General features: G+C 47.3%; 2 long non-coding RNA genes across 4 annotated transcripts; both read left to right on the forward strand.

Annotated features, from left to right (window-relative positions):
• Positions 1-7552: 7552 nt before the first annotated feature.
• LOC148757581 (uncharacterized) lies at positions 7553-57276 on the forward strand. Its single transcript, XR_016022228.1, has 3 exons — positions 7553-7741; positions 9074-9222; positions 57182-57276. It is a non-coding gene; the product is annotated as an uncharacterized LOC148757581 (long non-coding RNA).
• Positions 57277-80121: 22845 nt separating this feature from the next.
• LOC109455507 (uncharacterized) lies at positions 80122-109927 on the forward strand. Of its 3 annotated transcripts, XR_016022022.1 has the most exons (7): positions 80122-80439; positions 82177-82311; positions 84131-84193; positions 85327-85442; positions 90658-90825; positions 100605-100774; positions 107593-109927. It is a non-coding gene; the product is annotated as an uncharacterized LOC109455507 (long non-coding RNA). The 3 variants fall into 3 exon arrangements; XR_002138662.3 differs by lacking the exon at positions 107593-109927 and having other exon boundaries at positions 80128-80439; positions 100605-102257; XR_016022023.1 differs by lacking the exons at positions 80122-80439; positions 82177-82311; positions 84131-84193; positions 107593-109927 and adding an exon at positions 85049-85187 and having other exon boundaries at positions 100605-102257.
• Positions 109928-144179: the final 34252 nt, after the last annotated feature.

The raw sequence follows: 144179 nt of genomic DNA on the forward strand, positions 1-144179 counted from the left end.
CCTCCACCATTCCCAGCCTGGACCACGTCAAGGTCTTCAGTCCTGTCCCCCATCAATCAGCCAGAGAAGTCGGGTGAGGGGTTTCTAGCACCAGAACACACCACTCCCCCGTCGGAATCTTTCCACAGCTTCTTCCTGCCCTTACAAGAAAATCCAAACCCTGCCCATCTGCCCAAGTTCTCCTCTATATCCAGCACACCCCCACCTTGCCTGCCAGCCTCTCCAGCACGCTCTAGCCCACCTAGGACCCTCCAAACACCCGTCCCATTTGTCCGGGGCTCTGCCCCTGCCTCTTCTTATGATGGACTCATTTCTTCCTTCACGCTTTGGCTTCAAGGACCCCTTTCCTGACCACCCTGTCCAGGCAATTCCTCCCCTTTTCTCTTCTTTACTTCCTGCTCAGTTACTAACTGGCACCCATCACAGGATGCATCCTTTTTTTTTTTTTAAATCGTATACCTGGCTCCCCACCAGAGCGTGAGCCCTGCCAAGGCAAGCACTTCTGTGTCTCGCCCACTGGTGCATCTTTAGCACCTAGCACGCCACTCAGTAAATATCGGTTGAATGAATGAATGAAAGCACATTCATGGGGCTCCCCTTCTGTTTTGGGCTGACCATTGGATTGAAGTTGTACTGCCCTGTATGCTCATGGACATCCAAGAGGACAAGCTCTCCCCTCAACCACACATCTTGACTCTTACCTTTCACCTGGAGTGAGTTTCCCTGGATCTGTTATAGGAGCCTGCCAGGCAGATCCCGTGAGCGTCAGGCTGTATGACTCACAGTTGACAAATGTCCTGAGACCCCCTCCCACTACACAAAGCTGCCAGTGGTCCTGGGGCTGTTCATATGCCCACCGGGGGGTTTTAGCTCATGCCGTGCCTCCTTCCTAGAAAACCCCTTGAATTTCTCAAACGCCTTTCTCCCAGTGACCCCCATCACCAAGGCTTAGCTGAAACCCACCACTCCAGAACACCTCACAGACTTTCAAATCCTGCCACCCTCCCTGCTCACCACCACCCCTTCCTCAGTACCTCTTGCCAGTGGGAAGTCCCCATCCTCTTCCTGTCACTGAGGTGCCAGTGGAAAAGTGTGTTTCTTCAAAGAGAACATCAGCCTTCAGGCAAGACTTCATTTTTCCTAGCAATTCTGCTCCTAGGGGTCTGCCCAAGAGAAATAAAAACACACAGGTCCGCACAGAACTGCCCCACCCCCAACAGATGTTCTTAGCAGCATTATTCATAAATAGCCAAAAAGTGGAAGCAAGTCCGATCTCCATTAACTGATGAATGGTTACACAAAATGTCATCCATCCAGACCATGGAATATTATTCGGCTCTGAAAAGGAATGAAGTCCTGGTACATGTCACAACACGGATGGACCTCCAAAACATTGTGCCGAATGGAAGAAGCTGGGCACAAAAGATCACATAGCATATGATTCCATTTATATGACCTGTGCGGAATTAGCAAATCCATAGGGATGGGAAGTAGCTCAGTGGTTGTCAGAGGCTGCGGGAGGGAGAATGGGGAGTGACTGTTAATGGGTGTGGGGTTGCTTTTTGGGGTGATGAAAATGTTCTGGAACTAGATAGTGATGATGGTTGCACAATTTTGTGAATGTACTAAAAACCTCGGAATTACACACTTTAAAAATTTGATGGTATGTGAATTTTTTTCTCAACAACAATAACAACAACAACAACAATAACAGCAAATCCATTTTTTCTTATTTCAGTCTGATTCTTGACCCTCTTCTCCACCCCATTCCCCACATCCCCTGGTCTTTGCCACGCACAGTTTGGACTGTAAGGCTTTTGGTTTTGCTAGGGAAATGTGGCCACGGTGTTTTCCTAAGACCTGCCCTGGAGAGTAAGACATAACACTGTGAGTCTGAGGTCCCCCTGGGAAAACTGCAAACGAATGAAAGTGTCAAAGCTTTTATGCTGCGAAGGTGGGCGCTGCTGCAGGGCTGCTCCTAGACGCAGGCATCCTGCCCATCATGTCCTCACCTGGAGAAGGGCAAGACACCCCGGGATGCCCCCATTTCTCAGTGGTCCCTACAGGAGGGCTGAGGAAAGGGGCCTGCAGGCTGTCTCCATGATGGGGAGCACAGCACAGATCTGGGGATCTGAGTCCAGAGTTCCCTGTGCCTTTAACCTCTGTAGAAGAAGGTCCGTGCTACCCTGGGCTTCTTGCAGAAGCAGCTGCAAATGTAGATGCTTGCAGCAAGTTGCCAATCCAATTCCGATCTCTGCTCTATTTTTTAGGAACTTGGAGAAATCCCTGGGCCTCGGCTTCCCCTTCTTTCAAATGGGGATGATGAGGATGCTGATGCTGACAGATACCCAAGAGGCTCTGGGGGCTCTCTGGCCACAGCAGCTGTGACAGTGTCCCACTGTAGAGGCTCACAGTGAATGAGAAAGCAGCACCCAGTGCAGCAGCCATCTTCTCTCTGGGACAAAGGTCAGTAGAACGCCTCTCGGTTCCCATGATTTCATTGCCTTCTGGTCTATCAGCGACCAGTGCTGGAGGGGCCTAGACCTGGGGGCTGCAGACCTGGGCCACTCATGGGTTGTTGTGAAAGAGTGTGGTGGGGACACTCAGGCTTAGAGTGGGACACCCCTCAAATGGATATTAGTTTCTTTTTATTTTATATGAACCCATTTGAGTGGGCAGTAACCCCACATTGTTCAAAAATCAAACTGGGATGAATTCCTCAGGAGCTTCGCGCCTGTCTCCATCCATCCACTGAACCCTCACCTCTACTGAGAACGGGGTTTGTCCATTTCTCCTGCGTCCACCAGTGGTCATGCTGGCACCCAGAAAACACAGCACTTCATGAAGCAGACACTTCTAAAAGCTTTGTCACGGTCTCTTTTACGTCTCCTAAAGTCCACCCATTTCAGGTGTACAATTCAAGGCTTTTTAGTGACTTTACATGGTCTGAAAGCAGTTTTAGAATGTTTTCATCCCCTGGTAAGATTCCTCATGCCCATGTGCAGTGAACCTCCCAGCCCCTGCAAGCACTCAGTAACTTTGTCTCCACGGGTTTGCCTTTTCTGGACATTTCACATAAATGGAATCATAGAAAATGTTGTCTTTTGCGTCTGGCTTCTTATTATAATGTTTTCAAGGTTCATCCATGTTGTAGCGTGTGTCAGCATTTCACTCCCTGTTATGGCTGAGTAATACTCCATTGTGTGGATGGACCCGTTTTGTTTGTCCACTCACCTGTGGTTGATGGACACTTGGATTGTTTCCTGCTAATAGATTCTTATGCATAGTCTCTTCTCTTTCTTATACAAAGGATAACCTTACTTTTATATAGAAACACACACGTGTACATGTATTTGTACGTGTGTGTGGATATATATATGTGCGTGTACACATATGTATTTCTATAGTCTTGCGCTTTGCTTGCTTCACTTAACAATGCACACAAGATTCTTCTTGAAATCATTGTTCATTGTTGATGTCATGTCATGTTCCCAGCTGTGGGCACAGCCTCTCGGTGAGCTGTCCTCTGTCCTGATTCCTGGGGAGGGCACCCAGCATCCGTCCCACTCACTGGCAGTAAGTACCACACCAGGTAGTCTTGTCTTGTGGATATTATACCTCTAGCAGATGGTGAGCTCGGGAGGGCAGGACCCAGGACCCCGTCTGGCACTCGGAAGTTGCTCAGGAGGCTTGTCTATCACGGATTCAAGAAAAAATGTCCCCTAGCCCCCAAGCATGTCCCTGAGAGCTTTCCTTGGTCCTGGCTCTCTGCTTCTTTGGCAAGAGAAGGAGGCAGGGGGGCTGTGTTCTCATGTGCAGTCTTCAACGCTTCTCCCAGCCCCTCCGCCTGGTTGTGCTACAGACGTGAGTGAGTCCTGGGAAGGGCCTTGCAGTGGCAGACCTGTGTGAAGCCCTCTGTGACACTGCGGCTTCCACCTGTTGAGGTCAGGGTTAGTCCTGGGAGGCGCTAGAAACTCAGTGGGGAATGGAGCAGAAACAGCCCCTTGTGAAAAGGACAATGGCAGCTCCCTTTGCAAACACTGCCTGTGCGAGCCGCTATTCTAAACACTGTGAGCGAACGACCCATTTCCCTGACTGGGGACCTGTGAGGGAGGCATGGTGTGAACCCATTTTACAGGAAGGGAACTAGATACTGAGCAGAGCCCAGAGCCCACCCTCCTATCCACCTGTTTCACCTCTTCCAGAGAGGAGGCTCCTGTCCCCGGGGTCACTGCTGCTTCGAAGTAGTAACAAAGGCAAGGATGGCCACAAACACACCACTGCCACGCATGTGCCAGTCTCAGAGTGTTGAGGGCCTGCTGTAGACCCACTTCACAGATGGGACAAGTGAGGCTGGGCTGGGAGGAGTGGGCACGGCAGGATTTGAACCCTGCAGAAGCCAGACATCAGCAATGCAGGGCAGAGCACAGACAGGGCAGAGGGAGGGTGGTGGGGGAGGCAGCTCGGCCCCCTAGAAAGCTCTCGGTTCCTGCAGGGGGCTCTGGTCAGTGAGGGGGCAACTTCCTGCCCCTGCCCTCCCGGCCTTCATCCTGGCTCAAGGCCCAACCCTCCAGTCTGTTTTCCAGACAGGAAATATGAATCAAAATAACATGACATACTCAACCATAATTAGCGCTGTGTCATGAGGCTGAGTGAGCCTTAATGAGGAGCAGGCCTCTGCAGCCAAACCTGCCAGCCGTGCCCTCCTTCCCTCCCCAGCGCCATCCATCAGCACCCCCCCACCACACACACATCCCAGGTCAATAGAGAGGGCCAGAGTGAGGACCCGCAGGGGGAGACAGAAGAGCGAAAGGGAAGAGGGAGAAGAGGGGGGCAGGGGAGGCCCTTCGTGTGTTACTTGGTGTTGCTGTTTTGACACACTTGAGTTCTTGAATATCTGGCTTGCTCTGGACTCTGAGTCCATTTGGGGGTTTTCTATGAAAGTCTCTGGCTGTACACAGAGGGGCTGACCTCTGTGGCCCTTCTAGCTCAAGGGCTCGCTGAGATCCCGCCATTCTTCCTCTCTTCTCTGTCACTGTTTTGTGTGTTTCTCGGTCTCTCACCCCTTGGCTTTGTCTCTCTTGGTCTCCTCAAGTCTCTCTCTGTCCCTTTCTCTCTCTATCGCTGCACCTTTTCTCTCTTTGTCTTTATCATGTGTCTCCCTTTCTCGGCTCCCGTTTCTCTCTTTGTTTTTCTTCCCTTCTCCCTCCCCTTCGGTTTTCCCCAAAAGAAAGGACTCCTGAGAGAGAGTGGCTAAGTTGTAAGGACATCCCCTTCAGACCCGCCCCTTCCTGTGACCTCCCAGCTTGGCCCCTCTCCTCTCTCTAGCCCCTCAGCCTGCCCCTCCTTTCCAGAGACCCCCCAGAAGCTCCCCTCCTGGAAAAGCCCTCTTTGCGACCACCCCTCGCTGGCTGACCTCTGCTTCCCTGGTGGTCTTCCTTTTGGTCAGCTGGGTGAAAGGTCATGGCTGTTGGAGGAGGTCCTGGGTCTTTGACAGCATCTAACTGGGTGTTCCCCATATGAGGCCCTGGGACCTCTGGGGACCCTGGGCTGCCCAGCCTGGGGGATGGAATCTGTAAGCAGTTCCCTCCTTCATTCATTTTCCATATTTGCTTTTACACATATAGTCATGTTCCTTGTGGGAAAACCCGACACATCAAGCATAAATTTGAAACTCCATGGTCCTACCTCTCAGAGACCACTGTTCGTATCAGATACACCAATAGCAGTTGCTCTAAGTGATTTCATCCTCGCTTTTCTCATGTGGCAATAGTTTTGCAACTAAGGGCTGTTTGCTCTTCATGATGAGACCTGGGCCAGGTCACTCAGCACTGCGAAGCCTCAGTGTCTTCATCTGTTAAATGGGAACAAGGACAGCATTGAAGCACCGCAGGATCGACAGGAGGACTCTGGGCACACACACCCATCCGGCTCTGGTCTAGGCCCTGAAAAAGGACTCAATGAGTAGTCACAGGGGTGCGTGTGTCAGACCTGGTGCTGGCTGTGTTCATGTGTGAGCTCACGGAATTGTCACAGCAGTCCCCAGTGCGGAGGATGTGTTATCCTCCTTTACAAATACAAGATCAGGCTCAAAGAGGTTGAGTAGCTTGGCCAAACTCTACTATCATAGGTTCGTTTATTCATTCATGCTTTCACCCAATATTTCAGGAGTGATGCTAAGTATCGGGCACTGTTCTAGACACCAAGGCTACCATGGGGAGCAGAGCAGGTGTGCTCACTATCCTCAAATACTGTCAGTCCAGCGGGGGACAGACATTCCACACCTTCACACAGGGGACATAAATCACGTGACACAGTGCTGTGAGATCACCTGACAGGGTTGGGCATGGAAGGCCAGGACTTCCCTAAGCATATGGCCTTGGCGGTGAGATTTGCTGGATGAAGAGGGGTTAAGAAGTAAGAGAGGGAAGCATCCCAGGCAGAAGAAACAGCATGTGCAAAGGCCCTGGGGTGAGACAGAGCTTACCAAACTCACTTGTGGGAATGAGACAATCTCACCAGGATTAGAGTAAACAGTGAAACATGGAAGGTCAAGACTGGGGTGGTTGGCTCAAGGGGTTGCAGGACACCAAGAAGAGGTGGTCTTTCCTGCCCAGAGTGGCCTAGCCTGTGGCTCATGGCAGCACTGGGACAGTCTCTTGGTATCACCTCTTCATCCAGGGCCTGCCTCAGCTACCAGCATCCTGGTTGATGTCTGACGATTACTCTCACTGTGAGAGGCCTTAGGCACTTGCCGTTCCCATCCAGCAGCCCAGGAAGTGCCCTTGGCCTGGGCATCCAGGTAAGTGTTCAGCTCAGAGAGGGGCACTGTCCATCATGGACAAAGGGCTCTGGAGCTGCTGGAAGAGTCTGTTCCCTCCAGTACAGGGAGCATGGCGTGCACCCTAGCTGCCTGGGGTGGGGTTCACCTAGTCTCTGTCCTCACAGTCTAGGTTCTTCTGTCTGTGTGAGGTCATGGGAGGGGACACCCAGCTCGCTGTAGGGTGCCTGGGTCAAAGATGCTTGCACACTCTGTAAATTAGAGCTTCATGCTTACTGATTTTTAAACAGCAATATTGAGGTGTAATTTACACATCACGAAAGCCACCCATTTTAGGTGGACAATGGAATTCAACTCAACAATTAAAAAGAACAAATTACCTACATACAATGAGATAGCAAAAGCTCAAAAACCTTGTGCTAAGTTAAAGAAGCCTGATTGAAAAAAAAAAAAAACATATATGCAGTGATTTCATTTATATAAAATTTCTAGAAAAAGTTATATCCTTATTTTGAAATATCTGATACGGAAAAATTAAGTTGGATTTGAAATCCATTCTTTTTTATCCCAAGACTTTTAAAAAAAAAACAATATTTGTCCATAATAGAAAATTATGTGCAACAAGTCTTTAAAACACTTTCAATTATGATCCATTTTTAAATAGCTGTAAAAATCAGTTAAAAGTTTTTTTAATCACCTTGTATAAACAAAATGTTTTTTTGACAGATTATTAAGATCTTGAAGAAATCATCATTAAAATGACCAATGCTGGATACTGCCTTGTCCTCTGTCCCCTCAGCCCCCGACTGCACCTGCAGCTCTGGCAGACAAGTTCCAGACAGCTGGTAGCCCCCTACCTCAAGTACTTGAGTTTCTCTTATTTTCTGCTGGAGAACTTTCTTTGGAATGTGGGAGATTGCTTCACTTTCACCCCAGTGAAACCTGGAAGTGAGGAGATGGGTATGTCCTTCTCCCATGCGGAGGGGTGGTGCTGGTGGGTAGTGGGTGGTGGAGTGATGAGGGTTGGTAGATAAATGCCCTGGGACTCCCTGCCCTCCAGGGTGGAAATTCTGCATATCGGACCATGTCACCTGCAATTAGAGATAGTTTTGCTTTTTCCTTTCCAATTTAGATTCTTTTTATTTCTTTTTCTTGCCTAATTGCTCTGGCCAGCACTTCCAGTACAATGTTGAATAGCAGTGGTGCAAGCAGGCATCTTTGTCTTGTTCTTAATCTTAGGAAGAGCGCTTTTAGCCTTTTACCATTGAGAGTGTTGTTAGCTGAGGGTCTTTCATAAATATTGCTTGTCATGTTGAACAAGTTCCCTCTGTTCTTAGTTTTCTGAGGTTTTTTTTTTCCAAATCATGAAAGGGTGTTGGATTTTGTCAGTTGCCTTTTCTGTGTCAATTAAGATGATTGTGTAGTTCTCCCCTACCCTGTTCTATTAATGTGATGTGTTACATTGATTGAATTTCAGATGTTGGACTATCCTTGCATTCCTGGGATAAACCCCACTTGATAATGGGGTATAATCTTTTTAATATGCTGTTGGATGTTGTTTGATAGCATTCTCTTGAGGACTTTTGCATCACTATTCATAAGACATACTGGTCGACAATTTTCCGGTGGTGGCAGCAGGGCAATTTTGGATCATATTCCACGTGGTTTTTCAGAGATCCCCTGTGGGACTGAGTCCCATGTGCCCACAGTGATCCCCCCAACTTTAATACACTCCTTACTGGCTTGTCTTGTTTCTCTGTCTCACTCTTAATTCCTCACTTGTGTTTCCTGGGGTCACCCTCCTCACAAACTACTTCCTTTCAAGTCTTCACATCAGATCTGCTTTGAGAGGAACAAAAACTAGGAGAACCCAGGCTGGTGTGTAACCATTTCAAGCATAAAGCCGAATTAAAAAAAAAAAAATTGCATTCATGAAAGCAAGCTCAAGAGCCTACTTAAAAAAAAAAATGAAATTGCCTTTATTTGGAAACTTTATACTCTTTCAATATATAAACACTTTCCTCAAGTTTGAATTTTATTTTTTTCTTAGCATAAGTAGAAAATATGATTTTTTTTTCCCCCCACCAGATTTTAAATAGATGCCTCCACTCCCCTCTAGATGGTCACTGGTGGGCTGCACAATGTTACCGTATTCTGTGTGTGCCATGATGACAAAGAGGCAGATGGGAAGCCCTGCTTTGGGCAGAGGAGAGAGCCAGGGGTTGGTGGAAGCTGCCTGGTATCTGTGTGGAGGGGATGACAAGGGACCCTACCGTTGTTTTCTGTTTAAAGCAGGGAAACAAGAGGAGCCTAGGGCTGGATCCCCAGCCCTGTCCTAGATGCACCCACAAAGTAATGAACAACAGCCCTCTCTCTGCTCATTCACCTGATAACCCAGGAAGTCCCATTGTTCCTCTCAATGAGACCACCACTTGTCACAGGTAAGAGAGCTGCTGGTTGGGTCCAATTCACGGAAGAGATCCTTTCTTTTCCTTCCAGGTTAACTGTAGAGAAAGCAAGTGAGTGAGAATGCCACTATTATCCCAGTTATCCAGAACTGCCTCTAATGAACATAAAAATGGGCATGGAAGCACACACGGGAACCTGGCCTCAGCTTTGATACACAGTCCCTGTACTTTGTAGTGGTTAAGAGCCTGGGTCTGGGAGCCAGGCAGGCCTGGGTTTGAATCCTGCCACTTAACCTGCTCTGTTTCCTTGGGCAAGTCCTGAGACTTGGTTTTACCTTCTTTAGAATGGGTATACTTAGTTGCTGGGGGAATTATGGGAGAGAAGGCATGCTGACCCACTGCCTGGCACCCAGGAAGCACACGGTTCATGAACCTATTATATTATCAATCCAGCAAATATTTGTTGGATACCTATTCTGTATGTGGGACTACTATAGGTGCTGGGGACATATCCGTAAACAGAGTGGGCATTCCAGTGTAAGAGGCTGAGGGTGAACCAACATGTCACATAACATCAGGTAGCATCTGTGCTGTGGGGACATTCAAGCAGGGCCAGGGAGACAGAGTGGTCGAGTGAGTACAGCTGTGTTGGAAGTGGACCAGCGAAGGCCTCTGTGATATAATGACCCAGCAGTGAGAGACTGAGTCAGGCTGATATCTTAGAGAAGAGTGTCCCAGGTGGAAGACACAGTGATGCAAAGGCCCAGAGGCCAGCGGGGGCAGGGCAGGATTAGCCCCCAGGCTGTGTATGATGCACTGTGGGCAGCAGGAGGTTCAGGGGGCCTTGCCAGCCTTGCTTTGATTCTTGGACTTGTCCTGAGTGAGATGGACCATTGGAGGGGGCTGGGCAGGGAGTGATGGGGGCTCCTTTATAATGTGTAAGGGTCCTTCTGAATGAGTTATCACATTTATTTTCAGGCTCTCAAGGCTCACGGCCTGGAATGTTAGCAAATGTTGCTACGAGGATTATTACTTGCGACACTCCCACAGGCCAGGGCCCAGACCCTTTGCTGAGAAACCATGCAGTGGACCAACTGTGGCAAAGGAGAGTTTGTGCCTGGCAGGGGGAGGTTCACGGCCCTCTCCTCTTGGGATGGAGGGTGTCCCAGGGGGAAGTTCTAGTTGGTCTGTGGGGGTAAAGGGCCAATCTGTCTAATTCAGCCCTCCCTTGGGCAGTCTAATTGCCCATTTAACCTTTGTGGGGGCTTAATTAAGGATGTTTAGTCTGGGTGTACTGCACTTGACTCGTTAGGTTAAGCTCATGGCCTTCCTTCTAGTCCATCAATGGCCCAGACACACAGGCTTTCCGAGCCGTCCCCCGAGAGGAAGGGGAAATGGAAGGTTTCACTTAAGCTCCCCCCAGTCTGTGGTGGGTGTGGGCTGACCAGAGGGCACTTGTGGGTGGGGTGGGGAGGACGGCTGCCCCAAGATATGGGCACAGTGCCCGGGAGGGGGGAGAGCTGAACACAGGCTTGGATGGTTTACTCAGATAAGGTCTGGCCATAGTATATACATGCTTGTGTGTACCCACACCTTCCTCCTTGTTCATGTAGGAGGGGATCAGACCTAGGGGTTACACATCACTCTTTGAGCAAATTGAGGTATAGAAAATGGCACACTCAATGGGATCCCAGACACCATGTCATCCAGGGGTTAGCAAACGTTTTCTGTAAAGGGCCCAGGTAGTTGATATTTTAGGCTTTGCTGGCCTTGGTTGCAACCACTGGACTCTGCCTGTGAAAGCAGCTACAGGGAATATGCAATATGCAAATGAATGGGTGTGGCTGTGTTCCAATAATACTTTATTTACTAAAAAAGATGGCGGGCCAGATTTGGCCTGAGAGCCTTAGTTTGTTGATCCCAGATCTAGTAGAACTTTATAGATGAGGAATTCAGACAACTCTCCTTTCATCACTCGTAATAGTTCACAAGCTACACTCTTTGTGACGCTCCCATCTCCAGCAAATTTCAGGTGTTTTTCAAGGTCAAGTGTCATATTTACTATATACAGCACTTATGGATTTTTTTTTTTGCCATTTAACACGTGTGAATCTGAGGTACCATTTTTATTAGATTCCTATTGTTTGTTTTTAAAAATGTCGCTGATGACGTTTTTGAATGTTGGGCTCTTAATCCATTTCGTCTCATGAGCCCTGTGGTCTATAGTGTCCAGTTTTGCATAGTGCAGTGATTTTAAGGAGTGTGCATGTCATGTTATACAAGAACTGACTGTATCTATAGCCCAGGCCTACTGAATTGTAGTCCAGTATTTTCCACCTGCATTAGTTTGCTGCTATAACAAATAAACCCTGAAATCTCAATAGCTTCATACACTAAAGGTTCATTTCTCTCTTGCCCCAAGTGTAGTTCAGGTTGGTGACTCTCTACGGTAGGGTGGCTGCCTTTGTGCTGTGACTCAGGGATCCAGGACACTTTACGTGGCTCTGCTCTCTCATCATGTGGCCTCCTTGGTCACTGACAAAGTGGAAGGCAGAGCTGGGGGATCCTGGAGGATGTTTCTTAGATAAGATCTGGGGAGTGGCTTAGAACACTTCTGCTCACATCCCATTGGTCAGAAAGCAGTCACACAGCCCCCACCTACCTGTAAGGGAGGCTGGGAAATATAGTCTTCTTGTGTGACTAGAAAGGGGAATGAGATTTGATGAGCACATTGCAATGTCTTGGTCATATCACTTCACACTTCATCTCAATCAGTCACGGTCACTTTATGCTAGGCCCTGTTCTAGGCTCTGGGGATACAGCAAAAACAAAATACAACAAAACGACAGAAACAAACCCTGCTTTCGTGGAGGTTACCTTCTAGGAAATAGATATAAAAAAATAAACAAGTTCATGTGATGTTTGTCTGCTGGTGATGTGCTATGGAGCAAAAAGAACACATGGAAGTGGGAGAGAGGGCACTGGGAGGTGGTGGTGGCGTTACAACTTTAAAAAGATGGGTAGTTTGGAACCCTGTCTGAGAAGCTGGCGTTTGAGAAAAATCTTGAAAGTTCAGCAGGCATCCACATGGAAGCCCGGAGTAAGAGAATCTCAGCGAGGGTGCACAGCCACTGTAGAGGCGCTGAGGTAGGGACATACCTGGAATGTTCAATGAACCACAAGGTGGCCAGTGTGGCTGAGGGTGTCTGGAGGGGAGGGAGAGAGGGGAAGTAGTAGGTGATGAGATCAGAGCTAGCAAAGGGTAGATTTCTGAGAAGTTATAGACTCTTCTCAGGACTTCAGGTTGAGACCACTGAACGTCACATGATTGCTGTACTGGAACCCAGGGCATCCTATGCTACCTCTTGGCTCCACCACTGACCCCTGGCACCAGGTCCTTGATAGATGAGGAAAGTAGGGCTCAGAGAGGTTAATGATTCCCATTTCCCAGAATCATAAAACTGAAATGAGAACGTGGTTGTTGTGTGTGTTAGGAACCTCAGTTTCATTTTGTGGTAATGTGCAATGAATATTCAGATTGTCCGGGGGTGGGGGGTGGACTATAAGTAACACAGGGTCTGTGAGTTACCCCTCCAATCCTTGCTCCAGCTAGAAATTCCGTGGTTCAAACCCTTTGTCTGAAGATAGCGTCTCACTCATTCATTTAGTTGTCCCGATGGGGCTGCATGCAGACCAGGTGAAAACACTCTGTGATATTTTTTCCTCTGTGGAAATGGGGCAGGCAGGGAAGCAGCAAATAATTAAATTGATGTGGACATTTATTGCTGTGAAGGCAATAAAAGCATCACATGGCTTCCTCATAAAAAGTCATAAGGCCCATTTACAGTCCCACATTATTTTTCTGGTAATCCAAACCAGAAACTTTCTGAAGCTCTTATGTGCTCAGCTGAGAGCTTCATGAATGGCTGGGTTGGGGGTGACTATGTGTGTGCGTGTGTGTGCGTGTGTGTGTGTGTGTATGTGTGCATCCAACCCTCCTCTTGACGGGGGTGGAGAGAACCTTGTTTGTTTCAGTTTGTGTGGTTTATTGATTCAGGGCAAATGTCTTTTGGCCACTACCCAAAACGTCGAAAGCTGCAATCTTGGCATTTCATGGGCAAAAGGCAGGGATTCTTTGCTCGGGAGATAGAACCTAGCAACTTGGAGCCAACGACGTTACTTCTGTTGTCCAGAATGATATCTCACATTTCAAGGCCACTCATCCACTTTCTCAAGATATGTTTGCAGAGAGTATGAATTAGGGCCATTTCTTTGGAGAACAAGTCAATCACATGTATCAAAATTTAAAATGCATGCGCATCTCTATTCAGCAGTTTCACCTACAGGCACATGAACTCACACATGCGCTCAAAGGCCCGTGAATATTGAAGTGAATATATGTCATCTGAAATATTCAGATAAATCTATGAAGTCAATATGGAATAGTGAAATGCTAAAAATGCTGAAAACCACTGTAATTTCTATAGGTAGATGGTTATAAATAAAAAATGGTACATGCCTATAAAGCAAGACTAGATAGTCAAGAAACAATCGAGGGTGGGCTGCCTGTAAGTGCAGCATGAGCCTTGATGTGCAAGGTTAAAAAGTAAGATACAGAAGACTACGTTTATATAAGCCCATTTACCCAGATTAAAAATCTCTATGCTGCTATATGCATAGAAAAGTTCTGCAATGATACACAAGTCACTATTCAAAGTGGTTCTGGTGATAAGAGAAATGGAAGGGAAAAATATTGTACATGCCTTACTTTTACAATTGAAAACATAGTGAAAAATTTATTTATTACCTGGGAAGGTGACTTTCAGAAATATTGGAGTTGAACTCAGACCTTCTAAAGCTGACTCTAGCTGCCCCATTGATTAGCTGTGTGATCTTGGGCAATTGACTTTTTGCACTCGCAATCTCACTGATTATAAGATGTTATTATCTCCTTGGCAGGGTAAGTGTAAGGATTAAGTAAGGTGATATTTTCTGAAACTGTTAGGTGAGATATGACACACCACCCCATGTTAGACAACCCTTTTATTATTTCACCTTTATAATATATCAATTTGTTTTTTGTTGTTATTGTGAGGAACAGAAATGGACTTAGCGAACTTAAAAAAAAAAAAGAAAGACAATTTAATTGGGGGAATATGGTGGGAATAGGAAGAAAAGCGTAACAATTAAGTCCTGGAAAAGATGAAACTAGAGTAGCTCTTGTGACTTGCGAACCACTAATGAGATGAATCATCTGCAACTGTTTCTCTCCTTCATTTACGCTGTTCAGTCTCCAAAGCCTCAGGACAAAGACTCTGATTGGCTGATGTTGGCTCCTGTACCCACCCCCAGGCTTATGGAGGGTGAAGCATCTTGATTGACAGTAGGATTAACTAAGGAGGGAGGAGGGACATAGAAGAGTGGTAACCAAAAGAAGGAGAGATGGATTCTGTGTGGGCAAAAAGCCAAAATGAAACAAATAAAATAGTGGTTGTTCTTTTACATTATTGAATTAGTCTTGGTAGGCTATTGCTGTAATAAATCAACATTTCAATGGCTTAATAAATAGAAGTTTATTTCTCACTCATGATACCCTCCAATATTATTGCTTCTTGGTTGGGGGGGCCCGCCTGGGTTTCTGCTCCACTAGGTCACTCAGGGACTCAGGCTCCTTCCTATAGGCTCTGTATCTTTCACTACATCCTCTGTATCTGGCCATTAGACAAGGGGAGAGCTGACAGAGGGTACACTTATGGGCCAGAATCTGGTCATGTGGCCATACCTAACCTCAACTGAGAAATTGTCTAATTATGTGTTCAGGAGGAAAAGGGGAAAATTTGGTGACCACCTTGCTGGGGTCTGCCACAGATAATACCACATACAGCAGGTAATGTTATTGTCATTCCAGGCCTAAGGGCCTGTGAGTCTAACACTCTACCTAAGGCAAATTATTTCCTCTCTATGGACCTCATTTTCTTCATCTGAAAAATGGGAATATTGGAGAAGATACAAGGTTTTAAACTTTTCCTTGTCCCAGATAACATTTTCCAACTGAAATCCATTTCAGAACAATATAAAAACAAAACAGACAGATGTAGATGAGGGGGACAGGTAGGTGGCCAAGGGCCCTGTGTGCCCATCCTCCCTCTTTTGCTTTTGCAGCCTATCGCTGGACCCTGTGGGGGCTCTGGGGATCTCATGTGCTGGCTGTTGTTGGCCTACACAGACTCCAGTGATGACGTGATCCAGCCAATCTCTAGACGCTTTAGGGAACTGTCAAAACTTTGCTGTGTTCTCACTTTGGAAAAATCTGAAGACATTTGAAATCAGGGCCACTTGGCCTCCCTCCCTGGCTGGCCCTGGGACGTGCCTGCTCCCTGTTCACAACCACCTGCTTGGCGCTCCAAACCTTACTCTACCACAATTTATTTTCCTACGAGGGGAAATGTTTAGCATAATAAATTGTGTGGTTCCAGTGTTCCCTGAACCATTTCCATGAAAAGAGGATCCTGAACTGGTCGTCAGACCAGGACTCACTGTCGGCAGGAGCATGAGGTTCCCATGGCAGAAAGGGGAGCAGGTCTTCCCTTGGACTTTCCAAAGTCAGAGGAACCAAACGGGCACATCTGCTTTGATTGAAAAGGAAAAGGATCAAGGATGAAGTGGTGATATCGCTTTACAAGCTGGGGAGACAGTTCCAAACCACGTTATAGATTTTTTACAACAATAATTTTGAAAGGGAATTCATATAATCCTGGCAATTTAGACATTAACGTTTCAAAGCTCTAATGGGCTCAAAATAAATATATACATATTTTCCTCCAATTTCTAAAATAATTATCCTAAACCCAAAACGACTTTAGTCTCGTTTCTTGAATTGGTTTGCTTCCTTCCCTAAGTGGAATAGTTTGAAAGAAGCAGAGCAGAGAAGGACAGAAAACTCTCTGCAGCCCCCGACTTGCTCCAGGAGACTTTGACCTTTCAATTGAATTAGATTCAAAACAAAGATTTTGTTGCGTTTAAAATGGCTTAAGTCCATGTTCTATCGATCTAGAGATGGCCTAAATGGTAAGAGAGTTCCAAGGGACCCAGGAAATGGCTCTTTTGGGTTTTAAATGGTCTTAAAATGGGCTAAGAACTTTCCAAATCCTGGTATTTTCAAGTTCCCTTAGAAATAAGTGACTCCACAAACAGGCAATATCTGCCCCAACTGGGCTTATGTTCAACCAGGTGAGACCGGACATTGCATTCTGTCAGTCGACCTATCTTTATGTCTCCAGGGAGGGACGGAGATGCCAGTTACATGAGCTAAGGATGCAGTCTTCTCCCAGGTCCTCTGGGTCCCTTTCTTCTAGTGATGTATCTTCAGAGACACATCCACATTTTCTGGGTTTGTAGATAAAGAAGCCCCAGCTCATGGACAACTTCGACAGAGCTATGAGAGGAGCCAGCTGGAGCACGATAAAAAAGTGTTAAGATGGGTCGTAACTGGGCAGTAAGGTAGACCTGAATTTAAGTCCCAGCGGTGTCTCTTATTTTCTCTGTGAACGTGGACACAGCAATATTGTTTTTCTTATTTATTACTGTAACTATCTTGTGATATAATGCAGGTAAAATGTCTAGCACGGTGTTTGGGTCAGTGTTAGCTTCTATTATGCATAAATCCGATGGAAAAGTTCTTACATCACCCAGTGAAAGAAGAGATTTAATTCAGTGGATTAGGTGCTTTCAAAACTGTTGAAGAGTGAAAGGAACAAGGAGCAGGGCAAGTTGTCACTGATGCTCAGGTTTGCCACTAAAGTTTGGCACACCAGGAAGTCACAAGAACTGCAGGAAATTACAGCTGTCTATGGTACTGAGGTGGGTGTTTGGCAGGAACCCAGGGCAGCTGCTGCAAAACCTTACATCTGCCAAATCCCACGTGTCTGCCCACTCATGTGAGGGGAGCAGTGTCTTTGGGGTGTCTCTCACTTTTCCACTCTTGTGTGGATGGCTCTCATTGGTGGAGTCCAGTCTAGAACAATCATGATGGGATGGGATTCTGGGAAGTATAGTTTTGAGGCTTTTAGCCACTGCCATATAAGGGATAGGTGCTGAGTGGACATCATTTCTGCTACTGAACCATAAGTTTGACCATTGGCATTTAAAAATAAATGATAGAACCACACAAACAGGACCAAGGTGAAGACTCAAAATGACTGGAACTATGTACATCAGAGACTTGGGACACCAAATGTAAAAGTGTAGTTGGCACTCAGAAATTGTCATTGCAGCCAAAGATATAGGAAATCTGGCTTTGAGACCAATTATGGAACTTGGGAAGTGGGGGGGGACTGGGATTGTCCAGAAGAAAGAGAACCTTTGTGGTTTGGTGCCTGAGTTACCAGGCTGACTCCCCTGCCCTGGGAAGCAACCCTCGCCCCCAGGCCCTCTTTCTCCTGTGAGTTCTTATTACACACTTTGTGTAAACCACACGTGTGAGTCCCTTTCCTCATGGTTTGCTCTATGAAGTAGAGTAAACCTTCTTCCTAGAGAGAATTTTTAGCTTCTTGAAGGCAGGGAGTGTGTCCTCAAATCTTCAGAACCACAAAGAAATGTTCCTTCAAAATAACATTAAAATTATGCTCATTAGAAAAAAAACCCTGGAAAACCCAGAGAAGCACAAAGAAGAAAATACAAGTCTTCCATAATTTTGCTTCCCAGAGTTATATACTACTAATACGTGAGTGGCTACACTTTCAATTTCCCTCCCAATATTCATACATATATAAAGGTGGGATTATGTTAACACCTTAATAAAAAGTTATTGAGTACCTAACACGTGCCAGGCACCAACTGTGTTCATCGTTTATAATAATCATAAACATACTGATTGACTGTTGGGGGGAAAAGGTGTTCTGTCCCCATTTTTCAAGGCAGAAGTAGCCCCCCGGGTTTCTGGCCTCTTTGTCTTCACCGTCTTTTCCCTGTGGTCAGTGTAGACACATCCCCTCCCACTTCAATGGACCTGATGGAGCAGGAGTCATCCCTTCCTGACTCTCCATGCCATAGTCATGTAGGGCCAGCCCCCTCCCCACCCCTCCTTCCCCAGGTGCCTGTGGTGTGCTGCTCTGCCAGCGAAAATCTATGTAATTAGCCCATCCATAAAATACCTGAGCTGGAACCATGTTCTCCAGTCAGCTTTATCAATAATAAAAATGATACATCTATCCCCATTGGCCTGGTCTCTGTGCCAATCGCTCTGTGATCCACGCTTGGGGTGGGAGAAAGGGAGGTTGTGTATCGATGCCTAGGCACATGCTAAGTGCTCACATGCCTTGTCTAATTAATCCTTAGATGGCAGAGCATAATTATGGTCATTTTTTTTAGGGTGAAAAAAACTAAGGCACAGAGAGGTTTAGTCGCCTGCCCTGGGTCACACAGCTGGTAAATGGTGAACTTGGGTCTCGCCCCAGCCTGTCCCTCCCTCCCTTCTTCCTTCCCTCCCTCCCTCCTTCCCTCCCTCCCTTTCTTTTCCTTTCTCTTTCTTTTAAAACAGCTTTCTTGATATATAATTCACATACCATAGAGTTCACTCATTGAAAATGTACAATTCAATGGTTTTTAGAATATTTACCAATATGTGAAACTGTCGCTACAGTCAATTTTAGAGCATTTTCATCACCTTAAAAAGAAGCCCCATAGGGCCGGCCCGGTGGCTCAGGTGGTTGGAGCTCCATGCTCCTAACTCCGAAGGCTGCCGGTTCGATTCCCACATGGGCCAGTGGGCTCTCAACCACAAGGTTGCCGGTTCGACTCCCACAAGGGATGGTGGGCTGTGCCCCCTGCAACTAGCAACTAGCAACGGCAACTGGTCGGAGCTGAGCTGCGCCCTCCACAACTAAGATTGAAAGGACAACCACTTGACTTGGAAAAAAAGTCCTGGAAGTACACACTGTTCCCCAATAAAGTCCTGTTCCCCTTCCCCAATAAAATCTTTAAAAAACAAAAAAAGAAGCCCCGTACCCTTTAGCTGTCACCCCTTATTTCCCTTTTCTACCTCTTTCCCCCTCCAGCCTTAATCAAAACTATTCTGGACATTTCATATAAATGGAATCACGGTATGTGGCCCTGTGTATCTGGCTTGTCACTCAGCATGATGTTTGCAAGGTTCAGCCACATGTCACATGAGCCACACTCCATTTCTGTTTATGGATGAGTAATATTCCGTTGTGTGGATGTCCACCTTTTGTTTGTTCACTTGTCAGTTGGACATCTGGGCTGTTGCCACTTGGCTAGACAGAAGAGCTCTGTCTTCCCAGCCTCTTCCACACCTCCTTCCCAGTGGATCAGTGACTTTAACTGGGAGCATCCTGGATGGCAAAGAGCCTGAGCTGCTCTGCCTTCTCAGACAGGCCCCAATGACAATCAGTTACCCAACCTGCAATTTAGGCTCAGCCCAGAGAGGGGAGCGGCTCAGGCCCCCTGGGGCCAGACCACCAGGGCAGCCTCAGCTCAATTAAAGTTGTTATTCCCTCAAAGAGGGGGAGTGACAGAGTGGGTTTAGAAGCAATAAAAACAGATGTCACAGCCCTTTCCTCCTCCAGGAAATCTGTCTCTGGGGTTCAGCATTATTGCCCTGCCGGACAAATCCCAAGTGATAGGGCGTTGCTCTGTTTTCCCTTCAATTCTGAGGACCTGAGCAGCGAAAGGTCTGGAATGGATTGAGAAGTGGGGACAAACGCTTCCTCCGACCCCGAGGAGATATTAGTGCCTGTCTGTCGGGGAGAAACAATGCCATAGAGAGGGGCCATCGTGGGGCGGCCTTACCCAGTACCCTTGGGCCTTGAGGTTCATTTGGAATTGGCAGCCTATGTCCCCAAGGGGCTCTGGCCCCCACACGGGATCTGTGTGTTCCTGGAGTCTGTGGTGAGAGGGAATTAGAGTGACCCATGTCGCCACTGTGACCCATGTCGCCAGCAGGGCTTGCTTTGCTCAGCAGCAGGCGGCCAGGCAGGCTGTTTCTGGAATAATCACCCTGCTCATTACAGGCTTCGGGTGGGCTCCCAGGGGTCAGGCTGGGTTTGTTTGCCCATCATGGGAGTCAAGGAGAATGTGGCCCTTTTAGCTGCTTCAGCAAAAGAGAAGTTCTGAGATGGCAGCAGGGACAGTAGCAAACGTAGAAATGGCAAACCCAAGGTTGAGGAAGGAAAGCTGATTAAGAAAGTAGATTGGAGGTGGGCACCCAGGGCTCCTGTCCCCTTCTCTATGTGATGGCAACTTACAAATACGGAGGGACCAGTGTAGCTGATGTATAACAGCACTGCTGGGCACCAGATAGGATCCCACAAAGTGGGCCGTTTTATCCTCTTTTTACACAAGGAGAGCTGAGACGCAGAGAGGTTCAGTAACCCGCCTGAGATCAAACAGCTGGCTGGAAGAAGCGGTGGGCTGTGAGCCCAGGTTGCTGACCCCACAACCCAGCTTCTGATTACTGTGCTCTTTTAGGGACTCATTTGTGAGCTGATTCCTGGTCCTGGTCAGGTTCTCATGCACTTGACAGTCCAGAGGAGGCATTGGCTGGGAATGGCCTGCATGTTTTTCTGTTCCCGAAATTATTATTTTTGTTTAAATTACGATAAAATACACACAACATAAAATTTACCATTATAACCATTTTGGGTAATAGCTCGGTGGCATGAAATACATTTACATTGTTGTGCAACGGTCGCCCCATCCATCTTCATAGCTCTTTTCATCACGTAAAACTGAGGCTCTTGCCCCGATTAGACAATAGCTCCCCAATCCCCCTCCCCCCAGCCTTGGCACCACCATTCTACTTTCTGTCTCTGTGACTCAGACCACGCTAAGGACCTCACAGAGCCACCAAGTTTGTGGGCATGTGTTATAGCAGCAATAGGAAACTAATACACTCTTAAATTTGCACAGTATATTTCCGGGCTTCCTGACTCTTCCTGAATCTCTGTTAGGGGAGTCCGAGGTAAGGACTCTGACCGAGGCCAGCATGTATGCATTCGTGGGTGACTCTCCAGTGTGCAGTGTCATTGCACATTTTCTCTTTACCTTCACGGCAGCCTTGGGGAGTGGTAGGCTGACAGCTGTGTGTGTGATGGAGGCAAAAACAACATCACTTGTGGGCCTGTTCAGCATTGCTGCTTCTTCAGCCAATGTCGGTAATTCACACTTTCCAAGTAAATTGTTCATTTCATCTATACTTTTGAACTTGTGTTAAAAAGCTACATGTAGGAGTCTCAGGACTTTTAAAATCTCCTCTCTGTAGATATGGTTTACCTTTTTTTGTTCTTAGTGCTTTTTATTTGTACTTTACCTTCTCTTTTCATCGACGGTACTAGCCAAGAGTTTTTGTCTATTTTATCGGTCTTTTTGAAGAGCCTGCTTTTGGTTTTATTTTTATTTTTCCCTGAGTGTTCCTATTTGCTAAACTTTCCTTTTTTTATTTATTAAATTTATTGGGGGTGACAATAGTTAGTAAAATTATATAGGTTTCAAGTATACAATTCTATAATACTTCTTCTATATATTGCATTGTGTGTTCACCACCCAGAGTCAGTTCTCCTTCCATCACCATATATTTGACCCCTTTTTCCCTCATCTACCACCCCTCTCCCCCCTTACCTTCTGGTAACCACTAAACTGTTGTCTGAATCTATGAGTTTTTGTTTCTTTGTTTGTCTTATACCTTTGTTGCTTTCAGTTTTATAACCCACATATGAGTAAAGTCATAAGGTTCTTGACTTTTTCTATCTGACTTATTTTGCTTAGCATAATAATCTCAAGATCCGTGCATGTTGTTGCAAATGGCAGTATTTCATCTTTTCTTATGGCCAAGTAATAGTCCATTGTGTATATATATACCACATCTTCTTTATTTGGTTGTCCAGGTCTTGGCCACCATAAATAATGCTGCAGTGAACACTGGAGCACATGTATCTTTATGGATAAATGTTTTCAGATTTTTTGTATAGATACCCTGGAGAGGGATTGCTGGGTCATATGGTAATTCTATTCTTAATTTTTTCAGGAACTTCCATATTGTTTTCCATAGTGGCTGTACCAGTTTACATTCCCAACAGCAGTGTATGAAGGTTCTTTTTCCTCCATAGCCCCTTCAACACTTGTTACTATTTGTCTTGTTGATGATAGCCATTCTAACAGGTGTGAGGTGATACCTCATTATAGTTTTGATTTGCATTTCCCTATAGTTAGTGAAGTTAAGCATTTTTGCATATATCTGTTGGCCATTTGTATGTCTTTTTGGCAGAAGTGTCTGTTCAGGTCCTCTGCTTGTTTTTTAATTGGATTGCCATACATTCTTGAATGTTCTTTTTCCCCTAATGTAAGAATCCAGAGAAACATTTTCTTCCCAGACTCATTACTTATGCCCTAGAAATAAAATAGGATTTCAATATGTATTTGAGTTTTATTTCGGGTGATCTGTGACTCTATGGTGAAAAAATTTCTCTTCCTTCAGCCACTTTCTCTCATAAACCTTGGTGATAGTCTCCCGAATTGGACTTTATAGATATTTGTCTTTATTGTTATTTTTTTTGCCTATATTTCAAACATGATACATGAATTTTAAGCTTTGGTACTTAAGTTCATCTATCAATTATGTATCCTGTGCAGCGAAGTTGGCAAGTAATTTCTGAGGAAGTTGAGAACATGGTGACAACACTTTAAGTACCAGGTGGGATTTGGTACTTAGGACCCTGGAACATGAATCAAGTCTTGCTATCCTTTCTGAGATTGAAATTGAGAACGCAGGGCTCATAAATCCAACCATTTTCTAAGATGCTTGGTTAATCTTCCGAACTGAAAAAGTTCCATATTGGGTAATTCCATTGGCATCTCTCCCAGGATGGCTAGAGAGATGTGGTTACAATGCTATGAGTGTGAGAAGGAGCCAGTGGAGTGACTGCTGAGGAGAAGCGGTCTCTGTGTCCAGGTGGCGGAAGAGGGTCAACATGGTGTCCTGAAGTTTCCATCGGTTGCCCTGCCCCAGTTTTGGTGTCTCCTCCAAGTTACATTTTTGGTGTCTTCCCCATCTACATACCCAAGGCAAAGTGGATGGTTTAAGGTAAATGCCCAAGTCACTCAAGAACGATTCCCGGAGAGGCCAGCCTCTCTGCCTCTCCCATGGAGAATAATTATAGACTCCAGCAATGTGCTTGAAATGCCTGAACAACTGCTCATGAAGACCCCCACTGACTGAAAGGGCAAACTGAGACAGGCATTCAGAGACTACCTCCCAACCTGTGGTTGCCCCAGAAGTTTGGGAACCTGGGATCTGGGAATGACAGTTTGGCAAGGCTGGAGGGCAGGCCCTGCATGTGTGAGAGCCCTTGGTGCCATTGCCAGGCCCTTTCTTCCCCCCTCCCGTCTTCCGCCTCTCCCCCCCACCCCCCGCCCTCCACTCTGGTTCAAGCCAGGCCCTTTCTCTTCTCCCTGTGGGCCCTGCCATCAGATATCCCTGTGGTGGTTTCCATGCCGGGTCCCTTCTGGGTATGATCTACAAGGTATGACAACTAAGTTCAAGAACTTGCCACCATGCACTTACATTGGCAGCACTGTACAAACAGCTCGGTAAGGTTTCATAACCTTGGTATATCAGTGTCTCACAGCTGTGTTCGTATCGACGTGTGGCGGTATCTGGCTGAGTGGCCTTCATTATTGTTGTTGCTTGTTTTTGTGTGCCGTCGTGAGAATGTCTGAGCTTGAATGAGAGCAATGAACAAACATTAAGTTTCTTGTTAAACTTGGCAAGAGTGGAAGTGAAATCAGGGACATGTCAGTCCAAGTTTATGGGGATAATGCCACAAAGAAAATGGCAAAGTACAAATAGATTAAATGTTTTTCAGAGGGGAGAGAACGTGTCATTGATGAAGAGAGGTCAGGGCAGCCAATATCGAGTAGAACTGACCAAAACATTGCAAACATTCATCGAATTGTGTCTCATAATTGTTGGCTGACTGTGAGAAGCATAACAGACCAAGTAAACATTGACAGAGAACCATTAAGGAAAGTCCTAACTGAAAATCTTGGCATGAGAAAGGTGTGTGCAAAAATGGTCCTGAAGGAGCTCACCGATGAACAAAAGCAAAGGAGAGTCGAAGTTTGCCAAGACCTTTTGGAGAGGCAAGATGGTGTTTTGGGCTGTGTTATCACTGGTGATGAAATATGGGTGTACCCATACGACCCTGAAACAAAGACTCAAAGTGCACCATGGAAATCAGCCAATTCTCCACGCCCAAAAAAGTTCCGTCAGTCCAAATCAAGAGTCAAAATGATGTTGCTAACCTTTTTTTGATTTCAGAAGGATTATTCATTATGAATTTGTACCAACTGGATAAACAGTTAACCAAGTTTACTATTTGGAAGTGCTGAAAAGGCTGCATGAAAAAGTTAGACAACCTGAACTTTTCACAAACAAGTCATGGCTCTTACATCACAACAATGCACCAGCTCACACGGCACTGTCTGTGAGGGAGTTTTTAGCCAGTAAACAAATAACTATATTAGAACACGCTCCCTACTCACCTGATTTGGCCCCCAATGGCTCCTTTATTTACCGGATGATAAAGGAAATATTGAAAGGAAGACATTTTGATGACATTCAGGACATCAAGGGTAATACGACAAAAGCTCTGATGGCCATTCCTGAAAAGAGCTCCAAAATTGCTTTGAAGGGTGGACTAGGCACTGGCGTTGGTGCATAGCTTCCCAAGGGGAGTACTTTGAAGGTGACCATAGTCAGCAATGAGGTATGTAGCATTTTTTCTAGGATGAGTTTGTGAACTTCATTGTCAGACCTCGTAATTGTGTCCCCAGTGAGGGGAGCAGGACCTCCCGGTGGGGTCTGGATGACACCCTCCTCCTCTGTCCTATAGGCTGGTGTGGTGAGAGCAGCCCCCTCTTGCTAGAGCTGCCAGAGCAGGGCTGCAATGTGGACACTTCTGATCCATAAATAACCTGGGCTTTTCCTTAGGAAGGGAGGGTCTATTCCCTTCTTAGGCTTTCTGGTGCACCCAAGGCCTTGGAGACGTCTTCCTGTCATCTCTCTCTGCCCTCAGCCCCCCAGGCTCTCTGGTGGAAATCAAGAGGCTGAGGTCTCAGGTCTTTTGAGACACAGTTTCTGCCCGGAGGAAATGAGGGCTGTTCTGGGAGAGGCAGTGAGAGTGGCCCTGGCTGCCACTGTGGTTTTTGGAAGGCTCAGTTCCAGTTTGCCTAGACAGCTTCCTTTGAGAGACAGAGTCTGAGCGAGAACACCTTCTCCTATGATATAATAATATGATGTAATGTAATATGATAACACAAGCAGTCACGCCTTGCTCTGGCCTGAGAGGGCACACTGCTGCACTCCAACCTACAATAGCCAAACCACCTGGGCCAGACTCTAGTCTTTTCTATGGGCCAAAACTTTGAGTCTCTATGACAGAGTGGATCCCTGGGGAGGTTTTAGTCACACCCTAGAAAATGACGTATGGGCTCCTGTCTCCAGAACAGCTATCAGAAGCCAGGGGAGAAGGAGAGTGTGGCAGGCTTCCCAAAGATGTCCAAACCCCGAACCTGAACCTGTGACCTCACGTGGCAAAAGGAACTTTGCAGATGTGATTAAATTAAGGATCTTGCGATGGGGGGATTCTCCTGGATTATCTGAGTGGACCCTAAATGTACACACAAATGTCTCATAGAGGGAGGGAGAGGGAAATTTTATACAGAAGAGAAGAGGGCCCTGTGCGAGGCAGACTAGAGTGATGTGGCCACAAGCCAAGGACACTGGTACCTCTAGACGCTGGAAGAGGCAGGAAATAGTTTTCCCTGGAGGCTCTAGAAGGAAACAGCCCTGCTGACCCCTTCATTTTAGTCCAGGGAGACTCGTTTTGAACCTCTGGCCTCCGGAAGTGTACGAGAATAAATGTGTGTTGTGATTTGGTACAGCAGACATAGGAGCTGGACAGTGAGGGAGTCGGGTGGCCTACAGACCTGAGGAACCACGCAGTACTGCCAGGGAAACACACTGCTCAGAGCTTTCCCATCCGTTCTTTCATCTGTGGCTCAAATTACCCTGTGAGGTGAGCAGGGCTACACCTCCATTTGTGGGTGGTGAAACAGGCTCAGGGGGCTCCAGCGCCCTGTCTAAGATTGCACTGCTGGTTGGTGACAGGCATCTTCAGATGTCCAACCCCACATCTTTCCTAGTCCACAATAAACCCACCCCCAATAAAAATGTGCCACAGTCTAGGCGGGGAGTGGGGGGCTCTTTGCCTAGAACATTTCACGCTTTCCTTCTGGGACCCTCAGGAGGAGAATCCAACCTCCAGAGTTCACAGCCTTGGGAATGAAGGGAGGGGAAGAGCCCTGGTCGCCACCCACCCCTGAGAGAAGACACATTCTGCTCCCCAGAGCTGCTGGGCCCCAGAAGGTGAGCTGAGGATATGCCCAGGCATGGTACAGGGGACCTGGCCTCGTCACACCGACACCAGCTTGAAGCCTCATTAGGCTGTGGGTCCTGGGGTGGAGCTGAGGGTAGGGCCAGAGGAGCTCAGAGCACACAGGTGGCTCACTCACAGGTGCTGACTCTGAGAGTGGGCGCCCTGGGCTCCTCTCCCCCTCACCTTAGATGGCTCGGTCAGCTGCTCCCTCCAGGGTCCATATCAGCATCCCAGCCCCACAGGCCAGCACTTTGGACTCTGTCTTTGGACTTGATCACCGCTTCCCGAAGCTACTTCTGCAAAGAACCTCTCACCGCCTTTTCCCTTTAATTCCTCCATGACCCTGGCCCTGCTGAGATGCACAGTGTGTTTGTAGGGTTCAGGCAAGAGGGGCAGAGGCTGGTCCTGAGAGGGGACAGTGGGAGACGGGGAAGGAGAGAGAACTGCTGAGGGAGAACTGCAGGCAGCCGGGGCCTATGAGCCTAGAGCATGGGAACAGAAGTGGGGCAGCTGGGAGGAGCTGGTTGGAAAGGTGCGGTGTCAGGCAGAGTGGGCCCTCTGCCATGTGAAGCGGGGTGCCGCATGCGATGCTTACGAGGGTGCCTAGGCTCGTGATACAGCCAAATGCAGGGACCATGGCTCTCACGTGTTACTGATGGCAGTAATACTTGGTACAACCTCTGTGGGTCATATTTATCGAACTTACAGATGCAAAAACACCCTGTTCCCAGCAATTCCACCAAAATTAGGACTTTTATCCCAGGAGTAGACTTGTACATGTCCAAAATGACACATGCACAGAGTTATCAATGCAGTATCATCTGTAACCTTAAAAGATTGGAAACAACCTAAATGTCGACTAAACGAATTAGTGGAATTGTGATATATCCACACAATGGTGGAGTGTGCAGCTGAGAAAAAGGAAGAGGATGGTCTTTGTGCACCCATGTGGAATAACTTGAGGAAGAAGATGAAGGTGGACGTGGCGATGGTGACAATGATGGCAGCAGCAACACAAGAAACACTCAGTGCCTACTATGTGCTGGGAGTGGCATTATGAATTTACTTTTGGCAACTCTCATCTATGTTGTAAAACGGGCACATCAAGATATAGAATTAGTGAATAATCTGCTACCATTTAGTAGAAAAGAACTTTCCAGAAAATGTCTCCAGAAGGAGACACAGAGATGGGGGGGCGGGTGTAAATGGAGTGATTGGGGGATGATAGGGAGGGAATTTTTTACTGAATACTTGGTGTTCCTTTGGCATTTTGTGTCACATAAAACTTTTACTTATTAAAAAAAATCTAATCAAAATGAAAGATATCCAGTAAGGACCATGGAACGATCTATTACTTTGGAGGGGAACCATAAAAAAAGCAATTATCCTCAATAAGCTGTAATCCCTATCAGCCACTTTTCCCTTTGAAGTCAGACTGTTTTCCCTTAAGTGGAATTAGATGATGTTTAAAAAAGAAAGAATGCAAGGAGGGAAGGGAGGGAAAGAGAGAGGGAAGGAGAAAGAGAAGGAGAGAGGGAGGGAGAGAGAGAGAGAGAGAGAACTCTCCTTCTTAGCCTCTCTCTTACAGCACAGAAGTCTCTGGTACTCTTATTTTCCTGAGGACTTTTTAATGGGCTGCAACATGACACCCAACAGCTAAAGACTTTGCCTCCGAGTTTTGGGCACTGATACTATTGGAATACTACAGAGGGAATTCTTACTGGCACATTATTCACTAACTGTTAGCTATCATAGTAGGTAAGACATGGGGGCTGTGGGGTCAGATGAACCAAGGCTGGGATGATGCTGGTTCTAATAGCCTCACTAGCTGTGTGACCTTAGGCAAGTGCATCAACATTTCTGATCTTCAGTTTCTTCATCGTTAATATGGGGAGAATAATAGTACCAGCCTTCTCGGATGGCAGTGGGCACGTGGTTGCTAGTGGTGATGATGGTGACATCATATGAGACCCATTGCAATGGTCATTCCCAGGTCGCTGCAGCTATGGTTAATCTCTGGTACCCGAACAACAGCCTGGCCTCGTTGTTCTCATCTGACACACAGCACCTTCCTGGTGGCCTCCTATTGTGCTCACACCAATCTTGTCCAGAACCAGCCCTTCTTCCCTGCCATCAGCTCACTCAGCCACCCTACTTGGATCTCTCCCATTTCTTCACAGCTATGCTTGTGTACACGTTCTAAATATTTGCCTAGTGGAGCCCAGACCTCCTGCCCTTCATCCCTGCTCACTCTTGGGATGATGGCACAAGGGAGCTAATTAGCACCACATTTTCCACTGCAGCCTCCTCTTTGGAACATGTGCAGTTTTATTTGATATTCTTGTTGCCACCCAAGCATGGAATCCTTTCAGGGCTGTTCATTTCATTGATGGACACCAAGAAAGAATCAATCCTTAGCTTGCGTTACATCCATCATCCTGCTGTTTCCATCCATGGGAAGAGAATTCCAGGAGATCCTGCTGTTAACTGCTTTGCGTAGAAAGGGAAAAAAGATCTTTGGAACTTGAAAGGGCAAAGTAACAATGGGTGACTTTTTTTTTTTTAATGTTTAGAATATTATGCTCACCTACATACTATTTCTGTGGGTCCAGGAGCCTAATGCATGTTTGTGGGACTGAATTTAAATTTCCTCCAGATTCCACACCTGCACTGAAGAAGAAAACACAGCCCTCCTCTCCCTGGCCCCACTTCCCACTGTAGAAGCCAGGTGTATTGGTTATCTATTGCTGTGTAACAGATCATTCCTAAATTTAGCCATTTAATACAACAATGAACATTTACCGTCTCACACAGCTTCTGAGGATCAGAAATTAAGGAGCAGCTTAGCTGGGTGTCTCTGGCTTAGGGTTTCTGATGAGGTTGTAATCAGGATGGGGATCAGGACGGCCGTTTCATCTGAAGGCTCGACTGGGGCCAGACGATCCATTTCCAAGACAGCTCCTCACATGACTCTCTCTCCTCTGGGCTGGGCATTTTAGATACTATGTTGCAGCAAGTCTGGATTCTGAATTGTATTTTGGAGAGCTGTTTCTGATTTTTAAGTAACATTCCCAGACTTGAACTGTGAAGTTCGTCTACCTTGCAGTGTGCAGCCACTAATGTCTTGGCTCAAACTTATTTGATTCTTGTTTTTATGTTTTCACCTGGCCTCCTAGTGGTCAGTCCCCTAGTGATTGCATAGCAGTATTCAGCCAGTGAATTAGGCCAAGGTTGTGCATGAAACCTTGAACCCAAAGGCTTCCAGCGTGTGTGGGTGGATCTCTGTGGTTGGGGAGTTCATTCACACCTCCGTCAATTCTCAGGTCTCCTTGCTTTCACTATCTAGAGCAGGGGTGTCCAAACTGCGGCCCACAGGCCAACTGCAGCCCGCAATCCGTTTTTAATTGGCCCGCAGCAAATTCCAAAAATATATTTAGTTTACTTTAATCAACCAGGTGAGGCAATACGTACTTCACCTCGAGTGAGTGGCCCGGCTGTTTGTGTATTTTACCGCATATGGCCCTTGGTGAAAAACGTTGAAAAACGTTTGGACACCCCCGATCTAGAGGGCTTCTTGGTTTCTTTTCCCAGATGGGCAGGGATGAGGTGGAGATCTTATCCCGACTTCTGTGCTACACTCATTTCCAGGATTCTTGTTAAACTGCTGGCTGCTTCACTGCTCATCCCTTGGAGGTCACTGTCTCCAGCTGCCGAAGCTGGAGGTCCCCTGAAAGTTTCCAGGTCACTGCTGTTAGCAGTGTGCCCCGTGGCCACCCGACTGTTGGTTTCCAAAGAGCCCCGTGCTGGTAAAGCCACATCTCTCGCTCATCAAGAGGAAGGGGAGGTGGGATGGCGGCAGCTCCAGGCAAGCGGGCTGTCGATTCCCAGTGTTCATACCCCAAGACAATGCTTTTTGTCAAGAACAGACTCCTCTCGGTTGGTTGTCTGCCTTTAGTGAATCCCCAGAGCCCCGAAATGGTTGCTTTGTAACCATTTTGTCCAGTTTTCCACTTGCTTTTTCCAGAGAATCTGTCAGCCTCTTCATTCTGCAATAGTCCCTTGGTCCTCTCATGGAGTGACACTGGGCTGTGGGGCTTTGAAGGTGGTTGACCTTTCCCAACCTTTCATGGCTTTAGGGTTCCTTCCTGAGTAGGAGTTAGCACTGAGGATTCAACTGCCAGTGGGCAGCTGAGTTCAATATGCTGGCTGTTTGTAGTGCGTCCCGCTCCTTCCTGAAGACCAATTGACAGGACAGGGCTGAGCCCCGGTGGGGGTGGAAAATCAAGGCCCAGGAAGGGATTGTGGATTCCCTGGTGGTCAGCATCTGGGGTCTAAAGCTGAACATGCTTCAGAGATGTGTGGGAGCATCCTGGGACTGCTGTAACAAATGACCATAAACTGCAGGCTTAAAATAGACGTGGCTTGGGGGTCCGATTTTCACACTGGGACAGTTACCATCCCTGTAGCTGAGAATACTAGTAGCTTCTTACTCTTGCCTCTCTTTGCTTGCCCTGATTTTAGACTTGTAGGATCAAACTCCGAACCCTAGTGAAATGTCTTCTCGTAATTTCCAGAATTATTGCTGTGGCCCCTCTGGCTGGATAGTTGCTAGGCGTGAACCGAGAGAGAGGCTCGCTCCCCTTTGGTAGTACACGCACTGGTGCTTTTTCTGGGAGGGCCTGGGTGTCTCTGCCCCAGCGTCCTGCATATACTAGGTACTCAATAAAATTTTCTTGAATGGTTGAAAGTTTGGAAGGTCAGAAAATACACCCTCTAAGGACAAGTGTGGTGACTATTAGAGGGTTCAGGATAAGAATGCAAGAAGATGCATGCAAGTACATTTTAAATCCCACTTTTAGTTTAAAAAGGTCAATGGCCAGAGTACAAGATCAGGGTGAACGGGCTTGATGGTGGGAAAAAAAAAAAACCCCGCAAACTCCAAATCAATGAATAGCAAGACGCTGGAAGGTTACAGTAGCTCTTGATCACACGGATAAGAGTAGAGAGCAATCTGTCTAAAGGGGTATTTCCTGTCGTATGTAGACTCGCGGTTCCCAAGATGCCTATTAATATACGAGTTCTGGGGTCCAATCAGCAGAGAAAAGGTGACATCCCCTGTGCCCCTGTTGGTGGCTCAAATTCTCAATGCTCCCTCAGATAGCAAATTCACTGAGAAGGCCGAGGAGACATATTTGCATTTGTTTAACCCAGTGTTTGCCAAACTTTTCTGGTCATGGAGCATTTCAGTCGTGTCATGCCTGCAAACAGCCTGTAGGCTGCATTTTCCTGAAGCCACTTTGAAGAACAATCACTCAAGAGGTGGACACTTTCGGGAGAGGTTCAGAGATCAGGCTGGAATGGTGGTTTGGAGCCAGGGTGTCCAGAGCCCAAATGGCAGAGTGTTTTAGGATCTCCAGACGTAGTGCAGGGGCATCCTGCAGGGCTTTGGAGAAGCGAGCCACGCCATCCAAGTGGTAGCTTAGAAGTTAGGGCCTATAGCATTTGGGTGTGACTTTGGTTCACATGAGGGTCCAGGGCACTTGGAAGGGGGTCTATACCTCGTCCATGCCTCATTGCCAGCCAGTGATGCCAGGAAGCCCTTGTCACACTTGGCTGCCACCAGGTCCCGTGTGTTTGCAATTGCCGGGGTCACACCCAGGGAGCAGCTGGCAAGAGGAGGCTGGCTCAGGGAGATCTGGAAGGTGGGGTAGGTTGAGGTCCAGAGGAAGGGGGCTGTCCACAGGCCAGAGGGAGTCTCGCTGCGCATGCCCTCTGCCCTCACCTACAGGGTTCCGGTAAACACCCTTGGGCTTGGCCCTTGGTGACTCAGGATGAGTACATGTGTGGACGCCTCCGCCCAGCCTGACATGCTGGGCCTGCAATGGGGCAAGGAACGCCTGTGTTTTGGGAAGCAGCAGGGGTCTGTGACTTCCCCAGGGTCCTGGCAAGGGGCATGTCAGAGCCTGTGTGATGGAGGGCGGCCTCTGGGCCCTGATCCCTGCTCCGTCAAAGCCCAAGTAAACATGGTTCTGGCGATCACAGAGTGTATGAGCTGGAAAGAAACCTAGAGATTCTTCTAGTGCAAAATTTCTCACGACAGTAGGGAAACTGAGGCTCAAAATGGGGATCGCCTGCTGCTGAGTTAGTCTTGGGACCCTGGGTCCGGACATTAATTCCAGGATTCCTTTGCCCACTCCAGGGGCATTCCGAAAGCCCAATTGGCTGCAAGTGGAATGCTGGGCGGGGTGGGGGGGTGGGGGGGGGCAAGGCCTTCTTTCCAATTTGGTGTTGTCTTGTGTTGGTGATGGAAGGAAGACCAAGAGGCTTATTACTTAACATGTCCTCAAGTTGTAAAACAAAAGGAAAAGAGTGAGAACCACAATGATTCTTGAATTTTTAAAACACAAAACTTAATTTTTCTAGAAACCTGATTGCCTTGTATCATTTTTTTTATTATTGCCTATCTAATTATTTTTTTTTAAAGGTAGCTTTTAAAAATGTTTACTACAGGAAATTTCAAATGTATACAAACGTAGAACAAGGTTCCACATGCCCATCACCCAACACTAACATTTAATAGCTCACCAATATTATTTCCGTTATACTTCCACTCCCTCCCCTCACACCAGGATTATTTTGAAGCAAATCCCTGATACTGTGCCTTTTTCATCTGTAACTATTTCAGTATGTATCTCTAAAAGATAAGGATTTCTCTCTTTTTTTACCAAAATTTTTATATTGAGACAATTGTAGATCTACACGCACTGTAAGAAATAAAACAAAGAGCTGCCTTGCACACTCAGAATCTCTTCTGTTAAACATAAGCATAATATTATTATCACACCTAAGATATTTGACAATAATTACTTAATATCATCCAATATCCAAATAACATTTACATTTCCCAAATGGCTCATAATGTTTCTTTTTATGATTTGCTTGATGGATTAACTTTTAATCAATTAATTAACTAGCTAATTAATTAAACATTTTTAGCAGCTTTGCTGAGATATAATTCACATACCATGCAATCACCCATTTAAAATGTTCAAGTCAATGGATTTTTAGTAGCTTTTAATTTAAAAATATAATAAGCATCCATTGTGGAAAATTCATACACTACTACGGTAGTTTGTAGAATAATACTAACCTGAAAAGTCTCTGTTTGTAATCATCTCTATCCTGTGAATGCCTCCTTTTTATTATATAAGTTTAATAATGGTAAAAAAATTATATATGTACATATGACAGATGAACAAAAAAAGGGGGAAAATATACCCTAAATCCTGTACCGAAACATAATCACCAAATCTATTTCAAAAGTTTCTCCCTCTCTGAGAGTTTCTTTTGTTTCTGAAACACAAATTTTAGAATACCTTGCACTTCATGTGTTAGCCTGAAAATTGTTGAAGGCTTATTGCTGAGTGCTTTCTCTCTGCGAGCTCTGCGTGAGGTCCAGAAGCCGCCAGGAGTCTTATGATTACCCTCCAGGTTCCTAACCAAGGTTTCCGGGGGTTGGGGAGGTGGGGAGAGAATTCAGGGGATTGGTGAACCTGAACGGACAAATATTGCATCTATATTTTCCCTAAAGTCTAACCAAAATTTAGCAATTTTCTTACATTATGGACAAAGCAACAAGCCAGTAGCATTAACAGAATCTTTGACTTTGTCACGAACAAAATCCCAGATATTTTCTCATCAGAGCACAGTCACACCCGCTATTTTGAAATATAATTTGAGCTCAGGGCTACTTCGCGTTCAAGAATCTCTTAGACTCACTGTGAGACCTGAATTTCTAAAAGAGCACACAGATGACTAAATCACCATTAAAATTAGCTTGCTAACTGTATTGCAATATAATTTTTCCCTTTGTAATCCTGCAAATTTTATGTATTTAAAAACATTTTATTAATAAAAAGGGGCTCCTTGGTTTTCTTAGGACTTCCAAAGGGGTCCAAATTCCCCTAAAGCTTAAGAGCCTCTGGAGTGGACAGAAATGTTTCTTTTTTTTCTAAGTCACTGATGATTTATTTTTAATTTTTAATTAAAAAAAATATCCAGCGCTCAATTGCCTTCGGCTTCCCAGCCGAGCCCGTTCTCATTTTTCAGGACCAAACGCAAACCCGGCGCCAGAGTCTGGGGGAGAGAGGCAGCAGGAAGCAAAGATACTGGGATGTCTCTGTCGCAGAGGGAGCTGGGCAGGACTATTTTCAATGGCTGCCTGCCCTTTCCTTGGATGAGTACACAGCAGATTTTCACAGCTGAGCCTGCCCTCCTAGAGAGATCATTTCAGGAGACAATCCATCTCCACGTCCATATGTCCTGCTGCCCTGGGTTACAGGCTGCATAAAGAGGATGGACAGCCACCCAGACAGAAGAAGGAAAACCCAAGCTCCCCCAAGTTCATGAGGCAATGTGCCCACTTCTTTGCTGCTGTTTGGGGTGAGCAGGAAGCCTTGTGGGCTCTGGGAGTTTATAGGGCGATGGGTCACAATGGCATGAGGGAACAGAGAGGGTGCAATTACATACAACTCCTGTGTGCTGGGAGGGACAGAGCACCTTCCCATGGGATCTTCACACCTCACCCACCTGCATGACTGGCCAAGGGCATGTGCTGGTTGGTACCTGTGGAAATTCTAACCCAGGTCTTCTGCCACCAGCTCCAAGCCCATGGCTTTTCTGTTACAGCATAGCTGCTGATGTGCAGTAAACCAGCGGTCTGCTTACGGATGCCCAGCGCAGGACTCAAGGGGAGCAATGGGAAGCATGACATATCATTCCAGAAGATGACAGCTGTTGGCCCTCTAAGCAGGAATCAGACCCATCCTATCAGCCACAGTCAGGCCCATGTATGGAGGGTTTTCCATGCGCCAGGCACAACTGTTATGTAACCACTGAAGCCTCTCTGTGGAGGCAGAAGCACAAAGGGCACCAGCATGGACTCCAGGGCCTGCCTCCTGGTCCACAGACAGACTCTGCTGTGTATGAGTTGTGGAATCTGGGCAATGACCTGGGTTCACCTCTGTGCCTCAGTTTCCTCATCCATAGAATGGGAGCACTGGTAGTCCTACCGCACAAAGTTGCTTCAATAATCAAATGAAATTCTTTTCTGGGGGCAGGGTTATGCATTTTTAAAAAGATTTTTATTAAAATATAGCTAACACTCAATATTATATTAGTTTCAGGTGTACACCATAGTTAGTCAATATTTATAGACCTAGAGAAGTGATCACCACATATAAGTCCAGCAACCATCTGACACCGTACCTGCTATCGCAATATTATTGACTATATTCCCTATGTTGTACATTATATTCCCATGACTTATTTGTTTCATACCTGGAAATTTGAAACTCTTATTCCTCTTCACCTTTCCCCCTTTTTATTTTTTTAATTACACTTGACATTCAATATTATTTTATATTAATTTTAGGTGTACAGCATAGTGGTTAGACATTTATATAATATAAGAAGTGATTCCCATGACTAATCTACTACCCACCTGGCACTATACATAGTTATTATCATATTAGCCACTATATTCCCTATGTTTTAATTTACATCCCTATGACTTTTTGTAACTACCAATTTGTACTTCTTAATGCCTTCACCTTTTTCACCCTACCTCCCAACCCCCCTCCCATCTGGCAACCATCAAAATGTTCTCTGTATCTCTGAGTTTGTTTCTGTTTTGTTTGTTTATTTTGTTCTTTAGATTCCACATGTAAGTGAAATCACATTGCATCTGTCTTTCTCTGTCTGGTTTACTCAACTCAGCACAATACCCTCCAGGTCCATCCATGTTGCTGCAGATGGCAAGAACCCATTCCCTTCCATGGCCCAGCAATATTCCATTGTATATATGCACCACCTACTCTTTATCCATTCTTCCATCGACAGACACCTAGGCTGCCTCCACATCTGGGACATTATAAACTATGTTGCAGTGAACGTATGGATGCACATGACCCCACAAAGTAGCGTTTTGGGGTTTTTTTTATTATTACCCTCAGATGGGATTACTGGGTCCTTCTTTGTCTCTTCTTATAGCCTTTGTTTTAAAGTCTATTTTGTCTGGTATAAGTATTGCTACCCTAGTTCATTTGTTTGTCTGTTTGCCATTTTCACGAAATATCTTTTTACCATCCCTTTACTTTTAGTCTGTGTGTGTCTTTCGATCTGAAGTAAGTCTTTTATAGGCAGCACATGTAAGGGTTTTGTTTTCTTATCCATTCAGCCACCCCATCTTTTGATTGGAGAATTTACTCCATTTGCATTTGAAATAATTGTTGATAGGTATGTAGTTATTGCCGTTTTATTCATATTTTTTATCTTTTTATTTTTCATCTTAAAGAAGTCCCTGTAAGATTCCTTGTAGTTCTTGTTTGCTGTTGGTGAACTCCTTTAGATTTCTCTTGTCTGGGAAGCCCTTTATGTCTCCTTCTATTCTAAATGATTGCTTTGCTGGGTAGAGTGATCTTGGTTATAGGTCCTTTTCATCACTTTGAATATTACCTGCCACTCCCTTCTGACCTGCAAAGTTTCTGTTGAGAAATCAGCTGACAGTCTTATGGGAGCTCCCTTGTAGGTAACTGCTTTTCTCTTGCTGCTTTCAAAATTCTTTCTCTGTCTTTAACCTTTGGCATTTTAATTACGATGTGTCTTGGTGTGGGCCTGTTTGGGTTCATCTTGATTGGGACTCTCTGCACTTCCTGGCTTGTATATTTATTTCCTTCACTAGGTTAGGGATGTTTTCAGTTATTATTTCTTCAAACATGTTTTCAAGTTCGTGCTCTCTCTCTCTTCTCCTTTTGGTACCCCAATGATGTGAATGTTGGTTTGCTTGATGTTGTCCCAGAGGTCCCTAAAACTATTCTCATTTTTTTTTTTTTTGGATTCTTTCTTTCTGTTCTGATTGGGGTGCTTCCTGCTACCTTATCTTCTAAATTGCTTCTATCTGCTTTATCTAATCTACTATTGATTCCCTCTAACGTATTCTTCATTTTGGTTTTTGTATTCTTTATTTGATTGGTTCTTTTTTATGTTTTCTATCTCCATTTTTATGTTTCCTATCTCTTTGTTGTAGTTCTCCCTGAGATCATTGAGCATCCTTATAACCAGTGTTTTGAACCCTTCATCTGGTAGATTGCTTGTCTCCATGTTATTGAGGTCTTCTTTCTGGAGCTTTGTTTTGTTCTTTTGTTTGGGACATGTTTCTTTGTCTCCCCATTTTGGCTGCCTCCCTGTGTTTGTTTCTATGTATTAGGTAGGGCTGCTATGCCTCCTATCTTAGTAGAGTGGCCTTACGTAGTAAGTGTCTTGTGGGGCTCAGTGGTGCCATCTCCCTAGTCACCAGAGTCAGGTTCTCCAGGTGTGTCCCTTTTGTGAGTTGTGTGTGCCCTACTGTTGTAGTTGAGCCTTGATTGCTGTTTGTACATCAGTGGGAGGTATTGACCCTCAGGCTGATTTGTCATGAGGACTGGCTGTGACGACAGTGAAGGAGCTATTGTGGAGGGGCTGACCTACAGAGCAGGATTAGCTTTAGCAGGACCCTGGTGCCTGCCCAGGGTGCCCTTTGGGTGTGTTGTCCCCAGAGGCAGCCGAGTGATACTCTGGCTGCGTCCAAAGCTGGCCACCAGGTGTGCCAGCCTTGGGACCTCCTGGGAGAGGCTCCACCACAGACCAAGTTCAGCCACAGCTTGTGCACTGCCTGGAGCCACTGCATGAGCCACAAAGATATCAAAGATGGCCACCACCAGCGCTGGGCTTGGAGGTGCCTCCAGAGGCCAAGCCACAAGCTAAGGCTGGCTGCTGCTAGTGCTGGGCCTGGGGCTGCTCAGCCAGAGGTATGGGACACACTAAAGCCAGATGCTACTTGTTTGGGTTTTGTGAACCTTTTAGAGATTTTAGGAAAATCTGCAGCATGAGTCAAGGCTGGCCGTTTACACGGAAAAGCCACTGGAAGAGGCTTGGGTGTGTCTGGAAGGTGGGTGGGGCTGGGTCTCAGGGAATCAAGGCAAATTAATGGTATTAGCCAGGCTGATGGAGACTCAGATATGGCCACCTCCTGCATCTACATGCAGAGAGTGGGGAGAGCTCAGCAAAGAAATAATGGCTTCTGCCAGCTCCTCTGTCTGGGAGTAAGCTGTCCCTCCAGCCCTCATCCTGAAGCCAGACACCTCATTTCCTCTCTGTGTGTCTCTGGTGCCTTTCAAGCTGCTGCCACAGCATTGGAGCTCAGAGCGAGTGGGTCCAGCAGTGAGTAAGTCTGTGCATGAGCCCTTTAAGAGGAGCACCTGGAACTCCAGCTGCCCTTTGTCTCACTCAGCCACAATCTCTGCTGGTTTTCACAGCCAGAATTTGTGGGGACTTCTTTCCCCAGTACTGGGCTGGGGAGCCTGGCATGGGGTTGGGGCCCCTTGCTCCTCCGCTGGGGACCTCCACAGCTGAGATATCCCTCCCGGTTTTTAACCACCACAGTTGTGTGTGGGACCAGCCTGTTTTACCTCTCTGCCCCTCCTACTAGTCTTGAGGTAGCTTCTTCTATATGTCTTTAGTTGTAGGGCTTCAGTTCAGCTAGACTTCAGGCAATTCTCAATGATGGTTGTTCTGTAGTTTAGATGTAATTTTGATGTGGTCATGGGAGGAGGTGAGCACAGTGTTTAACTACTCCTCTATCTTGACTGAATCTTCAAATGCAATTCTTAGAGAAAGGATTGTCATAGTGTGTTAATGTCGCATGGTTGCTATAACAAAATACCACCAATTTGGTGGCTTAGAGCAATACAAATTAATGCTCTTACAGTTTTGGAGGTCAGAAGTCCAAAATGGGTCTCACTGGGCTAAAGTCACGGTGTCAGCAGGGCTGGTTTCTTCTGGAGGCTCCAGGGGAGAAATCAAGTCCTTGCCTTTTCCAGCTTTTAGAGGTGTCTGCGCTCCTCGTCTCAGGGCCTCTTCCTCTATCTTCCTCTTCTTCCTCTATCTTCTTCAAAGCCAGCAATGTTGCATCTCTCTGACTTCTGCATTTGTCATCATATGACTTTCTCCAATTCTCCTGGCTCCCTCTTACACTTTTAAGGATCCGTGTGGTTATACTGGGTCCAGCTGGATAATCCAGGATACTCTCCCTATGTTAAGGTCAGCTGATAATCAACTTTAATTCCCCTTTTGCTGTGTAAGGTAACGTATTCACTGGTCCAGAGATTAGGACCTGGACGTCTTGGTAGGGGGATGTCTTTGATGGCCGGCCATCATGTATGACAGCCTAAATGTTTCCCATTTCAGTGGTGACCACTGGAGGTTCCCCTTGAAGGCAAAGAACTTCACGAAGCCAAATTCATTTATTTGCTTGCCAAACATTAAGCCTTGGGGCATGGTGCCAGGTTCTGGGAATGCTTTGGTGAGCAAAACGTACGTGGTGGCTGCCCCATGGATTTTAAAGTTAGTGGGGAGACAGATGATTGGAAAAGAAATGAATAAAAACTTCATGATCCATTGTGACGAGGGCTCTTGAGGAAACACGTAGGAGGCCCTGCATTAATGGAAGAGGAGTTAGCATGATCTCAGAAGACCTCTTTGTGCAGGTGTCCTCTGAGCTGTCCCCTGAGGCTGACAAGGATCCAGTCATGTAGGGGAGAGGGAGGGACAGACGTTGCTGGCAGAGGGCAAAGCATTGAGAGGGGGCCAAAGTTGAGAAGGGACTTGGTGTGAAGAGAAGCCAACACAGTTAGTGAGGGACACAGGGGAGGTGGGCAAGGGTCAGGGGCCAGGTCATGGAGGGCCTGGGCTTAGGTCATGTTGCGAGTTTGCATTTCATGCTAAGTTATAAGTAGGGTTGTGGCATAATCCAAGATGGAGAGATGTGGGGAGGGATGCTGTGTTCTGCGTGTCCATGCATCTGTGAAACGAGAGGGTGGACCCTGGAGCTTCCGAGGTGCTTAGCTTGTACCAGCACCAAGCCCTGCCTGGAATTAGAAGGCTGCAGCTAGGTAGTTTCCACCCTGGTTTTTCTCTAGGTAAACCCCACCTAGTTATCCATATTCTAGTTCTGTCATTCATGGTTCTGTAATTCACTGTTCTGTAATTCTGGTACTGTAATTCACAGACCTACCCTCATGCTCTTGCCACCCACCTTCCCACTGCTTGTTGATGACCTTCTACAGGTACCTAAGTTTCCCATTTGACAGCTCTTCTGAGTTCTCACCTGGGCAGTCCCGCCTGACAGCATCGTCAGCCCACACCTGGGCAGACCAGCGATTCTGGGTGTCCTCAGTCAGCAATGGACAGAGGTGGAGGACGAATACCCCAGATTCCTCACTCCTGCGGGGGGTGGTGGGGAGATACATGGAGACACGTTCTACACCATCTCTTCGAGATTCCCAGCAAGACCGAGCTGGTCAAAGACAAAATTGTTAAGAATTTCAAGATGGCAACAGAATGTTAAGCTCGAGGCCCTTCTGATGACAAGGTCCTGTACTACTGCCTGGGATGCACTGAGATCCCCTCCATCTTTTCTTATACTAATTCTGCTTTTTTGGTTTGTTTTTGTTATTCTTTTATTTTTATTACTTTCAGCTAAAGTTAGTTCAAGTGGTTTTTGTTACACACAACTGAGCACGTTTTAATAAGCAGGTGTGAACAGGTTCAGAGGTTCTTTCCTGGGCAGCATTTTTCCATTTCAATGGAGCTGTTTGGGAGATAACACCAGGATGACTCTGGTGGTGGAAATAAGAAGGTCCAGTGCAGGAGACTTTGTGTCAGTGAAACCACTGTGGCAGCTCTACCTCTGGCCTGTGGGCCGGTTGGCTGTTGCAGCCTCTAGACAGCTGCGTCTTGGTTTCTGTTTTTAGCGGGACTTACACATACCTTTCTAATGGAAAGAAATGGGTCACAGGGAAGGCAGCATTTGGCCCAAAAGCTCAAGGCTAAAAACCCTCAAATACTACTGGTGCTTCCAGGGTGCCAACTGCGTAATTCAGAGAAAACAACCTGAACTATGGAAATTGTGACTCCAGCGCCTGGAGCTCAGCCTGGAGGCTGCTGAAGAAGGACTGAGAACTAAGTTTGGTGACCCAAAAGATGGAAAATTATGACCATAAATAACATAAGAGGGAATTAGGAGGCGGGGGGAAATCACCTGAGTGAAGCAGGTACAGCAAATGGGTTTCATTTCATGTACGAACTCCGATCAATTGGTAGAGATTTTCCGGAGGCCCACGATTGACTAGTGATGTCTGATGAGGACACGGAATGAGAAGAATGAATGGCAATGATTGTTCAAACGTCTCACTGGTAGGAGTGCCTGTCCTTCTGTAGTGAGCTTTTTGCAACCTTTTCTGAGGCTGGAAAGGCAGGCTGGGGCCAGTTTCACAAGGAGAGCTCTGAATGCCAGGAATTGGAGGCAAGCAATTGTTTTGGTTTTTTTCTTTTTCCTATCCAAGGAAAGTTTTTATTTAAATTGTTTCATTATAGTAGGTATTTATCTGTTTGTATAGTTTTTTAAAACATATTTTTAAACATTTTTGATTCTCATCTCCTCACCCCTGCCCCTTTAGCAGCCATCAGCTTGTTCTCTCTATATATGCGGGTCTGGAGACAAGGAATAGTTTTATATGCCAACATCTTTGGTCTTTTAACCTCTCTCTTTGTGCCTCTGACACATCTTTCCCTTGAGCCGTCTATCTCTTGCGGTCCCACTTCCTTTGTCAGTTTCAGTTTGGCTTCCTCCCTGACACCAACACTGGTCACCTCTGCTCCAGTGACTTCTCTGGACACTTCACGTGAGGGAAAGCATTTGTCATGGCCGTGATGCTCATCTTCAGGTACCTGTCACGTCTGGGACAGTATCTAGCCAACGTAATCACACACACACACACACACACACACACACACACACACACACACAGCCGTGATGATAAGCACGCAGCTACACACACCCGTTCTCAGATTCAGCACCATGTGAGTCACCAAAGGGAGATCCAGAGCAGCTATCCACTGGTCACTTCTATAAAATGGGCCTAAACATAGCACCTGCCTCCCAGGTGTGTGCTTTGGGTTAACGGAGATGGAAGGCACACAGCACAGTGCCAGCCATACAGTATGTACCTTACCCATATCCTCCGTTCACGATAATTGTGTAGCATTTAGCACAATGATCCACACATAGTAAATGCTCAATAAATTGTAATGGTAACAACTATATTAATACATGGTGATAGGTGGAGTAGTTTCAATTTGGTCTGCCCTAGGAAGTCTGGGCAAGTGGTCCCCTGGGCTTCCCCCACCCATTTTGAGGTTAATTTCCTGGGGGACAGTGACCAATGAGGGGAGGAGAGCTTAGTTGGGTAGCAGAAAAGACCCTACCTGCCAGCCCTCTAAACACCATCTCAGTGATGGCAGCTAATCAGCCTAACGGGGGGACCTTGGCCTGGGGAACGTTTTCTTTCCATCCGTCTCTCAGATATGTTTTCTTGCCAATCAGGGCTTTGCGAAGGCGGGTGGGAACAATGGAACGCATTGTGCTCCCTCCTGCTGGTCGGCCGCCCTGACAGAGTTCACTTGGCGTGTAATCCTTGCGGCATGCAGAGCCCACAGCAGCGGGTGAGGAGGAGAAACCACTCCCTGTGTCAGGGAAGTGGAAACAGACAGCTGTGCTGGCCCATGTGTCCCAGGTTGGCCCTCCCCAGGCCCCAGTGGACACCGCTGTCATCGTCTTCCCTGGGAGGTGCCTGAGAGCATGTCCCCACTACTGGGCTGGAGAGGACCATGATGGTTTGAATGAGGAGGCTACCTGTCAGGTGGGGCTCACGTCGGAGGACACGGGGACCCAGCCACCTGGTGGCCTTTCCCCTTGTTTGCTTCCTGCCTTGACATTGATGTTCTTGCAGAGGCCGCTCTCTGTGGCCGAGAGAAGGAGCCCCAAGTGGGTCTCACATGGAGCTGGAGGCCAGTAGAAAGGGAACTGAGGGCAGTGAGCCTCTTCGGTGACCCACAGCGTGAACATGGCCTCGTCACTCTTGCACTCTGGGTCTCAAATTCTTTATCTGTAACAGAAACATGAGGTATCAGAAGCCATGTCTGCATTGCATTAAGGAGGCAGGGAGGGGACTGTCTCCCTGAGAGGTGATGGAAGGGCCAGGATATCAGAAGGGGGAGACATTTAGAGATAATTTAATGTGGTAGTTCCTCACCCTGATTGCAAAACTAGTTTGAGGGGACGATCTCAGCTTTTTGCTTCACATCACGTCTTAAACGTTTTAACAATTTCCGTGTTAATTTGTTTGCTCACTGTGCTCCCTGCATCATCTGTGTCACCTTCCTCTTCCCTCCTCCTCGCTCTCTGTGCAGGGCACCCACTCCAAGCACAGCCTCGGCTTGAATCGGGGCTTTTCTACATCCTCACCGTGAGCGCTGTGTGCCTCCGTTTCTTCACCTGTAAACTGGGCGCACTCAGCAACCTCACTCACAGGGTGACTGTGTGACTAAATGAGCACATGTGTAGGGCCCTCCATGCCTGCCATGGTTCAGCTACCCTGTCGCCCTCATCGCTTCTGGAACGTGCACATTTCCTTGGTGTTTGTTGGACTTGGAAGCTCCAAGCTGCTATTTTAAAGAGAGAGAAAGTAGAGGTAGAGCTAGAGATAGAGATAGAGATAGAGGTAGAGATAGCACAGCAGAGGGATACAGCAGCAGCTGCCTATCTTTTTGAAAAGCCTTTAGAATGGCTGGTTGGGAGGGAGGGAGGCAAAGAGGGAAATGCATGGGTTTCTGCTTCCTCAGGAGTGAGATCCCGTGGGATATTGATGGGGCAGCTCCCGTTTGGCTACAGAAAATTGGATCCAAACTCCCCCACCTTTTGGAGGAGGTGTTGGCATCACTACTATGGAGTTTCAGATTGATGTGGGCTCTTTATTCGTAGCGCTCGATGATAACGATGATAGGCTGTCCCTAGGATGTGCTAGGCTCCAGGCACGTATTTTTTGCAGGGTCTTGTCTTAATAAACAGTATGAATGACTCTAAATCAGAGTGTCAACACCATTCTGGTTGCCCAACATCGTGTGAAGATACTGCCTCAGTTGGTGACACCAGCCCTGGCTCTAGAATCCCAGGTTGACCCCCCTATACACAAGTCCCCGAATTCCTCAGGGCATCTGGTCCACCTCTTGTAGGATTGTGGGTTGGAGAACGGGAGGGAATGAGGACCAAGGCCCACATGGGTCCATCCTGGCGTAGGGTGTCCCACTTGGATGACCCTGCCCACCTGGCTGGTCCCAGCCACTGGAGGGAGTTTAGAAATTTTAAGGAAGGTGCCTCAAAGGTGAGGCCCCCTGAGGTGTGGGTCCTGGGGTAGGGGCCCTGCTTGTTCAGGCCTAAGAGTGATAGCTATGATATTATAACTGTATGTCATTACAAATTATAACAATCATGATCCAAACTCTGATGTTTATGACATTAAGTAACATCTTTGTTGCTTACTGTATTAATTAGGATTGGATTCAGCTATGAGTGGTAGAAACTAGAAAATTAGCAGCTTCAAAGTGATAGATGTTGCTTTCTGTCTCGTGTCCAGGGAGTCATGGAGTGGGCCATCTGAGGCTGGTGGCTGCCTCTGCTCCACAGTCTTTTTGGATCAAGGCTCCTTCCAGCTCACCACTCCACCATCCGAAAGGTGGCCCGTGTGAACCAAGATGGTAGCCATCACATCTGGAGCACAGATGGGGGAAGATGCTCTTTTCTTCTTCTGCCGGAGTGGCGCACTGAATTGTTTTAAATCAAATGGGCAATTGACCTCAACCAAGTCCATTTTGTGAGGGCCAAGCTCCGATGTGATTGCTCCATCTGATCACCAGGAGCCTCTGAGCTTCCTGCGCTGGGTCCCTGTGCTTCTGAGTCTCCATCCCTTGTTCCCACACTCTCCTGATCCCTCTCGTCCCTCTCCTCGTCTCTGACTCAGGTTCTTCTCTCCCTGCCTTCCCCTCTCTCCGTGGTGTTTATGATTTGCTCAGCTGGAAAGTAGTGGTAGTGAAGAGCAGAGCTGGGGTCAGGGGCTCTGATGGAGGGAGAGGATGACAGCAGGGCGGCCACCCACCAGACAGGAAGGAATGTCCCTCCTCAGCCCTGGACTTGCGCTTCCCTGTGGCGCTCTCACATTCGGTTATTTCCCTTAAGGGAACGTATGTGAGTCATACCCAAAGCTCACCTCTGACACTCCCCTTCTTCCTGCCCCTTGCGGCTCCGAGGGCCAACTCAATTCAGCTCGCTGATTATTTATTCAGCTCTTCTCATGTGATGTGTTTAGGACTATTTCCCTGGGAGAGTTGGCCAGAACAAATTACTGAATCAAAATGTCCAAGTGTTGTCAAGGCTCTTGGGACTGGTTGCCAATTTGCTTTCTGTTTCCGTGGGCAGGACATGAGGCTGCTATTTTTACCACATCTTTGCCAGCACTGGGTATTATGTTTTAGTGTGTTTTAAAAGATGTAACCTTTGGAGACCCATTTGTCTCAGAGGTGGTCACCCTCTGAGATGAATAGACTGGACTCTCCCACGTCGCAGACACAGAAGCGCTATCAGGCTGAGCAGGGCTCCCGGAGGGAAAGCAGAGGGATGGGAAGGAAGGAAGGTGGGGTTGTGGGAAAATCGGAATCCTCATGCTCTGTTGGCTGGAGTATAAACCGGTGCAAACCTTTAGAAGCTCAGGCTGGTTCTTTGTGCTTGGACAACAAACCCAGTGTGGTAGGCTAGAGACTGCCCCTCACCCCACCCCACCCCAACCCCACCTCACGAATCCCCAGAACTGTGGATATGTGATCTTATGTGGCAAAAGGCACTTTGCAGGTGTGATCAGGTTAGGGACCTTGAGATGGGGAGATGATCCTGGGTTATCCAGGTGGGACCAATATAATGACAAGGGTCCTTATAAGAGGTGCACATGGGGGTTCGAGTGAGAGGAGACGTGATGACAGGCGCAGAGGTTAGAGTGAAGGAACCGTAAGCCAAGGAAAGCAGATGGCCTCTAGAAGCCGGAAAGGGCAAGACACAGATTCTGTCCAGAGCCTCCAGAAGGAACCAGCCCTGTCACAGCCTGATGTTAGCCCAGTGAGACCCGTTTTGGATTTCTGACCTCCAGAATAAATTTGGAGGTAACACATTTGTGTTGTTTTAAGCCACTAACTTTGAGGTAATTTGTGGCATCAGCCACAGGAAGCTAAAGCAGCCAGCAGTTCTGCTCCCATGTGTCTATTTTAAGCCGTTCTCAAGAGGTGCTAAGGGGCATGGGTGAGGGTGTTCCCTGCAGCAGCATCGTGGAGTGGGAGATGGAGGGACTTGGTAAGAGCCCCGGAAGCGAGGGAGAGACATGCCGTCGAGCCGGCTGCAGGGCTTGGAGGGGACATGGCAGATGCACACAGCCCACTGCGGGGGACCAACAGTGGGGCGGGGGGGGGGGGAGCAGGGGGAAATACGGCGACAGAAATGGTAAGTGTAAAATACCAGCACATCTGAGAAATGTGGGTGGGGTAGTGCCTGGAAGGGTTTCCCGGGGGTGCTGCTCGGATGCTGGTAGCACTTGGGGTTTCTATTCAGGTGCTGGTCCCCGGCTATGTTCAGTTTGCAGCAACTCTGAACCATGAATTTAGGGTAGGTCCTCATCCCTGTTTTGATATGATCCTTCAGTTCAAAGTTTTACGTAATCCACATACATGAAACGGTGACTCACACCTTTCAAGAACACCTTCACGTCTGTGGATAACACAAAGCACAGTGGGTGGTGCCGTCTGTGGTGGGAGGCGTGGGAGCTGGGCACAGGGCACTGTGAATCCAGATGGTGATAGTGACGCAGCAAGGGTCGAGGGGTTGGAGTTGTCAGGTCTAGAACAGAAAGGAAGGGGCTCCCTGGAACCCATGCGAGGTTAAGCTGGGGGACCATGGGAGCCTCCCGGGGGGTGGAGGAGAGGCGCTGCTCACCCTTCTGTTGTGAGAACATTCACATATGGCTGTGGGTGTTCCGCAGGCCAGGTGGACAGCTCAGTGCAGGGCACAGCCATGTGGCTGCAGGGAGGACCCCTGCCCCAGAGGCCACCTCCATCGTGGGAGGGTGTCCGGCCTGAGCTGGTGGTCCAGGAGGTCTGAAAGTGTTCCTCAGTTTCTGCATGGACTGAGCACCAACAAAGGTCCTGGGTCCCTGATTAAGGTGCTCGTGCTGTGATCAGACTCGTCGGAGGTCCGGTGCTGCAGCCAGACTGGAGCAGGGGGCAGATAAGATGTCCAGGCCCGCGTGCTGATGAGGTGACCTCAATCAGCTGTGTCCAGGTGGCCATACCCCTCTCGGGGTGGCCAGTGAGCTCAGGTGGGGGCAGCAAGACCGTTATCCCCCCAGGCCCCTGCTCCCACCCCCACCCCACCCCACTGCCAAGGTCAACTGCAGAGAGGAGACAGAGACCTCCTGCTTGGGAGGTGAGAGGCAAGTCCACTCAAAACCGTCAGCCTCAGCAGAGCCTCCATAGCATTCTAGATAAACACAGCAATGTTTAAAGAATCCACGGGGGGATATTTTGACCTGGAGGGAGGGAAGGTTCTGGGCCTCAGTCTGAATCAAGGCCAGGACCTATCCATTTCCAGGGCAAATTAATGCCATCGTCTACCATATCTTGGTGCCGTTTCTCAGTCCTGCCAAGGTGTGGCAACAGGAGACGGCCCTTGACCATGGAGCTGCATTTTGGGAGACATAGGTCCCCCCCAAGAACTTGAGGCTTCATGGAAAAGTTGAGCCCAGGAGCACACACAGAGGAAATTCCAGGGTGCGATTGCTGACGGATATGTCTTGGAAGGCAGCTGGTTACATTGGCAGGGTCCCAATGCTCTCACTCTCTTCTCTGTCCTGCCCTCCCACTCCCCAACTTCTCTTTTTCCCTCAAAAGAAAAAAGAAAATAGCGTAACGTGAGAGAAGCCTGAAAGCACCAGGAAGAACCTGCTTAGTCAAGAAAAATGGCAAACCTGTAAGGGTGTAAAATTTCCAGGGTATTGATAGGCACTTGTGTGTTTGCTGGTTAAAGAAAGGTGGCCCATGCATGGAGGGCCACCAGAAACATTTTGAAGCTGCCATCTTTGGAGCACTTATGATACACCAGCACTTTCTTTTTCCTTTTTTATTGAGGCATAGCGTAAATGTAATCAAGTGCACTTATGTGAAGTGCACAGCTTGGTGAGTTATTACACGTGTGTTCCCCAGGTGAACACCTCCCAGGTCAAGACACAGATATTCTCAGCACCCCAATTCTCCTTCCGGGTCAGCGTCCACCTCCTGTCTTTGTGATCCTGACTTCTACCTCTGTTGGCTTCGCTGCTCTTGGACTTCACATCCAGGGAACCACACAGCACATCCGGTTCTGTGCTGGCTTCTTTCACGTGTTATAACATCTGTGACATCCTTCGCTGGGGCAGCTGGAGCAGGTTCGCTCTCTTTGATTGTTGCGCTGGTCCCACTGTGCGACGTGCCCAGTGTGTTCACGTGTGCTGTGCCAAAGCACAGATGGGTCGTTTCCAATTTTGGGACGCTGAATCAAGCGGCCACAAGCCTTCTTGTACACATCTCTTGGTGGCTCAGCTCTTTACCTGTGTCACAGTAGCCCCATGGCATGGATGCAGTTTTTAACGTCCCACCTCATAGATGAGGAAACTGAGGCTTGAGTAGTTTTAGTGCCTTCTCCAAAGTCCCAGAGTAAAGAGCGGGGTTGGGATCCCAGCCAGGTCCATGTGCTTGAGAACAAGCTCTGAGCAAAGGGCACACACAGCATTTCAGGGGCAGAGCGCTGAAGCACCCCAGGGTGGCGAAGCTCGAGTGATTTATCTGGGGCAAGGGTCCCCCTCCTCCTCTGTGGCAGAGGGGCACCTGGCCTGATCCCTACTTCCCATCCTGTCTGTTCCCACCCAAGCCCAGCTGTGTGCTCCATCCCAAGGGAGGCCCTGACAGCTGTATTAAATGTTCCAGGGAAATGCAGGCTCTCCTGGCTCTGGAGAAAAGCCCTGCAAATCCTGTGACAAACAGCTCTAAGCTGGTGTTTAAAGCAGAGCCTGATGTCGGCTGCAGTGAGTAAGGGCGGCTGGCTTTGGGAAACACAATCGGTGCCAAGGATGGGAGCGTGTACTGCCCTCGCCAGGCAGACCGCCTGCTGGCCCCCACCTGAGCATGGCTGGAGACTAGACAGCTTCGCCTGGGGGGCCTGGTTTGCTGACCCCAGGGTGGATGTGAGCAATAGTGAGATAATCCACGTGAAACGCCATCATAGACCCTTGAATGTGAGCTGGCTTATTGTTTTTAATTGTCCAAAATTGGGACTCCTGATCCGAACAACCTATCCCAAGGTCCCTTATCTGAGTCCCTTATCTGAGACCCTGGAGGCCGGATCTGTTTCAGAATTCAGAGTTTGTTAGATTTCGGAATGTTAAATCAGTGTTTATATTGTATATCATTAGCAACCCCATGGGATCCTGGGTAGACTGGGTAATGAAACTCACTGCAATTCTGCCACAAGCCGAATGGGTACGTGGCTGTGACCAGTCTCACTGCTTCGTTCAGGGACAGCTGTGCTGCCCAATGACTGTGGTGCACAGTTGGGAGGAAACTTATGTGATTTGGGAACCGGTGCAAAGGGGTCGGGGTGCCGCTACTGCGAGGAGGAGGATTTTATCTATACGACGTGCTTAGAGCCGAGGCAATAAACACAGTGGAGGTGCCCTCCGTAGTCACGTGATTATGACAATGGTTATTATGAGTCGTACCAGCCCTGGTGCTGCTAGGTACTGGCCACCACTTACTGGGTGCACACTTAGGCGTGTGGTGGGCCCCGTCCTCTGCAAGTTCAACTGCACACTCTCAGCACTTGAGTGTGTTGTGTGGATGTGTGCTTGTGTGTGTATGGTACGAGTGTGTGGTGTGTGTGTGTCGCATGAGTGTGTGTGGACGTGTGTGTGAAGCTGCTCTTTCCTCCGTAGGTCTTGGCTATCGCAGGCTTATACGGTGTCAGTGGCTCCCTGCATGGCGTGAGAGTCTCATGTATAGAGGCGTGTTTTCCTTACCACAAAGCCCCTCACCTCGCCAGCCACTTCTTGGGTTCATTCAAAGAGAGAAGTATCTCCTCCAATGCGGGAGAGAGAGACCGGCTCCTTTGGCTTCTTGGGAAGAGCAGCGGGGCTTCCCCTGTAGTGTGATTTACTTGGCTTTCAGGGGCAGTTTTGGCTCTGTGGGGTCTTGCCCTGCTTGCTGACTAGGACCTATTCCTTTGAGAAATGAAACGTCACCGAGGTGTCTTATTGAATCTTCATGACAGCTGTGAGGTGGACAGAAGTCAGTATCATGCCTACTTTATTGGTGAGGAGTTACCTGCCGTCCTACAGCAAGTGGCAGAGCCCCCCAGATGTGGGGTGCCTGGCTCTGAGGGCTGTGTTCCAGTCATTGGTCGCTGTGTCACAAACCAGCCAGACTTAGCAGATGAAAGCAGGCCTCACTCATGTTTTGCTCACTAATGTGTGCTTCGGTCAGACATCTGTGGGGGCAGCTCCTCTTTGCTCTGCGCAGTGTCAGCTGGGGAGGCCCGAAGGCGGAGGGTGGTGGGGGGTAGATGAATGGATGGCTGGGTTCTGGAATCATCTGGAGGCTGGTTCACGGTCGTGTCTGGTGGGTGATGCTGGCTGTTCACGGGGGCTTTGTCATCCTGCCCTCCACACTCGGTCTTCCCTCTGGCTGCCTGGGCTCCCCACGACACAGAGGCAGAGTTCTAGGCGTACAAGGTGGAAGTAAATGGCATTTTAAAGGTCTAGTCTTTGCGGTCATTTCCACCACACTTCACCGGTAGAGACAATGACAAAGCTCCCCCCAGGCTCAGCAGGAGGGGACACTGACCCCACCATTGGGAGGAGTGTCAGTACCCAGGACCTTTTAGGCTAAAGATACTTGGTAGTATCTTTATTAGGAATAATCTCTTAAAAAACATTTTTAAAGTACAATTTTATAATATATTTATTTATAGACTTTATTTTGTATGGTGTTTTATTATTTATAATACAATTTCCATAGCTATACTATATTACATATTCACGTAATTTTGTATTTTATGCATTACAAATTTTATTTTATGTAATTCTTATATTTTTATTTATGACTTTTACGCAACAGTTTTAATACGTTATATATCACAAATGACATATACTAAATATGGTTGTATTTCTAGATATAAACTATATTTATTTACTTATAAAACATTTTGTAATAATTATAAAACTTACCACTTTGGTTCATGGCCATCTATGGCCTCTCATAAAGACTAGAAATTATAGTCATATTGGGAACGTCTGTGTAAATGCTGGTTTTTCACAAGTAGTTTCAGTAAGAACCACACTTCTTCCAGGAGGAAGTATTTTCTGGGGATACTTTTAGGGGATAGTTCTGGGGAGAGCTGTGGGTCGTTTCCAGCACAAATGGGAAGACCTACTGGCCGTGAAAAGGAGCAGTCAGAAGATCTGATACCTGAAGTCTCCCAGCTAGTGCGTTATCCCAGGTTAGAATGGTTAAGAACAAAACAAAAGAAACAAAACCACTTAACATAGGCTCATGGCTTGCCTAAATGCAAGAGAATGGATCATCCAACTTAATTGTGAAGCAAAGTCGTGGACACCCCGAGCCTGAAGGGAACTTAGAGACCAGGTAATTCTGTGCATCTTAAATTGGGGCGTATAAACCCCCCAGGGTAGACAGAACGGGCAGAGAGAGTTACAACATAAACATGCACAGCTTTGATTTTTCCTAGACGCCAAGTAATCCAAAACACTTTCAATATTCAAACAAACATGGATGTATTTTGGAGTAGAATGTAAAATCTCCATAAATTTTAGGATAAAACAGAAGACTTCAAAGAAATTCCATGCTGGCAGCAGACTGGCTTGGGAAGATCACACAGATACCTCCGAGGTCCTTGCTTGCTCTCTCTGCCGTGTGTGTGTGTGTGTGTGTGTGTGTGTGTGTGTGTGTGTGTGTTTGTGTGTGTGTGTGTGTGTGTGTATACACTTGGGGGAAAAGCATGAGCAACAGCGCAGTAGCTGGCAGTTCCTACTGTGAGCTCTCTACAGCTGGTTCCTTCAGCGAGAAGTGCTAAGAAAAAAAGAACAAGACAGAAAGGAGGGGTTTGTCAGTCTCCACAAGGCGTTAGAATCCCTCTCACCATCAGCCACATGTGTACATTGACTAGAAGTATTGCTGGTCTGAATTGTGCTGTCCTGTAGGAGTAAATGCACACTGGTTATCGAAGACTTTGTCTGAAAAAGAATGCAAAGGATAGCATTAAGTACTTATCTTGATTACATAATGAAACGGCAAGGTTTTAGGTGTATTGGGTTAAATAGATACAGTTCAGTTGTTTCTTTTTACTTCTTTAATGCATCAAATACCACATTTATAACTATCTGTGTGGCTCGCATTATATTTTTGTTGGATTCATTGGGCTAGAGTAGAAGGTGTCTCTGAATATAATAGACCATGGAACGTTTTCCTTCCTGTAACATCTTGGGTGACTAGTTTTGGGCAAACAGTCTGCTGAAAACATTGCTTTAGGTTAAAGTTGGCCTCTTGACCAAATAAACATTGGGCTTTTCCACCTTCACCCTTTAGTTGACCCTGTTCTGCTGGGAATTCTCACTTCTCTTGACTGTTCCAAACCAACACATCCTTCCACATGCAGCTCAAATCCTTTGTTACTGTCCTGGCCCTGCTCTGCTTCTTGCCATTGAATATGGTTGAAGTGGCTGGTGATGCAGCAGCCACCTTGGGACTATGAGTTGTCAACTTAAGACAAGTTGAGGATAACAGAGCAGAAGGAGAGAAAGGGCGAGAGTGACATGATTGCATTGCAACGTCAACCCTAGGACCACCTCCTAGGGGCATTAAAAAATGTGATGCAATTTAGGTTTTTATCGTTTAGATTGCCCTTAGTTGAGTATTCTATTCCTTGCACCAGAATGCCTCCTCACGGATATGAACTCCACATGACCACAGTGAAAAAGGATTCATGCAACAATAAAATTATGTAGTATAAATTCATGCCACTATTAACCCAGAAAATGATGGTCTCACCTTCCCCACACATTGACCAATCTGACTTGACTAGTCAGAGCAGCCATGTTCTCTTGAAGCCAGGCCTGGTGGCACTTGACCAGCAAGATCTCATTGAAGTATCTTCACAACTCTGTGAGGCAGGAGCTCTTACTGCCTCTACAGAGGATAAAACCATGATTTAGAGGGGTAAAGTCACGTGTCTAGAGTCACACTGATATAAAGCTCTAGGAGCCCAGACTTTAACCACTGACCTTGCATTGTTGTGTGGTCTGAGCTTCTGGTGTGTCTTCTGCTGTATAGTGCCAGCATAGCTCCTCTCCAAGTAATACCAATGAAATTAGGAAAAAGAAAAAGGAAGGAAGGAAGGAAGGAAGGAAGGAAGGAAGGAAGGAAGGAAGGAAGAAAGGAAAGAAAGAACGAAAGAGAGAAAGAAAAGAGAGAGGCCCTAGTGTGCCATTTCTCAAATGGCATGTCTGCTATCCCCTCCCCAGCCGGCTACCTACCATTTATCTGGGGCTGCTTCAAAGATGTCAGCTGTTGTTTTTCTTTCCTGCAGGTAGGCAGTTTCTAAATGGACAGATCACATTTTTGATCTGAAACTAACACATGAAAGACATAAAAAAGAAAAAATAAAGTTCAACAGGTTTCTAATCTTTCTCTTATGCCAATAAACAAAGGAGGCAAGAATGTAACAGTAAAGACGAGGTGACCACGCTCCACACATAAAAAACGCACTCCTCAGAAAAGTTGAGATGTGTTCATGAAAAGGAACTTAGTTCTGCTCAAATTTAGCTTTAAATGAGTCTTCTCAAATTTAGTCTGGACTGGGATAAACTTGTGGAATAAATCAGTCTTCTTGAGAGAGATGAGGTGAATTTGCTCTTCCAGAAAAGAACCTAATCTTACCAGCATCTTTCACACTGTGTGGTCTCTGTAGAGAAACAGATAAGTGCAATGGAATCTTTTCAGTGTTTCAGCATTTTTTTCTATTATTGGTATAATCAGATGTCCCAAGAACTACCTTCTCCAACATCCTTGGTTCCAAGTAGAATTACGGATGAATTTCTTTTGAACTCTTAAAAACTTTTTTTTTTTTTTTGAAAAAAGAGCCATGTATGTAAAATATTAGAAATCAGTTGATTTTTCTGGATTGTAGAAGAAACATAACTTGATCCCAAAATTTGACGATGACGACAATGATATTAAGCATTTTTAAGGGCGGACTAAATGCCAAGCATTATGAAAAATGTCATGTGTGCATTAGCTCGTTTCATCCTCACAAAAACCTTGTAAGTTGATTCCAGCATTATCTCCATTTTATAGTTGAAGAAACTAAATCCTTGTTTGAGATCACACAACCAGGACTGGAAGAACTCACATTTCATCTTAGGTCTGTCTGACTCCAGAGCTCTTCTACCTAACTGCTAACCTATTCTGAAATGAGGTGTCTTATTTTGGGTTCCCACAAGAGCCAACCCTGAAACAGGATTTGTGTGCCTTTCTTTCTCATGCATACATACCTAGAAATAGAACTGTTGAGTCACAAGGGTACCTATATGTTTAGTTTTATAGAGAATGACAAGCAGTTAACCAAAATGGCAGCACTATTTACACTGGCAGTGTGTGAGAGGTCCAGCGGCTCTATGTTTCTAAGGCGGTTGATATTATCAGTCTTTTGGGATTTTAGCCATTCTGGTGGGTGTGTAGTGTTATCTCAGTATTTGCATTTCCCAAATAAAAATTAAGTTTAGCACTTTTCATATGCTGATTGACCATTTACAGCTTTGGTGAATTGCCTATTCAAAGCTTTAGCTGATTTTTTAATTGACTACTTTGTCTTTTTCTTATTGGTTTGTAGACGTTCTTTAAATATTCTGGATACGAGTGCTGCCTCAGATATGTGCCTTGCAAATATCTCCTCCCATCTGTGGCTTACTGTTTTACTTTTTAAATTGTGTGTTTTGTTTTGTTTCTTTGAGAATTTTTGTAAGAATTCATTTGAGCCAAACTGACAACAGATGCCAGGGAGCAAGATCTCAAATGCTTGTAAATTGTTATCTTTTGATGAACACAAGTTTTTCATTTTGATGAAATCCAATTTATCAGTCTTCCTTTTTGATTAGTGCTTTTGTGTCCTGTTTATGAAATCGTTGCCTCTCCACTGGTCTTTAAAGCAGTGGTCCCCCAAAGCCCTCATGTTTTCCTTGAGGGTGTGAGTTTAATAGGCATTCATGAAGAAATAAAATAGCCTGCTTATTCCCTGGCTTCCACACCCATTCGTGGATTCTCACTTTAACTTTCTCAGAAGGAGACCTGCATCATATGGGGTTTTGGGGGAAGAGGCGTGGGTTTATAGATTTTGGATGAGTGGGAGAGATTTCCACCTCCACTGGAAAGCAGATCCATTTGGATGAAAATTCTCTTGAAGGAATATTTTGCTTAATTTTCAGATATAAAAGTGGAAAGTAGTTAGGTTTCACTAGAAAAGTGTGTCTTTGAGCTACTGGAGTTTTCAGACACTGTGTCTCTGTTTGTAAAATAAACAGTAAAAAGACGAAAGGAGGGAATGAATTTTAATGTGATCATTTGCTGGGAGGGGGCAACCAGCATTCTTTGTATTTCATTGCTATGCAAAAATGAAAGAAGGAAACTTAAAGCCGCCATCTTATGAAAACAGTGGCAATTTTTAGATGGCAGCCCTCCCAAGACTATTCCAGTGGCAACTTTTTTAAGGAGAAGAAAAGTTTGCTACGTAAGAACATAAAAGTTCTTTAACCATAGAGCTAAGTATAGTAAAATGCAAGAAATGATTCCCTTTTGACTACAGAAGTGTCTACTTTTCCTGCTCAGTTACTATGACCTCACCTTTTTAAAAGGGAAAAAAGAAAACAAGCAAAGAAACTTTGTGGCACCTTAGAGGTCATTTATTTTCTTTATTTCCTCCTCTCTCTCTCTCTCTCTCTCTCTCTCTCTCTCTCTCTCTCTCTCTCTCTCGCTCTCTCTCTCCCTCTCTCTCTCTTTCTTTTCCGATTGCCCTGCCATTCCATTCTCATTCAGTTACCTCCTTGGGCCTCTGGGTCTCAGTTTCCTTATCTTTAAAATGGGGATAATAATACCATCATCTCACAGGCTCCCTGAAGGATTAGATGAGTTGGTGTGTGAGGAATTAGAGCAGGGCCTGGTACATAGTCACATCCAAGAAATGTCGGTTGTTATTGTTGGCTCTTACTATCACATCTTCACTTCAAGAAAGAGTGAATTCGTTTTTGTCACATCTTTTGGGGGACAACGTTTCAGATTATATACTATAATGACTTGATTTGTTAAGAGCAAATGAATCCTTCATCTTGGAGTTTTGTGGCTAAACATGGGGCTGCCATCTGACTTGACATTTTTCTGTTTGATTCTTGGCACTACTTTCTCTCTCTCTATAGAAATGAACCAAAGCCACCTGCTTATGACTCTTTCCAGCAATCAAACTATCTTCCAAGAAATACCAACTTCCAAAGACAGGAAATGTGTGGAGAAGTGACCAGTAAGTGGATGTTGACACCATACAAACAGAGGCACAAGTAGGAGTCCCATTTTCTTAAATATCAACAAATAAGAAAAATGTCACCTCTTGTCAGTCCCTCTTTGTGAAATGCTATATAAAAAAGTAGTAAAAGAGGAAATGAAAAATTAAGCCAAGACATTGGTCTAGGACACTTTATATCTACGGTCCATTTTGAGCATGAATATTACTATCTTCAGTTTATGGAACAGGAAACTGAATTCAAAGAAGGTAGGTGACTTTACTAAAGGACCTACAGTCATTTTAGGATGATGTGGTAGGAAGGTGACAAAATGTGTGGTGATTTACTGAAGAGATTCAGAAACCAGGTTTTCTGGTGCATAAAGTCTTCTGACCTAGAGGGTTCCAGGATTAGATGTGATCAGAATACAAAGCTTGTTCCTCTACTGGGAGTTAGGACCCTCCTTGGACTGGGCAAGTCCAAAGGTCATAGCTAGGATTATGTAGAGCTCTTGCTTTGGGCCTCACAGCCGTTCCTTCTTATTTGGGTTTCCTTCTTTGCAGTTGGGTTGGGCTGGCCTCACCCTCCCAGACCCAGGGTTGAAAACTTTCTCGAGACCCATCCATCACCACTGTTCACTCCCTGTGAACTCATAGGTCATCTCAGGGATGGGCACATGCCCCCGAGTCATCAGGCAGCTGGCTAGAGCACTTCCGCTGGAGTTACTGGGGATGCCACCAACACAGAAAGGCAGGACCTACATTCAAAACTGTTGACCACCACGCCTATTCCTCTCTATTGGCCAAAGCAAGTCACAGACCAGCCCGGAGTCAACAGGGGGGGAATATACCTTACCTTGTGACGGAAAAGCAACATCTCATTTCTGAGGCCATGAAAACGTGGGGCCGTTTTCTTCAGTCTATTGCACTTACGCGTACTTTGGTTCACATGCTATCTTGTGTATAATATGTGTGAGCTTATTTAACGCTTGCATTGATCCTCTTAAGTAGTTATATTACTTTTGTTGTTGTTGTCCCCACGGTACATGAGGTATGATGTAGCTTTGAGGTCTCAGTCCTTTTAGGGGAAGAAGAGGCCAAGACATGAGCTCTATGGTAACAGCTAAATCTTGCCCGCCTCCAACCCACGACATCCACTGATTGGCCAGAACAGAGACTGACAGCAGCCCTGGTTGGCTGAGGGCTTGCTGTCAATCCTCAACGTTCCCAGTGCCGGGACCACAGTCGTCTCCATTTTCTAGAAGAGGAAACTGAGGCAGAGAAGTTCAGCGCTGTGTCAAGGGCACGCACATCGAGGAAGAGACCAAGATGAGACCACCTGTGCTCGGTGTCTTCTATTGGCCCTTGGGATCCAACTCCACCTTCCCCACCTTGCTCTGTGCCCCAGGAGCCTGACTGTATGGGCTGCATCCATGGCTTCCTCACTCTCCACCTTGTGCTTGGGTTTGGCTATCAGGAGGCCTGGCAAGGAACAGAAGACAGGAGGAGGGAGGTTGGAGTATTTGTTCCCTCAGCTTTCTTCCTGCCAAGCCCCTCTACCTAAGACCACAGCTCAGTTAGGTGGCTCTTGGTCTGCTGCTGCCTTCTCTGGGTTCTGGGACCTGTTCCCTCCCCTTCCCCAGTCTTGCTCTTACTGCCTGGGGCTTCTACCCTATCTGTTGCTGGTTTCCTTACATTCTCCCTACACCTTTGGCAGGCCTTTGTTAAACAGTCCTCCAATGACCTCCTTTGAATGTGCCATCTGATTCTTGCTGGGACCCTAAATGAAGCCCCATCTGACTCAGCAGTCTCTATATTGAATATTTATTGAAAAGATGAAAAGACTGGAATACTAATGACAAAGTGCTAGTTGATACTCAGAGCTGAGCTCCTTGAATGATGAACTCGAAAGTCTAAGTTGAAAATGAGACAAAATGGGGTTTTCTCCATGCTGGCCGAAAGCAGGTGGGCCTGTTTCTGTCTGGACGAACACCAAGCATTGAATACTGTTTCTGTGTTATTTCCAAAGAGCTTGGATTGCATTTTAATTAATTTGCCTTGAAATTAACATACTCCACTTTTTCTTGAGCCAGGCTCAAACTTTCCAGCATATCCTATTGCAAGGAAATGCTTCCATAAATCAGGGTGAATGTAGCATTGGAGACTGAGAGGAAAGAAGGAGATATTTATATACGGGCATTTTATATTCTGCTCTTGTGCAAAGCTTTAAATATATATTTGTAAGAGGCGTTTTCCATACTGGCAGCCAATAAATCCTGAGGACGATCTGAGAGTGGTTGTTCCTCTATCTACAAGTATGCATTACTGCCAGACACACCCATTTATGCTGGATGGTGGGGAGAGGAGAGAAGAGTCAGATAGACCTGGGTTCGAGTTCAAGTTCCGCCATCTACTAGCTGTGTAACCTGGGGTATGTTGTTGAGCCTCTCTGAGCCTCAGTTTCCTTCTGTGTAAATTAAACCAAGGGTTTACAGGAGAGGCAGATGAAGAGAGCAAAGCTCCCCAAAGCCCTCAGGCACCCCCTCCACACTCCAGCCATATTTTCTACTGGGTGGTCCTGGTTGGGATCTCAGTAGCTATGGGCTCCTCCAAAGTTTCAGATTCATACTTTGCCTGGAAGGAGCTGGAAAAGCTAAATGGCTGCGTACAGACCTGACTGGGTCTTCTTGTGGAAACTGTCAAGAAGTCTCATTTGCAAAATGACTGAGCAGATGTCTTGTAGAAGAATGCCTCCAAAGAGGGGTTCAAATCCAGATTCTGTCTCTTGTTCGCTAAGTACCAGTGGGGTGTTGCCGTCTCTTCTCTGATGCTGCCCCTCCTGGATTGTGGAATGGGAGTAATAATCGCCCTCTTAGAAGGTTGCCAGGGGGTTCAATGAGATGCAAACCTGGAGTCTAGGGACTGAACAAAGCCCTCAGCCACTGCCTAGAACAAAGTGAGTGATCAAAGCATGGCAGCAAAAGCCAAACAAAAAGAGAAAAATATGTATTCACATATGCAGTAAATATTTACTAAGCGTGCCTGGTGGTTATATACTGTATTCAAGTAGGCAATAGAGAGATGAATGAGGTAAATATAGTCTCTGCCTTTAGGGGAAAAAAGATAGTATATCAATGATACCCATAGCTGAAGAATTACAATTTTTAATAAAGAAGGAAACAAGAAGCAAGAGAATCAAGGGAAGACTCCTTATTCAGGAAGGTAGTGAGCAATCAAGAGCGGAAGTAGCGTTTAAGTCGGAGGTTGTATTAGCTGAAGTGATGGCAGCTGCTGTGCAGATCAAGCCCCAGTCTCAGCACCGAACACAATAGGAGTCTATTTCTTGGTCACGTGCCACTGGATTGCGGATTTGGCAGTCAATTTTCCACGTGGTGATTCAGGAACCCAGGCTCCTTTGATCTTGCATTCAGCCATAATAATAATAATAAAAGAGTTCAGCAAGGTTACAGAACATAAGATTAATCCACCAAAATCAATAGTATGCTTACAAATCAGTAATGAACAATCAAAATGAAATTAGCAAAATAATTCCATTGACAATAGCATCAAAAAGAATAAAATACTTAGCAATAAAGTTAACTAAGGCATTGCAAAACTTACGCAATGAAAACTACAAAACATTGTTGAAAGATATTAAAGAAGTCCTAAATAAATGGAACAACGTTCCATGTCTATATTCTGAACATATAGAAATAAGGTATATGTAAGATAAATAATTCCTAGGTCATGGGATCACTTGGGGGTATTGAGTAATGTAATGTGTATCTGACCATATGTCTACAATGAATATGAATGAAAACAATTTCTTAGATCACAGGACATTTTGGGGCAGGGATCGGTGATACAGTATACATCTGAACATACAGAAATAACATATATGTCTCAAAGCTTCTGCCTACATTATAAGATAACTGGGGGCTCAGTGATACAATGTATACATGCGCATATATACACAATGTTTATTTATGAAACTCCACTAGATCTTAGGATAGCTGGGGGTTCAGTAATACAATGTATATCTGAACACATGTATACAATGTATGTATATAAAAAGCATTTCCTAGCTCTATGACAGCTGAGTGGCTCAGTGATACAATATATATCTTAACATACCCGTACAATACATATGTATATACAATGTATAACTGAAGCACAATTCCGTCCCTGTGTTTCTCCCTCACCCCAGCTTCTGATTGTTTTACTAGTTTAGTTGCTCTTGCAAGCTTTTTACATGTGCTATCTTGTTTTATTTTTTTCAGGAAAGCTTTGTAGTTGCTCTTGTAGCATTCAAAGGCTCAGAGAGGACAGGTAACTTGCCCAAAGTCACACAGCTCCTTATTGGCAGAGCTGAGACTTGAACCAAGTCTGTCTGACTTGCAAGCTTGTGGCGCTAGCTACAAGGCTAGAATTGCTGTCACTGTGTGCCATGCTCCCTGCTAGAGCTCCAGGGGAAGGGGAAAGTACTGGCTGCCTCTGCCACATCTGTGAGACATAGACCCTCCTCCCAAGTATGGGTCACGAGTGGAATATTGTGCTGGACCAAGAGTGATGCCAGCTGTTCTGACTGTGAAGGTGAAAGTGACCCCAGACTGGGCCCTGTCTACTGGTGAAGCAGGGTAATGTGCTGGGGCCTCCACTGAGGCCTTGGGAATGCTTTCTGTAGGCTTCCCCAGCGATCACCACCTTCACAGAGCTTTGTGTGTGGGAAGGTATAGTAAAACAAAGCGGAACAAAAGAAACAAAACAAGAAACAAGAACCAAGCTCCAAAGAAAAATGGAGCCATGTGGTGCTGTCTGCGTCTTCTCCTGGTTTGCATTCCTGTGAGTTACATTCAGGAGAAGCTCATCCTGCCAACTTTCCCAGGGGTCCTTCAGAGTGGGAAGGAGGTGGCACTGCACGGCTGGGCTCTCCTCCTCGTCAGTGGGCCTCATAGCCCTGCCTGCCCTGCTGCAGTGCAGGGCCTTGTGGGGTAAGAGATGCCTGCCTGTGAGTCTGGCCCTGCCACCTACAGGTTAAGTGACTTGGCAAACCTCCTCACAGGTGACATGGGGCTAATCACTGTCTTATCTCATGTGATAGCTGTAGGGTGTTGTAAGAGGTTGGAACATGGTAACTACCTGTTTAATAAATGCTTGTCCTTCTAAGTGCTTAATTAATCAGCAAGAACAAATATAAATGAACTTGGGAAATAAATAACAAACTGGCTTCCCTGTGCTCTAGAACATGCTGTGCCCCACACCATACGGGGTTGCCCTCGTGTTCTAGAACACACTCTTGCCCTGCAGGCTTCAATTCACCCTCATTGTCCTCTAGAAGCGTCCCCTTTGGGCTCTTGAATGCGATCTCACTGTGTTCTAGAATAGTGCTTCTCAAACTGGATTCGTCCTGTGCAGCCCTTGTTGTTCTTTGGCAGTGACTAGGGGTCACCTCAGGGAGACGGAGCAATGGGCATGTGGCCTGAAGGCTTCTCACCCCAAGAAAGCAGCTGCGTCTTAAGGATCTGTTTCATACCCTGGGAGACATTTCATTGGAAGAAAATGACCCTCTTCTAGGTTGCACACTGAGGCTGCAGGTTCAAAGGTTTTCTGGGCATTTTGTCACTGCAGGTGGATAGTCAACAAGTTACAGGGTCCAGGTTCCACTGAGGAGGAGTAACACAGGATAGATAAAAGTAGAAATCAAAGCCAGTTTCCATTCGCATGAAGCACAGCCCTCATTACAGAGGGTAGACCCACAATTGTGGCCTGAGCAACGCTCAGGGAGAGGCCTTTCACAGCCAGATTCTGCCCTTGGAGGAAAATGGGGTCATTTTCAATGTAAATGTTAAAAACTCTTCCAGCCTCAGATATTCTGGTGTATCCTTTCCAAAATGTAAGTTTTCTCTTTTAACCTAGTGAAAAAATACAGTAAAGTTATAGATATTTGGCGGCATATCTTTCTCTTCCCACATAATAGAATCATTGTATCTTTAACAGAGACTGAGTAAGGCGAGAGGTGGAAGGCTCTCATGATGCATGTATTATTGGACAACATTTTGATTTAGTTTTAGGGAAATATATATTGAGTTTAAATTAATCCATGTTCATTGTTATTACGTCTGCTCCACATGCTGCTGTGTAGCACTCAGCTATTCTGTCATGACTGTTTCCATGACTTCTTTGATCTACTATAAGGTTAAGTTTAATGCTAGATACATATCAGGTACTCCAAAAATACTTGATGGGATTTAGTCCTCTTTGAGTTTTCCTGCAAAGGTCCCGCATCAATGGGATCCCTGATATCCATGAATCATGTTTTTTCCTTATCCTCAGAAAAATATGTTGTTTTCTGTATAGACAACATAAATGGAATGACAGTATTTGCAAATAAAAAACTCTGGAAGCAATATGCTGTCCTTCCTTCTAATGCAAAAGCCTGCACTATGCTACGGTTGTTGGTCTGTGTTAATACAGTTCCTTTTTCTTGTAATAGCACTCAGAAACTGTTTGTTGTGGATGGAGTGAACAAATGTCCTCTCTGCATTCTCCTCCCAAGATCCAACACGTTCGTGAGCATTTCCCCTACTGCTGTGACTTAGGTCATAAACCACCACATGCTACTGTAGTTATAGCTCATGCGCGTTCCCCGTCCTCCAGGTCCAGCCTTGGGTTTAATGAGTATTCAGTAAATATCTAATGAATCAACGACCTGGTGAACAGTAATTCACTTGCTCTCTCAATAGCATTTGGCACTATTGACACTCTGCCTTTCTTGAAATAAGCTGTAGCCGCGGCTGATTTTTCTCCTGCTTTCTAGCTATCCCTTCACAGACTCTTTTAAGAACCTGTCCTGGACCCTCTTCTCTTCCTATCTCCTTAGTTAATATTATCCATCATTTTAGATTTAAAAACTATCTTAATGTTGAAAACTCCCCCAATTATTTTTCTTTCCCACACCAACCTTCAAACTTCTGAACTCTAAACTCATTCATTTAAAAAAGAAAATATCATGTGTCTTCTCCATTCCAGGTATATTAATCAGTTCAGGCTGCCATAATAAAATACCATAGATGGGGTGGATTAAGCAAGAGGAATTTGTGTCGCACACAAGTTCTGGAGGCTGGGAAGTCCAAGGCCAAGGTGCTGGTTGATTCACTTCCCTAAGGAGGGCTCTTTTTCTGGCTTGCAGATGGCCACCTTCTCACTATGTCCTCACATGACGGGGGAGGGGGGAACGGGGGGGGGGGACGAGTGGGGGCGGGGCACAGAGCATCCAAAATAAAATCTTTTTGAAAAGACAAAGAAAATACCTAGTAATGAAGCATAGGTGTGATATTCAGGGGTGAGGAGGTTACAGCACTCCTCCATCGGAGGTTTGGGGAAAAAAGGAATGAACAAATCTCTCAGGAGTCCCCCAGCTTTGACATTCGAGGGTGCCATACCCACCAGCAAATAACTAACTCTATATATTCCAGCAAATAAAGTACCTATATAACCTAGCTGGGGCAACAAAACAAGCCATGAGATTCAGCAAGTATCCAGCCGGGGCCTATAAATACCCTTGTGTGCAGGTTCCTCTCATAAACAGAGTGCACGAAAACACATTTTGACTTCCTCTTTCACCAAATGCTCTTGCCACTTACAAATCACTCTGACCCCAATCGTTTCTTTGCTCTTTTCTTCACCCCATTCCCCCCTTTTACCAGTGAGTTCTGTATGGTTCCTGCCATCTTGCAGTAAGACTTTATCCCAAGTGGCCATTGTTCTTGCTAGCAACCTCCTTTTTATTTCTCAGCAGAGTAAACAACCCCCAGAGATGTCTGTTTCATTTCCAGGGCGGGTTCTGGTGAAGGCAGAGAGCTCTGGCCACAGCCCCGCAGCCTTAGACCACCAGGCAGCCTAGAGCAAAATAAAACCGGGGCCCGAGGCCTCAAAATGGAACCCAAACACAATATTCTCAGCAAGAAGCACCCACAGGTAATGGTCCTTTCTGCTTCCAAGTCTGGCACTGACACTGGCCTATGCCAGTGGGCATTGTCATCCCAGGACACCGCCATGTGGGTTTCCAGGACCAGCTCCATATGTGGAGACACCTTAGGAAGAGGCCCAGGTTACAGGGATTCAGACCTTGGGAGGCTGGGGTCAGCGTCTTCAGTGGGGAGGCCTGCTGAGCAGTCAGGCACCGGGGGACTTCTTGGGAAGTCGGCTTTCGGTGTATTTGGGGAAAGGGCTGCCCTGCATCTGCCTCCCAGGTAATTGATGAATGTGGGGATGTGCTGTGGAAGTCTGGGGGGTCTGCATCCAGGAGAACAGCTTCTGTTGTTCAGGTGCATTTGCCAAGGAAAATGAGCTTGGGGTTTTTCTAGGACCAGCTTAGCCACTTGCTCTGTGTGGTTGGACAAGCCACCCATTCTCTCTGGCCTCTGTAAACTAACGGGGTTGAGCTGGCCCCATGGCTTGTTTAACTGTGTCCCATGGAGCATGAAGAAGGTCCTATGATGCAATATCACTGTCCCATAACCAGATGTTATAGGACAGCTCTGTTTCCCTGACGGTACGTGGAGGCCTTCTAGGACTTACTTGAATATGGATAGTTTCAAGGGAATCAACTCCTACAGGGTTGAGCTTGACTGTCTTCCTTTTCTTTTCTTTTTTTTGTCTCTTCTTTTTCAATCTTCTTCTCCTATTTTATCAAGAAAAAGTATAGGATCTTTCTATGATAAATTACCCATGGGTTAGGAGAAAGGGAGGCATTCACAGTGCCTACTCTCAAGGGTGGTCTTCAAGAGGACACAGCAAAGACAGCTTCCCTAAGATATTTTTAAGCTTTATTGTATCCAGGTGACAAAACTTGACTGTCTGTTCACCCATCCATCTACCCACCTGTTTATCCATCTACCATATCCATCATCTGTTATCTATTCATCCATCCGTCCATCCATCCATCCATCCATCCATCCATCCATCCATCCATCCATCATCCATCCATCCATCTATCCATCCATCCTTCTACTTTCCTATTTAACTAATCACCTGTTTTCTGTCTATCTTCAAATTAGAATTACAATAGAAGATGATTGTCCTTGAAGGCACGTATTAACACATGCATTTGAATGGACAAAAGGAAGAGAATTTTTTTTTTTCTGTTAGGAAGTACAACTGATTTGGACGATTGACTTGACGAGGACTAGCTTTGTGGGTCCTATGGCAGGCAGGTCCTTAAATTGCATTAGCTCCATAAATTTGCAGCTCCAAGATTTTGATGAAAATTTACAGTGTACACTATGCTGAAGAGGGCAACTCCTGAAGTCATGATGGAAAATTTAGAATTGAATGTTTGTGTCCTTGCATAGAGGCACTGGGACTGTAACATCTACAAATGTCGGTTGAACGCATGGTTGTTTGTTGGTGACTGAGATGCCACCGGTAGGTTTGTCATTGATGATGTGATTTTCTGATTTAGTGATCATCCTTGAGACAGTTCTGAACCAGGATAACAAAGTCCTGTCTTGTACACAGTAGTTACAGCCCTGAGAAATGTGATGCATATTGAAACATTGTCTTTGTGTGTAAAATACAGTAAGAGGGACTCAGACAATGATGAATAGGATTTTTAAATTCATGGCTGTCTAAGGTACATTAGAAAATCCTGTGGGACACAGGACAACTTATCAGTGTAAGTTGCTCAATTTGGAGGTCATTTGTTTGGCAACAATCAGAACTACAGCACCTGCCACGAGATGATTCTGTAGCACAGTTTGTCAGCATAATCGGATGCTTGCGGATGCCTTGTAGCATGTGGGTAAAAGCAAAGCCTGGAGAGTTAAGGAAACGGCTCATTCTCACACAGCAAACAACTGGCAGAGCCAGGTTTGAGCTCCACGTCCCCGCTCCCCCCCACCCCCCCCCGCACAACCTGCACACACTCCCAGCTTCTCAGACTCTAATGTGCACAGACTCACCTGGGGACCGAGTTCTCATGCAGATTCTCATTCTGCAGGTCTGGGTGGGGCCTGAGATTCTGCACATCTAACCACCTCTCAGTCTGAGGTTTATGCTCCTCTGAACCAGCTTCCTGCCCATTCAGGGAAACCTGTTCTCAGCACAAACCTGGGTTTTCTTCCACTTGTAAAACACACTTGTTTTATTTTGTCCAGCTTTATTGACGTATAATTGACACGCAACATTGTGTAAGTTTAAGGGGTACACCACGATGATGTGATACACGTGTGTTGTGAAATGATAACCACAATAAGGTCAGTTAAGAGCTCCATCGCCTCACATAGTTCCCCCCCACCTTTTTTTTTTGTAGTGAGAACACTTAAGATCTACTCTTTTAGCAACTTTCAAGTATACAATACAGTATTATTGACTATGCTTATTCCTCTTCTAACTGGGAGTTTGTAACTTTAACCATCATCTCCCCATGTCCTCCCTCCCTCCCCACCCCAGCCCCTGGCAAAGAACATTCAGCTCTCTAGTTCTGAATTCGGTAAAACCCGCTTCTGATACTGGGCAATCCAAGGCACTGAGGGAGACACATCTTCCTCACATCTCACGCATGTCACCGCAAACAGAGCTGTATGATAGAACCTGTATGACGGCCCCCGTCAGACCCAGTGTTTTCAATCAAGTCTAATACGCAGGCATAGTGAGTGCTCCCTGAGATTGGAAGGGAGGGTACTTTGTCAGTAATAATAATAAGTTGTCGACAGACGGACACTGCACAGGGCATGCCCGATGGGAACCACATGTGTTCTCGGGGACCATCTCCAGAGTGCTCATGCCATTCGTGTGTTTGCTGCTCCTGGGGCCCAGAGACTTTGCCCTCCTGTGGGCTGGTGGGATTTGCTGGTTTCCTCACACATATAGGGCCAGGCAGGCCAGAAAAACTTCACACCGAAACACGCGCACCTTCTGAACACCGCCATGCCACGTTCCGTGAAGGCGGGAGACCTCTGTGGGAGAGGAAATGTGTTGGATGGGAGACAGGCCTGGCCGTGTTCCTGCCAAGGGCTGACCTGGAGGTGAGCAGTTGGTCAAGAGAAAATCCTGATGTGGAGAAATCAGAACCCTTGTCCATTGCCGGTGACGATGTGAAACGACGCAGCCACTGTGGAAAACAGCCTAGAAGTCTCTCAACAGAGGAAAAAATACAGTTTCCCTCTGACTCAGCAATTCCACTCCTGGGTAGATACCCAAAAAGAAATGAAAAGACGTGTTCAAACAAAAACTTGTACAGGGAGGTCCATAGCAGCATTATTTATTATACAATAGGCAAAAGCTGGAAACAACCCAAATGTCCATCAAATGATGGATGGATTAACCACATGTGGTCTATAAGTACAATGGACTATTATTCAGCTTAAACACAAACACACAAACAAAAAACAAGAGCACTGACGCATGCTACAATGTGGCTGAACCTCAAAAACATTATGCTAAGTAAAAAAAAAAATAAAAAGCCAGTCACAAAAGACACATGTTGTATGATTCCACTTACAAGAAATGTCCCGAAGAGGTAAATCTACAGAAACAGAAAGCAGGGGCTGGGGTTATGGGGAGTGACTGCTGAATGGGCACAGGGTTTCTTTTGGATAATGACAAGTTTTGGAACCAGATAGTGATGACGGTTGCACAACATTTTGACTCCACTAAATGTCACTAATGGTAAATTGTATGTTATGTGTATTTTACCAAATTCTAACCACAATGGGAATTGCAAAGGAACATTTCCCTTCACAAATGCGTGGTTTAGATTTGTTTGCCGTGGGCATTCTGTTGGCAGCTGGATGCCTTAGACTTACAAAGCAGGGTGCTGGAGGCACCCCAGTGCACAGAGGAAGCACTGATCACAGAGAGTGAATATTGATGGAACGAGTGTGTACACCAGGTGTGGTTCTAAGGGTTTATGCACATTTTCTCTTTTAATCCACACAACTTCCCCAGAAAGAAGGTTCTATTTTATTGTCATTTCACATCTGAGGAACCCGAGGCATAGAGACATAAAATCACCCTCCCTAGGTCACAGAGCTAATGCGTGCACAGCTGGGATTTGACCCAGAACCCACTCAACAAAGCTCTGTTGAAGTGTTAACTGTTGTTGAAGAGGGTGGTGCTAGGCAGGGTCCAGGATTGGGGCTCCCAGAGCCCCACGTTGCTGGCAAGAAGATGTCATTTTGGAATAACCACGTTAAAGGAACTCAGGACATCAACTGCCTCACCGTTGGTTTCTCCTTCATTGAGATGAAAGCCTGAATCCAAGAAAGCCAGTGGCCAAGATGGAGGCACTGGGACCAGGACAGATGGGAGAGGGGTGGTGACCAGCGCTGCTCAATCATTCTTTCCACAGATTCAAGAGAAGGTGCTGTCCTTGTTCCCATTCTTTAGGTGAAGGAACAGAGGCTCTGGGGGCGACAGCACTTGCCCAAAGCAACACAGTCGAGAGTCAGGTCTGACTCAGGCGGGAGCATCTGGTCTTTGCACGGCCCAATGCAATCTCTCAGCGGTGCCAGTGATATAGTTTGAATCCTATTTCTCGTGCGAAACAAACCTACACTCACATGGGAAATTTTAAAAATGCAGAAAGAAAAGCCACATGGAAGGAAATAGAGATCACTCATACTGTTAGTGTCCAGCGAAACCTACCATTGTCTCTTTGATCTGTTGCCTGCTCTTTTTGCCTATGTTGATGCACAAACACACACATATTTATAAAATTTGGATTGTGCTAAATATACAGTTGTTTCAGACTTCCTATTTAATGTTGTGCTTATGTTTCCTATTGATTCATTATGGAAATTTTTGATTTTTAATATCTGCATAGTCTTGCATCTTCTGGCTCTCCAGGATATAATTGTTTCACTAACAATCGGAATGTAGGTGGTTTCTTAATTATTGTTATTAAAATCAACACTGTTATGATGGTCCTTTAACATAAAAGTTGTATTTGCATATAGTAGGTGTTCAATTAATATTTATGAATTAATGAATAATGGATGAATGAATGGATTTCTTTAGGGTGGGTCCTGGATGTAGACTCACTTGGTCTAAAGAAGGCTGTCTATACCTCAGGTTTGCCCTGTTCTCTCCTGTTGCCCTGATGTAATTAGTAATAGTGCTCCCTTTTACTCTCAAAAGTGTCTTGATTTGGATGATAAATTATAATGTCACCCTAATCAACTAATATTAATATTTTTTTAAATTTTTATTGGGGAAGGGGAACAGGACTTTTTTGGGGAACAGTGTGTACTTCCAGGACTTTTTTTCCAAGTCAATTTGTTGTCCTTTCAATCTTAGTTGTGGAGGGTGCTGTTCAGCTTCAAGTTGTTGTCCTTTCAGTCTTAGTTGTGGAGGTAATATTAATCTTTTTGAAGTTCTTGATATACATTGCTCAAGTGCTATACAGATGTGTTGTGCCAATTTACACCTAATCTGTAACCTATTCCGCAAACAAGAGGGCCTGATGAAAATGTCTTGATGCATGTTTGGGAAATGGAATTAGCCTTGTAAAAATGGAATTAGCTTTGTGAAATTCAGAAATCCATTTTGCCCCTAAGTTCTCATGTTCTTAGACCGCATTGGTTACATGTTAAGCTTATTTCTTATCAATGCATTTTAATAAAAATATATTCATTCCAAGTGATTACAGCTTTTGGATGGGAGCAGTCACGATCCTGAAGCGATTTGGGTTAGAATCCCAACTCTATCATTAGCTGGGAAACTGAACCAGTCCCCTAACTGAGTCTCAGTTTCTTTCTCTGCAGAGTAGAAATGGATATACCCTCATTTCAGAAAGTCATGAGGATTAGACAACAGTGTCCAAACCAGGAAAGCCAATTTCACGCAGACTCTACCCAAATCCAGTCTTTTTCTATCTCTTTACACTCCGTCTGTGTGTGTCTTTCAATCTGAAGTGAGTCTCTTGTAGGCAGCACATGTCAGGGTCTTGTTTTCTTATCCATTCAGCCACACTGTGTCTCTTGAGTAGAGCATTTAATCCATTTGCATTGAAAGTAGTTGTTGACAGATATGTAGCTATTGCCATTTTATTATTCATAATTTTGATCTTGTTTTTTTTTCTCGTCTTAAAGAAATCCCTTAACATTCCTTGTAATACTGGTTTGGTGGTGATGAACTGCTCCAACTTTTTCTTGTCTGGGAAGCTCTTTCTCTCTCCTTCATTTCTAAATGATATCTTTGCTGGGTAGAGTAATCTTGGTTGTAGGCCCTTGCTTTCCTTCACATTGAATATTGTGTGCTGATCCCTTCTGGCCTGCAAAGTTTCTGTTGAGAAATCAGCTGACAATCTTATGGGAGCTCCCTTGTAAGTTATTAGTTGCCTTTCTCTTGCTGCTTTTTAGGGTTCTCTTTGTCTTTAACCTTGGCCATTTTAATTATGATCTGTCTTGATGTGGGATGTTTGGTTTCATCTGCACTTTCTGGGCTTGTATGTTTATTTCCTTCTCTAGGTTAGAAAAAATTTCAGTCATTATTTCTTCAAATAGGTTCTCAATCCCTTGTTTTCTTTCTTCTCCTTTTGGTACTCCTATGATGTGAATGTTGTTACGCTTGATGTCCCAGAGGTCTCTTAAACTATCCTCATTTCTTTGGATTTTTCTTTTCTGTTCCAATCAGGTGTTTTCTGCTACCTCTTCTTCCAAATCACTGATTTGATCCTCTGCTTCATCTAGTCTGCTGGTGATTCCTTCTGGCACATTCTTCATTTCAGATATTGTATTCTTCACTTCTGATTGGTTCTTTTTTATGGTTTCTATGTCCTTTTTAATGCTTGCTATCTCTCTGTTGAAGTTCTCACTGAGTTCCTTGAGCATCCTTATAACCAGTGTTTTGAACTCTGTATCTGGTAGGTTGCTTGCCTCCATTTCGTTTAGCTCTTTTTTCTGGAGTTTTCTCCTGTTCTTTTATTTGGGATGTATTTCTTTGTTTCCTCATTTTGGCTGCCTCTTTGTTTCTATGTATTAGGTAGATCTGCTACATCCCCCTCATCTTGGCCAGGTGGCTTTATATAGCAAGTGCCTGGAGGGCCCCAATGGCACAGTCTCCCTGGTCCCCTGCTCTGGGTGCTCCAGGAGTGTCCCTTGTGTGGGTCGTATGTGCCTTCCTATTATAGTTGAGCCTTGATACCTATTGGCACATCAGTGGTTGGGATTGACCCTCAGGTTGATGGGTTGTGGAGGTTTGGCATGTCCACAACTTAACAGGCTGCTGTGTGGGAGGCTTGCCCTGCTGAGTGGATGCTGGTGACTGCTGAGAACCACCTTTGCATATGCTGCTTGTGGGGCTAATTAGGCGATTCTCTGTATGTTGGTTCTGGGGCCTCTTGTGAGGGGCTCCAGTGCAATCCCAGGTCACCCACTGCCTGTGACCAACTGGGGACTACCTGGTAAGAGCTACAAAGCAATTTGTAGTTGTTCACTGCCTGTGCTAAACCTGGAAGAGTGTGGGAGAAGCCACACTGTGATCCAAGGATGTCTGCCACTAGTACTGGGCCTGGGGTAGCTCCACAAAATGCCAAGGCCTGCAGGCACCTGCTACTCCCTTAAGGTTCAGCCACTGATAAATCCTCATGTGGTATGCATTGGGTGAGGCAGGGTCTCAAAGAGTCACTAGAGTGGGAAGGGTTGAGGTCACCAGGTTAATGAAAAATCTGGTTTGGTGCCAGTGCTGAGCTTAAAGCTACTCAGTAATAAGTCTGAAAGCACACCAAGGCCAGTCACCACCCACCTGGGATCTGCAGGACTTTGATAGTTTTCCATCAAAGAGTGCAATGCAAGTAGGGCTGGCTGCTCTGGGAGAAAATGCCTCTAGCTTTGGGTGGGATGGGGTCCCAGCTAAGCAACAGGGCAGAGAGCGGAGCTCACCAAACCAATCAAATTCAGATTTGGCTGCAAGTGTAGGGGGCAGGCTCAACACAGGAAAGATGGCACCATTCTGCCAGTTGCACGGGAGGACCTGTCACAGGGAAAATGCCGACTGTCCTCCAACCCCTATCTCAAAGCCACACAACTCAGTCTGACCCCTGCACATCTCTGACACCCCCCCAAACCACTGTCCCTCTCCCCGAGCCCAAGGTGAGTGCTTGTGAGTGAGACTCTATGTGTGGGCCATTTAAGAGGACGCCTGGGTTTCCCACCGCCTTCCATCCCACCCAGATGGTTGGAATCCTCACTGTTTTTCACAGCCAGATGTTGTGGGGGCACCAGTTCCTGGCACCAGTACTCTAGTCTGGGGAGGCCCGTGTAGGGCTGGGGTCCCTTGTTCCTCTGGGGGGAACCTCCATGGCTGAGATTTCCTTCTCGGTTTTCAACCACCACATAGAGGTTTGGCATTAGCCACTCCCGCATCTCCACCCCTTCTGCCAGTTTTGACGTGGCTTCTTTCTATCGTTAGTTATAAAACCTCTGTTCAGCCAGACTTCAGATGGTTCTCCAGGTTGATTGTTCTATAATTTAGTTGTAATTTTAATTTGTTCATGGAAGGAAGCAGGCACGGTGTTTATGTACTCCACCATCTTGGATCTCCTCATTAAGTTTCTATCTAAAATAGTTTTTAAAAGATGTACAAACAAGACCAGTTCTTTCCCATTAAGAAAAAACAAACATACATTAAACCCATGTCATCCTCTAGCTGTCACTTGATCACTCCCTCTCTTTTCAGGATGCACGTCTCAGAAGTGTGGTCTATATTTGCTGTCTTTATTTTCTAACCTTCTATCAACTTCTCAGTCAATTAAACCCTGGCTTCCACTTCTGTTGTACTAATCAAACAGCTTTGGCCAAAGTCATCAATGACCTGGATATCACTATATCCAATGAGACATTTTTGGGACCTAACATCAGACCACAGGTAGCCTTTCCCTCGGTTGGCCACCCCCTCCTTCTTGAAACGCCCCTTCTTGGCTTCCAAGGAATGCACCCCCTGGTGTCCCATCTATCTTTCTATGTACTTCTGCTCTGTTCTCTGCATGATCGTCTCGGTTAGACCACGAAACGTTTGGATTACTGAACATTGACGTCTAGGCCTGCATGACGACCTACGTGACACTCTGTCCCTAAGTAAACTCATTCATACCCACGACTTTAGTTGTTACCTTTACCCAGAAGATGACAACTCTGTAAACCTGTCCTGGACAACTCCCCTCAGTTTTGGTCCATGTGTGAGCTGCCTAACTGATCTCTCCTGTGTGTATTTCAAAGGCAACTCAAGCCTCAACATGTCCATCCCAAAGTCGTCATTTCTTCCCTTAACCTGGTCTTCTTTGAGTGTTCTCTGTCTCAGAAAATGCCATTCTCAGCATCACTTCCACTGTCATTCCTTCATTGAAAAAATGTTTATTGAGCACTTACTTTGTGCAAGAGACTGGAGAGATGATGAACAGTAGACAAGGTCTCTGTCGTCGTGGAGTTTATACTCTCATGGAGGAGACAAACATTTAGCAAGCAAAGAAACGAACATACCACATTATTTCCAGAAAGGGTAAATGCCATAAATAAAACTAAAGCAGGGTGAGGAGAGTCTGAAGGAGGGGGACACTGGGAGTGGCTATGATGGGTGGGGTCAGGGGGAGTGGCTGCATTAGATTGAGGCATGAGGGAAGTCTTCTGGAGGTGACATATGAACAGATACTTCAATGATATGATAAAGCCTGTGAAGGCCAAGAAGAAGAGATGAGAGAGAGCGATTGCAATGTCAGCTTGAAACCAAGAAACTGTTCTTCACTCTTGGCTCATAACCATCACATTTTATCATTATTAACTCTTGAAACTGTTATGACTCTGCACCTCTGTTTTTACCCCCACCCCGGTCCAGAGCACCCTTCATCTCTTAGACTGTGGTCCCAGACACCGACCTGTTCTCCCCACATGTACCCTTCTCTCCCTTCAAACCCATTCTCTACATGGCAGCTACAGCGTCTCTTTCAGTCACCCATCAGGCTTACAAATTCTGACTGATTCCTGGCAAGACCATCCTGTTGCTAACTCTTGTCCCACGAAACCCGGTAAGTATCCTTTCCAACTCCCCAGTTTGAGAGGCCCTGGTTGCTCATGGTGTCTTCTCCATGTTCCGTTGGTTCCCTGCAGCTGCGTGTCTGGTGGATGGGGTTGGGGGCTTTAACATGGTAATGCACAAAGTAGTTAATATGGTCAGTCAGCGTCCCCATGTTCTTTCGCCGTCTCCTTTCCAGCCACATATCCAGCTAAACTTGTCCTGACTTCCTTTGCTTCCATTACCCTGGCCTCTGTTGGTCCTAAGATCTTCCATGTTCCATCCCTCCAAGCTCCTGAGCTCCCGGGGCTTTCTCTGCTTGTAATGCTCTCCAGGGTTTGCGTAGTTACCGTTTCCTCCTTCAGTTTCCCTGCGTCATCACTTTGCACCCACAACATTGCTTCCTCAGCAGACAAGTTGTCCTGGGTTTCTCAGGCCAGGTCTGCTGTGTTTTAGGCTTCACAACACCCCAACTGCTCTATTTCCTAACGCTTAACTGCAATTGTAACTTCTGTGTGATGATTTTATTGATATCTATTTGTGTCACTGGACAGAGTTCCAGGAGGGCAGGAGATAGAGCTGGCTTTGCTCCAGTGTGTAGCATATGGTAGACGCACAGCATCTGGCTGCATAATGAGGTACATGTGTCCACACCCACAAAAGCTCCAAAAGCCAAGTATGTGCCAGAGATGCTGACTTGAACGTAATTGAACAGGTACTTTTACAGCAAGACTTCTCAGAACCTTTGACCCATTGCAAAGCACCAAGAGGGTTGGAGGAAGCAGCATTTTCAAAATTTAACTACCCATGGAACATTTTATGGAAGGCATAACATTTTCTGGCACATTCATATCTTGGGGAGTCTTGTTGGAGAAATACTGACTTATGGCATAGTTTATTATGTTTCCTCTACTTATGCACACAGACATTTATTCGCAGGTCATGTTTCCCGTGTGTGTGTGTGTGTGTGTGTGTGTGTGTGTGTGTGTGTACGTACAGCAAGTCTTCAAATAACATCGTTTTATTCAACGTTGGTTTGTTATAACATTGATGGAGGAAAAAAGTTGATCCCCGGTGGGGGCCCCCATCTGTGTAGAGTCTTGCACAGTCTCCCCATGTCTCTGTGTGTGGTTTTCTCTAGAGACCCCGGTTTCCTTCCATATCCCAAAGATGTGCGAGTGAGGTGAATTGGTGTGTCTACATTGGTGCAGTCTGAGTGAGTGTGGTATGTGTGTGTGAATACACCCTATGATGGAAGGGTGTCTTGTCTGGGGTGGGTCCCACCTTGAGCCCTGAGCTGCCGGGATAAGCTCTGGCTACCTGAGACCCTGACCTTGAATCAGTAGGTTGGAAAATAATTATCTCACTTGTTTTTATTAATCTTTCTTAAATGTATGTGTAGCTCACTTTTACTTCAATGTTTAATATTAGAAATGTTTTGGGGTCTTTATTTAGGAATTTGGTGATGTTTTTGTGACCAGAAATATACCATGGGAATATAATTCTTGTTTCTATTGATTAACCTATGGTGAAATTGGTTTTGTTATATGTTGTTTTGCTTGAAGTTGCAGTTTCCAAGAACCTATCGATAACATTCAGTGAGGACTTACTGTGTTCTCCCCATTATAGTCCCATTACCTGCAACTGAGGCCGTGTTTAGTCGGGGACAAGAGCAGGTGTGGCAGAAGTCAAATCATGGTTTGACACGAGGATTTGGAGGCAGATGAAAGGGACTGATCAGAGGTACCCTCAGAAGACGTGCAACCACTTCAAATCCTCTGTGGAATGAGGTGTGTGGGGGGGTGGGGGTGGGGGGAAGCAGATAAACATGTCTCTGGTTAATGGAACACTTTACCCAGGAGGCCCATTTTGGCCACAGGGATCTTTCACACATGACTGGGAAGGGAATCGGAGCCAAAGCTTACCCAAAGTGGCAATACGAGGTCTGACAATTAAGGTTGCGACTTAATTGTCAGACCTCGTATGTGCTTCCTCTGGGCTCAGATGCGACAAAGATATGAAGTTGGGATGGTTCAGATGGACAAAACTATAAAGATGGGTAACACGTCGTCTGGCTAACGTGGCGGGAGTGGTGGTGGAATGGCCGCTCATAAATTGCTATGATCGCGTGAGTTGCTGCAAGTTGATGAGGGAACCAAATCTGGCAATTGTTCTGGAAATTCGAATCGCACATAAAACTTGACCCCGAGGTCCCACTCAGGGAAATCTAACTTAAACAAAGAGCACCAACCAGGTGCAATGGCCCTGTAGGAGGGTGTTTACTACAGCATGCATAGGGCATAAAGCTGGACGTCACTAGGTCTTTATCATTAGGGGATCGTGGCATGGATTGGGCACATGCGAAATCTTAGCTGGAACGCGACTTCTAATGCGATTCACATGGTAGCTGCACGTGTGGGTGCACTGTGCATGCGCTGTGTTATTACGTGAATCAGACGCAAGATGCGGAGTAGTTTTGAAAACAAGAAATACTCGCCCTGTAGAGTGTTGGGAAGGGTCAGAGGGAGATGTGGGAGAATTCCTGCCCCCGAAGTCCCACCTCCCTCATGCTAGTAGGGCTGGGAGAGTGGAGAAGCAAGGGGACAAAAATATTCCAAGTTGGGGGGGGGGGGTGTGCGAGGCAAAGCAATACTTAGTCCTATTAAAAGAAAGGAGAATAACCCAAGTTACTGTAGGGAAAGTTGTTGATCACATTAATTTGGCTGATGATTTGGAGGGGGGAAGTGTTTGTTGGGTAAGAAGAAAGTGCGATTCTGTGATGGTCCCGCCTCTTTGCTCTGTGGGCCCCGGGCCCTTGGAGGGTCCACTCCTGTTCACCCAACACCCTCCTTATTTTGCACAGCTTCTCAGCGGTTGCACTAGAAAGTCATCCATTCTCTCACGAAGTGCCCACACAGAGGGGCAACAACCCTCTCCCCCTCTCCTGGGGTAGGGGGTCAGCCACCAGGAAATAGCTTAGGAGGCAATGCCATCCCCTGGGCTGGCGCATCCCTGCATCCTGCTGTCCACACAGAACAGCCCCACGTGACTTTTGATGCAGCTGAGCCTGTTTTCATCAGTCTCCTGTGCTTCCAGCGTTTTTCCTTGGGCTTCCTGTTTCCTAAAGCAGTTCTGGTGAAGAAACCAATGGAGTGAAACTTGTTTCCCTTAGGTCTTTTCATAATCAGCCTTAGCAAGAAGCAGCCCCTAATGTGACCTGGGTGACAGGAGGCAGGTAGAAATAGGGCCCAGCTGTGGCCTTCAGCCACTTACCAGCAACACAGCTGCTGTGACTCAGCTTTCTGTTCTGTAAAATGGGCACACTGCTGGCAACTCCCTCAGAAAAGCCTGGTGGAATGTGACGGGTTGTCTGTGTTAACATGTGTGAGGTACTGAGTCAGACTGTTGGAAGCACCCTATAAACATCAACGCTGACAATTATTACTTGTTTATGGCTAGTACTACCTTCAGTTTATTTTTCAATGCCAACCACCAGTTTGGAAGTGCCATAGAAACATCTGTGGCTCCGTCTAGAGAATAACTCTGAGGAGGGATGGGACTGGGAGGCCCCAGGTATGCCTGGGTATTCCCTTCCCCTCACCAGCTTTGCCTGGTGCTCCCCCACCCCAAGGCCCACAGACTCACTGAATACTGATGAGGCCCCCTTTTTTTTGGCACAAGTATATTCTGCCAGACATCCTGTTTCCTCAATCTTCCCAACTCTGTGAGTAGGTATAATTTTAAGGACTGGGCTGTGTTTAGAAGTTTGGAAACTGGCTGCCACTGTCTGCACTAGCAGCGGATAGAAGAGGGCTGCGATTCACATTGCTGGGTCTGAAGTCCCCAAACACAGTGCTCAGAGTCCCTCATCACCCCCTTCCTTGGGGGGTGTCAGACGTTGGATTTGTTGCCCCGTGTTCTGCTGGCCAGATTTCAGAGGGCACAGTGCGGCCACACTGCATGCTGTAGGCGGAACTGAAACTGGTGGTATCAGCGTCTCCCTCGGTGCTCAGTGTTTGAAATCATGGGACCGCTCCCGTGAAAAGCTCCCACAGAGGGGCCAAAGGGCGGGAATCTGAATTTGTCACCTCACCACCTGGTGGCGCCACTGCTGCTGCAGGACCGCGTCGCTGCTGCCTTGGCCGCCCGGTCTGCCTGGGCTGACAGCGGTGTGGTGTGTTTCCCCGTGTCTACTCAGGGGCCTGCTCTGTGTCCATTCACGGGGGCTGAGGCTGCAGATGTCAGCTCCCCATGAAGACGCTGGGGTGGATGGACGGCTGTGGTTTTGGTTGGCAAGCACATCTCTCTCTGTCTCTCTCTGTCTCTCTGTCTCTCTCTGCCAGTCTGTCTGTCTGTCTCTGCCCCCATCTCTCTTTTTCTTTTTTTCATCTCTATCTTTGTTTTTTCTCTCTGCGTCTGTCTCTTTCCCTTTCTTCTTCTTCTTCCCCTCCTCCTCCTCTTCCTCCTCCTCCTCCTCTCTCCCTCCCTCTTTCTCTTTCACTCTCTCCCTCCCTCCCTCCCTCCCTCCCTCCCTCCCTCCCTCCCTCCCTCCCTCCCTCCCTCTCCCCCTCTCTCTGCCCATTTGTTTGTCTGTCTCTACCCCCATCTCTTTTTCTTCCCAATCTCTCTCCATCTCGGTTTTTCCTCTCTCTCTCTCTCTCTCTCTCTCTCTCTCTGTCTCCAGGGCTTGTCTTTGACAAAGGCTGGCAGTGGGACCCCTTGAGGCAGGAGGCTCCCAGGTCAATAATCACCTCAGAGTCTACACCCCCAAGGTGGCTTCCTCTTCTGTACCATGGGCTGGGTTTGTGGGCGTGCTGGGCTCACCCCTTCTCTGGCCTCGAAGCACGGGGGCAGAATGATCCTGGAAATCCCGGCTGACAGGCTGACATTCGACTGTAAACCGGATCTAGCCAACTGTGAAAGGAAAACAGGATTTCAGTGTATTTATAGCGATCATGTCATTACACTCAGTGCAATGGGACGTTAGGGTAAAAATAAAAAATAAAGAACACTGTTTAAATAGCTTCTACCGCCGTCGCTGCTGCAGAAGCATCAAACCCCTCTGTCCTGGGGGTACGGGCTGACCCCAGTCCCGGCAGAAAACGTCCTTCAAGACTAGACCCAGCACCGAATGGCCTTCAGTGGGGTGGATGAAACAGCTGTGTATTGGTGGGTATTTTTTGTTTTGTTTTGAACTTTTCTACTTTCTAAAAGTCCTTTCCCAGGAAATACCAATCGGGAAAGAGGGCAGGCAAAGAAAGATTCCTTCTATCGCTTCATCAATGAGGCTTCTTTTATTAGCAGATTTCATTTTTCACAGTGGTTTTCGGTTTACAGAAAGACTGAGCAGAAATAGAGTTCCCATCTACTTCCTACCTACCCCAGTTTTCTCTGGTTTTAGCATCTTGCCTTGGTACATTTGGGACAATTGATGAGGCCATTCTGGTACGTGATTATTACGTAAAGCTTGTAGTTTACATGAGGGTTCACGCTTGGTGTTGCACACTCTATGTGTTTGGACAAATGCCTGATGTCGTGTACCCACCATCACAGTGTCATACAGAAGAGTCCCACTGCCCTAAAAAATCCTGTGACGATGAAAATTTAAAGCTACTTTTAAAAAACAACTTTCAGAGCTGCAAAAATACCCTAGGAATTGGCTAGCTAGAAGACTATGCAAATGAGAGACTATTATCCACACACATGCTGCCGGTGCCCCAACGTGGGTGTGTCAGAGCCTATGCCTCAGGGGCTAGAACTTGGCCCAGGAAGGAGTAGAGAATATTATGGATGCACATGTATATTATAATGATGTTAGTGTATATACATCTATTATTATTATTTTAAAAAACGGAATGACCACAGGGATGTGTGTGCTGGCCACTGAGTAGGACCAGCCCTCCCTCTTGGATCTAGGAGGTGGGGTTTTGGGGTGCAGAGAGCTTGTTGAGTCTGGTTTTTGAAGCATTTGCTGTCAACGTGTTGCCACATGAGTAACGGTGCCACAAGCCAGCCCTGAGCTGGTGTGCACCTGATCGGAAACTGGGCAGGAGGCAGCTTTCTCTCCTTTGCACATTCTCACTGACACGGCTACTGCTGAAATGTGTCGTCCGTCACTGTGCAGAGGCATTGTGTGAACACAGAGCTTTTAGCAGCCTTTGCCTCTGGGATCCAGAGACAATAAAGCTCTCTTACTTTCTGGAGGTTCAAGTGACATGAGCGGGTGGCCCTTGGACAAAGCATGCTCTTAGGTCCACGTCGCAGTCACCCCCAGAAATGACCACTCGCGGCTCCCAGTGGCTCAGCGCGTCTTCTAGGAGAGCTAAGACGCCTCGGCTTGTGCTGGCTTCTATCCTAAAATAGATCCTCACAGTCGCCAGTTCCAAAATTTAGGGTCTCCAAAGGTATTTATGTATACACGTTACCCTATCATGTCTGCATGCACCTGACAAATTTGCTCTAATTCATTATCAGAATTCGCTTCTGAATTTGCTCGAATTCATTACTTGAATTAGCTCTGAGATTCCTAGATGCTGATGGCTTCCTTTTGTATCCAAGGATGCTTGGGGCAGCGTCCATTTCATTCTCCAAAACACCCAGTTGCTCCGAAGACGTCTCTCTGCCATGTTTCCTTCTTGCCCTCTCTGGTGTTCAATCGGATGAAAAAGTACTGATTTGTAATATGAAAACCAGGCATCACTGGATTTCCGTAGACTGCTGTTGCGTGCTGCTAGCCAGTTAGCTGAAATCTACCATTAGAAACTCAGGGTCTTTTTGGGAACTGCTCGTGGCTGCCAAAATGGTTCTAAATATATTAAAAGTAGGTTAACTTACTGTGTCCCCTGCATTTATTCTTCCAGCTGAAATTTTCCTGACTTTTTTTTTTCTTCCCTTTCATTTTATTAGGTTAATAAAACTTGGTTTTCGAGCATTTCGCTGCCCCTGGAGAGCAATGGGCCCCACGTCCAATTCATCAAGTGCCTAATGAGTGGCCTAGGAGGTCCCGGCCCATCCATTCCAGAAGCTCTCTGCCTCGTAAAGGTGAGGCCTATGGGCTGCACTGTATATTTTGTCTGTTGGTTTCCCAAATTCTCCTGCCAGCTCTACTGTCACTTTTCAGGATTTATACGAGGCCGACGGCACCGCGGGGGCTCCCCTCTACAGCAGAACCCCCCTTCTCTGCCCACTCTTCACACACACCACACACTCCGTGCCATAAAATAACGTTTCTGCAATAAAATGAAATAGAAATGTGTCGATGCTAGCATTTTAGAACATTCCAGCAAAAGGGCTGTGGGAAATGCCTTCGTTTACATTAAGGAGGGAAGTTCTGTGAAGAGAGGGGGGGTAAAACAGTATGAGAAAGGCCTTTAGTAAGAAGAAATAGCCTGGTATTTAAAGTAAATAAATTAAAAATGAACCGTGTTTGTGTGGTGTGTGTGTGTGTGTGTGTGTGTGTGTGTGTGTGTGTGTGTGTGTGTGTGGTGTGCAGTCTGTAAATTATTTTTACACATATACGTATGCTACCACTGGATTATTTTTTGGTGTTTCAGAGACAGTTCGATGAAAGAGAAAAGTGACTGACACTCGCCTTCTGGGCCCGGGGCTTGGGCTCTGTGTCCTTCTAGAACATTCTTTTCCTCCCCTGCAGGCTCTCTAGCCTTGGCTAAGTTGTCAGGACACTGCCAGCTCTAGGCATAGGGCTTTGTCTGCCTCAGCATGGTTGGAAAACTGGAATCTGAGCAACTAAGAGCCCAGAGTACACACATTAGCTGGCGGCCTGGGAAATGGAGAGACCGCGGTGGGGTCTTGTGAGGGTGGGGCGGTCATTGGGTGATGGGGAGCCAGAGGCCTCCCGGATTTCCACACAGCAGCCTGGCCTTGTCAGCGTTTGCAGTTTAGTATCCTGGTTCCTCTTTTCTGCTTGGAGCCTCCAGAAAACTCCCGGCCTTGAATTAACTGCATTCTCCTGGGGCATGCGCTATCGCCAATAAATTACTCTATGTGACCTGTAACTTTTTCTTCCCTTCCTTCCATCCGCCCGCCTTGAGCACGGGAGGGAAGGGACATGGAGGAGAGGTTATGCTTGTGTGTGTGCGGTGAGGGGGAAAATGGGAAAGCTGTCTTTGGATGATTCTCTGCGATGTCCTCTGTATCTTATCACCCTCCCTGGCCTCGGCGCTGGGTAACAGACCCCGTCCCAACACTCAGCTGGGATTTGGGAGGACTTCTTTTAACACCTGGGATGTGGAGAGGTGAGGCATCTTGGGGCTAGGAGGGAAGTGGCGAGGAGAGCTGTCCCTCTTCCAGGCTCCTTGCCTTTGTAGAAGAGCAGTGTTCTGGAAGATATCTGAGGTGAAGTAGGAGCGTTCAGGGCCAGCTCGTCACAGGGAGACTAGAACCCAGCCAGCACCTCCGTTCTTCCACATGAGGAGATACAGCTTTAACTGCGTCTCTTGCAGCAGTGACCTCAAAGTGCCCACCTGCCCCAGGACTTGTGCCTCAGCTTTGCGCGCCCTCATATGTGCCCACAGGGCCAGGGCTTCCTGGCAGTTGTGTCGGTGGCCTAGCGTCTACACAGGGGAGGCCACACAGGCAGTAGACCAGCTTCATGCCCCTTGAAGACCCTCAACCAGGACTGGCCTTTCTCAGTTTCCCCCCAGTCCCTCTCTGGGCGGCTGGGGCACGGCTCCCTTGTGGAATTTCCCACCAGAAGCTGGCGCTGCTCCCCCGCACGCCCCTCTTACCAGGCGCTCATTATGCATTAGATTATCTTCTGAAAATATACTTTGAAGGGTTTTTGTTTTGTTTTGTTTCCCTACTTGACACTCTTGAATAAAGTAGGCCATTTGTCTTTTAGGCAGAAGAATTTCAACAGTTACCCTGCACACTCACAAGAAGATTGCAGGCTCACGGCGGAGAGGTAGTTAAAATTTTTTTTTTTTTTGCATCAGGGTTTATTCTTGTCTCAGCTTCCCCCCTAAACTTTGCAGCTTTTCTCTCCTCTCTCTAACTGTTCCTCCCAACTGCACCCCCACCCCCCACCCCTGGATCCAGCCCACCTCCAGCTACTCAAACTGAAAGGAGCATTCATGCCTGGGCCATCTGTTTGTTTAAACTCACCCTGTGTTAGTCCATGTTAAATGCAACAGAATGGGGAAAAATGTAATTCTCTGCCGGCTTTTGATCAAAGAGAGAGCTTTAAAAAAAAATTCAAGATGGATTTCTGAAGGACAGTGTTATACACATTCCGTGTGTTTCTGAGCTTCAGTATTTAGTTGATTTGGGGGGAAAATCTTTTTTTTCCCCTTTTGATCCCAGGGAGAAAACACTCGCACAAAATACTTCTCGGCACTACAAACATTGTAAGATGGGCACTTTTCTTTAGACTCCCCAGCTGAAAAGGGGAAGGATGTTGCCTTTTAATTTATCAACAACACAAGAGAATTTGAAATATGGCTCCACTGCAACATCCTTCCTTGCTCCTGTGGGAATTCAAGGGGAGGTCACTCTTGTCTGGGGCTAATTCAGGACCCAGGATGCCCCCCCACCTTGCTGAGAAACACACACATTCATACTCCATTGATCTCAATTTCACGACCAATCATTAAATGTACATTTTTCCCCTCACTCTCTCAGCTTCTGAGCAAATGCAAATAAAACGCTTAAAATGGTTAACATTTCCTGTCACTGAAGGCATTCATTAGGGGTGGGGGTCGCTGAGTTTTAAAGTGGATTTTCATAGGAAAACTCATTTCAGATCTGCAGCAGGAACTCAGACCGTTTCACACAGCGGATTTCGGGGGTTGCGATGAGCCTAAGTCCGTTGCCGTCATTCCAGTGATACTTTATGTCATGTGGATGTAGGAGAGCAAATATCCACATTCGAACTTAGATTAACCTGGGACCCCGCTCAGGTCACAGGAAAGAATTAAAATAATGTCCTTCCCCCCCTCCCCCCCACTTTCCCCTTGACTATTTTCTTTTCCTTTATTGGAGAAAAAAAACCAAATTTGGTCTTTCAAATTTGTTGTGTTTCCTCTATTGATTGTTTAGCTAGTGATTTGGCCAACTTCCTGGATGTTCATTTCTGGTTCTGCACAAAAGAGCTACATTTCCTTTTGGAATCGGGACCAGGAGAGAGAGAGAGACAGCTGCAGACCCTGGAAATTGTGAGTACGCCATGGTCTTGCTCCTGTGTGTCTCTGACCCCGATTGTCCTGCCCTGTTCTGCCTCCTCTCTCTCTTGCTCTCTCAGTTAACTTTCCATGGGGCTCCTCGCCTGAACTCCCTCTGTCAGCCCTCAGCACCATTCCCCACTTTTAGGAAAAGAGACTCTACAATTTCTACACAAACATCGGATAGGAAAGGGAGGGGGAGTGTGCTTACCAAATGCAGTGACTTCAATTTTCATGTTAAGGCTCCAGAAAGATGGAGAAAGTAAACAGAAGCAGGCTGGTTTATTTCAGGGGCTAACAGTGAGTCCCCACTGAATTTACCTAATAAAATGAATTTTAAAAAATTTTCATTTTCTCATTTCATTCCAGCAGAAAATGAGTTTGCCTTTATAATATCCAGATCTTTCAAACTCTAGTAAGTGAGAAATTAAGTTACAAAATGTAAATACTTTGATACGCGCACACACACACGAAATATATGAAATGAAGTAATTTGTGACTGTAATACAATAGCAAGCCTGACTTTAGGCTTGTAGGACATTTAAAAATTTTTTTATTTTTTTATGATGTGTAATAAGGAAAAATAAGGTTCAGTAAAAATGTTCCCCTTTTAAAATGGGTGAATTGTGGTACTTAAAAATTTAATTGTAATTTTCATTTAACATACGTTGTCGATTTAAAAAAAATCTTCGGAACATCTTGTCAAATGTTAAGAGGATTGTAAAGAAAACATGTTAATATTCTAGGCCACAACTGACTTCTTTCCTTTCCATGAAACTATTCCAACTAGTGTGGGAAATTGTAAAACAATGTACTTCTCTCGTGAAAAGAATACCCTGCCTTTAATTACCAGGAGAAAGCAATTAATGCTCAAATTTCAAGGAAAATCCAGTGATCAGTTAGGGGCAGGAAGAAAGACGAAAGCAAACGGTTATTTGCATGAGAGAATCCAGAAATCAACATTTGTAATTGTAGATGTATAATCGGAATGTGATTATATTTATAAGGAAAAGTTACATAAACTTAAAAAATGGTAGTTGTTTTGCTTAAGTCCCTGAAAAAAGAATTTAGAATAATATTTGGGTTATCCTAGTTTTGTGTTCTTGTGTTCGCAAAACCTTGTTAGGTTAAAGTACTCCAAAGGAGTGTGTGTGTGTGTGTGTTTATGTGCTTTTCTTCTTCTTCTTCTTCTTTTTTTTTTAACTTTTATTTATTTTAAGTGTGTTTTTCCAGGACCCATCAACTCCAAGTCAAGTAGTTGTTTCAATCTAGTTGTGGAGGGCGCAGCTCACACTGGCCCATGCGGGGATCGAACTGGCAACCCTGGTGTTACGAGCACCGCGCTCTAACAAACTGGGCAGCCCCTGTATGTGCTTTTCTGACACCCCCAGCCCCGAGGAAATGTGGGAAGAAAAAGGGAGTTGACTGGTGAAAAAAATAATCCTTCACTCCAGAAGTTCGTAACTACTATAAAACGCTTAGAAATTAAAAATAGCAGTTTTCTTACTTCTTTTCCTCTTTGGGGTCTGTTGAAGGGGTAGAGTGATGGGCTAGAGCCAGTTTTCAAAATTGTCATAGACCAGAGAGTGGAAAAGGGCTATTGCCACTTTCCTTTGCTTTTGGTTATTTTATTCGTGTTCTCCTGTCCCTCAGATTATGGCATTCTACACCTTAAATATATATTTTAAACTTTCTAATTTGGATTGCCGAAACAGAAACCTTTGCCTTCTTAGGGAAGTATGGCTGCTGTCCAGTAGATGGCGATATTACTTCTAGAGTGAGTGATCAATGGGGGTGGGGGTGGGGAAGATAGCTGCTGAGATTTAGCCCCAAATCATGGCAGGTCTCCCCTTCACCTCTCCCGGAGGGTGTCCCGTAAGCTCTAAATGTAAGAAGAAAGCCTTTTTTTTGAGACCTCGCCTGAAATTTGCAAACCATCCCAGAGTATTTCAAGTATTTACATACACCAAATGTAAATGATCAGATGTCTCACCCTCCTGAAATGGTCTGAGACGGTGCCCCGCTAGAGTTCAAAGAAATACTTCCTGGAAATGTTCAATATAAAAATGGAAGGAGCTTAGCATTGATTTCAATATTTTATCAGTTGCCTGTTTATGTTTTGAGAACCAAAAGCTAGCCTGACGATTCTCCTATAATAATCATGAGGAATGTCCATTATAATTACGTGGGACTTTATATGCGCACACATAGGCAAGGAAAATCAGGCACGTACAGCTAGTGACATCAGAATCTCACCTTCTCAAAACAGTGTTTTCCTTCTGATGTGATGAATGTATATATGTGAGAATAACCACCCTGGACGTTGCATTTCATTATATCAGCACCTGCTGAAACAGTCTCACCAGCTTCTTAGAGGTTGTAAACCTCCATCTCCCCGCAATTGTGTTCCTGTCCTTATCTCTTGCTGCAGAGAATCCCAAAGAATATCAGGCGTGTTCTTCAACATATTTAATATCAAAATTAAAAGTATTTGAAAACATTTAAAAATGATTTCCGTGTTTCGATTCTTCATGGGACAACATGATTCTATAATTAGTTTTACAGGCTAATTTGCCATACTGTTTTTTTAATTTAAAAAGAAATAGTGTGCACATTGACAACTATTTTAAAGAAACTAATTCAACCACAGCAACAAAAAGATATTTCTTTTCCTAAAAATGATGTGATCGTTTGTCCTGGAAAAACAAAAAGATGGGGAGGGGGGAAATTCATTAGACTCCAAATGTGAAATACTGTTTAAAGACATAGAAATATGTAAATGTAGCAGAGTACAATGACTTCATCATGTCTGGTAGTAATTAGTCCATGTATTGGTCTTTAAAAATTTAATGAAAAGACATGCCAGCTTTTATACCTGTATGTATTTACAAACTGTGTAAGTCACCAACTATTCATAACTCAAGTCAACGTATTAATAAAATGATTGTGCACAAACCCAGCTGTTTAAATAAATTCTGTTCTGCTTTAAAGATTTTGCCTTTTGGGGAGAAAGGCATTTAAGTATTGAGTGGCAGTGACCAGTGAACAATAGTTAAAATGAAAATAAATCTTCCTGAAACTAAGTTCTACTTTTCTTGAGCAAGATACTAACCCATAAAAAATAAACATTGTGTATTGAGCCACGTTTGTATCAAGTGAACGTTTGTAAAATGATATGGCGAAAATATGAACTTGTGTGTCCGAAGTTAGATGTACTTTGGTTGACTAGCAGAACAGAGAGCTATTTGCTCCACAGAAACTGAATAAAATAAAATGAGCAATTCTGGAGAGGATCCATTCAAATTTGTTCAGGCCCAGGGAGGTGGACATATTAGAATTAACACAAAAAATTTTATGTCACTTGGTGCCTTGGCTTAAGGGATAATTTAATTACACCATCTATTAATGTTGACTTACTTTTCTGCTCCGTCCAGCCTTCTTACGATCTTGTTTATTTCCAGAAATCACATTTGTGACAGCTCTAATAGGCCATTCAACAGTGAACGCTTTCTCATTTAGTTGAAAATATTTTACGTTTCAGAAACCCAGCAAGGAAAAGCACTTTCAGGCTCCAGGTATATGAATAGACTAGTTCGGGGCAAGATTGTTTCAGAAGATGAATTCAACCAGCCTGTTTGACCAATTTCAGCTTCAAATATTTCTGTGTTTCAATTTGCCAACCAGGCTGGTTGGGCCTGAGCTGATGCAAAGATAACGGCCTCTTCTGGGCTTTGTTTTTTTTTTTTTTGGTAGAGGGTAGAAAGTGGCCCTAGTACCATTTTTGCATATGGGTTTACGGAAACAGCACACAGGCCTGTGTGGCCAGCAAGCACATTGAATACACACATCCCTGGCTTAGAGATTTCTGGGTTCTGTATTTGTAAACTTTCCACTTTGTGTTTTTTTGAGAACGTCACGTTTGATCTCTGCCAGCGAAGGTGGGGACGCATAGTTACTCCCCTCCTAACAGCTGAATGCAATCAAGGCACTTAACTTTGTGTTGTGTTTTAGTTAAAAGGTAAAAGAGAAAAATACACCCAAACAAACCAGAAGACACATTTAGCATCGAGTCTTCAACCCTAAACAGATTGTGCCATCAGTGGAGGAATAAAGCCTGCAGGATACAATGCGTCCCCTCCCTCCCCCGTGAAATTCTCTTGGAAGAAGCCGTGGAATTGTGGGGATTCCATTTAAGGGTCAGCTAGTGTGTTTAAGCTGCATGTCAGGAGAAAGAAGGCTGAGATCCTTTGTGCAAACAAGCACCAGAAACCCAAATCCCTGCCTGTCTCTCAGAAACGAACTTGCCCAACGTCTTCTGAGCCGGTTGGAGAAAGGAGCGTTGGAGGCCACCTTTCAGTGGTCTTGCCGCCATTGCTGCCGCTGAATGGAAGGTATCCAGGCAGGAGCTATGTGAGGGCCCCAGACATTCTGGGTTGGACCCTGCAGTGAGGCTTCCTCGGTGAGGGAGACATATTCCCATCCCGGGAGCTGTCATGATTCCTGTCCCAGGATGCTTGCAGACGTGGCCACAGACCCAGCCTGGGCAAGGGCTTGCATAACAATGTCATGATGCTATTGCATGACAGCAGCTCTCCCTGATGTCCTAGAGCACTCCACTTTCTTGGAACCCTAATATTGGACACTCAGTCATTTAACTAATTCCTTAGTTTTTTGATTTGTGAGTTGACTGTCTCCCCTGCTTAGAAACTAAACGTCAGGATTGTGACATACTCACAACAGGGATGGTATTTATCCAGAGTTCGCAACGTACCAGGTATCACATGGGATGACAGGGTGGTGCGTCCCAGTAGGTCGCTGGGGTATGGAATGTCAGTGTCCCCATCTGACAGTTGAGGACACTGAGTTCCCGGAGGGGCTGAGTGGAATTGTCAAGGTGGCACAGCTCCTGTCCAAGGCTGAGGAGGAATGGGGTTTGAATCCAGGCCAGTGGATCACAGTCCCCACATTTTTAATCAGGCCTTCACAGGGCTTTGCTAAATCAGAGTTTGTTGACTGAATAAGTGAACTGTGAATTTGAGAGGCAGTGGGGTATAATGTAATGTCTGGAGGAAAGTTTTCGTAGCAGGGCAGATTTGGGTGCCGATGGGCTCTGCCACTTGTTCCCTGGAGACCTTTGCTGAATTCCTGAAATTTTCTAAGCCTCAGTTTCCTCCTACCTAGAATGGAGCTGGAAATCTTTCTTTTTCAGGTTGTGAGGCTTTGAGATTGTGAATGAAAAGGCTGGGTCCTTGGAACGTACTGGATAGAAGAATGCATCGAGACTGTCTTTGGGCCAATTCCCGGAATCCCAGAAATAAACGGCCAGAGGGGCTACCAGGAATCACATCTTGGCCACCCACAAGCTGGGTGACCCTGGGTGAGTCTCTTGAACATGCTAGGCTATAGTTTTTTCTTCTGTCACGGTTCCTGCCTCAAGGGCTCACAGAAGGGAGGAGAGCTGGGCCTGTAGAAAATACTAAACAAATGTCTGCTTGGCATCTCCATGAAGGCGCTCGCTCCCACGTCCGGCCGTGTTCCCATGCCAGTACCTTACCATAGGAAGCGCGGCCCAGAACTGGCAGTGTCAGCATCACCCGAGAGCCTGTTAGAAATGCAGTCTCAGCCCCCGCCCAGAGCGCCTCAGTCAGAACGCAGGGCTTTGTGAACACTGGCCTGACCGTTGAAGAAGCACCACCCTGGGATACTTGGGACACAGAGGCCACCTGTCCCCAGGTGGTGGTTGCCCAGCAGCTCACGCTCTGTGAACCTGCCGGCCCTTAGGCCCTGCACTCGTCCCTCCCATGCTATTCTGTCGTGCAGGGGCTGAGGGGCTTAGGCTCCCACATCATCACCCAGCTTCTGGCTGGAGAGAGGATCTGGTGAGAGACAGGAGGGTGGACTGGAGGAGAGAAGCTGGCAGGTCTCCCCCCTCTCCTCCCCCGGCTCACTGTCTCAGGGGTGGTGCTGCTTGCACGGACAGGCTCTCGCCAACCCTGGCTCCTCTCTGTCCCTCCAGCCCTGGGGGGCTAGCCACTTCCTGACGGTGCTTTCTTAGCCCCTCGACTCCACTGGTTTGGCTTCTCAGCTTTTCCATCGCCAGAGCAACCAGTTCCCTGTATTGAATTCTCTCTTTTAAATGCTCAGGGAAGTTTCTGTTTTTCTTGGTCGGATCTAGTGATCTACCCAGGCTCACACTGGAAGGGGCAGGGGTCTTAGAGGCAGGTGGTGTGGACGCGGGCTCCAGCTCTCCTGCTGACATGTGCCAGAACCCTGGCCCACTCCCAGAGGAGGATCTGGGCTCAGTGAGGCCCCTTCTCTCTTGCTCCAACACCCCGTCTGGCCCTTGCCCAGGCCTTCCTCACCTGTTGTAGGTGGAGTGCATAAATGGCCTCAGGTCTTCACTCCTTCCTGGGTCCAAACCCTTTGCCACGGACTTTGTAGCTCCTTCTACCAATTCGTGGGTAGATTTCCTTGTCCCTGGAGTCTGGGTTTCACCATCTGACTTGCTTTGGTTGATGGGATGTTAGCAAACATCCCGCAAGTAGGAGCTTAGAGAAACACCTGTGTCCACTAGTGTAGTGTCCTTGAGCTTCTGCCCATCTGCATGAGCAATGCCTGTGCTGGTCCAAGGAAGGGTGAGAGACATGCAGAGTCAAACGGCCCCATTCACCATGGGGACTATAGATGGGTGAGCAGTTTAGCCCATTGTTAGCAGGGATACCTCGCTTACCACCCCAGATGCACAGGGTGCTCTCCTTGGATGCCATATTTCTGCTTTTGTTATGCAGCACGAGTGTGGGAAGAGCTGACTGATACATGCTCGCCAAGGCAATGAGGAGCTCTCTTCATATTGCCCCAAAGGCATGGAGTGTGGTGGGGAATGGCACGTGAGAACAATGTTTGTGGACAGGTAGACCGAGCGTGGGACTCCAGTTCTGCTACTTCCTAAAGGGTATCTACCCTGGGGAACGTCAGTTTGTTTCTGTGGGCTCAGTTTTGTCCTCAGTAGAATAGGGATAATAATAGGACCTACCTCATAGAGGGTTGTAGGGATTGAGATGATGCATGTAAAGTGCCTGGAACATAGCATTTGATAAAGGCATCATTGTTATAAGCAGAATTAATGATGTTATGTTATAAAAACCAACAACCATGATCTAATTTTGCCCTCTCTCTGCTCCCTGACATGTGCCCGACTTGCCATTCTTTAAGTGCCCCACTGTTTTATGCCCCAGGGCCTTTGCATGTGCAGTTCCTTCTCCCTGGAGGGTTGTTTCCCTCTCCTCCAAAAGTCTCCTCTTTTCATCCCCATTTAAGTGCAGCCAAGAACTGAAGGGTAATTATCTGAACATTTCACTTCTCCCTCTTGTCCTTTTGGGCTGTTACATGCACGATCATATTCTTCATTTAATTCTAGGGTCACCTGGGGTTAGCCATCTCTCTCACTGTGGAGTGTGAGAGTTTACTCACACCTGGGCCAGCATGATAAAACACTCACGGTATTTTCCCCGAGGTACAAGATGTAAGGACATGGCATTGTGGCAGAAAAAACATTGGCATGGCAAAATGAAGCTTTATTATATCACAAGCTCACTGTGAAACTGCTGCATTCACTCATTGATTCAGTTGGTCAACGGGCAGCAAATATTTATGGATCACCGGCCCTGTGCCAGGTGCTTGGGTGGCTCTAGGTTAACGGCTGTGAACAACAAGCAAGGTCGTTTCAGTCAGGGCCCGCAGTCCATCGGAGAGGACAGACATGTGCCTGGGGAAGTGTCTCAGGGAAGCTCTTGAGATGGCTGTGAGGGCTCAGCCCGGTGTGGAGATGGACAGAGCTATTCCAGGCATCCACCTGGGTAAGGGAGCTGGTGGGGGGAGGGGAGCACTAGGGGACCACCCAGGGGGCTGAAATGGGAGAGTGAACTGTGACGGGATCATGGTCAGAGAGCCTGGCCGAGGTCAAATCACGGACGTCAGGACAGGCATCTGGGCAAGACCATGCAGGTGAGGTCTGGTCACCCCCATTTCACAGACAAGAGACACTGAGAGACCATCTCCATCAGTCACCTCTTGGGGAGGGAACAACAGCCCAAGGAGCACTGCAGTCTGGATGTCACATTTTATGCCTCAAGAAACCTGGAGGCGGGTTTCACCAAGGAAATAAATACATGAATAAAACAAAACGGAACAAATACATAGAATATTTATTTTAGTGAATAGAAGTGGACTGCCTTTCCGTGTCCCAAAGGAGAAAGAGAACCTTGGTTGGATGGCATTGCCATCTATCATCTCAGGCAAGAGGGAGGCGGGCCCTAGGCCTGAGTGGGAGTTGTTTCCCTGGAGACTGGCTGTCTAACATCTTTTGTATTCACTCCTCTAAGATGGGGTGGGGGGAGCTGCTCCTTGCATTCAGATGCTGGGTGCATCAGTTGGGAACATGTTCAGCTGCAGTAATGGAGAGCCTAACAGAGGGGTGGTTGTCTCAGGCAGGGGCAGCTGGAGGTGGGTAGTCCCGGCAGGGACCCCTGCCCCCCCTCCCCCATACACGCATACACACACCTTTTGGTCTCACAATCACAAGGTGAGGGCTACACCTATGAGACTCATTCCAGGAAGGTTAAAGAGAAGATGCATGGTCTTGTCGTTCTGGAGAGACCCCTTTCCAGCAGTTCACCTCTTGTCGCATTGGCGGGGACTGTGTCACCTACCACTCTCCACTGCAAAGGAGTCTGGGAAACTGCATATTTTTAGTTGGCTCCATTGCCAAGCCAAACAAAACCCGAGTCCCGTCAACAAGGAGGAATGGGGTGGGGAGCAGACCTGGTTAGGCAGCCAGCAGAGGGCTGAGAGCGCTGTGTGGTCACATCTGACTATTACCTGACGCTCTCCTGATTCGAAGATGCAGGAGACTTTAAAAGAAAAAAAACACAAACCCTCTGATGAGATATTTATTAGCATTCTGAATGTTTCATTTATGGCCTCATTAAAACTAAAATGAGTTAATGTGTTTCTAGGGGGTTGGGAAAGTAAGGGATCAGTGTTTTTGGCCAAGACTTCCCTCACAGATGGCTTCTTTCATGACTGTCATTTCACAAAGAAGGAAATTGAGGCACAGAAAGGTTGAGGGTTTGCCCAGAATCACCAGAGTGGGGTTCAAGCCAAACAACTCTGGCCTGGCCCCCCCAGTCCTAGCCTGGGGTGCGGGTGTTGTGGGAAGCTGCAGGAGAAGGTGGGCACACATAGAGGCGGGGGCACGCTGGGGAGGAGGGCATCCGGCCTTCTTAATCACACCCCTGGGACGTGCTGCATGTTAGGCCTTGGGGTGCCCATTGCTTCCCTATCCCGCCTGCTGCCACCACATCTCTCTAGGGCTCCCACTCAATCCCAGATTTTCTGAGTCAATTCTCTACACTCAGAGCTTGGCCCTGGGAGGGAATTCTCTGTTTCTGGCTGAGAGCCTCTGCCTGAATTCGCTGTGCTCTTTGGGGCCAAAGAAGGCTCTGGTGTGGCTGGCGGGGCTGTGGGGTCACCAATCAGAGCCCCGATGGGCCATTGGCGACCTGTGTTCACACCCATCTCCACACATCACCGAGAGGTGGGCACAGCGCTAAGTCTCCCTTATGTTTTGGTTTCTTCTTCCTCAGAGTGGGCAGCACAAGGCCGCTCACAGCACTGCTGTGAGGAAGGAAAGAGGTACCTGGCTCATGTGAGAGCTGTGATCACCATGGCAACACGCATCCAAGGATGGGCCTTTGTAGGAAGTAGGAAAATTGCCCCCTTTCTCATGCTCTCACTCAGCCCTTGTGAGCCTCGGTGCCTGCCTTGGAATGTGGGAACATTCCCCAGGTTTCCCTTGTAGGGTGAGTTTTAGAAAAACATTTCAATAGTTAACAAACATTTACTGAGCATTGAACATCTACCAGGCCCTTTGCCCAACCTTTCCCTGGATCCTCTCTTGCGTACATAACTGGATGACAGACCACGCTTGGAGCAGTGAGGATAAAATGTCGGAAGAGCTTCCCAAGCCCATTCCTGTGCTAAGTGATCCTCGCCAGAGTCTGGTTCCCTCGTGCCCAGCACAGAGGAGGCAGGGCCCTGACACATGGCCTGTGCCTTCCTAACTCACGGAGTCACTCATCCACCATGAATAGGCAGACGCAGTCCAGGCATCTTACTGCAACCCCTTCCTGGAAACCCAGTTGGAAGATGAGTGATGAAAGAGATTGGGAAAATGCAGCTTAGAAATCACGTTACAGTAAAGTCGTGTTCCTGAAACAGGGCTGTCCGTCAATGAGGTCATAAGAATAATAGCTTTCCATAAAAGCGAAACACAAGGAACCCAGTCCTATGTGACCCTTTACACGGGAGGCCATTTTACCCAGTCCTGTAAAGGCGGCAAACAATGGACACATCTAATGTCCCAGAGACCATAAAGGGGCTACAGCCAAACAAATTAACTCTTTTGTTTATTGCAATTAGCTTTTTTGTCTGGGGTCCATTTTATGCGTCCATAAACATTGAATTAACAATTTGTTTCATTTTTTTTAGAATGTTGACGGGCTTTCGGGCATTATATGGAAGGAAAAGTTTTCTTAAGAGAATTGCTCAAGGAATTCTGATCTTACTATACCTCCCTTTCTTGGAAAAGGTCCCAGAGACATCCAAAATTCGTCTTCAAACCTTGGAGTGCTGTCATAGGTGTTCAATTCCCATTTCTCGCTGGTGATTCTGTTTCTTTCTCATGAAAGGAATTTTTGAAATAAAAAGCTTACCTAGCTGAGCTAGTGCCAATCAGGACAGTATCACGCTTCAAGTCACAAACAGTCTAACCGGAAGTCACTTAAACCAGCACAGGGACCTTTTTCTCACGTGATGACATGTCTGGAGAAAGGCAGCTGCTGGCATCTTTTCCTTTGCTCAACAAGGGCAATTATGCATCTCCTATGGCTTGTATTAGTGTCCGGTGGCTGCTGTCACAGAGTACCACACACTCGGTGGCTTTAAACAACACACAGTATCTTAACAGTTCCATAGATCAGAAATCCAACATGGGTCTCACTGGGCTAAAAGTAAGGTGTCGGTGGGGCTGCCTTCCTTGTGGAGCTCTAGGGGAGAAGCCATTTCCTGGCCTTTTCCAGCTTCTAGGGGTGACCCCCATTCCTTGGCTCGTGGCCCCTTCCTCCATCTTCCAAGCCAGCGAGGTGCATCTCTCTGCCCTTCTTTCATCGTCACATCTCTTTCTCTGATCTCTTCCACCTCCTTCATCCACTTGTAGGGACCCTGTGGTTCTATTAGGTCCACCTGGATATTGCAGGGTACTCCCCCCATCTCAAGGTCAGCTGATTAGGAACCTTAATTGCACCTGCTGCCTTAATGCCTCTTTGCCATGTAATGTAACTTTGTCATGAGTTCCAGGGATTAGGATGTGGACACTTCTTGGGGGGTGGGGAGGGGGGCACCAGTTATTATCTTCTTGGATTTACACATTATATCAACAGGGCTCAGTGATCCTTGGGTGGGTATAGTACTTTTCTAAGAATGCAGCATTTTCATATTGCCTGTCCCATCATGGTCAAGATGGCTGCTGCATCGCCAGCCCTCATGTTGGCATTCAAGGGAGGAAGGGAGGGGAAGCTTTCCAGGACTGCGCCAGCTGGGTCTGTGCCTTTTTTATTAGGAAAGCGAAAGCTTTCGCAGTGGTGACCCAGCAGACTCTGTTCACATCTCACAGGTCAGAACCTGGCCACTTGGCGAGCCACACGAAGCTACAAGTGAGGCTGGTAAGGTACACAACAGGTTTCCTCTAAATCACGAGGTGGCAAGGGAGAGGGTGGGTGTGAATGACTTAGGAAACACATCGACAGTACCTGCCACAGCCCCCTTCCCAAGGCCCTGAACTCACTTCAGCCAGTCTTTGCAGACAGGGCACTGGGAGGTAGGAAGTGGTAGCTTCCAAGAGCATGTCTTTAAAGCTTTCCAGTGGAATGTAGTTGGCAGGAACTCTGGGAGTTCTAAGAAGAAACTTCAAAATCTGCCCCTGGAATTGTGGGGGAGGCTCCAGGCTTTGGAATGAGCTGTCCTGGGTTCTAGCACCTTCTCGACTTGGAAACTAGAGAGAATATATGCAAAGTGCCCAGCCTGTCTGGTTCCAGGTGGGTGCTCAGCAAAGCTCATGTGCCACCCAGGGCAGGTGTGTGATCAATGAGTTAAGGGTGGCCGCAGGTGGGTCTGAAGACGCAGGTACTGTTTTGACAGCAATATGGTGATGGAAAAGCTATGGGTTGCCCCCACTGGTGCTTCCGTTTTATGGACCTTTCTGGCTCAACCATAGAAGTCTTGGGTATATTGAATGGTGGCCTCATTAACGGATATTAGCATATCAGCAAACTGTGTGTTCTGCCTGGAAAACTGGTCATGGTTCTATGTCCTAGCTGTATTCTGGGACCCTGTCATTGTTGAATTCCCGCCCAAACGCACTGGTTTTGCCTTAACTCATTTTACTGACGTGCAGTTATGGAAACAAATACCATCGGCAGTTAGGGTCCCTCCTAGAGGCAAGAGCTACTGAGGACCCACTGAGCAAGCCCCCAACCCTCACATGCCCCAAACAGCGTGCTGCCTCTCCCAGCCCATTCGAATACCACATGTTCAAAAGAATCTGGGAAATAAAATCAGAGCTAATTCGACTTAAACTTTTGAACCTTCCATCAACTGGCCACTGTGCCCACCTCCCGTGGGAACGCAGACAGGGACAAGGTGGGCTCCCTGCCCTTGAGAGGGAAAGGAGGACAGCAAGAGAACAAGCTCCCAGGGGTTGGGTCCTTGCACTGTGCTCTCCTGATTACCTCTGGGCGACGTTGGGCAGGTGACTAAACCTTTCCAAATCTCAATTACCTCACCTGTGAGGGGGGGTGATAACAGCACCTCCCTCCAGGGCCGTTTCGAGGACCCTGTGTGGAAAGTGCAGGGAGGGGCCTGGCAGAGGCCTGGCAGGTAGCTCATTCTGTGCAAGCGCTGGCTTTCACTCTGGTTATTATCATTTTCGATGTTGGCAAACAGCTCACATACGCAGCATCTGGATGGAACTGAACCACATGGCACGGTCCCATGGAATAGGAATGTAATTTGAGTCAACTAGAGTCGCCACTCTGTTATCAGGCTCTCAGAATGAGCTTTGCACGACAGCATGAGTGTGGCCTCTGGCTCCAAGCCTAGTCTCCCTGGCTCCATCAAGCTTCTTCTCCACGTCGTACGTACGCCAGCTTCCTCACTGAAATAACGGGACTTGTGAAGATGCCCCACTCCCAGGACTGGCTGTGTGGGCTGGACCAGGTCATACAGGAAGGTGCTGAGGACACAGTGGGTCTTCCATTAACCCTCGCGGTTCCTCTGCACACTTAACTGCAGCAAACAAATCCTGGAAGAAGGCCATAAGGTAGTTCCTACCAGCAGCCCCATTTTGTAGATGGGGAAACTGAGGCACGGAGAGGCAAAGCCACTGGCCCTGGGTCTACAACCAGCGTGTGGTTGGGTGGGCTTGAAACTCAGCCTGAAGGGTGATTTCAGGGATGAGTGAAATCAGAGCGGTGGGTCCCAGCTCAATATGTGACCCCTTCCCCAGGTCTTCTCCCAAAGCTGGGCACAGGGAGCTTCCCTGCAGTGAGTTTGCTTCAGGGCATCTTTCTCACGTTCCTCCACGCTCCAGGCCGGCTCTTTGTCCCTAGGGAGAGGCTAGGCAGTGAGAACCTGGGAATTCTCTTATCTCTTCCGAGCAGGATGCGTCCTGTGTTGTGTCCCCACCAGGTTTCCAAGTGCCCTGATGAGCTTGCAGATTTCACAGGCGATTGCTCAGCTGCCCTCCGGCCCAGCTTTGGGGGGGGGGGGGGGGCTGTGTTTTGTTTGCCCTCGGACCCAGCCTGGCTCCCCATGTCCCTGGACTTTTCTGCTGCTCCGGGGCCCTCCTGTACCCTGCATGCCTGTCCAGGGACAGCACTCTGAAATGGCAGGGGTGAATTCCTGCCTAGGAGGGAGGGGGGATTTCCGCCCATTCTTTGTGAGGGGGTAAGGGGTGGGTTCCCCACCTGGGAGGGAGCCGGTGGGGGACGCAGCGCCTGCTCAGTCCTCAGGGGCACTCTGCAGGCAGGCGAGGGAGGGCAGGGGAGGCCTGCCTGCCTGGCCTGGGCTGGGTTTCCATCCTCTTTCACCCCATCAATGCCACTCTTAAGCCACGAGGGAATGGAAATAGGTAATTAATCTAGTTCTACCAAGGAGTGTGGGCGGTGGTTCTCACTCTTACCCCCAGGGATATTTGTTTGAAAATGCAGGTACTTGGCCTCTGGTTTCTGAGTCAGACTCCTTAGGAGTGGGTGGAACCACGATTCATAGTTTACAGCAGGCCCTGGGTAATTCTGACCAGGCACATTTGGAGAAATGCTGGTCTGGCAGCTTGGGCAGGTTCTGGAGTCAGGCAGGCTGAGTTTTATCTTCACTGCTATGTCTCCTGATCTCTCTGAGTTTTGGAGCCTCTTGGAACCTCCGTCTCTTCCTCTCCGGACTGATATTCTCTCTCTTACGTTTTTTTGGGGAGAAATGCCAGGGTGCTCTGCACACACCAAGCACGGAGAGGGTTTTCAGGAAAGGATTCATTCTTGTTGTCCATAATGATAATTCAAAGACATAATCGTCCTGGCAGCGTTTCTGATCATCAGAGACAAGGACAGACCACTCTGAGCTGATAGGGTCGGAATCAAGGGTAGAGACCTTGCGTGTTTTGAGCACCCTCTGAGGCCTCATTTTAGGTACTAGAACTGTTCGCATGGAAATTTCCAAATGTCGACAATAATACAAGGGACTCAACGTCTTTTCTTTTTCTTGGGGTCCAGGAATCTGGAATCAGGAAATGCCGAGTGATCCTGGCATTCTCAGAGATGAGGGGTTGGGGCCAGATAGGGTCCAACGCTTCTGCCACTTCAGCTTGTACAGTTTCCTGCTGTATAAGCTGGAGGGATTACAGTTCTTACCTCACCAGGGCTTGGAGGATTTAATGTTATCGATGTGGCATGGGAAGCCCTCAGGGCACCGGTCGCTGACGCTCACTATTCGAGAGTTAGCTGACAGTGTTAGCGTTGGTGCTAATGGGGTCTCTCTTTTTAACAGATGAGGAAACTGGAGGGGCCTGGAGGAATTCCCCTCTTGCACAGGATTCCTGTTGATGAACGGTGGGGCTGGGATTTGAATTGAGGCCTTCTAGAGACCTTCTCCACGATGTGGGCTGTGGACACGGCAGAAGAGGCCTGAGTGGCAGAATCAGCAGTTTCCTAGACGAGGTGGGTCTGCTTCCCGGTTTGTCCAACTCCTATGGTCCTTTTTGAAAGTCAGTATGAAGGGGAACCTCATGAGGTTCTCAGTGTTGTGGGGTCCTTGTCTTTTTATGAACTGCCTACTTTGTCAAAGGGAATCCCCAAATATTCTCCCATCCAGGGTTTCTGTTGACCCAAAGCAGGAAGCTGTAGGCTCAGAGCTGATTTTACGTTTATTGGCTTATGTTTTTCCAAAGCAGGGATGCAATAAAACCTGAAATATGGTGGCTGAACACATGGCCTCATGCTGTCTTCCAGAGACGTTTTTTGGGGCTAGGGAGAGGAACACACACACACACACTCACACACGTACACACATTCATTCACATGTGCGCGTTTACATATATAAACACACCATACATACATATGCAAACAAAAATACATTTTTGCTCATGCACACATCCAGTCACATACACACTTATGCATACCAACACACATGCACACATGTGCATACACCACACACACATATATATAATACACCCTGGGTGGTGTAAGATGGATCCACCATTGATCTCACTATAGTGAACCCTTGGCTGGGCTGGGAAGGCTCTAAGACAGGTTGGCTTTTTGCAAGCATCTAATACAGGTGGCTTCTGCATTCTAGAAATGTCACTAGGTACCCCCAACTCATGCTTCAATAAATTCATCACCTGCTGGATGATTTCACTATTAGAATGAACCACTTGGAAACTTGAGGCCTTTTCCTGAAGGTTTTCTATCACAGAATCAACAGAGTAGTCTTCCCTTCCCAGGAGTGTGGACCAAGAGGAAAACCTGCCCAAACATGACCTTTTTGGCATCTCTTTACATTAAAAATCCACATCTTTTTTTGGCTTTGCCTTCCATATTATAGACAGAGATATTTTTAAAAACCATTGTGTTCCTCCTATCATTTTAGCAAAAAACGATGATTTCCCCCCACACACACCCATCATCATCTTTATCTCAACTCTTCTCATGGTCTCTTTGTTTGAAAAGCCACGTTGACCTTAAGATGATAAACTGAAATGTAATCTCCTCTTCCTAAATGTCAGTCATTCACACTTTAGTAAGAATGACGAAACAATCTTAAGAGTAGGCTTTCAATGACAACATGAAATGAGACCATTAAAATCCAGGATTCCAGTGAGGGGCAAGAAGAGGAGATACTGACACCCTAAAAGGAGTCAAATATAATGAAGGAGTCAGAACAAAGCCATTTTGCCAGTGTCCCTATTGGGTCTTAGCCTCCCCTAGTTCTCTGGTCTGTGTGTGGCTGTACCTGGGGACAAAATTCTCCCATGGAAACTTCTCTCCCTGGCCAGAGCTCAACTGTCTGGTCCCTCCTCCATCACCCTCTGTTCCATCCCATCACAGAGAAGGCTTCTGGTTTGTTCTTCTCTTTGTATCTCCCCCTTTTCTTCAGTTTGACAAGACACTGAGAATATCAGTGTGTAGGGCTCTTCTCAGAATATTTGGCATCACCCAAACCCTTGCACAAACCCTTAAACTTTGTCCGATATATATGACATGTTATCCCACATGTGTATCAATAAATTTTTAGTTAAATTATTATTTGTTTACCTAAATGGCATCATAGATGTACATATTCTTAATGTCTGCTTCTTCTTGTCTGGGTTCAAATCCCAATGCCTGCCACTTGCTGGCTGTGTGACCTTGGGCAGGTTAGTTTACCTCTCTGTGCCAGTTTTCGAATCTACAAATGTGGATAAAAACAGTACCTAGGCTGTTGTGAGGATTAAATAAGTCAAGACATGTGAAGTCCTAGGAATGGGGCCTGGTATATGCATGTGAGTTCCCTAACTATCAGTGGAATTCGCCCCATGTTGGGAAAGAATAATTTGACTTTTCACACCAGACACTGGAGTATGATCCTTTGCAGTGCAAAATCATTCCACCCTGTACCGAAAGCCTCACTGGGGAGTTACTCCAGCTCAAGCGTATTCAAAGGGGTGAATTGGTAGAGGGTCCCAGGAAGCTATGTGGCAGCAGTGTGATTCCCATGTTGGGAGCACACCTGTTGGTGTGACTGGGGGTGGCAGTATTAGCAATAGTTCTTCCTGGTGGGCTGCCCTGGGGCAGGTGGGCCCGAGAACACCATTGGGTGTGAACCTCTGGTTTGCAGGAATTTGGCTCTTGCACCAGCCTGCCTGGAGCTGCCTGGCCCCCCAAGTGCCCTCTTGGGTCTCTGTGATCTCCCCAGGCAGGCCTCTGCGGGGCCTGTGCACAGGGGGCCCCTCCGTTTGTGGTGCGACGCATGCCATTTGTCAGTGGCATGGGGTGACTCCCTGGGCACCCCTTGAAGCGAGCTTGCAGAGTTCAAGGCTGGTCGCCTGGGCACTCATTATCAGATCTAATTGTGGGCTCAGATTTCACAAACCAGAGGGTTGCTCAGGTGGAGGACAAGCTGCAAAGGTCACGCCTAAAAGCTTATTAAACTGCTGGTGTGAAAGGTAAGACCATCTGGATGCCATTTGACAACTTAAGTGGTAATTACACCATTTGGCGCAGGAATTAGTGAGAGCTGTGGCTTGAACTGTGGCAGGGACAACTTTTTTTTTGTTTGCAAGGGGGTGGTTTGGGACCCTCCCATCCCAGCATCTCTTCGTCTTCACTCCTGTTAGGGCTGTAGGTTCTGTCCTGAGTTTTCCCGGTGGACTGCAGAGTTGAGACAGGCAGCCATCTCCCTCCCCGGGCCCTGCAGCCTTGATAAATAACCAGGAACACCTGCTTTCCCTGTGCTCCCCGTCCCGTCCCGGCAAGGGAGGTGGGGCAACGTCCAGCGGCATTCCTCCTGAGCAATATGGAAGTGTTTAAGCAGGGTTTGCACCAGGCAGGGTAGCTAAGATCTGAACCTTTAAATTACAGCCATTCCCAGGCTGAGGAAAAGTAAATAAACAGTTCACAGCTGCAGCCAACTGAACACAGAACTGGCTATCTCTTCTGATTGCCGGACAAGTAATTAAGTGGGAAATGTGAGCCCTCACCGTCAGGGTGAGATGATAAAGGTCTGGGGGCAGTAAATCTACCCAACTCCAGAGACCTCAGATTAACCCTCGCAGGGCTGGCAGGGCGAGGGGTGGGCAGGCATGGGGGAAGCCCCGATCAGCAGCCCCCTGTCGAGAATGTCAGAAGCTCCCTAACTAAACGGACACCACCCACCTCACCCTGTCTTGTTTAGGGGACATGACACCCAAGAAAGCACTTTGAAACAGTGCTGTCTGCATTTACTGATCCTTCTGGGTTGGATTGTGTCTCCGAAAGTTGACATGTTGGAGTCCTAACCCCCAGCACCTCAAAATGTGACTGTACTTGCCGATCGGGCCTTTAAGGAGGCAATTAAGTTAAAATGAGGTCATTCGGGTGGGCCCTGATCCAATTCAACTGGTGTCCATATAAGAAGAGATTAGGTCGGACAGAGACACGCACAGAGGGAAGACCATATGAGCACACAGGGAAAAGACAGCCATCTACTAGCCAAGGAGAGAGGCCCCAGGAGAAATCAACCCCGCCCACCCCTTGATCTCCAACTTCCAGCTTGTAGATCTATGAGAAAATCAATGTCTGTGGTGCTTTGTCATGGCAGCCCGAGCAAACTAATCCACTGGTCTTTGTGTGCTGAGAGCAGTGTGTGTGCTTCATCATAAGGGCAGACAGTGTCAGGGGCTGATAGTCTGTACTGGCCCCTTCAAGGCATGCACAACACATGTGGCTTCTCGTACTTGCCAAAGTGATGGCATACCCATTTCAGAGATGTGGAAACTGAGGCCCAGAGAGGCTAAGCAAATAGCCCAGGGTCACACAGCTAGGATATGTGGAGAGATCCTGTTTCCTAGAGTTGGGGTTCTCAAACCTGGCTGCACAGTGGAATCACCTAGGAAGTCTTAGGAAATACTGATTCCTGGGCCCCACCCCAGATGAAGGGAGTTAGAACATGGGTAGCATTTTCACCCCATGTGATTTTCACCTACAGCGAGGGTTCAGAACCACTGCTTTATATCCAATTTTTCTTGCTGGATTCCTTTTTTTTTTTTCCCCCAAAATGATGTTTTAGCAGAAGCTTATGTCCCATGTGTCACCTCCCATCTTTCCATATTTCTCCAGGTGAGGCTGCTCCAATGTGGTCCTCACATCCACGGTCAATTAGCTTGTGTTTATGCAACTGTCAGCACAGGCTCTGGAGCCCAAATGCCAGGGTTTGAATCCAGACTCTACCACATACTTGCTGTGTGATTTTAGGCAAGTCACTTGACCTCTCTGGGCCTCAGTTGCCTCATCTGTAGAATGGGGATCATAAAAGAACCTACCTCTAAGCTTGTTCTTAACCGAGTTAATGTTAGTAAACCCCTGAGAACAATACCTGGTGCATGGAGAGTGCTAGAAAAATGTTTGTTAGTAACAAAATAAATATCTTGTATATTTACCCGTGGGTGGTAAGATGTTGAGGGTGGGGGTAGGAATGGGAGACAGAAACTGAGTCTGAGCCAGCTCTGAATTTCCCCCAGGACACAGAGGGGACTTCAGCAAATTTTAGTGGGAGGGGACAGGGCGCCCTTTGTCTAAGGCATTCACCGCCACCCGCCCTCACCACACACGCATCCTCCCCTTGAGGGGGGTCATGACAGCCGACCTGTTCTGTTCACATGTAAACCGTGACACCAGCCTCCGGAAGTCATGGAGGCCTGCACACATGGAATCTGAGATGTCATGGCCACATGGCTTGCTCTGGAGAGAATGAGACGTGGAGAACCAGGTACCTGGGCAGACACGTGCACAGAGCAAGTGCTGATGGGATTTTGGGCAGTCCTCCTGTCTTTTTGTATTCCATGGAGTCCCTTTTCCCCTACTGTAAGAATTCATATGCTTTTTGCAGTAAGAACATCGTTTTGTTTTTTTCCTTTTACATTTAAGAGTGATGTAAACATCGGCTAGGTCACCCCAGGCATGTTTCAGCATTTCCTGGACATCCTGGTGGCCTAGCAGGGCTGGATGCCTCTCTGTCCTCACCCGTGGAGCATGTGCCTGCTGGTTTTCTGGCCTGTGGCCCTGGAGGGGGCAGGCATGTGTCACCCAGCGGCCTGCCTTGGGGAGCTGCTGCAGGGGACACGGCCACAGCAGAGGTGCTGGTTACATGGAAGCGTGGATCTCTGGGCGGGTGGGGCCTTGGGGACCTGCTACAGAAGGACTTTGTGTCAGGCTGGCAGGAGCTCCCAGAAGGGTCTGGGGATGAGAACAGAGGTGGGTGTGGACCCCTCCACAGCCATTCACTGCATCAGTTGGTCTGCAGTGTGTGAGGAATTCACTCAGAAAGGGAACTGCCTGAGCCCCTCCTATGTGCCAGAGCCCTGGGGTTCAATACCAGCTTGCCAGTTAGCGGATAACTTTCTGTGCCTCAGTTTCCTCTTCTATAAAATGGGGATAACCTACTTTAAAGGGCTGCTAGGAGGAGCAAACCCATTAAAACACTGCCTGCCACTTAGTCATGAGGCTCTTGTTACAATTGTAGTTGTTTTTCGTATAATAACTCTGAGCGGTGTCCATTCGCAGGCGTGGACCTGGAGCTCGGCAAAGTGCATTTATTTATTCAGTCCCTTCAGCGAATAGTGATAGCCCTGGATTGGGCACTAGCACCTAACAGGAAACAAACCAAGGTTCCCACCCTTGGGAATTTCTCCATCCCCTGAGGGAGGCAGCCATCAGTCAGACAATCTCCCAGGAGGATAATCCCAAATCTGGAAGGTGCTAGAACCAGCAAGACTAGGGCAAGGAGAACATGTGGCAGGAGCCCTGATGGAGACCAAATGAGGCCCGAGCTGGGATGTGAGGGAGGTGTAGGAGTTCGCTAGGCAGAGAAGAGGAACAGTGTCCAGGCAGAAGGAACAGCCTGTGTGCAGAGCTTGTGCTGTCAGAGAAATGAAAGGAGGCGCTGGTAGGACAGCTGGGGTGCAGAGACAGAGGTAGACCCTGCTTATTGTCCCCCCTCTTCCATAGTAATGGAATGTTTAATTAGGCCCATTGCAATTCGGAATAAAGATGGCTTTTCCCCGCCTCCATTGCAGCTGAGAAGTGTGTGTGACAAGCCATGGCCAATGTGAGAAGGGACATGTGTGTCCATCAAGGGGAGGGCAGGGCCTCCTCTTCCCCCATTTCGTGTCCTCCCAGGCATGATGGTGAATTATCACGGCCCAAGTGATGGACCCCACAACTTAAGGAGAGGAAGGAACCCAGGGACTTTAGAGAACAGACCTCAGATGTTTATGTGAGGAAAATAAATTCTGCAGACATCTTGTTTAGCCTCTGATATTTTGGTTTTTGTTTAGGGCAGCTGAAGCCTCTGTGACCCAGTCAAGCTTTAATGGTGGGGCGCCAGGCAGTGGCCAGGAAACCCCCACTGTGCCCGCTCTTTGGCATGGCCTTGGGAATTACTCCTGGCCATTCAGACCTAATCCTCCTCTCCGGTACTCCTGGAGATAATGCGAGCCAGCAACATCCTCTTAAATTGTTTTTTTTTTTTTTTTTTTTTTTTTTTCACTTAATTCAGCCCAGCTGAGCTTCAGTTACATGGGAATAATACTCTGATCTGATACAGCCTTCTAGGTCATGATACACTGCTGTTTTCCTCGGAGCCACGGGAAGCTGATGAGAGGTTGCAGGACTAACCTAAGGTCACAAGGCTAGCAAATGGCAGAGCCAGGGCCCTGATCTTACCAGAGTTCCTGTCTATGCTGAGGATGGTACAGGTCAGGAGAGACGCTCACTCCACTCACTTCTCCCCCTTTTTACAGCCGTCCTGCCAGTAGCTGCCTGGGGGAATTTGTACCCATTGAGAGCGGGAGGCCGGCACCGTGCACGGCTGAGAAGAAGGATGGAAAGCCTGAGTCGTGAAGGGCAGCACAGAGCCCTCCATCAGCATCCCTCCCTGAACGCGGGTCTATCCCGGGATGCAGTTCCTTTTGGCTTAGGCCAGTTTCAGTCGGGATTTCTGTTGCTTGTCAGTGTAGCATCTTAACCAGGAAGCCTGGGCCTGGCATTCATTGTCTGCACCTTCCCTGGGCTGGAGTGTTGTTAGGATTTTCCCAGAGCTGTCGCTTCTCTGGACTGACCCTCCTGAGTTCCTTTGGCTTTTGCTTATGGCCCCACCTCCTTCTGCCTGAGACCTGTTTCCTCAGGTTCTTGGTTATGTTGCTGATGCTACCCCACCATGGACAGGATGGAATCAGGTTGCTCTTCATTCCAAAGGAGGGGCTCATACCATCACCGGGGTCGCACAGACTGGGAGCACTGGGACTCCTCCCATCCCATGGTACTGGGAGCTCCCAGTTTCCTTATTCTTGGGAGGCCAACCCCTTCTGATGTGAGAGGCTCCTGGGTGCGGGTGTTATCCCAGGACCATGGGATGTGACCTCCTGGAACAGATCTTCAGGGAGAATAAGTGGAATGAGGAGGCCAGATGAGAGGAGGGGCCCAGAGGATCCCCCACTTACAGAGCCGTGGACTGTGACAGCACCCATGTTTTTCTCAGCCTCCTGCCCCACGAAGGCTCCCCACTTGGTAACGACCCAATTCCTCCCTTCCCCACGAGACCTCTCCCAGCTCCACTAAGTTGGCCTTCGATCCCCGCTGGGTCCCCCTCCCATTTGTGGGAGAAGAGATGTGGGGCTTAGACTGTGGGTTCCGGGTGGAGCAAAGCTTGCACTGGGTCCTGGGTCTGCTCCTTCCTAATGGTGTGACCAAAGTCATTGACTATCCCAGTTTCCATATTTGTATAATGGGGATCAAAAGTAATCCCCCAAACCTGGGGTGGTTTTGAGGATTTCAGGAGATAGTAGCTGAAAGGAGGTCAGTGAGTCTGAGCAGGGTCAGCAATGGCACAGGACCAGGTAGACGGAGGTGTGGGCAGCACCAGCTACCTAATGTGTGCGGCCCACTATGAGACGAAAACGGGGACCCTGGGTTCTAACATCATGAAGAATTTCAAGTTGGCTATAAAAAAGCATTGAACCAAATGTGGTGTCACTGAGCATAGGCCCTGTACATCTTGGTGGAGCTGCTTTAACAGTTATATCCTGGCACAGAAAGGACTGAGGAAGTGGCAGGACCCCTCGGACACCAAGAGGTCAGTGGCTGATAATCACTTGTCCACTCCCAGGACCTTTGGGTGTCAATCCGGGATCTAAGTGCAGCAGTATCCAGAGACATTACTCTTTAATGGTGGAATCTGTCCAGTGGCTGTACACTGCCAGGTGTGGGGAAGGGGGTCATGGCTTTTGGACAGTCTCCCCAACCCCCAAATCCAGCCCAAGGGTCACAACCCCTTGTATGCGGAAGCAGCTGACTTCTGGTTCTGGGTTCCAAGGCAGGTGGCCCCGCCCAGCACAGTGACGTCTGCCAAGGAGACCCCTTGACATCATTGCAAAGGCGATTTTTATGGGAGCGGGTACAGGCTATAAAGCTGTCAGGATGTCAGCCTTGCTCCTTGGCCCTCTTTGCCCATCCCTGTCATCTCGCCCTGTGAAGGCCTGGGCCGCTGTGACCAGTGAATGCTCTCATACCTTGGGCAAGCCTGGGGCACGTGGGTGTCCCCATACTATCTGTGGGCTGCGTCTTGCCACTCGGTGCCAACGGTGCTTCCAGGTGACGTTTTGTTAGGGTAATAAATGGGATGAAAAAATAGTATTTCACTGTATTTTTTCCTGGGGCATCATGACAGATTGAGGGCCTATGGCTCGAAGCACGCTGGCTGATTCCAGCTCTTGTGACCTCGAGGCAGAGGAGCAAATGGGCATGTCGCAGGCTTCCCCTACTCGGCCTGGCCTGACGCCAAAGGCCCCTGGCCTCCATCTCACTGGCTGTCCTGCCAGCGGCGCCTGTGGGAATGTTGCACCCGGCAGAACCCAGGCCCATTTCTCCTGCTCTGAGAGCCTGTGTAGCCTCACAGGTCCCGGGGGAGTGTGTCATCCAAATGGGCAGGCTGCCCAGCCCACAGCTGGCTGAGCTGCGTGGGGAGGAATGGGCCTGCCTCTTCCTCCATCACCCAGGACCGGAAAGGGCCCCGACGGGTGGGTGTCTTGGTGCTTGGCACCTCACTGGGCTCATCTAGAAGAACGGCTGCTTTTTTACCCTCTGAATGATGCTGTTCAGAGAAACCAGGCTCGGGGAGAGGCCTTCCTGAGAAAAAGAATGAAACAATGATCGTGAGCCACTATCCACACTCTCATTGTCCAAACTCAGGAATCAATTCGACCCAGGTAGCCGGGGACACGTGAGCCTGTAATAAATACGACACTCCTGTTCACTCTTGGAGCACTGTTCTTTGCCAGGTGCTGTATATATATTATCCGAGGAAATTTTCCTAGAAGCTTCCTGAAATAATAGTAGTAAGAAACACATCGCACTTCGTATGTGCCTGTTCTAACAGCCTAATGTAGAGTGACTCTTGAGATCCTAACAACAACACTGTGAGGCAGGTCCTTTAATTGTCCCCATTTTGCAAATGAGGAAATGAGCTTCGGAGGGGTTTAGTGGTTTGCCCAAGGTCACACAGCTGGTAAGTGTCCAGAGCTAGAATTTCACTTGGTCAGTCTCCATCCAGAGTCTGTGTAGTTCAGTTTTGTTGCTAGTCCACTAAAAATAAGAATGGGACCTAAGAAGGGGGCAGGGAGAGGTGTTTACTTCTCCAGCCACATCTCAAACCTCTTCTCCCCAGCTCACTAACTACAGGGGGCACTTTTTAGTCCCTCCCATCCAGACTGCACTCTCCGGCCTCAGGGTCTTCGCATAGGCTGTTCCATCTACTTGGCGCACTCTTCCCCCCACATCTACCTTGCCTTTATTGCCCATCCTTCGGATCGCTGCTAAATGCCCCTCCCTCAGAGATGTCTTCTCTGCCCCCCCAGCATGGGGTTTGGTCCCCCTGTTTTATGCCCCACGATACCAGGCACACTTTTCTTTCACAGCACTGGATACATCTGTGATTTGTACGCTCCTGGACGGCAGGGGCTGAGGCTGCCCTGCCCATTGTTGCACCACTTGCCCGTTCACGTGTGGGTACTTCATTTATATGTGTTAAATGGTTAATCAGTAAATGAGTAAAGAGGGAAGACGCGACTTTTGCTTGTTTAGTCCTGAGGCTAGCTCCCAGTTTGTGCTTGGAGTAGAGTGTTTGCTGTCCTTGTGTCTATAGCTCCTTTTTTTTTTTTTAAAGATTCTTATTCAAAATATGGCTAACATACAATATTATATGAGTTTCAGGTGTATACTGTAGTTGTTCAACATTTATAGACATAAAGAAGTGATCATCATGATAAGTCCAGCAACCATCTGACACCGTACCTGCTATCACAATATTATTGACTATATTCCCCATGCTGTACGTTACATCCCCATGACTGATTTGTTCTATACCTGGAAATTTGGACCTCTTATTCCCCTTCACCTCCCCTTCCCTTTTTAATTTTCCAGTTACAGTAGGCATTCAATATTATTTTATATTAATTTCAAGGGTATAGCATACTGGTTAGACATTTATATAATTTAAGAAGTGGTCCCCCTGACTAGTCTAGTATCCACCTGGTACCATACCTAGTTATTACCATATTATTGACTATATTGCCTGTGCTCTACTTTACATCCCCGTGACTATTTTGTAACTCTCCGTTTGTACTTCTTAATCCCCTCACCTTTTTCACCCTGCCCCCAACCCCTCCCATCTGTCACCCCAGCAAATCTAGTACCCATCTGACACCATACGTAGTTATTACAATATTCTTGACTATATTCCTTATGCTACACCCGACATCCCCATGACTACTTTGTAACAACCAATTTGTACTTCTTAATCCCTTTTCCTTTTTCATTCACCTCCAAACCCCCTCCCATCTGGCAACCATCAAAATGTTCTCTGTATCTATGAGTTTGTTTCTGATTTGTTTATTTTGTTCTTTAGATTCCACATATAAGTGAAATTACATTGCATCTGTCTTGCTCTGTCTGACACTCCACTCAGCACAATAACCTCCAGGTCCATTCATGCCTCCACAGATGGTAAGAACCCATTCCCTTCCATGGCCGAGCAATATTCCACTGTATACATGTACCACGTCCTCTTTATCCATTCTTCCATTGATGGACATCCAGGCTGCCTCCACATCTTGACCATTATAAACAATGCTGCAATGAACGTATAGATGCACATTTCCCCTCAAAGTAGCGTTTTGGGTTTCTTCAGATAAATACCCAGATATGGGGTTACTGGGTCCTTCCTTGTCTCTTGTTATAGCCTTTGTTTTAAAATCTGTTTTGTCTGGTATGTGTATTGCTACCTGGGCTTTTTGTTTTGTTTTGTTTTGTTTCTATTTTCATGAAACATTTTTTTTCCATCTCTTTGTATCTCTGTGTGTATGTGTTTCAATCTGAAGTGAGTCTCTTGTAGGCAGCATATGTAAGGGTTTTTTTTTCCTTGTCTATTCAGCCCTCCTATGTCTTTTGATTAGAGCATTTAATCCATTTACATCAAAAGTAGTTGTTGATAGATATGTAGCTATTGCTATTTTATTATTCATAATTTTGATCTTTTTTTCCCCCCTGTCTTAAAGAAATCCCTCTAACATTCCTTGTAATAATGATTTGGTGGTGATGAGCTCCTTTGGCTTTTTCTTATCTTGGAAGCTCTTTATCTGTCCTTTGATTCTAAATGATAGCTTTGCTGGGTAGAGTACCCTTGATTGTAGGTCCTTGCTTTTCATCATGAATATTTCCCGCCAATCCCTTCTGGCCTGCAAAGTTTCTGTTGAGAAATTAGCTGACAATCTTATGGGATTCTCCCTTGTAAGTTACTAGTTGCCTTTCTTTGCCATTTTAATTATAATGTATCTTGGTGTGGGCCTGTTTAGGTTCATTTTGTTTGGGACTCTCTATTCTTTCTGCGCTTATATATCGATTTCCTTTGCCAGGTTAGGCAAGTTTTCAGTTATTATTTCTTCTAATAGTTTTCAATCCCTTGCTTTGTCTCTTCTGGTACGCCTATGATGTGAATGTTATGCTTGATGTTGTCCCAGAGGTCTCTTAAACTATCCTCATTATTTGGATTCTTTTTCTTTTTGCTCTTCCAATTGTGGGTGTTTTCTGCTACCTTACCTTCCAAATCACTGATTTGATCCTCTGTTTCATCTAGTCTGCTGGTGATTCCTTCTAGTGCATTTTTTATTTCAGTTATTGTATTCTTCACTTCTGACTGGTTCCTTTTTATGGTTTCTATGTCCCTTTTTTATGCTTGCTCTCTCTTGGTTGAAGTTCTGAGTTCCTTGAGCTTCCTTAAACCATTATTTTGAACTCTGTATCTGGTAGGATGCTTGCCTTCATTTAGTTCTTTTTCTGGAGTTTTCTTCTGTTCCTTTATGTGGGATAGATTTCTTTGTTTTCTCATTTTAGCTGCCTCCCTGTGTCTGTTTCTATGTGTGAGGTAGGTCTGCTATGTCTCCCAGTCTTAGCTGGGTGGCCTTATGTAGTAGGTGCCCTGTGGGGCCCTGGCACAGTCTCCCTGGTCACCTGCTCTGGGTGCTCCAGGAGTGTCCCTTGTGTGTGCCCTCCTATTATAGTTGAGCCTTGATTGCTATTGGCACGTCAGTTGGTGGAATTGACCCTCAGGCTGATTGGCTGTAGGGTTTGGCCATGTCCACAGCTTACTGGCTGCTTTGTGGGGTAATTACCCCAGTGAGTGGGATTCACCTAGTGGACTCTGGTATCTGTTGAGACCACCCTTTGGGTGTGCTGCATGCAGGGCTAATTGGGTGGTGCTCTTCTGTGATCTGAAACCAACCTCCAGGTTTATTGGTTCTGGGGTGTCTTGCTCTTGGCAGGGCTCCAGTGCAGGCCTAGGTCACCTACTGCCTGTGACCAGCCAGGGACCACTTGGTAGGAGCTAAAAAGTGACCCATGGTTTTTTGCTGCTTGTGTTAAACCTGGAGGTCTGTGGGAGAGACCATGCTGTGCACAGAGGATATCTGCCACCACTACCGGGCCTGGGGTAGCTCTGCAAAAATCCAGAACACCCTGAGGCCTGCTGCCATCTGCTAGTTCCCTTAAAGTTCAGCCTCTGACAAAGCCTCATGTGGTATGTGAGTTGGGTGAGGTAGGGTCTCAGGGAATCACTAGAGTGGGAAGAATTGGATTCACTAGTTAATGTAGATTCTGGTTTGGTGCCAGTGCTGAGTCTGAAGCTAGTCAGGAAAAATCTCAGAGCACACCGAAGCCAGTTGTTGCCTGCCTGGGGCCTGTGGACTCTGATAATCTTTCAAAAAAGAGTGCAACACAGGTGGGGCTGGCTGCTCTTGGAGAAAGAGCCTCTTGCATTGAGGAAGTTGGGTGGGGCAGGGTCCTAGCAAGTCAGCAGGGCGGAGCCCCAGAGCTCACCAGACCAATCAGATTCAGATTTGTCTGTAAGCGTAAGGGGTGGGCTTAACACATTAAAGATGGCGGCTGCCTGCCCGGCTGTACGGGAGAAGGACTCCAACACAGGTAAAATGGCCACTGTCCTCCAGCCCTGACCTCAAAGCCACAAGCCTCAGTGTGCTCTCCATATGCCTCTGACACCACCTGAGTCACCACCTCGCCGCTGGAGCCCAAGGTGAGTGCCTGCGAGCGAGTCCGTACGTGGCCATTTATGAGGACATCTGGGTTTCCCACAGCCTTCCATCCCACCTGGATGGTTCGAATCCCCATTGTTTTTCACAGCCAGATGTTGTGGGGGGCTCCTCTTCCTGGCACCAGTACTCCGGGCTGGGGAGCCTGGAGTGGGGCTGGGACCCTTTGCTCCTCTGGGAGAACTTCCACAGCTGAGGTGTCCCTCCCTATTTTCAACCTTCACATGGAGGTTTGGGACCAGCCCGGTTTGCGTCTCCACTTTTCCTACCAGTCTCGACGTGGCTTCTTGTTTATCGTGGCTTCTTGTTTATGTCATTAGTTATAAAACTTGTGTTCAGACAGACTTCAGGTGGGTCTCCAGGTTGATTGTTCTGAAATTTAGTTGTGATTTTAATGTGTTCACAGAAGGAAACAGGCCTGGTGTTTATCTACTCTGCCATCTTGGATTTGTTGTCTGTAGCTCTTGTAATTATAATGAGACAAATAGATTCTATGCAATTCCTGTCCTCAAGCAGTGCAATCACGATAGGAATTGCTTCTAGAGCAGTTATTTGTTGCTGTGTGACATACTAGCCCAAGACTTAGGGGCTCGGTGTTCAAGTCCATGGTCCAGAGCCCTGTGCCAGAATTTGTTATTTTTATTCTATATCCCAATGAGATGTATGCCTCTCTAAATATAAAATGAAGAGGAATGTCATACTTTATCAAAGCCCAGAAACACGTTTCTGTTTCTCCTCACATATGAGTGTTTCTCCAACCAGAATACATCTCGTCATTGATTGAGTACATATATTCTAGCGTCTCTTTTCTCTCTTAAAAACTCTTAGTAACCTGGATGATAGATCACAATTGATGTTGCCTTGCATGGAAGAAATGTGGTAGCCATGAGAACTGCTGTTCATTGATTGCCCCCTCTGTGCTAACTGTTTTAATGACCATTACCTCACTCAACCTTTACAAACACCTGTGGGGAAGGCGAGCAGGTGAGAAGTTGTTTCCATGTTACAGATAGGAAGCATAGAGTCAGAGAGGGTATGTAGCTTGCCCAAACTCACATAGCTTATAAGTACCTGGTTGCTTTTGGACTTAAACTCAGACGTAACTGTAGGCTAGATGCTTAAATATTAGCTATGAAGAATTTTTCATAAAATGTAGCTATGAAATATCAGGCATTTGTTCATAAACACTCTGCTAAAACACCTTATTTGCTGTGTTAGACTGCCCGAGCTATAGTAACAAAGTACCACGGCCTAGGTGGCTTAAACTACAGAAATTTACATTCCCATAACCTGGAAGCTGGAAGTCTGAGACCAAAGTGTCAGCAGGGTTGTTTTCTTCTGAGGCCTCTTTCCTTGGCTTGTAGATGGCCATCCTGTCCCTGTGTCTTCACGATCTTCCCTCTGTGTGTGTCTTTGTCCAAATTACCTCTTCTTATAAGGACACCAGTCATATTGGACTAGGATCCATCCTAGTGAACTCATTTTAACTTAATTATCTCTTTTAAATACCCTGTGTCCAAATACAATCACGTTCTGAGGTCCTGCGGGTTAGGACTTCAACATATGGATTTGGGGAGGACACAATTCAGGCCATAACATTGCATTATCTTTCTTCCTCCTCACCATGGGGAGCTTCTATCTTATTTTCATGAATCTATTTCTTATCCCCTGTTTTAACAATAGGAGATGTCCATTTTGGAAACTATCAAGTCATTTGAAATCAAACTATTCTCTCCCTCTGAACAACTGAACCATTTAATTTGGTTGTGTGCATATGGTATGGTTAAATCCATCTCAAGAGTTGGTTAAAGAACGACTTTTAAGATGTTATGTGTCCACGGAGTGTTAGACCAGAAGTGTCTGAAAACAGATATGCAACACTTCCCTGTGGTGATTGTTTTAATATGTCTCCTTCCTCACACATGCAAGCATACACACACACACACACACACACACACACACACACACACACTTAGTATTTCCCAATGTGTATGGAGCACATCTTAAGAGAGTAATTAATACATGTCTCATGGAGGGAAATTTTTTAAAAACAAATATGGTTGTGAAATATTATACTAAACAAAGTGGAATGGATTTCCTTGCTGCAGGGTTTCTTGGAATCTTTAGTGCACTGAGGTGATTGGTGAACCTCTAAGGTCTTCGAGCAGGGCTCAGACAGCTTTCTCTATAAAGGACCAGCTAGTAAATATTTTAAGCTTTGTGGGTCACTTGGTCTCTGTTGCCACTACTCACTCTGCTGTCCTAGCCTGAAAACAGCCACAGACATTATTATGTAAATGAATGGGTGTGATACTGTTCTAATAAAACTTTATTTATAAAAAGAAGCAGTGGGCCGGATTTGGCCCACGGGCCAGTATCTTAGAGTTTGGAGTATTTTCCAAATGTTGGACTGTTGAGTTCTTTTTTCAAGGGGTGTTCATGATGCACAGAGCATACTCTGCATTTGGATAGCCCTTGACCCTCAGTCATAGGGCATGTCCCCGCTGTTCCATGTCCATCCCGTTTGTGCTCATCTCGTCGGATGGTGGGATACTATTTTATGAGGCTCATTCGTGGACGGGGAGAACTCATCTAGACTCCCGGTCAGACTTTGTCCTAAGTAATCCAAACCATTTTGGGCTGGAAAGTTACTGAGCTAGGGTCCTCATGTGAAATGTTTCAGTACTTTGGGGGGGTCAGCAGAACTTGAGATTCTTTACCACTCATGTTATCACAGTATTTAAGAATTCTAGAGAAATCATACTCATACATTGTGGAAAGGCTATTTTTTTCTTCATTCAAATTACTCATGTTTCCCCTCTCCCTCTGGCCTGTATGTATGTGAGCATTTGAGGAGGGTGAAAAGGGAGGTGGGAAGAAAGGGGAGTGTGTGGGGAGTGTTTAATAAAGGTTTACGTGCGTCAGCTACTTTCACTTACACTTAAAAAGTGTTTAGTCTTTGTCTTTAAGCCGATGGCTCTGAATTAATTTTGGATGGAGTGTTTTGGAAAAGGAGGGACTGTTTGTATTAAGACAGACGTGGATATAGTCTTTCAAGGTACGAAATTTGTGCTGACTTGGTCCAAAACACAACCGCATCTGGTTATGTCTGGTCTGGACTGCTCCAAAAATGTCCTAAATTCCAGACAACCTCTTGGGCTTAGTTAGAAATAAAAGTCATTAATCCTGCATTTGAATTTAATATTTGAAATTTTATCCTAATCTTTTTTTTTCTTCCATACGAATTAACTTTTGAAAAGTTGGAAAGAAACATGAGTGTGTTTTTTTTTAAAGGGTACATTCTTAACAAAGGGGTATAAAATTAAACTAGGTTTGACCTTTTGAGTTTAGCAGATTTTCCACCTGGTCTGAGCAGGAAATGGGCTTCGCAGTAGAAAGGCTTCTTCTCTCGCTTCTGGAAAGGAGTATTGGATACATTCTAGGAGTGGTGCACTTCTTAGCTGAGTAATAGTGTGGGTTCCTTGTTGATGGTTAATTGATAAATCGTGAGATCAAGCATCTGGGTAGATGCCCTGTTCACAGAACAGTTCCAGCCAGCTCTGGTTCAGTCTCATCAGAAATATTTAAGCCCCCCTTTCCCCACCAAAAAATGCACATAATTCTGCAGGCATCTCACACGTGGGTGGACAGATCTATCTTGAGTTTCATCCACTCAGGGCCAACTTCTCTCTGGCATGAGGGGTGCAAGCTTGGGGCACAGACCCAGCCACCCGGAGAGTTCAAATGATCTGGTAAAAGAGAGAATCTAGGAAAGAAGGGGGGTCTGGGAGCCTGATGGTGGGCAGGAGGTAAGGGAGCAAGGAGACAGAGAAGAGGGAGGTCCATTCCTCCACCCCATTGGAGGAATGGCGTATTTGAACTCTTGGAGTCAGGGGTTTGGGGAGCGTAACTTTGACTTCTGTCTCAGTGGTGGGGGGCCTCCTGCAAGCAGAGGATGGGGCTCACTCATTTGGCATTATCACCCATCTGCCCAAAAGGGGTCTGTGAATTCGGGCAGCTTGGGTTTCAGTCCTGGCTGAGAAAGAGACTTTGGGCAGGTCATACTACCTCTCAGCCTCAGTCTCCTCATGTGTGAAATGGGAATAAAATAGCCCCTTCCCTGTGAGGCTTAAAGGAGAGGATGCATTTCATTGTCAGCTCAGGGCCCGGCACCCAGGGATGGGCTTAAAAAGCGCCACCCTTATATAACGAGAGATTATTTTTATTCTCGAGTTGATTATGTTTGCCAAGGCAAAGGAGGGGCTGGCCCCCTCCCCTTCCACCACCACCCTGCTCTCTTGGTGACTTGTTTTTCCTTTCAAGGGTGGTCTCTGCTCCCTGCACTGTGATGTCACTGCTTAAAAATGCAGGGCGCAGACAGGGGAGGCGGAAGGGGCACTCGCTGATATTTCTCCCCGGCTAGCCTCACGCTCCCCAGGGGCAGCCCTGGCCCTGGCTCAGTAGTTCCAGGCTCCTTCCCAGCGGAATTTATGATTCCCTCCTCGGCCAGAGCTGTTTCGCTCCTCCAGAAATAAAACAAAGCCAGCAGAAGGCTGAGGCCATAGCCCTGACTTTCTTTTTCCTCCCCGATTTATCAAGTGGCTAACTAGCCAGGTGGAGGGGAGCTCCCCGCGGACCTGGGCTCCAGCGCTAAGTTGGCCCTCAAATAGCCGGGGGGGCCTTGGGCCAGTCACTCAACCTCTCCAGGCCTCAGTTTCTTCAGCTGGGATTTGGGCCAGTGAACTTGCAAAAGCTCATCTGTATCAGTGATTCTATGTTAGCAGGTTTAATGAGTGTTTCCCACAGTTCAGGGCCTAGGAGAGATGAGGTGACACAGACGTGAGTATTTTAAACCTTTATTTATGTGACTATACAGGGGCAGGGTTGCTAGGGGAGGCAGGAGGCATTGGCCTAGGATACAAAATTGAAGGGTACACCAAACAAACCACAGTCATCAAGATAAATACTACTCGATTGCAACATTTAAAAATCGAAATGCAAAAGCATGCACAATTAACAAAATATCAAAATTGTAAATGACGGCAGGATCAATGTTACTGAGTTTTCCTTTGCCTAGGGTTCCAATGTCGCTTGCATAGGTAATTTTACATTAGAAGAACATTTCTAACAACTCACACCTGTGGCTTCACAGATTCTACTACCTAAAGAAGGGCCAGAGGAAAGTTTTAAAAGTGAGTTTCATAAGAAAGAAAAGGCAAGGTTATCCAGTGTGCATGATGAGTGGCGTGTAGCTATGGCAAAAGACCATGAGGAGGGGAAGAAAAGAGTTGAGGGAGGGAGGGGTAGTTTGTGCGCTGGTGGGAGGGTGCGGTAGTAGATCCAAGGGACCCTTTAACACCTGCTCCCCGTGTCTGGGAAGCCATGCTTGTGCTGTCAGTGTCCACCCCTTTGACCCCATGGACTGGTCCTGGGGTCCCCTGGCCCGAGCCGGGGCCATCAGAACCTCCACTCAGGGCCAACTTCTCTCTGGCATGAGGGGTGCAAGCTTGGGGCACAGACCCAGCCACCCGGAGAGTTCAAATGCATGTCCAGCCTGGGCTGGTGTCCTCACTGAGGAGACATGCACACTTGTGTCCTGGACATGGCCTTTCTTCCTTCTGTGGGTGGAGGAGTGGACAGTGCTGGCTTGCAGAGAGAGGAGACGGGCACAGAAGCAGCAACGGAGGGTCCAAGCCATCCCTCCAGCGCCTGGCACAGCCCCGCCCTGACTGCCACAGACACCGGATACCTTTGTCACTAATGTCCTCTTTGCTAACCTGCTTGGATTGGGTTTCTTTCCTTTCTTTTTTTCCTTTTTTTAAAGTTTATTGGGGTGACCATGGTTAGTAAAGTTACATAGGTTTCAAGGGTACAATTCTGTAATACGTCATCTATATATCACGTTGTATGTTCACCACCCAGAGTCAGTTCTCCTTCCATCACCATGTATTTGATCCCGTTGACCCTCATCTTCTTTTCAAATAAAAATATCCTTATGGGTGTTAGGAATCCTCATCAGCTACTGACTATGTGCCCGTGGGCAGGTCATTTTCTTTCTCTCTTTCTCTCTATAATGTTACCAGGCATGTAAATCGGCCTGTCCATATCAGATCATAGAACATGAAGCCTTGATTCTCAGAGGGTGAGGCCGAGGCATCTTAATGCATTCATCATGCAAATCAAATTTGTTGAGCATCTACTACAGGCACTGGGTGAATAGTGGCGAGATGGTCAGCACGTCCAGATCGTGGTCATCTTGAAGCTACTGGAAGGGAAGAGAATCTTGCAGAAAGCAGGGTGCCAAAATCTAGCCCCTGAAGCACAAATTCCCTCAAGAGTAACTGGTATTCATGTCCTTCAAGCAGAAAGAAGATGGTGAGGCCTTGGAGGGACCCCTGGGAAGAAGCATGAGAGGGTCTGCAACCCTGCAGGGCATCTAGCCCTCCTGGGTGTTTCTCCTCAGACTCTGCCGACGGATTGGGCTGGTGTCCTCACTGGGTACCAGCAGAGAGCAAGACAGGCACAGAATCTCTCCCTCACAGAGCAAATCTCAGGAAGGGGGCCCCTGGACACCCGTTAGGGGGTGGGGAAGCCAGACAGGGAAGGGGAAAGACCAGTTCAGATGCCATTGATGGGCAGATCACCGCTGTGGGAAGCGGGGCTCATCCTCTGGGGCATTCGTCAGGGGCCTAGAGAGCCCACCTCAGTGCTGTGCCACCTGCAAGAGCCTGGCTTCCTTACTGGTCGCAGGTGAGTGTCCCAGCTTCCAGGCACCATGGCCAGCTTTGTTTTCCAGGCTATCATCTGAGTTGTCCTGAGAAGTGGGTTTGGAGAGGAGGGAAATAAAAATATCTGTGAAGAGATTCTGGGAAGGCTGACAGTACCAACCAGTAGAGTCTCAGGGGATGGATTTTGGCTCCTTCATTTCTGCAAGTTTCTCTTACCTCCTTTCCGATCGCTTCTGTATGGCCACGATCTGGACGTGCTGTTCGTTTTGGATTCTCTCTCCCATCACTTCCCCATTGGAAACCCCGCAGAGCTGGAGAGTGGGCCTCCTCAAGATCCCCAGCGGGGCCTGAAGCCATCCTTAGTGTGTCTTTTTTTCCAGATGATCCTTTTTTTCCAGGCATGCTATCCTCATCCCGCGGATGTCTTTTCTGGAAGCTCTTTGACTATGCCAATCCCTCCTTGGGCTCACTTTACCTCAGAATCTCTGCCATTCAGAGTGGATTCGGTGCAACTGGTCTCAGAAGGGGCCCTTTGCTTGTAACTGGAGTGATCTTGTTTTTTGCGAGGGGAGCAGGTGTTTGGCACCATTTCCTTTGCAGAACCAATACTTCATTCCATAGTAATCTATGCACCTCAGGTAAGGCTGGCCCTGCTTCCTGGCCCATGGATGGCTTGTGCCCGGGGCCTGGCCACTCCGAGTGCTCCACACCTCCCCCTGTCCACAATAACAGACACAGATAGAAAGGGGACTCTACCAAGCCACATCCGTCTTCCCCAGGCCTTGCCCAGAGATGCTGGGAGAGATGTGCTCTCCTCTGGACCTATGTTGCATCGACCAGGAAGATCTGATGGTGCTGAGGATTAGTTTTCCTTGAGAACAAAATCAACACAACCAGGGTCAAAAGATGGAAAGAGAGAGAGAGAGAAAGACCTGACAACTTCAGCTGAATCCCTGGACGGCAGCGTGACTGAAGCCAGACCCACCCTGCCGATTTTCCAGTGAAGGGAAGCAACGAATGGCTTTTTGGATTAGGCTGGTTTGAGAGGGGTTTCTGGCACTCACAGCCAGGAGTCCCAACTAATTCTCCAACTGGGAGTAAAAACCAAGAACAAGGATGATGGGAAGGAGACTGGGACTCACAGATTCAAAGGCAGAACTACACAGTCAGATTCCAGGGAGGAGGGAAAGAGCCAGCATCTGGCATCTTGGCAGCAGGAAGCAGGGAGTCCGTCCATGCACTGGCTCCAGTGGACTCACATGCCAGTGCAGAATTCCAGGAGGAAATCATCTGGCTGGCCCAGCTTGGGCCCTGTGGCCAACCCGCAGCTGGGGAGCTGGATGGACAGCTCCCCAGGGACCTCACATACAGGGGGAGCCATCACTGCCAGGGGAGAAGAGTCCGAAGGTGAAGAGGTGGCTGAGCAGTCCCACGTCCGGATGTCCGCCATAGATTGGACAGCACAAGAGTCATTTTGTCTCTGGTTGGATTCCAATACACTCGAGGGCTTTTGCTTAAAGGCTTGGCAGAGGGGCTGCCCTGCGATGGAAGGAATGTGGGGTTTGGAGTAGAAGTTCAGCGTGAATGCAACTCTCCCCGTCCTTATTTGGGCATGGGTCTGTCCTTTCACCTTGGGCTTTTCTCACTGACAACTGAGACCATAACAGTGTCATCCTCTTGGAGCTCCCGGGGAGACCAAGTGAGATGAGGGTTCAACAAGCCCAGGGCAAATTACGTGTACACCTGTTTGTTTCAAGTACCCTTTTCCATGCTAAACTTATCAGGGGATCACGTCCTCAGATATATAAATAGCTAATCCCTATGTTGACCACCTGAAAGTAATATAATATTGTATGTCAACTGTAACTGAAAAATTAAAAAGAATATATTGAAAACGTACCCATTTCCATCCACACTGCCGGCATGCTAATTTTGAACATTTCTTTCCCTCTCCTTTCATAGGGGCTGCAGGGCCACATCACGTAAGGCTGACTTGCCACATGAAGACGTCCTGCTATGTAATGAAATTCTATTGTATTAGGTCGGCGCAAAGCTAATTGCAGTTTCAAAGGTTAAAAACAATGGCAAAAATTGCAATTACTTTTGCTCCAACCTAATACCTCGAGTTCTAAAACCCATGCTCCCCTGTGGGAAACGTGAAGACCTCAGTCTGTCTTTTGACATTAATTGAAACTCAGATACTATGATAAAACCAATAAAAATGTGATTGAAAGAACTTTTATATTCAGGCTGCAACTGACATCCATGGGGATCTCAACATGCAATCATGTTCTTGAATTATTCTATAATAATTCAAAAGACCAGTTTCTGAATGAAAAAGAGTCCCCTCGATTTTTAATCATTAGGAGGAATGGCAGTGCTGGCGTCTGATTCTTGGCTTGGAAGTTGGACTCCATCAGTGCCAGTGCTGAGTAACTTTGGGTAAGCCCCTTTACCTTTGAGCCTCAGCTTTCCCATCTGTAAAATGGGAATGATAATAGTCTGCTTCATGAAGTCAAACAAGTTAATGCATTTAAAGCTATTAGGCTAGCTTGGCACATAGGAAATATGCAATAAATATTAGCTATGATTACTACTACCAACTAGTAAAGATTTGGACACATGTCTAGCACTTTAAATGCCTAAATTGTGTGTGCTCTCTCTCTGGAATTAGCTACATCCTGAATATAAAAAGGTCCCCATGCCTAGGTCTGAAGCCATTTATAGCAATTCCTGTTTCCACTGTGGATTTCAGTTTTGCTGATATGAAGGGAAAATTTCAAGCCCTCTGCTGTATAAATTTAGTTAACATTTTATTGCTCTTGACTCTTTTATCACATGACTTTTGTTTCTCATTAAGTCAGTGAATGAGATTTACTAATAAGCCAAGTAAAATCTAATTAGGGCAGGGGCCTTTTCCTGAAGAATTAATTCTCCTGCGGACCCACAGATGTTAAGAATTCAGGGTGAGTAATGCAGAGTGTAGCTTTCGCTGCTTGGAAAGCCTGAACATGCACACACTCGCTTTGCATTTAGCGCAAAAGCTGGTATAATTTTCATAGATTTGTTTCCTGAAAATGAATATTAGTTGCCTCAAGGATCAAAACCAAAAATAGATATAAAGGACAATGGAATTGCCTTGGAATGAAGTACGTATATTAAAGGCAACTTTGCAATTCATACTCGATGGGTCTATTATGAAAATGAGAAGAGATTTTTAGATTAACGTTAGGGTTTTTATTTCCTTTTTGGTTATTTAAAAGTTCTGCTTCCAAGGCATGAGAAAAGTTCATGTATCTCAGTCAAGTATCAGCATATTGTTGATACTTGTCCAGGTCCATTTTCATACATACATCGACCTGTTGGGACTAAAATCACTATTGTGTGTTTCCAGATTTTGTCTTTCTTTCGCCTACCTACTAAAGAAAGTTCTGATTTGTTTTCTTCCTAGTTTCTTTCCCTATTTCCACTCCGTTTTGATGTTTGTTGTTACTTAATGCCTTTCCATTCATTCATTAGGGACTGCAACATAGTGATGTTCTAATTCTGTCGTTTTGTTTTCATTTATTAGCTGGAATGAGTCTATACAGAGCTACTCCCCCTCATCTATCGTTTGGTTTCCCAGTGGTATGGTTCATAAAGAAAAGAGAGGATAAATGATTGGTTTTTTTAATTTACCCACTTCTCAAGGTAAGAAATTGATTTGCTGTCATTCTCAAAAGGCGATCAATTGGTGTGTTTTTTTAAATCATTATAAACTTGTAGTTTAAACATAATCAGTGAGTTTCAACCCATTGCAATTCGTATTTTTTTATGTGGAGGTCTGAGAAGATTCAAATCTAGCCTGTCTTGTCCCCATTTCCTTGAAATAAAATATGACAGGTAGAATGAAACACCTCAGGAGAGGTTAAGCTCCCTGTCACCGTGAGTCTTCCAATACTGGTCAAGTGGCAAAGCAGAAACAAACATGGGGGAAAAGAACACCCATGGACTTTGAGTCAGATGGGCCTGGGGCATAACCCTCGCCTCTCCATTATTGTTTGTGTGACACTGGATGGTTCACTTCCCTTGTCTCGGTCTCAGTTATGTTGTGTCTAATCTGGGGGAAGCTGTGTCCATCGCCGGATAGCTACGAGGACCAAATATGACAAGCTCTAGGGCCATGCGTGAGCTGCAGCCCCTTTCCTCAGTCACCCCGAGGTGGTTAGGATCTAGCAGTTTTATTTCTTTTCAGGTTCTGTGAGTCTGGCTAGCCACATAGCTATTCCAGACTAAAATGAGATTTGCAGCCCTGCCTCTAGTTTTCACCACGTCTTCCTGCTTTCCACTGGGACAGTCAAGCTTGCTGAGGTAGAACTTTTGTCTTGGCTTCACAGAGGGAAATGGGAATACCCTAGAGAGTGAGAAGTGAGACGTCATCACGCTGCACCCTGTTACTACCCGACACGGCAGTGCTCTCGGGGACTGCTCAGGTGTTCAGGGCTCCTTGTCTCCCGGTTAAATGTCTACTGATGGCTACCCTCAGGTCTTCATTTTTGTCCCATTGCCTTCGTTATCATATCTATGGGATCATTAGAAGCCACCAACCGGTCCCATCCGTGAACCTATTACGTCTGACCATCCTTTACTTCTTTCCTTTCTTGAGATTCTGATAGTCCTGTTTATGGAAAATGACCAAGTTGGTTAGAATTGTGTCTAAAGTAAAAGTAAATAAACATGGAATGACTATGTGTGTTTGGGGTACTCAGCAACCCTCTCTGCTTCCCTCCTCGTTCTCCCATGAGGTCCGGATGTTTGAGTTCTGGATAATTGAAATCCTGAGTCAAATGCTGCAGGCTTTCGACAATGCCGTCGGTTGCAATTTCTGATTTCCTAGGTTGAGTGGTTGAGATGGACTAGAATTGCTCCATACCTGGACAGGGTCCCTCTTCTCTTGCCCATGCTTGGCCGGAGTGGAGGCTGAGGTGGGCAAGACCAGCCAAGTACAAATGCATCTCTTCTCCAGTCACTTCCCGGAGGCCTGTCTGGGGAAGGGCTGCCTGCCAGGGAAGAGTCTAGGCTGCTCTCTCCCCCTCCCAGGCAATTCAGAAGTGGACAAACGCTTCTTGGGTCATCCTGGATCTCTGTTCCAGCATGTAGTCACATGGCATGTGGTCATGGACTGAGAATTCGGGCCCCCTGTTATAACACAGGGGCCGAGAACCCGGTGTTGGTGTCTGCATGTGTGTGTGAACCATGGGCGAATCATAACCATCCCAAGCCTCAGTTTCCACTTCTGTTAAGTGGGAATAATAAGACCCATCCTCTAACATCATTGTTGAAATGTGATAATGTCTATGTGTATTTGACAAAATGCCTGGCGTATAGTAAGTGTGCCTATATATATATATATATATATATTATTCATGCAATTGTTTTATTATCTTCCTCCCCTACCAAGCCGTGAGTTCCGTGGGGCCATAAATTGTGTCTGTTTTATATGCAGATGTGAGAGCAGCTTTCCCACGTGTGGTGGACAGAATTATGTCCCCAAAGACATCCATATCCTAGTCCCTGGACTTATGGCTATGGGGCCGTACATGGCCAAAGGGACGTGGCAGTTGTAATTAAGTGAAGGCTCCTGAGATGGGGAGATGGTCCTGGATTATCCAGGTGGACCCATATATAACTCCAGGTAACATTAGATTGACTTCAGGGGAGCACAGGTAAGAGAGTTTAACTCGGGATTTAAGCCGGTCCGGGTGTCAGGTCAGGCAGCCCAGAGAGATTCAGCTTCAAGGTGAAACTTGAAGGATGATGGAGTTGGCCCATACGAGAAGGGGAGGAGGAACGTGCCCGGCAGAGGGACCAGAGCGCAAGAGCCAGTTTAATTCCCATAACAGCCTGACGAGGTGGTATCAGAACCTCATTACACAGATGAGAAAACTGTGGCTCAGAGAGAGATGGTGCACGGGCACAGCAGGCAGGACCTTTCCAAAGCTCGGCTCCAGCTTTACACCCTCAGAGCTGAAGGAAAGAAATGCTGGCGGGCGTTTCATGAACTGTATGTGTCTGCTTCTAGCTGACCAGGACCCAGAAATATGGAGGTCCAGTCTCCGAGTGCCATGCCCTCTGAGCCTGCACTGTCTGGCAGAAAAAGAGCCGGAGAGGATGGGTGGGTAATCACTCCCAGGTTTTGGGTAGCGTGTGTGAGCAAGCAGACACAGCGCGCCCATGCCCAGTGGTATCACCTGCAGCCACAACATGGGGCCCTTGTAAGCGAGCCCCAGAAGAGGAAATGTCCCCCCAATGGCTTTAGCCATGGAAGACATTTGTCCGTCTGTGTTTTCCTTGCAGTTACTGAAATCCTCTGGCTCATGTTTCATGCCGGTTCCAGCTCGATTTTCGTTAAAATGTTGAAACCTAATTTTTCGTGGAGTGGCTTTCCATTTGAGGCCAGTGTCCAATTAGAGGCTTCCCCCTGGCAGGGCCTGGCAATCGGGGCTCACACCTACTTGGGACATTCAATACACTTTGTTCTGCTCAGTACAAGCAACCCAGTCAGAAAAGCCTGATTTATGATATTGCCCGGGCTTCCTGTTACTTTAAACCATGAGCAAGCCGCACCCTGTGTTCCTGGCCAGAGCAGCTGCCTCCACCACCTCCCCTCCTATCGCCAGCTTCCCGCTTATATAATGTCAGGAATGAAATAATGGACTTTCCAGGGCTTTGAGTCGTAGCGGACTTCTCTCTGCCTTTTTTTTTTTTTAAATGGAGGTTACATTTACACAACATGAAACGAACTTTTTTAAAGTGCACAATCCTGTGGCAATTTTAGTGTATGTAGTGCAGCCACCACCTCTATCTAATTCCAAATGTTTTTCATGACACCCCAGAAAGAGACTCCGTACCCATTAGCAGCCACTCCCCACCCCCTTCCTCCAGCCCCGTCAACCACTAATCTGTTTTCTGTCGTGATGGATTTGCCTGTTCTGGGTATTTCACAGAAATGGACTCCTACACTATGTGGCCTTTGTGACTGGCTTCTTTCACTTAGCAGGTTTTCGAGGTTCCTCCACATCGTAGCATGTGACAGCACTCAATTCCTTTGTATGGCCGAGTAATATTCCATTGTATGGATTTACTACCATTTGCTTATCCATTCATCCATGGATGGACATTTGGGCAGTTTTCAATATTTTTGGTCATCATGAATAATGCTGCTATGAATATTCGTGTATACATTTTTGCCGGAGAACCTGTTTTCACTTCCCTGGGGTCTCTACCCAGGAGTGGAATTGCAGGGTCCTGTGCTGATTCCATGTGTAACTTTTTGAGGAGCTGCCCAGCTGTGGAGGCTGGGGTGGGGGATAGTTTCCTGGGGGAGGTGACGTTTAAGTTAGGACCTGAAGGAACAATGGGGACCTCTGGAGGTGGTGTGGCTGGAGAGAGCAACACAAGCACAGTGGCAAAACCAGCTCCCAGTGGCCGAGTCTCCACAAAACCACTCCCTCCCAGGGCCAAAGGCACTGGAGTCTGGTCACGTTCAGGCCCCTGCGGGACCCACTCAGGTGGGAGAGGTGCTGACATCCCCAACGAAGGAAGTCTTTCCCCTGGTGGGCCCCATCTGAGGTTCTTACTGCCAGCCAGCGCTGTCCATCCCAGCAGACCATGTCTGTGTTCCTGTTACACTGTTTCCACCCCATCCTATGTTGGAGAGGAAAGAACTTAGGAGCCCCTTGGATCCAGGTTCCAGTCCTGGCTCTGCCGTTTCCTTAGCTGTGTGGCTTTGAGCGAGTCTCTCCACCACTCTGACCCTCAGTGTCATCATCTAGGAAACAGAGAATCACAGCAGGCAGGGAGAACTCAATACGTGCTGACCTTCGTGAGCACTCAGCAAGCGTTTCACAGGTAGGGACTCATTTAATACCCATAGCTCAGCAAGACAGGTATCATTATCACCTTATAGAAGAGGAAATGGAGGAACAGAGTGGCCAGGATGTCTGCCCAAGGCCACGCCCCCTGGTAAATGGCGGAGCTGAGCTTCAAGCCAGGCATTCTGGCAGAGCCCTCGGGCGTTTAGCTCTTACACTGTATGTCCCCATCATGACTGTTATCATTCAGTGTCATGTCTATGAAATTTCTACTCCGAGGTAGACAGATCGGGACAATAAACCTGTTTATCACCCACCCCGGAAACCCTCCCCCCACAGCCAGTCCTGCCACTTCCCTTCTCGCTTAATTTTGAAGCAACCCCCAAACATGCTATCATCTCATCCATAAATAATTCAGTCGGTGTCTTTCAAAGATGGTCACGATTTTAAGTGTTCGTCTTTCCCTCCGTGCTGTGTTCTTTGTCCGTCTGAAACTTTCAACATGGGCCTGACCCAGAGCAAGCACTTGCCAAGCGTTTGCTGAATGAGTGAGTGAATGGCCAAGCATACAGAGCCCAGTTTACCTGGACCTCGCGTTTTCCGGGGATCCCCACGTGGGAGATGTTCTTAGTTTCCCCCTCCCCCCCCAAGCTACTCAGGAGCTCTCCTTTCCCGGTGCCTGGGAGAACAGAGACCTCCCTGGAAACGCAGGCCTGGAATCCCTCAGTGCAAGTAGGTGACAATTTATGACATGGATAAGCGCTCATAAGCCTCAAAGAAAAATACCGTGTGTTTATGCAGTGCCTCACATCCAGCCCGCTTAGAGGCCCTGCAGACGAGGCTTGGGAAGCTGCTGCCCGACCGGGGCCAAATTGGACCGAGGCGCGTGGAGCCAGCCCACCCACTTTCCCCAGCCTGCGTGTGGTGGGGCGGGTGGGGCCTGCCCGTGTCTGTCTGGAGGGGCGGCCACCTGTGTGGCCCGCGGGGTCCAGCCAGACCATGTCTCCACCCTCAGCAGCTGGAGGGGAGCATGTGGGTGTGTCCTCTAAAGGGCCCCCTTTTCCCCTGGGCTCCCATAAAGGTACTCTGGCACCTATGAATTTACAGTGGAGGGCAACACTGAGGGAGAGTGTGGACCTTCCCCAACCCAAATGTCTGCCCTGTCTCCGTTCTTTTTAAATTCTTCGAATCCCTCATGCAAACCCTGAAGCACTTGGCAGCTGGCCAGGGAATGTGTCTCCTCTTTGCTCTCTCAAACCCCCTTGCTCCATATTCTCATTCCCATCCAATGCTCTGACCCATATTGGCTCCCACTACTCAACTCAGGCTCCGAGTTCCAAATTCTCGGCAGATAGGAATCTCTGGGAGTCAGGAACCTACATATCAGAATTCCTGGGAAATGGCAGGAATTCCTGAAATCATAAATTATTCTACATTTTCCACAGCACTTTATGTGATTTCAATAAGAATGAGAGAGCATAATAGTAAATCATTTTTCTGTAATAGGGTTTATGAAAAATTTTAGAGTTTTTTTAAATTAAAAAAATACAATGATAAATGCATAGTTTATTACTGGTTTAAATCAATATATTTTTGACAGTAGTATGTAAGTCAATCATCAATGGCATTTTTCCGTTATTTTATACATGAGTCAGATAGCAAAGTATCAAATAAAAATCATTTAAAATTTTGAAGTGCCACAAATGTGTGGTAATTAGAACTTAATGAAATTTTAAAACACAGAACCCCTGGGTCCTATCTGAAGGTCTTGATGTTTGACTCCAGAGGTAGAAAACTTTCTTTTATTCGGTGTTTACATTGGTCGGGTTGCCGAGGGGGTGTCCGAAAGCATCTGCTACTTGGGCATTAGATGCATGTCCCTTCATGTGAGTCCAATTCCTTTTTTAATGGTGAAAAAATGTTATCTACTGGCCTGATTACAGTCTTGCCATTAGAACTGGGTTTTGCACATTTAGGAAAGATCAGTTTCTGATTTCACTTGAAGTATTCTACAGTAACATTTACTGCTTCTGTTTGTATTTCTTCTGTTGAAGTGTTTATAAAGATTCAGCACCCTGCAGTGACTATTCATACACCAGAAATAACGCTGAGTTGAGTTCAGATCTAGAAATGTTAACAGCACTACACAGAATCATGTGTCGAAATCGCCAATTTCAGGATTTATTTTGCTTCCATAAATTGTTATTTCTTGGAACACCACTCACAGGGTTTGGACAGAGTATATACTATGTATTATACTTGTATGTCAGCCTACTGATACTTATTTTATTTGCAAAAATGGCTCACCCCAAGTGGCAGAACATGCATGAACCCACAGTTAAATAACATGGCAATAACTACAGGCAAGACTGGGTGGGTGGGTACCACTTCTCTCCTCCGTGCTCCTGTCCTGGTCCCTGGAAATGCTGACTTCACCCCGAGCGCCTCCCTCCTGGTCTGCACCATCATCTCCAACCTGGATTATGGGAACAGCCTCCTGACTGGCTGCCCTTCCACCTTCCACCCCGGCCCTTCACGTAGCCCGAGTCCTGCAGTGTCACAACAGAATGCTCATCCATATCCAAGAGCTAAGAACCGTGACTAGGTGGGTCTAGGGAAGCCCTCCAACGTCTCAAAACTTCAGCTGTTTCTTTCCTCCTTCCTTCCTTTTCTCCCGTCTTCTTTTTAAATGTTGAATATATTTCAGGTTTACAGAAAATTGAGCAGATAGTACGGAGTTCCTGTATGCGCCCCCGTCCCTTCCCATACTATTAACATTTTGCATGAGTGTGGTACTTTTGTAACAAGTGATGAACTAATATTGATACATTATTGTTGACTGAAGTATGTTCATAGGGTTTCCTCTTGGTGGTGTACACTCTGTGCATCTGGACAAGTCCATGATGTCATGTGTCCACCCTTACAGTGTCATACAGGATCATTTCACTGCCCTAAAGGTCCCCTGTGGTTGGAGCTTTTATTTAAAAAAAAATGCCATCCTGTAGGTCAATGTCCTAGCACTGTGCCTGGCACACATCGGACACTCAAAGATGTACTGCAGTAGTCTCCTAACGGGGGAGCCTCCTCCCAGCTTTAGACGCACCGGGGACCCACTCCCTCCATCCATTAGCTCACTCGCCTACCCCCACCCCACCCCCCAGTGCAAGCCTTGTCAGCAGAAAAGGGCCATGCAATTAAGCTGGCAAGGTCCTTAAATAGCTCAAATGCCACCAGGGAGCAGCCCCTGGGACTCCTCAAGTCAAAGGGCCACTGTGTGTGTTATTGACTTTGGGTTGGTCACCAACTGCCCTGCTGGGTCCTGACATCACAGCTCACAGGCTGGGAGCTCAGTCAGGGATCTGCAGCGATGATGGAGGGCACAGAAAACAAGGAGCGACAACGGGGCCATTGAATTCCAGAAGCACAAATACGATGAGTGATGGTGTCGGTTCTTCATGGTTGCTTGTCCAGAGGTGGTTAGAATTTGGGTCGTCCTGACTCCCGGCATTCCTTTCCAAAGGAATAGCCCTGAAGGGGGCCACTGGCATTTGCAACTAAGTTGTAATTTTCAGTGCAAATAGAGATGAGCTAAAAGAGGCGAGATCGTCTGGGGTTACAGAGGGTGGTGGGCATTTGCTTCAGTTACCCACTGCTGCCTAACAGGCCACTCCCAAATTTAGTGGTTTGACACAATGATTTTGTGTTTCTTCTGACTGTGGGCTACTCAGGTGGGGGTTCTGCTCACACAGCGTCTTGGGGTCACTGGCTGGCTGCATTCAGCTGGGAGCTCCATGGTGCCTCTTCCACGCAGGTTGGCTTATCCCTCCCGTGGGGACTCCTCCCCAGCACCTCTTCTAGGGCCCCTCTCTTCACAAGAACACCTCTGCTTCCTTACAGCAGGGCCACTGAGTTCACAGTTTGCAAGCGCTTATCAAGACTCTGCTTTTTCCCATTAACTAATGTCTCAATGGCCAAAGCAAGTCACATGGCCAAGCCCAGAGTCAGCTTGGGAGGGAGCAATCCAGGCTGAATGTTGGGGAGTGGGATTTGGTGCAGTCCACCAGTGTAACTTTCTGCAGCTTTGGGCACCCCAGGATGTGCCAGAGGTGGCAGTGTCCACTTGCCCTGCATGTGTAGCTCCTGTAGCCCTGAATGGTTGGCACTGAGTCTACTGGCTGTGGCCTCCTGGTGCCCGTCTGTGGGTCTCTGCCATAGCTCTCTTACCCGGAAGTCCCCCCACCCCAATCTCCCCCAGGCTCACCAGGAAGAAAGAGGGAAGCTTGGTACTCCTCTGGGGTGAAAGGCGCCAGCCCTGTTTGCAGTGTCATTCTGGTAACGGTTTCACCAGATCCCATCATGAATGACGGAGCCCCTCTTCCTGGTACTGGTTACCACCCCTCAGCCTGTTGCTCGCAGTTCACGGAGCCACTGAGCTCAGTGGCTTTCAAATGTTATTTCCTTTAAGCCTCCCAGCCACGCTGCTTTACCTGTGCTGGAGAAGAGGGTGTGAGCCTGTGCCAACACCCAGCCAGCCCGCGTGTCTACGAGCTGGCAGCCACCACTGTGCTCAAGGGTCCCTTCAAACATAATGATCACAGGCGGTGGTCTCTGGTCTGAGTGCAGCATTCGTGGGGATCCTTCCCCTCCAAAGGCCCAGGAATCCCTAGAGATGCAAGAGCAGTGGCGTGGCATTTCTGCCGGCGAACTCTGCATGCAAAAACACACCCCAGCAGCCATGGACGGCAGCCCCATTCTTGTTCCTCATGTTCAAATACAGTCTTTACTTCCTTTGTATTTGCAAGTGGCTGTGCATGTAGTTTCTCTAAAACGGCTGATTTTCTGATTCCTGATCCCTTGTAGCGATGCAAAATCACAGCTCTCAGCCCACCCCAGGAATGCTGTTGGAGGAACATTGTGAACTCGTCGTGGTCTGGGGGAGGCTTGACTGAGGAGGCTTGACTCAGGGGAGGCCATCTGGGCCCACACTAGGGCCCCCGCCAGGAAGCAGGGCCTGGGGGAGGTCACCACACTTTGAGTGCAGGTTCAGAAATGTGATCCGGTCTGGGCCCCATTGCTCTCAGGTTTTGGAAGGCTGACTCACACTAACCTGACTCACGAGAGACCAGTGTGCAAACCAGGAAGCCAGAGTGCCACATGTAGTGTGTGTGTGTGTGGGGGGGTCACGGTGGGGCTGATGTTGGTATCAGCTGGTCAGTGCTTTCCCTCCCTGGGCTGAATGGCTCCTTCATAACCAGCCCCCAGCTGTGCCTGGGCGGGATGTTTACGTCACCTTGGCCAGCACACGTTCTCCCTGTCGGGACGCTCCATGAAAACTAGAATTATTCTCAGAAGGCTGCTGAGTGAGTGTGGAATCCAAGCAGGTGAAGGAGCTGGACAAACTGAAGGGTCAGAGGCAAAGCCAGTGCAGGGCTTGCTGGGGCCTTGGCTGGGCCTGTGTGGACATCCAGTCTTGAGGTTGGGCCTAGACAGAGCGGGGGCGTCTTCCTTGCTCACGCGTGCAGAGCTGGGGGTCCTAGGCAAGGTGCTTCACCCGCTGGGGTTCTAGTCCTCAGAAGTAGAGTCAAGATGAATGCACACTCTGCAGGACACCCACCCAGCACCCCACCTGCCCTCTGTCCCGGGAGGCCGGCCTATGTGGATTCTGTCAGTGGGACCCCTGACCATTGCTTCCAAGTGGGTTTGGCTTGTGGGGCACCTGGCATAACAGTGAAGGAGAAGAGTGTGAGGTTGGGTTCCCCAGCTCCCTATGTGGGGGAAGGGTCCCATGAGCTAGCCTTGTCCCTCACTACGGGTCACACAGCTCCTCACAGGCAGTGCCTTCCCCACAGCCCCTGCCTTCTGGGTGCTGGTAACCATGGCAACCACTCCCTCGCCTCTAGTTATTAGACACTCTTCAGGGGTCACCAAATGCTGTCTGTGAAGGGACAGATGATGAATATTTTAGGCTCTTTGAACCACATTCATATGCTCCCATGTTCCTCTTGTTTGTACTTTTGAGATCACTGAAAGTATGAAAACCATAGTTAGCTCCCAGGCTATTCCAAAGCAGGCTGGGGTCCTCGTCTGCCTTCGAGCACCCTGGTCTGCTTGTGCCCCCTGCTTCCTGCGGCCCCAGATGATGAACAGTTCCTTACAATGACGGGGATATGTGGTCCTGGCACAGAGCAGCACAGCAGATTGGTGCCATCAGCAGTGCCGTGTGTTAGGGGGCTTTTCCTGGGTTCACCCGGCATCTGACGTGTCTGAGGGTATCTGACCATAGGTGGGCCCATGGATGCTGGCCTCCTGGAGCTCCAAGGTACCCCTGGAAGGGCATATACAGTGATGGGGCAGGAGCTGGGCCACACCAAGCATCACTCAGCAGCAGGGCCTTCATCACCAAGGATCCTGGGACTTGGCTTTTCAGCGAGCACGTCCGTGAAGCATGTCTCAGTCCCAGAGGTGCAGCTTGTGGGTAAACATAGAAGGAACAGTTTCACAGGAAGTCAGCGACCCCTGTGACTGGGCCTCACGATTCTGTGAATCTCTCACACATCAGGATGCAACAAGAAGAGGTCGTTCCTACCTCCTGCAGGCCACTGAGGGGGTCGCCCATTCCTGAAGCACGGCCTCCTGTGAACAGTGGCCTCACCTGTGGGTTCCATGAGCCCCTGTGGGCTGTCGGGAAGTGCTTGAGACAGGAAGTGGCCACAGCTCTGGCGATGGTGGCGGGGTCCCTCCTGGGGCAGGGCCCTCTATCTGTCTCTTAGTCCAACCTGTTCGCATCGGGAGCCAGCTCCTCAGGTGCAGCACCTTTGGCTGCTCCAGCTCCCCATTGGCACTGCTGACCCCAAGCCCGCTCTGTTGACCCATTACCTCTCCGTCCAGGGTTGAAATTTCCATTCTTTCCATCTTGCTGGAGCATTCATTTCATCAAGGAGCTCCTGCAGGGATGGCCACTGTGGGTCCAATCTCAAGGTGGATTAGACTCTGGAAGACGCAGGGTGCTGCTGGGAAAGACTGAGCAATGTGCCAGGCGCTTCCTGGTGTGAGCTGTTGTGGGTTCCCATGGCAGGGCAGGCAGGGGCTCGTCTCGCTTCCACCGTGACGCCCATGAGCCTGTTCCTCCCTGGGCGCCGGCTGGCCAGGCGGGGGCCATGTCAAGTTTCTTACACCCTGTTAGTCAAAGGCACGTCCATCATGTGTGGTGCCAGGATGGGGACGCTTGTCACCCTGACATACGTCGTCCCACTGAAGCCCTAAGGAGCGCAGGAATGTGGTGCATAGATCAAAAGGCTTCTTCCTGTCTGAGGGTGAAGACATTGGCAAGAGAATAAAGTCTTTGTTTAAAAAGGAGTGTCAAAGATGATGTCATGTAGGCATCATGTGTCACTTGAGTGATCCTAGGTCGCTCGCTGTTTCATGTGGTGGCTCCGGGAGGCATGCGGCCCCATGGTTTGCTCTCTGCATCCACCAGGGGCCATTTTCTGGCGTGAGCTTGTGGCTGAGGGCTGTATCACTGCTGGGGACGATGCAAGTTGTAAGGACGGCGTGGGTGTCAAACGGGGGTAAGAAACAGCTGGAATTGACCTGTGTCCACCATTCAACCTCCGTGTCACCATGGGACATTACATCACTTCCCTGAGCCTCAGTTTCCTCACCTGTCCTATGGAGATACACACACACACCACCTACCTTGTGTGGTGTCTGGTAACTTTCCATCAGACTACAACCCCGGGGGGGCAGGGGTCCCCCTGTCTCATTCATCACTGTATACCCAGCTCAGTAAATATTCAATAGAAGAACGACATGACAAAAAGTTGGCATTTAACATATATCATTATTATTATTATTATTATTTCTTTCACGTTCTCCTCTCTCAGTGCCCTGTTAGCTCTAAGCTTCCAGCGCCCCCCAACCCCCACCCTTGCCCGGCTTCAAAACCTGGAGAGTTTCTCTTTCCCAGTTTCAGATGAAATATTAGGGAGGGAGCCTGACTGGCCCAGTCCCTGGTTGATGAGTGCAAGGGGTGTGGGACGCTGACGTCCCAGCCTGGCTCGTGGACTTGGCCATTTCAGCCTTCTGGGGCCTCGCTGCCAGCTGCCCCAGAGCCAGGGCTGCCTCAGTTTACCGGCTATGTCCTTTACTCTCCAATGTGCATCCCAGCCTTGTCCCCACTTACCAAGGGGACTGGAGCCCGTGCTCCTGTCACCACCCTGGATTTCCCTTGCTCCTTTTCTCTCCCTCCTGGAAGCCTTCAACTCTGCCTTCCTGCCAAGCAGAATGCTCCTTCTGGCCTGCTGAGGCGGTCCCTTCTCCAGCCACCCAGTTCACAGACTGCTGTCTCCAGCAAACCACCCACAACGATGCCGACACACAGAAGCTCGGAAGTGTCATGTAAAATAAGAAATATAAGCCCCAGTGACCCTTTCTCCAGAGGAGGCAAGGAGAAAGAGCCTACAATTCAGAAAATAAGAGCCAGTGATGTTTCCAACTGGAGTCTCATGGCTTGCATTTGCTTTAGGTGCTCAGCCATGAGGGTGGCCGGGCAGTGAGATTCTGAAGGAAGTGGGTGTCCCTTGGGCTGCCAAGAATGTGGAGGGACTGGAGACCTGGCACAACACAGATGTCATGGTGCAATGCAGTGATTGAAGGGAGTCGAAGGGCCGTTGGCAGAGGTGTGGGTGGAAGCGGAGAAAACCCAGGCAGGGGGATCAGCAGGACGTGGGGCACCTCAGGGGGTAGCAGCATTTGGTTCTGTAGCTACTGATAACTCAGGTTACCAATGGCGACAGAAATACATGGAGTCTTTAATGACTAAAGGGGTGTAGGATGCAGAATGTTAATGGAAAGAACTCTAGACTGGAAGTCAGGAGCCCTGAGTCCAAATTCTAGCACAGCAGTGCAGTGGGCCAATTATTTCCAATTTACAGCTAAACTAATGGAGGTTCAGAGAGGGTGAGTGTCTTGCTTCACATTGCACAGCTTATCAGGTGGCAAGGGGGATTTGAACTCAAATAGACTCTTTGGATTAAATGACAGCTGTCAGGTTAGAGCACATGTAAAGAGCTCTTACCCTCCAGGGTCTCTAATCCCCCCACCCCTCACACACCTCTGTCACCTCTTTTGGGGGAGAGAAGAGCGTGAATTTCTCACTTTCTCTTGCTCTCATCCTGCAGGAAGGGTTGTGAAGATCCTGCCTTGTTCACGGAGTTGTGGGTGGAAACCATGAGCTCCTTCTCTATTAAACAGAACCTTACCTGGGAATTGTTAAAAACAACTTTACAGAGATATATTTTATCTCTCATAACAGTTGACCATTTCAAATGTACGATTCTATGATTTTAGTAGATTTACTGAAGGAAAAAAAAGTGGTGCGATCATCACCACAAATGAGTTTTAGAACACTTAGACATTTTTGTATCTTCCTACAAGTTTTAGAATCTCCTTGTCAATTTCCGCAAAAAATAGAAATGAAAAGCCAGCTATAATTTTGATAGGAATTGCATTGAATCTATAACTGAATTTGGAAGAATTGAACTTTTTACTAATAATAAGTCTTCCAATCCATGACCACAAACTATCCTTTTATTTATTTAGATATTCTTTGATTTCCTTCTTCAAAGTTTAGTAATTTTTACTTTTTGAGTCTTGTACTTTTATGTTAAATTCCTTCCTAAGTGTTCTATTCTTGTGATGCTATTGTGAATGGAATTGTATTCTTAGTTTCGTTTTTTGGATTGTTCATCGCTAGTGTGTAGAAACAACTGATTTTTTTATGTATTGACCTTGTGTTCTGTGACCTTGTATATCTGTTCTAATAGTGTGTGTGTGTGTGTGTGTGTGTGTGTGTGTGTGTACATACGTATGTATGCATTCCTTAGGTGTCTGTGTATACAGGATTGTGACATCTGTGAGTAAAGTTCATTTGACTTCTTCCGATCCAGGCATGGCTTTTTTTTCCTTTCCTTGCTGGATGGCACGCCCTTGGGAATTTGCCTCCCACCTCAGATAGGTTGATCACTCAGTCTCTGGTCTCCCGTCAGCTTCTCTTCCTTCAGCCTGAAATTCATGATGAGGTGTCCAGCCACCCCCCACACCCACCCTCAGAAGCCTGGTGGTCAGCCAAACTGCGGGGTTTGCATTCTGGCTTCATAATTTACTTGCTGTGTGACCTCGGGAAAGTTATTACCCTCTCTGTTTCACCCTCCTAGTCTTTACAGAGGGGTGGTGACGATGCTGCTCTGCTGCCTCACAGGACTGTATGGGTCAGTCTGTGTAATACAGCAGCTCCTGCCGCAAACTCACCCCTCAGTTCCTGTGGGCTGTTATTGCCCTGTTAGTTCAAAGGTGGAATTAGACCCTGTCGAGGTCTTTGGTGATTTAGAACTATTGTCTTTTATACTCTCACTTTCTACATGAAGAAACTGAAGCCTGAGAAGGTCAGGATGTGTCCGAGGATCCCACCCGCCACCGCCCACCCCAGTTGGTGCATTCCATTACAATCTGTGACCTACTCTACCCCCTACCCCCCACCCCCAGATGAGTGCAGGACAGCTCAGCTCCTCCCTGAGCACTTTTCATTTTGGATTTCACTCCTAGTCAAGTCTAGCACACCCCGCTTGCCCATATTTAAAGTGGCTTAAACTGCAACACACAAACACAAATTATAGTTGTCTGGGTATCTTTCCGTCCAAAGAGGGGCTCGTTGTCTGCTACGAAATGCTTCACTGCCTGCCTGGCTGTATTCTGGCTCACATCTCCTGAGATGCTCTTCATGAGAAATCACCAGGCTGGCTTTGTTCCTTAAAGGAGGGCTCGTAGGCCTCCCTTGCCCTGCACAGGGTCCAGACTCACTCAGAATCTGTGTGGCCTTGGGCAAGTCAGTTCACGCCTCTGAACCTCAGTTTTCCCACCTCTGAGCCTCAGTTTCCACACTTGTGTACTTGTAGGCAAGGTGATAAGATCTGCCTTATGAGGTTGTTCAGGAATAATGTGCATCAAGCGAGGGCCTCAGGTGAGAGCCAGCTCCATAAGTCACTCAGATCTGGCTTCCTACTTGTACCCCAGGGCCTCGTGCAGGGTTTGGTGTGCAGTGGATATTAAACAAACATGTGTTAATGGAATGGAAATGAATTGTTTTAGACCTGCACTTCCCTGAAATTGCAATTTCAAATAGTCAGGAAATCCTCTGGAGATGATGAACCTCGAGGTAGGATCTGAAGGGGATAAAATAAAAAGCTGTGTGAGTTTCGTGGGAAAGGGCATTCTAGTGGAGGGGAACATATGAGGAAGGTGAAGGAGGCAGTGTAGCTGATTCTAGTGAGTGAGCTGGAGGGAGTCATACATGAGGCCAAGGAGGTGGGGGGGATAGATCTTTTAGGATGAGACCCCAAACTGGATTCCCAGCTACCAAAATTGAGATGCTTCACCCCAAAGCATCTCCAGAGGGCATGGGGCAAGCCAGGGTCTGGTCCGACTTCTCCAGAAGAGCCTCATGCCTCAGGACTTGGGGGAGCAGAGGAAATAGAGGGACAATTCCTAATTGTGCATCAAGAACCTGATGGCCTGTGACCTCCTCGGCCCCAACCCCCCTTGTGTTGTTGATGCGCAGATGGGAACAGTGATGTGGGGGTCCCTTTCACTCTGGGAAGCTGCTGAAAGGGCACATGAGGCCCCGCTGGGCTTACCAAGGCCCAGGGTGTAGGCCGGAGCTGCGCCCCTCACCAGCAGGCAGGTCCACAGCCAGGATTGCTGGAAGCCATGTGGGAGTGGAACCCACGGGCAGGGCTTCAGTAACCGTCCATAGAAAGGCAGAGGGTAGAGCTGTGTGAGCATCTTGTGACTCCTCCACCCATTCATTGGCGAGTTTGCTTTGCTCTGAGTGGAAGAGAAGCTGGTTCTCTGACCCATGAGAGGGTCTCCTGCCCTGTTTGTCTCTCTCAATGTCAGTGCTGGCTCAGGTCGGCTTGGCTCAGCTGAGCCCCAGGCCCCACTGGCAGCGAGAACTCAGGACATCTGGGGAGGGGTCTGTGTACTTTCTCTTTAGCATTTATAAGGGCATATGTTATGTTCTGAGTCTGTGTTTGGACATTTTTGTGAGAAAAAGCAAGGATAAATAGCACCACCAGGGGCCTCTGGGTGCTAAGCCGCAAACCCCAGCATCAGGAGTGCTCTTGAGGGTGGAGGGGCTTCCCGCAGGAGGTGTCCTTGCATCCCTGCCTTGAGGGAAGAGCAGGCATTGGGGGCTGAGAAGTGGGGAGAGCCTTCCTGGAGCCTCATGGGGAGCAAAGGCCCAGGCTTGTAGGTACACAAGTCTGCTAACTCGGCTGGCCTTCTCTCTTAATCAGCCCAGCTGAGCAAATCATAGCATCAGGTAATAGGTGTGCGTGAGTGTATGTGTGTGTGCATGAGTGTGCTGTATGTGCACGTGTGTGTGTGTGGGGGGGTGGGGAGGTAACCAAGAGGGGGAACCCCTTTCAGGGTGTCCGCTGAACCAGACACTTGAGGGCTGCTCACCCACATTCCCTCTGAGGCCCCTCTGTGCCCTTTTCCTCTGATGGGCTGAAATTTCCCTACCCTGACCCAATCAGGAGTGAGTGTGATAAATACAGATTCAGAGACTGTGATAGAGAAAAGGAAGAAGACATGGAAGAAACGAGGGGAAGAAAGGAAGGAAGGAAGGAAGGAAGGAAGGAAGGAAGGAAGGAAGGAAGGAAGGAAAGAAGGACGGAAAAGAAAAGAAGGAAGAGGGAAAGAAAAGGAGGAAGAAGCCAAGAAAGAGGGGAGGGAGGGAGAGAAGGAGGTAGAGAGCAAGAGAGAGTCAGAGCTAGACAGGGAGAGGGAGAGGGAGAGGGAGAGGGAGAGAGGGAGAGAGAGAGACTCTTGCTGACTGGGTCCTGGGAGCTCCCAGCAGCAGGCTTACCCATGGAAGGGAGTGGAGCACCAGGAAAGCGGAAGCCTCTCTAAGGTGGAGAGTTTCTGGCCAGCGCTTTCTGAGGCTGTTTGTCAGGGAAAGGAAATTGGTGGCTGGCTGAAACCCGAGCCAGTGCAGCTGCAGTGGGTGAGAACCAGGCTTCTAGGGCACACAAGCCCCTCAGTGTGGGGCAAGGGCAGTGCCAACCGCTCTCCCACTGGGCTGGGGCCTGACAGGCCCGGGTTGGGCGTGCTCAGGTGGTTAAAAGGCTGGGGCTGGGAAGGGGACTGCTGAAGAAATGTCACTTTGGGGAGGGGGTGGGGCTGGTGGAAAAGGACTCCTTTGGTGTCTGAGAAATAAAGAGCTTTTTGTGTGTTGGCAGGCGACAGACGCTGCGCGCTGCGTGGCTGATTTGCCATAAGGTGGAAGGACATTCTCGCCTTTCCTTTCAAGTCCAGGCTGGGTCAGAAGGCAGGGATTTTGACCCACTGCTAGAGAAATCCTGGGCAGATCCAGAGTTAAGGCCCAGCCCCCTGATGACTTAACTGGGACCCCAAACCTTGCTATCCTGGCTCAAGCTGGGTCTCTGAGCACAACAGCAGGACTGAAACACGTGCGATGAGAGAAGGAAGTCCCCAGGCTTGGCCAGACGTGGTGGAGAGGGCAGGATGTCCCAAGGGCCCTTCTCCTCATGGGGGCTCTGTGACCCATGAATCCTCCAGGCTTCCAGGAAGGCTGGGGTCGTGAGCGGAGGAGAACAGAGTTCCAACGTCACTCACTGCTCTTGGAGGGTTGATGGCGGAACTGCATCAGGATTTATTCCCTGTGCTGTTTCAAGTGCCTCCCATCCTCCATCAGGCCCGGCCTCCTCTCTCAACCCTGTGGGGTCTCCTTGCCTGGGGGCTTTCTCCAGCCAGAGCCTGCTCCGCTTGGCCCAGGGCAGCCGGAAGTGGCCAGAATGAACAATTGGAACGACCCTACCGAGGCCTGATGGTGTATAAACAGCCCAGCTCCCCCTCCAGGAGGGAACAGTCTGAGATGCAGAGTTCAGCCTGGAGTGGTAGATCCCACCGATGTCCCCGTCCTAACCCCTGGAAACCTGTGATTATGTTACGTTGCGTGGCAAAGGGCACGTAAGGCTGCAGATGGAATGAAGGTGGCTAATCAGCTGAGTAAAACAGGGAGCTTATGCTGGATTATGTGGGCGGCCCCAGTGTAATCGTACACATCCTTAAAAGTGGGAAGGGAGGCAGGAGAGAAGGGCAGAGAGATGAGCCTGAGAAAGATTCGACCAGCCATTGCCGGCTGTGAAGATGGAGGACGGGGCCATAAGCCAAGGAGTGTGGATGGTCTCTAGAAGCTGGAAAAGATAAGGAAACAGAATCTCACCTCGAGTGTCCAGAGAAACCAGCCCTGCTGACACCTTGATTTTTGCTCAGGGGGACCCATATCCGACATCTGCCCTACAGACATGTGAGATAATAAATTTGTGTTGTTCAAGGATAAATTTGTGGTGAGTTGTTACAACAGCAACAGGAAACTCCTACTCATCCCTGGTGCCCCAGCAGGACCAACCCCACCACCCACGGTGGGATCTTATTTTTTTTTTTTAAGGAGGGCCCTGCTCACAGTGGCCCATGTGGGGATCGAACCGGCAACCTTGGTGTTATCAGCACCACGCTCTAACCAACTGAGCTAACCGGCCACCCCACGGTGGGAACTTCTTGATGAAACCAGCTGTCCCTTTCCCTGTCTCACCTCCCCACTCCCAACAGGGCTTCCTGGGGCCATGTCCCAGTAAACGCCTCTGTCTCCAATGCTCATCTCAGGGCTTGCTTCTGGGGGACCCCAAGACTCTGCTTCCTGTGTTTAAGTAAACATTCCCCCAGTTGCGTCTTTGTGCTTGTTTGTGCCAGCGCACCAGCGCAGCTGCCAGAATGGCTGCTATCCCCCACTTACTGTGAATGCCCTTGCCGTTCTAGGTTGGTCTAGTGTTAAGGAATGGTGGGCACTCATGTCAGTAGCTCAACAGAGGTGTGCTTGACCATCCGCAGCCAGAGCTGCCACTTGACCTTCACCACCACCCTTGCAGGGAGCTCAGTTATAAGCAACAGCCCGTTTTATAGATGAAGAATTAGAGGCACAGAAAAGTGAGGTAGGTCCCCTTTGGCTTAGGGCCACCCAGCTAGGAGTGGCAGAGCTGGCATCAGAAGCCAGGCATTCTGGCTCCATGCA

This window comes from Rhinolophus sinicus, chromosome 8 (genome assembly GCF_057876585.1).
Source record: "Rhinolophus sinicus isolate RSI-liver-muscle chromosome 8, RSI-T2T, whole genome shotgun sequence".
NCBI lineage: Eukaryota > Metazoa > Chordata > Mammalia > Chiroptera > Rhinolophidae > Rhinolophus > Rhinolophus sinicus.